This window comes from Lycium ferocissimum, unplaced genomic scaffold (assembly GCF_029784015.1).
Source record: "Lycium ferocissimum isolate CSIRO_LF1 unplaced genomic scaffold, AGI_CSIRO_Lferr_CH_V1 ctg1076, whole genome shotgun sequence".
NCBI lineage: Eukaryota > Viridiplantae > Streptophyta > Magnoliopsida > Solanales > Solanaceae > Lycium > Lycium ferocissimum.
In genome coordinates, this window is record NW_026713477.1 from 8,760 (window position 1) to 152,938 (window position 144,179).

The 144,179-nt window shown below is 35.8% G+C and overlaps 6 protein-coding genes, 1 long non-coding RNA gene and 4 pseudogenes across 13 annotated transcripts in view; 8 read left to right on the forward strand and 3 right to left on the reverse strand.

The window, feature by feature from the left end:
• The first annotated feature begins 1,442 nt into the window (after nucleotides 1-1,442).
• Nucleotides 1,443-6,280, forward strand: LOC132041574 (eukaryotic translation initiation factor-like). Of its 2 annotated transcripts, none has more exons than XM_059432273.1 (6): nucleotides 1,443-1,642; nucleotides 2,725-2,827; nucleotides 3,909-3,997; nucleotides 4,097-4,447; nucleotides 4,538-4,780; nucleotides 5,757-6,280. In XM_059432273.1, the coding sequence occupies exons 1-6, from the start codon at nucleotides 1,625-1,627 to the stop codon at nucleotides 5,763-5,765; spliced, it is 813 nt and encodes a 270-aa protein (XP_059288256.1). In that variant the 5' UTR covers nucleotides 1,443-1,624; the 3' UTR covers nucleotides 5,766-6,280. The 2 variants fall into 2 exon arrangements, with proteins under 2 accessions (XP_059288256.1, XP_059288257.1); XM_059432274.1 differs by having other exon boundaries at nucleotides 2,725-2,820; nucleotides 3,902-3,997.
• Nucleotides 6,281-13,457: 7,177 nt separating this feature from the next.
• On the forward strand, nucleotides 13,458-18,054 carry LOC132041567 (eukaryotic translation initiation factor-like). The gene is made up of 5 exons (XM_059432268.1): nucleotides 13,458-13,481; nucleotides 14,977-15,080; nucleotides 16,487-17,027; nucleotides 17,118-17,360; nucleotides 18,016-18,054. The coding sequence occupies exons 1-5, from the start codon at nucleotides 13,458-13,460 to the stop codon at nucleotides 18,052-18,054; spliced, it is 951 nt and encodes a 316-aa protein (XP_059288251.1).
• A 64-nt stretch (nucleotides 18,055-18,118) lies between these two features.
• On the forward strand, nucleotides 18,119-26,531 carry LOC132041568 (protein MULTIPOLAR SPINDLE 1-like; annotated as a pseudogene).
• Nucleotides 26,532-47,102: 20,571 nt separating this feature from the next.
• On the forward strand, nucleotides 47,103-53,819 carry LOC132041569 (eukaryotic translation initiation factor-like; annotated as a pseudogene).
• Nucleotides 53,820-55,646: 1,827 nt separating this feature from the next.
• LOC132041570 (protein MULTIPOLAR SPINDLE 1-like) lies at nucleotides 55,647-71,682 on the forward strand (annotated as a pseudogene).
• Nucleotides 71,683-86,864: 15,182 nt separating this feature from the next.
• On the forward strand, nucleotides 86,865-88,304 carry LOC132041571 (uncharacterized). Its single transcript, XM_059432269.1, has one exon. It carries the CDS (start codon nucleotides 86,865-86,867, stop codon nucleotides 88,302-88,304), a length of 1,440 nt encoding a protein of 479 aa, XP_059288252.1.
• Nucleotides 88,305-92,142: 3,838 nt separating this feature from the next.
• On the reverse strand, nucleotides 92,143-93,719 carry LOC132041572 (protein RKD2-like). Its single transcript, XM_059432270.1, has 4 exons — nucleotides 93,443-93,719; nucleotides 93,026-93,351; nucleotides 92,562-92,845; nucleotides 92,143-92,242 (listed from the first exon to the last, which is right to left on the reverse strand). Exons 1-4 carry the CDS (start codon nucleotides 93,717-93,719, stop codon nucleotides 92,143-92,145), a joined length of 987 nt encoding a protein of 328 aa, XP_059288253.1.
• A 7,302-nt stretch (nucleotides 93,720-101,021) lies between these two features.
• Nucleotides 101,022-105,591, reverse strand: LOC132041575 (uncharacterized). 4 transcript variants are annotated; one of them, XR_009411109.1, is made up of 7 exons: nucleotides 105,358-105,591; nucleotides 104,490-104,641; nucleotides 103,950-103,997; nucleotides 103,295-103,392; nucleotides 102,773-102,889; nucleotides 102,166-102,244; nucleotides 101,022-101,437 (listed from the first exon to the last, which is right to left on the reverse strand). It is a non-coding gene; the product is annotated as an uncharacterized LOC132041575 (long non-coding RNA). The 4 variants fall into 4 exon arrangements; XR_009411110.1 differs by lacking the exon at nucleotides 103,295-103,392; XR_009411107.1 differs by having other exon boundaries at nucleotides 103,295-103,997.
• Nucleotides 102,047-102,156, forward strand: LOC132041579 (U6 spliceosomal RNA; annotated as a pseudogene).
• Nucleotides 105,592-118,505: 12,914 nt separating the features above from the next.
• LOC132041578 (F-box/LRR-repeat protein At3g48880) lies at nucleotides 118,506-123,444 on the reverse strand. 3 transcript variants are annotated; one of them, XM_059432281.1, is made up of 3 exons: nucleotides 123,208-123,444; nucleotides 119,521-119,921; nucleotides 118,506-119,373 (listed from the first exon to the last, which is right to left on the reverse strand). In XM_059432281.1, exons 2-3 carry the CDS (start codon nucleotides 119,877-119,879, stop codon nucleotides 118,818-118,820), a joined length of 915 nt encoding a protein of 304 aa, XP_059288264.1. In that variant the 5' UTR covers nucleotides 119,880-119,921; nucleotides 123,208-123,444; the 3' UTR covers nucleotides 118,506-118,817. The 3 variants fall into 3 exon arrangements, with proteins under 3 accessions (XP_059288264.1, XP_059288263.1, XP_059288262.1); XM_059432280.1 differs by having other exon boundaries at nucleotides 119,521-120,057; XM_059432279.1 differs by lacking the exon at nucleotides 123,208-123,444 and having other exon boundaries at nucleotides 119,521-121,089.
• Nucleotides 123,445-141,021: 17,577 nt separating this feature from the next.
• Nucleotides 141,022-144,179, forward strand: part of LOC132041573 (uncharacterized) — a 3,795-nt gene continuing 637 nt past the window's right edge. The window contains exon 1 of the mRNA XM_059432272.1: nucleotides 141,022-141,267. Within this exon, the coding sequence (XP_059288255.1) occupies nucleotides 141,097-141,267 (171 nt within the window). The 5' untranslated portion in view covers nucleotides 141,022-141,096. The remainder of the gene's footprint in view (nucleotides 141,268-144,179) is intronic.

Here is a 144,179-nt window from a genome sequence, read left to right on the forward strand (position 1 = left end):
AATTCCCTTCTCAAGTCCAATTCACGCACCACATATAGAGTTCAACTATTGGCCAGATAATCAAACAATTAAGATCAAGAATAAATAAGCAACCCAAAATACGAAAATTTAATCGATAGAAATTATCGTCAAACCAACTATCATGTCTTTTGCCACAACTCCAGAATTAAGAAGTTTAGCTTTTCATGATTCTAGATGAAAAACAAGAATTCATGAAGAAACTAGAGTTGAAAAAGATGAAAATAAAATAAAACTTAGAGAGAAAGTAAAAATGACGGCTTACAAGTCTTAGAATAATCCCAGTACATCATTAATACAAATAAAACATCTATTTATAGTTTAGGGTTATTAAACAAATAAAAGGGTCGTAATCCTAGTTAAAATCGGATGAAACTGGGCTTCCCGCGTTGGCCGGGCGTCGCGGGTCCAACGCGGGGTCTTAACTTGTTTTGGCTTCCATTTTTGCTGAGCCCGCTAACACGAAATCCCCCATATTCTGAAATTGTGTTTTTCCGTCATGGCCCCACGACGCGGGTCTAACACGTGAATGGCATGCCGCGACGCGGGGATGACACATTTGCTACCTCCACGTGTCTTCATCAATTCCAAATTTCAAGCCTCTTATCTCGTCACCTAGAGTAAGCTTCATTTGTCCCAAAATCAACCAAAATTGCCCGGTTTTCCATTGTTTGTCCTCGTTATACCTGAATACACAAAATATACCAACATAAGCACAAGTACAACAATTTTAACATATAATTAGCGATTAAAGTCTTAAGAACAAGAGGTAAATTGACACTAAACATAGATAGTAGTGCAAATTTCAGTAGTATTAGTTGCCTTTTCATTTTTGCAAGGTGAATTTGCAGTAAATGGGACTTATTGCTGTTTACGAGCTCAAGGCAGTAGCAAACTTTTCCTATTCTTTTCTTTATGAAAGATTATGAGAAAACAAAATTGAGATTGAGCTGAATTTTTCTTGTGTATTTCTCTTCTGCACAGTGTGCTTATAAATAGGAATCCAAAGGAATAATAATCCTAAGAAGCTGTTTCTGGTGTCCTATCCTAAATGGCTATTCTATAACAAACTAATAGTTACATTTGATTTTCCTAATAATTACAATTTGCTGTATCAAAAAATTCACTATTTACTCCCTCCGTTAAGTTTTACTTATCCGGTATTCTAAAAATATATTTTCATTTTTACTTATCACTTTTAGCATTTTTATTTTACGTATAGTATTAATTACTCACCTCAAATCATTTTTTAAATACAATAAAAATATGCACCAATCAAATATGGGTATATTGATAAATTATATATTTTATTTATTATTTTTTAAATTGCGTGAAAAGTTTAAAGTGAACAAGTAAAAGTTGAAGAAGGGAGTATGGCTGCCACGTGTCCCATTGTGATTTAAACTGATGAAGAAGTAGGAAAACCACTTTACTCTTTGACCCAAAATCATTTTCATCTTCACAAAAAACTCATCTTAACCGATGTGGTTGATTCCATAATCAATAGTTCCAACAATATTTATATTTATAACTTAGAAATACTCAAAAGGGTGATGCTGTTTCTTGTTTTTGAGATTTGTCAAGTGTTTTTCACAGATTAACTTAAATGCCTCACAACCAAGGGGTAATTCTTAATCTATCTTTTTTGCATTTAATCTTCAAGTATCTCTTTGATGACTAACTCTCTTTACTTGGACGCTCTCTTGAATGTGTATGTGTTGTTGAATGTTGATACTTGTAAAGTGTATTACTCCTTCCGTCCCATAATAATTGTCATCTTAGTCAAATTTTTCTGTCTCATAATAAGTGTCACTTTAGGAAATCAAAATATAAATTGACTAATTTTTTTCAATTCTACCTTTAGGTAATAAAGTAACATCTAAATGATAATTGGAAAAATCACATAGTAACTTAGTATTATTAGATTTTCAATGTCAAAAAGGTTTACTTTACAAAAGGTAAAAGTAATTTATATTTGTTATATTGATGTAATCTGGTAAACTTCACATTGCATTATTAGTTTTTTAATATGCGTATTTTTGGTTAAGGTGACACTTATTATGGGACGGAGGGAGTACTAGATAAAGCTTTTTTTTTTTTTCCAGTCAATTTTAAAAACTTCCTCTATGAGATGTGATTTGACTATATTCAGTTTCCTTTAAGTTTTAGCTGATGTTGTTATCAGGCTTTAAATGTTACTTAGTAGAGCTTGAAAGGCTGGACAGAGCGTTTTCCTTTCCTGTCCAGTATATATTCAATACAAGCCAAAATAGAAAAAGCTGCAAGCACCACTAAACATCAGTAGGAAAGATTGTTAATACAATTATAGATTGCTTGATATAATCGATAAAAATACAGACCATGTTAGTGTATTTGAGTTAAATCCACACTGAATGTGTAGAACAAGAATATCATTTGTTCTAGTAATCCATTCTTATGTAGTGCATGTTAACGGGTGTTTAGATCTGCCATCTTCCATTAGGTCCTCCTCTGACCCTAATATCGCCTGCTTGTTTAATTATTGACAAAAATTGGAAGATTTTTATAATGATCAGTGACATATGTCTTTTTCTTCGCATCTTCCAATTTTTTACTTTTAGTAACGGCAAGGGCTTTTTTGCTGTCTTGAGTTTAAGTACAACAATTGTGTCTGATATAGAACTATCTATCAGTCCCTGATATCAGAAACCTTTGTTTGTGAATCAGGGAGGACCTGCTCCTACACTAATCAAAGCTGAGATGCCATGCACAGCTGCTCGAAGAAGCAATCTTTCTCACAAAGATCGTGTCTTGTTGAAGACCGTGGAGGGTTAATTTTTTTCTGTTATTGTTACGCATTTAATTCAAAAACATGTGCTAACATTGTGGTTCAATTCCTCTGTGTCTTACTGTCCATCTTTCGGTATCCCCCATTTACTGCTTTATTGCCTTTCTGTTAGATGTCTGGATGTCTCCGTCGTTTAGACCACAATATAAAACTTCATTTGCTGTGTCGTTACTGGACCATGAGACTGGTTTATGTGTGTACTATGATTGCAGAGGTCAGAGAGAAGATGTTGTGATAACAATCAGGTTACTTGAATAAAAAACAAGAAAATAGCGTTGAAGCGAGAAATTCGAAGATTAAAGACTAGAAAGATGAAATTTGAGAAATAAATTTCCAAATCTCAAAAGTTGTTACTAATAACCCTAATTGGCTGTAGTAGACCTAATTAGTGGATTATGGCTAATATTGTTTACTAGCAGATTCAATTCAAGAATTTAGATGAAAGTGATCTAGCTCCTTAATTGAATAATTAAAGACTATAATTAGTACTCCCTCCGGATCAAAAAAAGAGTCCACTTATTAATAAAGCATTCATAAGGAATAGATTGTGGGCGTGGTTTGTCAGCCCTTTTGGGCATGATTCTCAGTCCATTTTGGGCAGATTTTTCAGCTCTTTTGGGCCTCCATATGGGCCCAATTTACTCTTCTCGGGCTTTGACTTGCACCATGAAATATGTGTAGCTCTTAGCCATTCTTTGCCACAATATTTTGACTAATTTTTGGGCTCTTCTTCCATGATAAGCATCTTCTTTATCCTTGCTGATGGAGCTATCATGTTGATACGTTCTTAGTCTGGGTATTAGTATGAATGAAGTCCTGTCTCTTTTTGTGTGTGTGTGTGATTAAGTAAGGATCATGTAGTTCTTGTTTTTGGAATTTCTATTATTAGAGTAATGGTAATTCTATTACGGCATTAATTGAAGATACTACTGGAAAGAACCACTCTACCTCCCAAGGTAGGGATAAGATCTGCGTACACTCTTCCTTCCCTTGACCCCACTTTGTGAGATTTCACTGGGTATGTTGTTGTTGAATTGAAGCTACTAACTGATATAGATTTGCAGTATACTCAACCAGCCAACTATGAAGAAATTTGATCTCCTCAAAGGTCAACTGCTAGATTCAGGGATAAATAGTGCAGACTCCCTAGAGGTCTGTCCTCCCATATCAGGGATACATCTCTCTTTGGTATTTTCTTTTTCAAATTTTCCTTGTCCTTGGAGATTTGACGTGCTTTTCTCTTCACTCCAGGGTGTTGTCTCCTTGATATTTGACAAGGCTATACTGGAACCAACATTTTGCCCGATGTATGCCCAGCTGTGTTCTGATCTCAATGAAAAGCTGCCTCCATTTCCTTGTGATAAACCTGGTGGCAATGAGATCACGTTCAAGCGTGTTCTATTGAATAACTGTCAGCAGGTGTTTGAAGGTGCTGACAAATTTCGAGAAGAGGCGAGGCAAATGACAGCCCCTGAGCCGGAGTCGGAACGTAAGGACAAAGAAAGGCTGATCAAAATTCGCACGCTTGGCAATATTAAGCTTATTGGAGAGCTTTGGAAGCAAAAGATGGTCACTGAAGCGATTGTTCATCGCATCGTTCAGGTTGTTAATTGCTTCCTTTTCCTCAGGTCTTTTTGTTTCTTTAATGCGTTAAACTGTACTAATGATTGTCTTTGCTGGTTTTGTTCACAGGAACAATTAGGACAAGATCCTAAAAGTTGTCCGGAAGAAAAGAATGTTGAAGCCATTTGTCAGTTTTTCAACACCATCGGCAAGCAGCTTGATGAGAACCAAAATTCAAGGCGCATCAACGATGTGTACTTTAACCGGTTGAAAGAACTATCAAAAAACCCTCAGTTGTATCCACGGCTAAGGTTTATGGTTCGTGACGTGCTTGATTTACGTTCCAATCACTGGGTCCCTAAGGGGGAAGAGGTAACACATCATTCTAACTTGTATTTGTTGCCTTCTCCTTACCAGTATTATTAATAGGGAAAAGGATCAAAAATATACCTCTATTTTGGGAAAAGGGTTAAAAATATTCTCCGCACTTATTTTGGGTTAAAAATACCCTTCCCGTTATGAAACTTTTCAAACATACCCCTCTGTTAACAGAAATATCCCTTCCCCCCAAAAAAAACCATTTTTTTACCCCACCCAGACTTATCCGGACCCAAATAAAATAATAACACCTTAGTCCACCAAACAAGACTTAAGCGTTCAAATCCATTTCACCAACATTACAGAGAGAGAGAACATTAGAGAGAGAAAAAAAGTGACGGTTCACATCTTTCTATTAGGGTTCCTCCGATTTGCCCTATTAGAACGCTATAAAGGTATGATTCTTAACTACCCAACTTCTATTATGTGTATTTCTCTTCATTTGTTGTAAGTTTTTGAAGTTTTGATGAGTTAGGGTTTTTCATAAATGGTTCCTGAGTTATTATTCGATTTATTTGCAATTTATCGTCTATTAAATTCAATTGTGTCAAACTACTATTTCTACACCTTCATCTATTTCTATTTTGTGTTTCTTTACTTGTTCTTCTATTAATTCCGCTATCACTCCACTATTCCATAATCATCTAAGAGAACCTTTAGCAGGGGCACTAGATTTACGAATAGACAATATAATTTCGGCATTAAAGCTACCCCGTAACTCTGCAAAATGTCGCAAAATAGTTGTTCGTCGCAAAGAACGTGCAATTGTGGTTTGGTTGCAAAAAAAATATGATATCCACCACTCCCGCTAATCCGGGAAGAAGATTTTTCAGATGTCCTCGTCCAGATGTGTGTCCATTTAAAAGTTCCTTTTTTTTTTTTACTGTTTCGGTGAACTGATTTTATATCAACTAATCTCTTTTTATTTTTTTTGTATTGTTGCTAATCTAATTTTGATTGTTGTCAACAGCATTCCTGATGCGGATATTGGGAATGGGATGACCAAGCTTTACCGGAGAAAGCTTACATACGAAATTTAGAGGAGTTGTTGAAATACGTCAAGATTGAACGGGACAATTTGAAGATTGAAAAGGAAAATTTGAAGATTGAAATGATCAATTTGAAGAGTGAACGTGACAATTTGAAGAATGAAAGGGATTATTTGTCGGAAGTGGTTGCTACCTTGGAGGCAACGAACAAAGCTAGGACATTTGAGGAGAAGTATTCTATGGTGAAATTCAATCTTATGATTTCATGGGTTCTTTTTGTTGGGATTTTGGTCGGATTGATGATAAAGTGAATTCGAGATGTAGTGTTAGTTGTTAGTTTTTGATGATGCTAATATGTATGTGTAGTAGTTTAAGAACCGATGGTTTTTTTCTCTTGGAGGTGTGGTGAATGTAGTAATTTGGAAGTAATGTTTGTAAGGTCCTTGTTTGTAATGTATGGATGTGGAACTCTTTCAATTTTAGTGCATATGGTTTCGTTGAACTTTTCTCTTATCCCCCTTTTTTGAACTTTTCAATTTTAATGCATACGGACTCTCTCAATGTCAAGTGCAACTTATGTCTTTTGCCTGAACATTTCCGGTAGCATGCTTGCTTTAACTACCTCGTATGTTTGTAGAACATGGTCGTAGCAAGTGGTTTAAAACATTTTTAAGCAAATCAGCAGACATATTCACGGAGAGATGAAAGTAAAGCAAGTTTTGGCCAATTCTCATGACAATCATTCTCACATACCTTAGCCTGAGAACATGAAGACTATCAAAATTGTTCATAAATATGAGATTTTGAAAAGAGAAGCTTGGCATCTAGACTAGAACAAATTATTCCATGAACACTATCCTTACGAAATACAAAAATAAGATGAAGCCTCTGGTGCTTAGCCAATTTATTAGCAGCATGAACTTCAATATCACATTTTGCATACAAAGCTGCCTCATCAATATCACATTAGCTTGGGCTTTCTCACACACATCACACTGAATCTTTCTTTGTGATGACAAAAATAGTTTGTGCTAAGTGATGACAAGAATAGTTGATAGGACCAAAAGAAAGATACAAGTGAGGTATAGTTCCCACATCTACAAAGTGCAACAAGATACGAAAATAAGCAAATGGCTATAAATAATAAGTTAATAAAATCACTCTGATAACATTGCAGATTTTATGCATATGGACTCTTGTGCATTTTGTGCAATCAAGGTGGAAATGGAATAGTAGTATACTTGAACCAGATCAGCAACAAAACTGAACCAAACCAGATCACCATTTGAACCCACATAGGACACTGAACCAAAACAAATCAGTAGTATACTTGAACCAGATCAACAACCAACTGAATCAAAACTGAACCAAAATGGAAGGAAAAAGCATTATACTAACAACTTCATATATTAATTGGGCAGCAAATCTAAAAGTTTGTTCATTACATGAGGGATGTCATGTTATAACCCCAAAAAGATGCAACAAAAAGTGATAAAAAGACATCCCATTGCCACAATCAACTACTGAACCATGCAACATAAGTTTGTGCCATCAACGATGCTAATTACATCAGTGAAAGTTTTAAAGTTTTCACAAAAATACACCAAGTTCCAGTTGATACATCACTCCTTCACTGTTGTGCCTTGCCATTACCCTTCCTTGCCTTAATTTTCTCCACTCTTATCTGCTCCAACTATCTTCCAGTAACAGATACATTACCATTCGATGAGAGACCTTTTGGTGCATACAACTCACTTGGTTTGCTTAAAACCTCTAGCATCACCAATGAAGCTGATTTGTCTTGATCCAGTTAGTATAGGTTGCTTCTGTCTTTGTTAGAGTCTAGATTTCAACTCTGACACACTTCAACTCTAACACACCTCTTGGCCTCAATGGTAGATCTTCCTCAAGTTCAAGTCCAGGATATTTAATATCATGATCACTGGGGGATGGATCAAATATGGACCGACTTATTTGAACCCTTGGAGTTGGCATAAACACACCTTGTGTAGCTTGACTCGATGAACTGTTTTGACTAAATTGTGGAGCTAACAAGTGCAAGTCATCCACTGTTGAGGTCCTTCATCTACAACTTCTTCATCGACTAGTCTCATTTGCCTGTTCATTGGTTGCTTGTCCTTGCTTGACCTCTTCATTGGTTGTTTGTTCTTGCTTGGTCTCTTCATTGGCTGCTTGTCCTTCTTACCCTTCAACTGGCCACTCTTAGAAGTGCCTTCACCACTCATTTTGTCCAACTGATAAAAGAAGATGAAAATCAAAGTGTTAAAAAAATAAAATCACATTATAAAACAATTGACTACTAACTTAAACAGAAAGACTACTAAGTGTGACATCATTGACAATAATATGGCTGAGAGCTTTAATGCTTGGATCTTGCCTGCAAGACACAAGACCATCATAACCATGCTAGAAGAGATTAGGATGAAGGTAATGAATAGGATAAGCGTGATGAGGTCTTTTGCAAACACTTGGGTCACAAGAATATCTCCAATGGCATTAAGGACATTAGAACAAAACATGGGGAAGTCAATGAACTGTAATATTGTGTTTAATGGTGAGTATGGGTTTGAGATTCTTGATGGTCCATAGCAGCACACTGTTGATATTGTCAATGAGAAATATAGTTGTAGGTCATGGCAGCTCAAAGGAATAACATGTCCACATGCCATTTGTGCCATGTTGTACAAGAAGTATGAACCTATTGAATATGTCCATGATTACTATAGCAAGAAGAACTAGTTCAAAACCTATTGTCACTACATTCAACCAATGACAAATATGGCAATGTGGCCTACGTCTGCTAATCCTGCTATTGCACCACCAATTATTAGAAAAATGCCAGCCAGGCCCTCAAAAAGCAAGAAGGAAAGAGGATAGTGAAGCAAAGAAATCTGGAAAAATGCCAAGAACAGGCATGCTGATGACTTGCAGCCAATGTGGAGGTAAAAACCACAATAAAAGAGGCTGTCAGAGGGTATGTCCTTCCTACCATTTTCTTGACTTTGCACTGCACTATTGAATTTTTATGACTTTGCATTTTACTTGTAGAGGGGAACATGGGCTGCTTTTGCTGCTTCTCAAGCCAGTACTGCTTCTCAAACATTTGATGCTTCTCAAGCCAGTACTGCCTCTCAAACTAATGATGCCTCTCAAACCTTTGCTGCTTCTCAGACCAATGCTGCTTCTCAAACAACTGTCGCTTCAAACAATGTCCCAAGGCCGAGGGGAGGCCAAGAAAAGCACACCGTGGTACCCGAAACTCCTCCAAGACCAAGGGGTAGGCCAAGAAAAGATCCTAATGTGCCTAGTGATCCTCCAAGACCAAGGGGAAGGCCAAGGAAAGAACCTGCAGTTGCTACTCCAAAGCCTAGAGGAAGGCCAAGAAAAGAAACAGAGACTGTTGCTAGTCCTGCCCCTACTTTTCTCAAAAGAGTTGATTCTGAGGGTCCCCCTTCTTACCCAAATAAAAGATCTAAAACAGTTGGTATGGGAGTCTTTGTTGCTGAAAGTGGTTATACATCCCTGAATGTAAGTTTAATATTTTCTTTACAATGGCATTGGTATGTGAAGTTGTGAAGTGACTAATTTTCAAATTTGTTTATTGCGAAGATGGCATGCCTACTAGTAGAGTGCTGAATTTTGGTGGTAAACATCAAGCAAGTCGTACCTATAAGACCTGCTGAAGTCACAGGAGACCTTGGTCACAAGGCACGGCAAGGGATGAGGTACAAAGGCAAACCATGCAACTCAAGAAGCATGCTTGATGAGATTACAAGGGACAAAGTCAACAAGGCCACTAGCAGCAAAGGAAAGAGGCCATGGAAGTGATGACCATTATTTAGATTACTAGAATTAAGTTGTTTTTGGATATTAAACACTTTGTATGAATTCGGCAGTTTGGAAGACTTGAATTAGCAGTTATAATGACTTAATGTTTTCTGCTTAATTAAGTGTTAGAATGACTTATTAATCATACTTGTTTGTGTCCATTGTTTGTGCTCTGTTAGCTGTGGTACTGTGATTTGGGCAGTGTGTACATTGAGCACTAAAGTTAAATGTGCAGTGTGTGTGTATGCCGTGTGTGTACATATAAATTTGGGCGGTTACGTAGGCGGCTTGAATTGTGTACATTGACCGAAATGAATTCGGTCGATGCACATTGGACGATTCAATTCAATGTAATTGAATTCATGTACATTGACTGGTAGTTGGGAAAGCTAATGAGAATTGTAACCATTCAATATCATCAGCCTATAAATAGCCTATTAAGCTGTCCATTTCAACTCATCCCTACACCATTCCTTCTCATTCAAACAACGAATTTCATAGCAAAATGCCTCTAGGTGAAGATGAACTGATTTACTTCGAGAAGAAACTAACCAAATCATACGTTGACAACGATGACTTTGTAAGTGTTATTTTGCAAACTTATTTCAATTGATGTGTTTACTTATTCATAATGCCTCATGTATTTTGTGCAGATCCTACCTTCTAACATACAAGATTTTCTTCCAAACACAACTACACAAGCTGTTGTTTTCTACGAGCAGCGTGAATACAATATGATGTATAAGGTTGGCGCGCATACCCGCTACGCACAAGGGTGGAAGGATTTCATTGATGCAAACCTTCTAAGGGAGGGACACGTCTTATGCTTTAATGGTTGTGAACATAATGAGAAATAACCTTCTTTGTTAATATCAAGAGGGAAGTTATCGAAATAGATTAGATTTCTCCCTATTATGTAAAGTTTATGAATTATCATCAATGAAATCTATATCTATGAACTTTATCTTTATCTATGGTTTTTCTTTTCAAGTTGAATGAAGACAACTTTTTAATTGAACATCCATGACGAGAAATTTCTTCAACTTACATACATAAAGTGAATAACAATCACTTAAACATCCTTCAACATACAAACATGTAATCCTACTATGGCAATCGACATTGGTAATGCTTGTTCAAAAACACCCAATAAACCAAATAACAACACCAAAGAACAACACCAAAGAAACACAAAAACAAAAACTTGATAATAGTAATGCATCTACCCCTCTTCTCTTGTTCAAGCTTCATCACTTTCATCTCTTCTTCAAGCTTTGACACTTTCATCTCTTCTTCAACCTTTAACACTTTCATCTCTTCATTTGTAGTGATATTCTCATTACCGATGGCCATTTCACTATTGTCATTACCAATATCTCCATCAATGCAAGAAGACTCTCCTTCTTCCATTTCATTTGTCAAACCAACTTCTTCCGCCATTTTCTTCTTCAATTCCACTGTTTGCTCTTCCATTTTCTTCTTCAATTCCACTGCTTGCTCTTCCATTTTCTTAATCAATTTGTGAATAACAAACTTAGACCTTTCATCAATAGGATCATCCCTCCATTCGAAGAACTTACATTTCTTAGCCCATAAAATAAATTCAACTCATGTTAGGCACACTGTAATGTGTGGCAGAAATAAGGCACGCAACATAAAAAAATATATTTATAATCGTACCCCATAGAATGGGCATGTCCAAAATCTTCTTCCGGGATTATTGGGAGACCAAGAAATCTGCATTTTTAATAATACTCCGTGCTGGCATCGCACTTGACGCTTCATCTTTGGATCGTCATTTTGAGTACAAAGATTGCTCAACTCCAATTTGAACTCTTTCATTAAGAACCCTAGAAAAAAAAAATTAAGTGAAAGATATAACATATAAATAAAAGATGAGAATAATAATGAGTTTGGAGAAAATATTACTTACCACTAGAATACATGGCACAAATTTCAATTTTTTTTTTTCTTCAAGCGTTGGCAAAAATGGAGTCAAGATTAGAAAATGAAGAAGAAGGAAGAGAAAATAAAGGGAGAGGGGGGTGGGGCGGGTTTTGTCCCGTTATATTTTATACACATGGCAAAAAATAACAGGTCAAATGCCCCCTCACGCGCTGCTTGGTCGTGTAGTCACGCACAGTGCCAGATCAACGCTAAAAGGTCACTAAAATACTGAAAAATTAAGACTTGGGGGGGGGGGGGGTTATGTATTTTCCCTAAAATAAAACAGTGAACTGAAACAGTGCGCTGTTCAGCCAAAACAGTGAACTGAAGCAGTTCACTTCTCAGCAAAACAGTTATTGTTTCAGTCATTAATATGTAAAAGAAAAAAAAAGTAAAATAAATATTTACCTTTTGCATGTCTAAGGTTAATGTTATCCCTTCTCCATTGTTGAGGTTCAAAGACTTCCCAAGCAATTCCAAGAACCAAAGCCAACTAGCTTTGGTTTCTTTGTCCACAACAGCCCAAGCAACGGGATAAAAGTGGTTCATTGAGTCTTGTGCAACAACAGTTAATATCCGACCTTTGGCTTTACCTTTCAAAAAGGTCCCATCCAAGTCAATAAAAGGTCTCAGTCTTGCCCTAAACCCTTCTTCAGAGCATCAAAACAAATGTACATCTTTCAAAATCTTCTTTTGCCTTCAGCAAGTGCAGCTTTTGAAACCTTGAGGATGATATCACTTCCAGAATTACTCACCTTCAAGGCATTTACATATCCAACAAGCTTTTTATAATCATCAACGAAAATAAAACATCTATTTATAATTTTGGGTTATTAATCAAATAAAAGGGTCTAATCCTGGTTAAAATCGGATGAAACTGGGCTTCCCGCGTTGGCCGCATGTCCAATGAGGGGTCTTTAGTGGTTTTGGCTTCCATTTGTGCTGAGTCCGCGACGCGGGCATGACACGAAATCCCCCATATTCTGAAACTGTGTTTTTCCGTCATGGCGAGGCTAACACGTGAATGGCACGCCGCGACGCGGGGATGGCACATTTGCTACCTCCCTGTGTCTTCATCAGTTCCAAACTTTAGGCCTCTTATTTGGACACCTTGTGTAAGCTTCATTTGTCCCAAAGTCAACCAAAATTGCCCGATTTTCTATTGTTTGTCCTCGTTATACCTGAATACACAAAATATACCAACATAAGCTCAAATACAATAATTTTAACATATAATTAGCGATTAAAGTCTTAAGAACGAAAGGTAAAGTGACCCTAAACATAGATATTTGTGCCAAATATCAGCAGTATTAGTTGCCTTTTCATTTTTCCAAGATGAATTTGCAGTAAATGCTACTTATTGCCGTTTAAGAGCTCAAGGCAGTAGCAAACTTATCCTGTTCTTTTCTTTATGAAAGATTATGAGAAAACAAAATTGAAATTGAGCTGAATTTTTCTTGTGTATTTCTCTTCCGCACAGCGTGCATATACATAGAAATACAAGGAATAATAATCCTAGCAAACTGCACAGGAGTCCTACCCTAAATGGCTACTCTATAACAAACTAATAATTACATTTGATTTTCCTAATAATTACAATTTGCTATATCAAAAAATTCACTATTTACTCCCTCCGTTTACTTTTATTTATTCAGTATTTTAAAAATAGATTTTTATTTTTTATTACTTTTTAAGATATCAAGATAAGATAATTTATTTTTTTCTATTTTACCCATAAACATTAATTATTACCACTAAATTATTTTTTAGATCTAATAAAAATAAGCATCAATTAATACAGATACAAGGATAAATTACATATTTTATTTATTATTTTCTTAAACAGCATGAAAAGTTTGAAGTGCATAGGTAGAAGTGAACCGAGGATGGCTGCCACGTGTCCCATTGTGGTTTGAACTGATGAAGAAGTAGGAAAATCACTTGACTCTTTGACCCAAAATCATTTTCATCTTCACCAAAAACTCATCTCAACCGATGTGGTTGATTACATGATCAATAATTCCAACAATATTTATATGTATAACTCAGAAATGCTCAAAAGGGTGATGCTGTTTCTTGTTTTGGAGATTTATCAAGTGTTTTCCAGAGATTAACTTAAATGTCTCACAACCAACGGGTAATTCTTTAATCTTCAAATATCTCTTTGATGACCAACTCTCTCTACTTGGACGCTCTCTTGAATGTGTATGTGTTGTTGAATGCTGGTACTTGTAAAGTTTAGTGGGAATTTCAGCAGAAAGATTCGCTTCAACTTTACGGCATATTAAAGTAGGCTTCAACTTATATAGTCTAACAAGAACACTAACGCTTACGTGACAATTTTAGATGCCATATCACAATAATGCCAATATTTGTATTTACTTGCTTAACTTTATATGCTCGTGCGCTACTACTAAGACACTCAAAGTTTGGAGATACCGCTTACTGGCGCTAAATTGGCGATTTATTTATGTATTATGTCTAAAGTTTATTACTCCCTCCGGATAAAAAAAGAGTCCACTTAGCCATTTCAGACACCCCTTAAGAAAATATTAATTTCTAGATAAAAATAAGTAATTTTACTAAACTAATCCCTAATTAAATAGGCATTAAAATTTGATCATATAACACTTAATAGGGGCAAATATGGAAAAATAAGATTAATTCTTTCTGATTTCCATGTTTTAATTTTCTTTATCCAAGAACTGTTTCGATTTTTGATCCGGAGGGAGTACTAGATAAAGTTTTTTATTCTTTTTTTTTTTCATTCAATTTTAAAAACTTCCTCTATGAAATGTGTTTTGACTATATCCTTGTTCAGTTTCCTTTAAGTTTTAACTGATGTTGTTATCAGGCTTTAGATTTTGCTAGATAGTTGTTGAGTTTAATTTCTATACTGACAGTGTGACTAACTTCCTCTATGAGCGTTTTCCTTTCCTGTTCAGTATATATTCAATCCAAGCCGAAATAGAAAAAGCCGCAAGCACCACTAAACATCAGTAGGAAAGATTGTTTATACAATTAGAGATTACTTAATATAATCGATTAAAATACAGACCATGTTAGTGTATTTGAGTTAAATGCATACTGGAGTGTAGAATAAGAATATCCTTTGTTCTAGCAATCCATTCTTATGTAGTGCATGTTAAAGGGTGTTTAGATCACTGTATCCGCTCTAATTTAGTGCACCACTAAACTTTAATTAGTCAATTAATGATAAAAAGTTGGAAGATTTCTACAATGATGAGGACATCTGTCTTTTTCTTCACATCTCCCAATTTTTTACTTTTAGTAATGGGCTAATGGCAAGGGCTTTTTTGTTGTCTTGAGTTTAAGACAACAGTTGTGTCTGATATACAACTATCTATCAGTTCTTGATATCAGAAACCTTTGTTTGTGAATCAGGGAGGACCTGCTCCTACACTAATCAAAGGTGAGATGCCATGCTCAGCTGCTCGAAGAAGCAATCTTTCTGACAAAGATCGTGTCTTGTTGAAGACTGTGAAGGGGTAATTTTTTTCTCTGTTATTGTTATGCATTTAATTCAAAAACATGTGCTAACATTGTGGTTCAATTACTCTGTGTCTTACTGTCCATCTTTCGGTACCCCCCATTTACTGCTTTATCACCTTTCTGTTAGATGTCTGGATGCCTCCGTCATTTAGACCACAATATAAAACTTCATTTGCTGTGTCGTTACTGGACCATGAGACTTGTTTATGTGTGTACTATGATTGCAGAGGTCAGAGAGAAGATGTTGTGATAACAATCAGGTTACTTGAATGAAAAACAAGAAAATAGCGCTGAAGCGAGAAATACGAAGTTTAAAGACTAGAAAGACGAAATTTGAGAAATAATTTCCAAATCTCAAAAGTTGTTACTAATAATCCTATTTGGTTGTAGTAGACCTAATTAGTGGATTATGGCTAATCATGTTTACTAGCAGATTCAATTCAAGAATTTAGATGTAAGTGATCTAGCCCCTTAATTGACTAATTAAAGACCATAATTAGTATAGACTAATTACCTTCTTCAATTAATCGAATAGGACCATAGATATCAAGCAAAAAATTAATCTTATCTCTTAAAAGAAATCTTACACAAAGGTGGAAAGAAAAGAACTCCCAATAATATTGATAACAATGTTGTTTTAAAAAGAACAAAGTCCACCCCCATATATGGGGGTAAATATTGTTCAACCCTCTCCCAAATAACATGGGGTTCGAATCCTACTTTTATGGAAATAATAGGTAGTGAAATCTAGCTAGTAAACTTTACACTAGGAAATTTTTGAACTAGGAGAGCATGTTAATATCGCACTTCTGGTCAAAACTACCTAACAAAAGTAAGGAAAAAAGTGCCAAATTTGCACTAAAAACTAAAACAGCCAATTTTTTGGCGTGGTTTGCCAGCCCTTTTGGGCATGATTCTCAGCCCATTTTGGGCAGATTTTTCAGCTCTTTTAGGGCTCCATGTGGGTCCCAATTTACTCTTCTTGGGCTTGGGTTTGGACTTGCACCATGAAATATGTGTAGCTCTTAGCCATTCTTTGCCACAATATGTTGACTAATTTTTGGGCTCTTCTTCCATGATAAGCATCTTCTTTATCCTTGCTGCTGGAGCTATCATGTACGTTCTTAGTCTGGATGTTAGTATGAATGAAGTCCTGTCTCTCTTTGTGTGTGTGTGATTAAGTAAGGATCATTTAGTTCTTGTTTTCGGAATTTCTATTATTAGAGTAATGGTAATTCTATTACGGCATTATTCAAAAAAAAAAAAAAAAAAAGAACCTCTCTAGCTCCCAAGGTAGGGATTAGATCTACGTACACTCTACCCTCCCCTGACCCCACTTTTGTGGGATTTCACTGGGTATGTTGTTGTTGTATTGAAGCTACTAACTGATATAGATTTGCAGTATACTCAACCAGCCAACTATAAAGAAATTTGATCTCCTCAAAGGTCAACTGCTAGATTCAGGGATAACTAGGGCAGACACCCTAAAGGGCTGTCCTCCCATATCAGGGATACGTCTCTCTTTGTTATTTTCTTTTTCAAATTTTCCTTGTCTGCCATGGAGATTTGACGTGCTTTTCTCTTCACTCCAGGGTGTTGTCTCCTTGATATTTGACAAGGCTATACTGGAATCAACCTCCTGCTCGATGTATGCCCAACTGTGTTCTGATCTCAATGAAAAGCTGCCTTCATTTCCTTCTGATAAACCTGGTGGCAATGAGATCACGTTCAAGCGTGTTCTATTGAATAACTGTCAGCAGGTGTTTGAAGGTGCTGACAAATTTCGAGAAGAGGCGAGGCAAATGACAGCCCCTGAGCCGGAGTCGGAACGTAAGGACAAAGAAAGGCTGATCAAAATTCGCACGCTTGGCAATAGTAAGCTTATTGGAGAGCTTTGGAAGCAAAAGATGGTCCCTGGAAGAATTGTTCATGAGATTGTTCTGGTTGTTAGTTGCTTCCTTTTCCTCAGGTCTTTTTGTTTCTTTAATGCATTAAAATGTACTAATGATTGTCTTTGCTGGTTTTGTTCACAGGAACTATTCGGACAGGATCCTAAAAGTTGTCCGGAAGAAGAGAATGTTGAAGCTATTTGTCAGTTTTTCAACACCCTCGGCAAGCAGCTTGATGAGAACCAAAATTCAAGGCTCTTCAATGATGTGTACTTTGACCGGTTGAAAGAACTATCAACAAACCCTCAGTTGTATCCACGGCTAAGGTTTATGGTTCGTGATGTGCTTGATTTAAGTTCCAATCACTGGGTCCCTAAGCAGGAAGAGGTAACACATCATTACAACAACAACAACAACATACCCAGTGAAATCCTATAATGTGGGGTCTGGGGAGCGTAAAGTGTACGCTGTACCTTACCCTATCTCGGAAGATAGGAGGTCAAGCTTTCCGAAAGACCCTCGGCTCAAGAGAAAACATGACGAGAAAAGGTCAGATAAGCACAAGCAGTTCAAAGCAATAAGAAAATGAAACTAACGAAAGCGAAAAAGTTATGATAAAGCAATCTGAGAAAAAGAAGCAGTAGCTACGAAGTACAAGAAACAATATATAGTAGCAAGAATCAAAGGATAATAGACTATATTTGTATTGTCAATACGCGTTTTATTTCGCGTCTACAAAGGTTTCTTTATAACTTAATAGTAGTATTCATTTAATACATCTACAAAGATTTCATGGTATTGCTATACAGAGGTTATCTTTCTTATATGGTCAACCAAATGCAACATTGCTTATACCAATACGAGGATTTTTACTTTAAGATCACTCCTATCAAACACCAAGAGGATAATTGGTTAAGCTTATAAATCTGTCGAATTAGCTTATACTCCTTCCGTCCCAATGCATGTGAAATTCTTTTCTTTTCAGTCAATCTAAAAAAAAATGAAATCTTTCTATGTTACTTAATAATTTAACTTTAAACAGGTTATTATTAATAAGATGATTTACAACCACACAATTTAACGGGTTTCTCCCCGTTTCTTCTCTATTTATAAACAAGCTACTCCCGCCAATTCCCAATAGAGAAATGGAGATAGTGAAATCATAGCAAGCAAAGAGCAACTCAAATGAATCCCTTAAACTCGTTGTCGCAATGGCTCTCGTCCGATCAAAACTCCTCCACAAACCTTCCGTACCGCCACCTCTGCCTTCTTACTCCGATGATGCTCTTAAATGGAAACGAAAAGTTCGATATCACTTTCCTTTAATGACTTCGTTTTTCTTATTTCTATTGTCTCATAGAAGTTGAGCGGACTAATTTGAATCAATTCTAAATTTTAATTTAAAAAACTCATACGATAACACGACCAATTTCATATAATTTGTACAGGAATTGTTTAGACCGTGACTAACAACGATTGAATTGTTATACGGTTAATAATAATGTACGAATTTCAATTAATTCTGACTTTTTTTCTTCGCTGCTCCGTTTCCTTGCGATGATGCTCTTAAGTCGAAACGCAAAGTTCTGATCAATTTCTCTCAATAATTTTTCGTTTTTCTTATTTCTATTATTCCTAGTAGAAATTACAGTGTATATATAGGGTAGATTTTCTGTATTTATGAAGATATATTAACTTTTGAACACCCTAAACAAATGCAAAAGGTTAGCTCAAGTGGTCCAGGGTGTTCAAAAGTGTCTCTAGTGTCTTAGGATCGACTCCCATCAACAACATTATTTTTAATATTTAGCTTTTGTTGTTTTTTTCGAACCCCCGGGTGAAAATCCTGGATCCGCCATAGAGCTCTCAAGTGGAAACGAAAAGTTCGAATCAATTTCCTTTAATTCTTCTTCTTTGTAGAAGTTGCATGTGTGATGAATTTCAATTTATTCTAATTTTGTAAATTTTCTTAGGCGAAAGAGCGTAAACGAGATATTCTTAGACTCAAGGAAGATCTCAAAGTAGCCGAAGGTTAGATTCTTCATTTTCGTAGTACATTAAACTAAACAAAGTTTGTTTTACTTTCTCTTCTTAATTATATTGAAAAGTTGATGATCGCAGCAAGTTTTGTGAGTATCTGTTGTTACGTATTTGATATTGATTGTCAGATAGTGTAGTTCTGCATTCCGACCTCAGAATTTTGTGACTTAATTGTGTTTTTTGTTTTTAAATCGAAATTGCAATCCGGTGTCTATATAAATAGATTCGTTTAGAACGGCTGTTTTTTTGGTTGTTTTTCATTCCTTTTTTTTTTTTTTTTTTTTTTTTTTTAAGTTTACTTCTCTTTTAAATGTTTATATTGAAATTTTGATGATCGCCGCAATTTTACTGAGGATCTATTATTATGTGATCCATTTCGATTTGCAAATAACAATGTGTCGTTCTGACCATCTAGGTTTTCATTTCTGATTATCTAGCTATATTCTGACCTCGAAATTTTGTTACTTAATTTTGTCTTTCCTTTTAAAATCAAAATTCAATAATAAAGAAGTACCCGAGGATTTTCGTTATATTTTAAGCTAACTTTTTTTCAGTTTACTTCTCTTTTAAATGTTTAAATTGAAATTTTGATGATCGCCGCAATTTTCCTGAGGATCTATTAATAAGTATTCCATTTTGATTGGCAAATAACAATGTGTAGTTCTGACCATCTAGATTTTACATTTCTGATCATTTTGCTATATTCCAACTCAAAATTATGTGACTTAATTGTGTCTTTCCTTTTATAATCAAAATTGAATGATATAGAGGAGTTACCCGAGGATTTTCGTTATAATTTAAGCTAATCTTTTTTAGTTTACTTCCCTTTAAATGTTTATAGTGAAATTTTGATGATCGCTGCAGTTTTCCTGAGGATCTATTTTAAGTGATCCATTGCGATTTGCAAATAACAATGTGTAGTTCTAACCATCTAAGTTTCACATTGCTGATTATTTTGCTATATGCCGGCTCAAAATTTTGTGACTTAATTGTGTCTTTCCAATTAAAATCAACAATGAATGATAAGAAGAGTTACCTGAGGATATTTTGTTATATGTTTGAATTTGAGTTACTAATGTGTTGTTTGTATAGGTAGATTAACATTGAACAGCTATTTGTTCTGATTATTTTCCCTTTTTTCTGGAGTAAGATGGTTCGCAATGTGACATATTTCCAAAAAGTGCATCATGCAAGTGTTATTTCTTTGATAAGTTGGGATCTACGAGAATTGGAGATAGTTCTGATCAACGGTTCAGTGATGTGCTGCGGAGAAGATTTCTCAGACGAGGTTTATTCTTAAGGAATTCTGTTGTACTTATCGGTCTAAAGTTGTTTATTTGGCTTTCATTAATGTTGTATGCATTAGCTGGGTTAATTGACTTGTATATTTTCCAGTGAGGATTAAGGAGAGAAAGAGGGGAAGAACTGATGATTCCTTGCTTCACCGAATTTCAGGTGAAAATGTTAGAGATGTTCTTATGGATGTAAATTTATCTTTACTTTTGATGGTTAACTTGCAAAATCATGATTTTTAGAAGCTACAATGAGTTTAGATCTTATCATACCTCAGTCATGATAAATCTCATTTCTTACGTGTGCCATAATTTGATCTCTGGAAAGACTCTACGTCCTGTTTGGAAAATTTTCCTGAACATGAATTTTCCTCTATAGATGAGAAGGTTGAATATTTTGTCTTTTATTAAATGGCAGAACATGACAATGAGAATATTGTTGAGCAACTGAGCATGTCAGTTGATTTTCTTTTGGAGCTTTGTGACACTATTTCTCCGCGAAGTGCAAGTTGTTTCTATTAACCACAGCTAGTCATGGTTTGTCTTATGTTATGAATATGATTTCCATGTCTCATATCACTTGCTTTTGTACCAATGTGTTGCAGTTGGAGGAGGGTAATTTTAAGAACTGGTGCAACCAAGCTGTGGACTTTATCCTTGGTAATGACACAATCTTTGCGTTTCCTTTTGCCTTCCTTGTACATTTTTTCATGAGCAACACCTGAAAATTTCAAAGAGTTCCTGATGTGTTTTTTTTTTAAAATTTTATTTGATGACGCGCTGGCGATTAATTATTCTTTTTGTTATTTCACAGATGTACTGTTATTTCCCAATTTCTAGTGTTAAGAATTGTGGTAGAAGCTGAAATCAAAGGGTTAATAAGTGAATATATTATCTGTTCTGAAACATAAATCAAAAAAAAAAAAAAAAAAAAGAGACTGTCCAGTGAAGGTTCATCCTAAGATTTGAGTTTAAAGGAAAGATTGTTCTAAAAGACTGCATTTTGAGAACAATATTCATGGTTTGTACTGTATTTTAAACGAAGCTTTCTAATCTTTACTGAAAAGTGCAACAAGTTCATGACTTGTCAGCTCCTTATATGCAAGTAATTAGCCGTCTCACTGCATAGAGTGCCTAAAGTTCTGAGCTTTCAGTTTTAATAATAAGATAGCACCAGATGGGTTCATCGTTTACTAGCTGTCTTTGTTCTTTAGTGACTTTCAAATTTAGCAGTATTTGTATTTTACTTCTTTAAAGTTACACTTGCTACAATGTCACAAACTGAAAGGAATGCAGAACCTGTGGAAGGCATTATCAACAGCTTAATCATGCGTTTATTGAGAAGAATGTGCAGTGCCTTGCAAGAAGATGGTAATTATGTGGTCTCGTCTTATTCATACTGGGTTTCCTAAGACTGGCTTCACCTTAGAAGATTGCGGAAGTATATATTCACCTACATTCAATAATGCTAGAATCAGCGTGTTCAATCAATTACGCTGCTTATATGTTGTACGCTGAAAACTTGTCAATCGCTGTCTACTTGCAAGCTGTCGAAGTAGAATTATTTCCTTATTTAGATTGAGGAAGAGAAATAGCTTCTTGATGCATATACAGAAAAGTAATCATTCGCAGAAGAAAAGATTTCAGAATCCTAATGTGCTCTGGGGCTATGAAAGAGCTAGAGTAGTATAATTTCTATACCCATAATTTTCTGAGTGTACATATTTAAGAAATGGCATTATGAAGTTCTTAATTAAGCTCTGAGATCCCCCCAGCAGGCGTTAAAATAAAAAGATGTTAGTAGATATTCCCAGTTTATGCATATACAGAACAAGGAGATGGTTACCGTCATGATACTGGGAATTGGCAGAGTGCAGCGTTCTTTGGTTTGATGCATATTTAGGAAACAAATCAGCTTTCATATAATAAATGAAGATTGGTTTGTTATACTCCGATCTTCCCATTTTATGCAACACTATTGGATTGGGTTTGAGTTTCAGATGTTAATTTGACTTGAACGAATTTGAATTCTTAAAGCAGTGCGAAATTGTTAAATGAATTTGAGTTCTTGAAAGTTATGACAGTTGTATAAAAGATGCTATTGGTAGAACGGTGTCGAACGTTTTTGGACATTTCAAAATAAGTGGAGTATCATAAATTTGGACCGAGGGGAGTAATATTTGCCATTAAACTATCTGCTTAGTGGAGAAAGAAACCTTGATTTTCTTTTTTTCAGCAGAGCCTAAAAAATGGTTGTTCTCACACAGCATAGATTATGTAAAATGCTTCTAATTATTTTGGATGGATGCTGAACGATATTTGTAAATGAATTATTTATCTTTGATGGAATCAACTTTCGTTAAGATGATTTCAAAGAGCTTCATTGAATCTAATTCTTATTAGTTCAAAATAATATGTATGGCATTGAATAGTTAGAAGCAAAACCATTGAAGTCACAAGAGGGACAGACCCTTAAGGCCCTGTTATCATTGGACTGATAGTTTAGTTGGATCATGAGTTTGAAGTTCAGAGCAATTTAAAGTGATTTTTGCTCTCGGACAGCATCATTTTTTAATATTAAATTCCTCGATGTAACTTACTTATATTTCCTTCTACATAGCTTCTTAACTCTTGATTCCATAATGCATATGTTTCAGAAAATCATCACTTTGACACTGCTGTCCAGTTCTATATTCAACACCTGATGCGTAAGATTGGAAATGAGGCTTTTGTCGGCCTGCGTCTAATATTTGCGGTTTCTCAAAGAATTTCTGTAGTGGCAGAAAGTTTGCTTTTCATGGATCCATTTGATGAAGCCTATCCAAGTATGCATAACTGTATGTACATAATGTAAGTCCCACCAGCTTGTATATAGTCTATAAACTCGTGTTTATCTGGCTTAATTGTTCTTTTATGCTTTTGTTTTGTTTTTGTTTTTAACTTTTTCATCACATAATAGACAGCCGCAGAAGGGGACGGGAAGGGAGAAGGGGGCAGTGGGAGTCAAACCCACACATGTTGTGTGGGAGATTCCCATTGGTACCTCTAGACTATGAGCCTTGAGTGGTGCGTCATGTTTGTTAAATGCCGTTTTCCTTCACTCGTTGAAATTTATTTCTTTGCTGGTGATAATGGATGTACATTATTTTGGTCCTTACTCTTGACGAAATTTCTTTTACTCTATCTATGATATCATATTTTCCTTTCTGGTCATTGACATCTTTCCATATGCTATTTTTATTTTATTTTCTGTTTTTTAGTTTGGAGGTTTGAAGGAACACTATAATTTTTGTATTTGTTTTCATCCACTTGTCTCTCCAGACATTCCTGTTTTGAAGGTGCTTTTAGGCTGAGGAGTTGGAATTTGTTCCATTAGATTTGGAGTTTCTACGGGAGTTTGACATTGACTTTGAGTTGATTATTTCATTCTCTCTTTTGTCAGTTCAGCTAATAGAAAGTTTAAAATGGTTGAATATGTATGTGGTATAATCATATTTCCTTCTAGTATCCTCTAGTGGAGTGATTGCTACTGTATTTTGAGGTCGTCTTGGCAATCTTATTTATTGTAAATGGTGGTTTAGCTGCAGGATTACTTGGCGCGTGCCCCCTAGTATTTGCTTATTACTGCATCCAGATTTTGCTTTCTTTTTATTTTTCATTTGTTTTTATATATTAGTTTTCATGAATTTTCATGAAACTGCACCATTAAAACGAAATCAAAATACTTTTTACTTAATACTCCCTCTGTTTCAATTTATTTGGACCTATTTCCTTTTTAGTCCGTGCCAAAATGAATGACCTCTTTTCCTAATTTGGAAACAAATTCACTTTATGAATGATTTTCATGAATTTTCCTGCTTATTTTGAACCATAAAGTTTCAATGTTTCCCTTCTTAAAAAAATGGGTTCATATAAATTGAAACGGAGGGAGTATATGTTCTCAATTGCAGGATTCACCTTATCGAATTTCTGGTTTCAGATTATTTGCTAATCTGGTCAAATGCTGGAGAATTTGACATAAGTGAGCTTCTTTTAATCACTTGAATACTATAACACATTTGCTCTCCTTATAACCTATTTCCTCTCCTTCCATCGGGTCCGAGGCAGTTCTGCCTCTGGCTGAGGGAATTTCAAATCGATAGGCAATTGGTCCTAAACATATTGCATGTGAGATATATGCCCACAAGAATAATTAGCAGGCTTCCACAAATGACCTATCTGGTGAAGGATCTTTTTCATACTGTTAATGACGGAAATGGACCTAACTTTCTCTGTAGGGCTTTTTGAAGAATGGGTTGGATCAATTCTCCACGGAAGAGAAGCACTGGAACTACTGGAGAACAGGAATTCTCTTTATGTACTGTACATAGATCGTGTGATGGGAGTTGTGGCCAAACAAGTGGGACAGTTGTCATTTCTGCAGAAGCTAAAGATTCTTGAGAACTTGTTTAGCTAAGCACTGACGTGCAGCTTTTTCTTTGTGAACTGTAAGTAACTTGCTTTGAACACAATTCTTCTTTTCTTGTGCATACAAAATTCAGCTGTGTCATCCCAAAGGCTTTGTTACTTAAAATTCAAGAGTTATCTAATTGATTCCCATAGTATTAAAGATCAAAACTAATCCTTTTCGACTAAATGCTAAGTTCACCTTGGAAGTTGAGCTCAATGTTTTCCATATTTTTACTGAATTTCACGATGACTACACTTACCATTTTGTAGTTGTCATTTGTTCTGCATGTTTTTCCACTTTCTCTGTCTATCTCTCTCTCTTTGTGCACCGCTTCCCTCCCTTTCCCGGAGAAAAGTGAAAGATGCTCTTTAAATGTGAAAAGATGAAATGGCATGTAAAGAGTGAACTTGGACATTAACACATTATCATGTGCCGAAAGCCAGAATAAAATCCGTCATCTCTTTATCCTGAACCTGATTCCAGGTTGAAATTTGTCCCACCAAATAGTCGGCTTAAGCAAATCTTTGACTTTCCTTGGCATCACTATTTTTCATTACATGCAAATTGCTCAAGTAACTGATATTCCTTTACGTACCAAGTAGTTGAGATCTTCCAATAAAGAGGTTGGACGGTTTGATTTTTGGATCTTTGTAGTTTAATCTAGACATGTTCTTTTCTCATTTTTTGACTTTTCTTTGTGAAATCAGGGGGTTGGGAATCCGAATCGGATAAGTTTACTTATAAACCAAGAATTCATATTCTAGTATTACCTATTGTCTTTCCCAACTTTAGAGTTGTCCCCTGTCCCCACCTTGTTTATCTTTCAGAGTACATTTTGAAGGGTGATTACAGAGTCCTTCAAACTTTGTTCTCCATTTATGAAGGATTACTAATACCAAAAAGTACGTTATATTTAAAAGATGCAAAAAGGTGTATTGTATTGGATATACTTCTGCATTTTTGCTTGATATAAATAGTGTCCTTCAGAACGTGCTCCTAGCATGCTTCACTTCTTATCTCTCATATTCTTTATTACATTGTGTACATCATCTCTCTAAATAAAATCTTCCTTAGTAGACATGATTAAAGCCAAATCTGTAATGGTTCTCTCATTATTAGCCGCTCTCTTATTGTCCCAATACTACAAAACTTCAGCTTCTAATGACATTTCGCCGTCCACTTCCAAACCTCCACGCCAAAGTCCGCCACTGGGGAAAGAGGGGCAAGTATGTTGCCCTAAAACTGTAGCTACTAACGTCCAGATTAAAAGGAGAGCACGAATCGTTCCCGTTACTCCAAATACGGGTGCTCGCCCAACTCCAAGGAGATCATCGGCTATTGCAAAACATATATCTTCATTTCAACTGAGTTTACCTCTGTTTTATCTCCTTTCACTTAGTTTCTTCTTGCTCTAAGCAGCCGTGCTAGAGTAGAAATATGGTGAAGGCCAACTTGCCGGACAACCAAATAACTGGAATAAACAAAAAGAGAAGGCGAAAAAAAGGCAGTTGGTTCTACCTTATTAGGACGATACAAATGAGTTATTTTTGTCTGTTTAAATTTTCTACAGCGTCTTTGGTAGCTTGAATGGTTGTTCATTTATCCTCCTTTTGCTTTAGGATAAAGTGTGGCTTAATTTTCAAGGCATCGAAGGAGCTGTTGCTTTTTACTGTAAGTTGTAATACATGTTACAAGTCAATTTACAGCTGTGACAGTTATCTATTGCTATTCTAGTCAACTTTTTATTGGTAATGCAAAGCCAAAGTTTCTTTGTGGGTTCTTTTTCCTTACTTTTCTTTCTCCTATATGAAGTGCAAATGTCCCACATAGGTGGAGGAAAGTCTTTCCTTCCTCCTTATATTGAATTGTGTGTTGTTGGGTTAATAAATGGGCTAGAACAAGAAATGGGCCTCGCATCCATGAGAATTGGGGTCCATAGGCAAAAGTGATGAATTCCACACCCCTCCCTCCCTCCCCCCCGCGGGGTATACGTGAGGCCCAAATTCATTCCACGGACGTTATTTTACATATTTGTAACCTCTGAATTAAGTGACTCATTATTCAAGAATTAATGCCAATAATTATTTTCCTCCATTATTCAGATTTATTGGCATAATAAACGTTAACTAACGTTTCTGATTCTTGACTCTATTGTCATCTACCTATAAAACAAGGTTAAGAGATTTCTTGGAAATACAACGAAAAATACATCTTCTCTTCAACTTAAAAATTAATCTTTTCATCTGATTTCTGGGCAACAATTTATGCAAACTCCATACTTCCAGCCAATAGTGCAAGTGTTTGGAAGTCGTCGTGGAACCTTAGGGAGCATATCGGGCTAAACGATTTGCACCGCGGTCGGTCCGCTTCAAGGCAGTGGCTTGCTACGACACAACGGTGATTTGATAAGTTGTTTTCCTCTTTTACTTGTTACTGATCTATATTGTTCCCAGTTTTACTAACAATTTGAAAGCGATTTTCTACAATACTGATCAGATGACTATTTCATCGAACAAAACTCTTCCAGATTTGTCAAAGCTTGAACCTTTGAATGGAAACCTCTAAGTTAAGTGACCCATTATTCAAGAATTAATGCCAATAATTATTTTCCTCCATTATTCAAATTTATTGGCATAATTATTTTCTGAAAGTTAACTAACTTTTCTGATTCTTGACTCTATTGTCATCTACCTATAAAACAAGGTTCAGAGATTTGTTGGAAATACAATGAAAAATACATCATCTGTTCTACTTAAAAATTAATCTTTTCTTCTGATTTCTGGGCAACAATTTATGCAAACTCCATACTTTCAGCCAGTAGTGCAAGTGTTTGGAAGTCGTCGTGGAGCCTTAGTGTAACACCCCGCATCTTGGAACTGAGTTTAAGCTCATATCATTAGAGTTCTAGTGGAAACACTGAAGGTTTGAACGTTTTGCGAAAATGGTTGATAGGCCTATTTCGGGCAGCGATAACTCCTTGATCGGTTTGGAATTTGGTAAAGTAACCTTAATGAGACTGTAGTATGTAGAAATACCTTTCTAACGATATAAGGACCAAGCCAATCGAGAGATCGGAGCAAGGAGATATGATCGTCTCAATATGGCTAAGAGTAAGGCACTTGAAATCCTATAGAATCGGCTAAGTTTTCGATACGTCTGCCTTCCAGTAAATTTTCATGAAAATCCGTTGGGAATTTGAGAAAAACTTCCTTGATGAAAATTGTAGATCTTTGAAATAGCTTTCCAATGGTATCTTACGGGGGTCAAACGGACATCTGTGCAAAAAGTTATGCCCATTTTACTGAAGCATGTTGTTGGAAATTCTGCACTGGCGTAACGGTGACGTTACGGACCGTAACTCGTGTTACGGGCCGTAACAGTGGACCGTAACGTCCCAAAAATTTCCAGAAGCTCACTGGAAATTTTCACCAAGGTACGGTACAAAGTTACGGTCCGTACCTTGTGTTACGGGACCGTAACGATGGACCGTATCTTGGTCCGTATATACGTTTCGGGTCACCTGACTTCGGAGGCCATAACCCTATCATAAATTGGGAATTTGGGAAAACTCAAAGAACAAAAGTTGTAGATAATTGAAATATCTTTCCAACCATAGGTCGTGGGATCATAGGTGACATCGGGATAGGGAGATATGGACGTTTTAAGACGAAAGGTCCCAACCCGATTTCAAGTTGGGTCAAACCCATTTCCCCTTGGTATTTAAGGGAAATGTTAACCCTAGCAGCCCCATTTCCTCCATATTTTCAGATTTTAGAGAGAGAAAGGAGAGAGAGGAGAATTAGAGAGAGAAAGTAGAGAATCAACCAAGTTGAAGGCCCCGAATCCCGAGCTCGTGAAGGATAAAGTGTAGTATAAGTTCTTGCCGTCGTTCTAAGCTACAAATCAAACTTGGGGTGTTGATTTCGTGGTGGATGCTCATAAAGGTAATATTCCTACTCTCAAATCATTTATAGTTGAGAATTGATGAATTCTTGGAGAATAACAAATGGGTTTGATAAAGGAAATTATATGAATTATCTAGAGTTTTGGATTTGTTGATTTGGGATTGTTGTATTCATGTGGGTGATGAAGAATGATGTTGATTACACCTAATTGAGATTGTAGAATCACCTAGAAGTAATAGAATGGGAATTGGGTGAAGAAATCACCATTAATGGAGATTATGGAGCTTCATGCCCACTAAGTGTTTGATAAAATGCTTAGATGACCAAAGCATGAATATTATTGCTAATATAGAATCCCTTTGACTTGTATTGATATAGATCAAAGTTGAAAAGGTTGACGAACATTGTATTACGCTCAAAGGCTGGAATTAAGGTATGTGAGGCTAACTATCTACGTTAGGGAATGTTCATGATTCTCCCTACGCCTCATTCTTCATACTTGTAAGTGATGTGACTCAGAATACAATTTGCCGATTTTATGATATGTTGTAGAGCGTTATCTTCTAAGGTTGCGATTCTGAGAATTCGTTCATGGCTATCAATTTGAATATCATGAACTCAACACGTAATCTTTATAGACTTATGTATTGTTACCACATGAGTCTCAGTCTAGAAATTCAGTATGCTTTAAACGATCGGTGTTTTCGATTCGATCCGGTATGTCTATTTCGGTTCGGCATTGCTCATGGTTGTTATGGTCTCGGTCCTTATAAATTAATCATAATTATACATATGTGATTTTGCCGAGGGCATATTACGATCTTGTGTATACGTATACATGGCGGGGCCATTGGTGACGCCTTACTAGGCGAGGGCCATAGCGTGCATTTATTATTGGGCCGGGCCCCGCATATACAAACACGGATAATACGGATGATTCGAGATATAGAGCGGGGAGTATTCATATCTCTACTTCCTTGCTATTACGATTACGATTATCGGTTTCGGTTTCGGTTTCGGTATTTTATTGCTTCGGTTGCTTTACATACCAAGTACAATTCAAATGTCTTGATGTCCCTTTGTGCAGGGGCTTTGCGTCTCGCGATGCGAGTAACGATATACGAGGTTGACGACTCGGCTATTTAGGGTGCACGTATCGTCTATTGGTGAGCCCCAAATTCCTTCGGGGCGTTGTTAGTTATCCGGTCGATTCGGTTTATAGATGTTCTATTATTCGGCACTCTTGGGAGGCTTCATAGACACGATTCGACGATCGATATTTATTATGTTAGCCTTGTTGGCGGTCGTTCGATTGTTTGGTTTAGCCATGTTGGCTACTTTCGGATATGTTCGAGATTGTCTAAGTATTTCCGCATTATGATATTTCGGTGAGGCTTTTAGTTAATCGACATGTGTTAGTTTTATTTTATAAATTAGTTATGTTTTGATATCATGTTGATTCGGCCCGGCCCGATTGGTTCGCTCGGTCACATACGGTCGGGCACGGGTGCCGTGTTACGTCCGGAGCCCGGGTTCGGGCGTGACAAAGCTTGGTATCGAGCATTAGGTTCAAGTGTCTTAGGGAGTCTATGAAGCGTGTCCGGTGGGGTCTCTTTTATATGAGTGAGGGCCCCGCACATATAAACGATTGACCACCAAGACATTCGGATTGTCTCACTTCTTTCATACTTTAAATCGTGCGATTAGAGCATTACTCTTAGGATTTCCTTCTGGTCGTGCGAGTACGTATTTTCAGAAAATGCCTTATAAGAGAAAGTACAACAAGAGGAACACAGCCACCAGTCAAAGAGCATCGAAGCGACACGAAGAGCTGCTCCGACTAAACACGAGTCCCCACGACTCCTACAGCTACACCTCCTAACACTTCGGACATGGATATGAGAGGAGCCATCCAGCTTCTTACTCAGATCGTTGCCAACCAGGCACAGCGACAAGAATCAGCCCCCAGCTCAGGTGCTAGTAGTGGGCCAAATAGTTCTAGGACTCAGGAGTTTTTGCGGATGAAGCCGCCAGTGTTCACCGGGTCAAGGAAGGAGGAAGAACCCCAGAATTTCATTGATGGACTCCAGAAAATATTTCGTGTGATGCATGCTACTGATACAGAGGTAGCAGAACTCAGAGCTTTCAGTGCAAAGATGTGGCCCATATTTGGTATGAGACATGGGAACAGTTCCGAGGGGAGGATGCGCCTTCTGCTACTTGGGATGAGTTTGAAGACACTTTTATTGAGCACTTCATACCAATTGAGGTCAGGGAAGCCAAGGCCACTGAGTTTGAGAATCTAAGGCGAAGGACATTTGCCCCATTCGTGATTATTACCTCAAGTTCGTGTCATTGTCCGGACATGCTCCTCACATGGTTCCGATATGAGAGCGTGGTTAGAAGATTTGTACTTGGGCTTAAACCCGAGTTGCACGGGGATGCCAATACGGTACTCGAATGACAAGATAACTATTTCCAAGATGCGGCATTCGTCCAAGGTAACGAGACTAGGCCTGAAGGAAGAAGAAACCTGAAGCGGGAAGATAGGAATTTAGTAAGAAGGCTAAGTCTACGGGAAATTTCGGTCGAGGAGGAGAAACCACACACATCCTTCAAGAATGGGTTATCGAGAACTGCTCGGTCTACGATTAGTGTTCCATTTCGGATGTCTAAGTTTAGCCGGAAGAGTCAAAATTTTGAAGCGACTACATATCCTTCTTGCGGCAAGTGTGGAAGAAAACCCGGGGTATCCGTTCGGGCACGGATGGTTGTTTCGGGTGCGGTCAGCAGGGCCACTATCTGAAGGATTGCCCATCCGCAAGACAGAATACTGGGGGTAATGTAGCTCACTCCACGAATTCAGCGGTCCCTCGAAATAATCAGGCCCAGCAGGGGAACAATGCAGCTAGGTTCGGAAACACAAGCGGTGGGCAAAACCGTTTGTATGCATTGACAGGCCGTCAGGATACAGAAGCTCGTACAGATGTTGTCACAGGTACACTCACGGTTTTCTTTGTTGAAGTATATGCCCTTATTGACCCGGGATCCACCTTACCTTATGAAACCCTCATGTTGCTAAGAAGTTTGGTATTGAACTTGAAAAGTTGCACGAACCTTTCGAAGTACCCTTTAGGTTGGGGGGGGGGGGGGGGGGGAATCGGTTATAGTTAGGCGTATCTATAGGGGTTGTCCTAAGATTTACAATGTCAGCCGAGTCAAGCCATTAGGATAGAGTATGCCAGTTATGCATACAGTAGCAATCGGTTCATATAAATAAATTTAGTTTTTTTTTTTCCCATGATAAATTTCTCAGATGAGAGTCGTCAATTTTGTACAGTATGAGGGAATTACAGAAGATAAGGAACGTTAATTAGATCCCATCAAAAGAGAAGAATTTATAAGTATAAGATACTAGCCTTGGTCTAAGGGGGGGATGCATAAATCGCCGAAGTCAGTGAGGTAATTGAAGACCGGAGGGTTATTATGAGATATGAATAGTCGTAGTTCGATCTCCGTGTTTCATGTCGTGTTTCCTTCACGTTCATGTAGTCAAACTATGTCCGACCATATTGTTAACCATGACCCATCATTCGAGGACGAATGATCCCAAGGGAGATATTGTAACACCCGCATCTTGGGCGAGTTTAAGCTCATATCATTAGAGTTCTAGTGGAAACATTTGAAGGTTTGAACGTTTTGCGAAAATGGTTGATAGGCCTATTTCGGGACGGCGATAACTCCTTGATCGGTTTGGAATTTGGTAAAGTAACCTTAATGAGACTGTAGTATGTAGAAATACCTTTCTAACGATATAAGGACCAAGCCAATCGAGAGATCGGAGCAAGGAGATATGATCGTCTCAATATGGCTAAGAGTAAGGCACTTGAAATCCTATAGAATCGGCTAAGTTTTCGATACGTACGCTTCCGAGTAAATTTTCATGAAAATCCGTTGGGAATTTGAGAAAAACTTCCTTGATGAAAATTGTAGATCTTTGAAATAGATTTCCAATGGTATCTTACGGGGGTCAAACGGACATACGTGCAAAAAGTTATGCCCGTTTCTTGAAGCATGTTGTCGGAAATTCTGCACAGCGTAACGGTGACGTTACGGACCGTAACTCGTGTTACGGGCCGTAACAGTGGACCGTAACGTCCCAAAAATTTCCAGAAGCTCACTGGAAATTTTCACCAAGGTACGGTACAAAGTTACGGTCCGTACCTTGTGTTACGGACCGTAACGGTGACCGTATCTTGGTCGTATATACGTTTCGGGTCACGACTTCGGGAGGCCATAACCCTATCATAAATTGGGAATTTGGGAAAACTCAAAGAACAAAAGTTGTAGATAATTGAAATATCTTTCCAACCATAGGTCGTGGGATCATAGGTGACATCGGGATAGGGAGATATGGACGTTTTAAGACGAGAAAGGTCCCAACCCGATTTCAAGTTGGGTCAAACCCATTTCCCCTTGGTATTTAAGGGAAATGTTAACCCTAACAGCCCCATTTCCTCCATATTTTCAGATTTTAGAGAGAGAAAGGGAGAGAGAGAGGAGAATTAGAGAGAGAAAGTAGAGAATCGACCAAGTTGAAGGCCCACAATCCCGAGGCTCGTGAAGGATAAAGTGTAGTATAAGTTCTTAGTCGTTCTAAGCTACAAATCAAACTTGGGGTGTTGATTTCGTGGTGGATGCTCATAAAAGGTAATATTCCTACTCTCAAATCATTTATAGTTGAGAATTGATGAATTCTTGGGAGAATAACAAATGGGTTTGATAAAGGAAATTATATGAATTATGCTAGAGTTTTGGATTTGTTGATTTGGGATTGTTGTATTCATGTGGGTGATGAAGAATGATGTTGATTACACCTAATTGAGATTGTAGAATCACCTAGAAGTAATAGAATGGGAATTGGGTGAAGAAATCACCATTAATGGAGATTATGGAGCTTCGTGCCCACTAAGTGTTTGATAAAATGCTTAGATGACCAAAGCGAATATTATTGCTAATATAGAATCCCTTTGACTTGTATTGATATAGATCAAAGTTGAAAAGGTTGACGAACATTGTATTACGCTCAAAGGCTGGAATTAAGGTATGTGAGGCTAACTATCTACGTTAGGGAATGTTCATGATTCTCCTACGCCTCATTCTTCATACTTGTAAGTGATGTGACTCGAATACAATTTAGCCCGGTTTATGATATGTTGTAGGCTGTTATCTTCTAAGGTTGCGATTCTGAGAATTCGTTCATGGCTATCAATTTGAATATCATGAACTCAACACGTAATCTTTATAGACTTATGTATTGTTACCACGTGGAGTCTCGGTCTAGAAATTCGGTATGCTCGCCAAACAATCGGTGTTTTCGATTCGATCCGGTATGTCTATTTCGGTTCGGATTGCTCATGGTTGTTATGGTCTCGGTCTTATAAATTAATCATAATTATACATATGTGATTTTGCCCGAGGGCATATTACGATCTTGTGTATACGTATACATGGCCGAGGCCATTGGCCCGACGCCTTTACTAGGCGAGGCCATAGCGTGCGTTATTATTGGGCGGGAGGCCCCGCATATACAAGCACGGATAATACGGATGATTCGGATATAGAGCGAGGGGGTATTCATATCTCTCTTCCTTGCTATTACGATTTACGATTATCGAGTTTCGATTTCGGTTTCGGTATTTTATTGCTTCGGTTGCTTTACATACCGGTACAATTCAAATGTCGATGTCCTTTTTTGTGCTTGGGGGCGTCTCGCGATGCGGCAACGATATACGGGTTGACGACTCGGCTATTTAGGAGTGCACGTATCGGTATTGGTGAGCCAAATTCCTTCGGGGCGTTGTTAGTTATCCGGTCGATTCGGTTTATAGATAAATTTCTATTATTCGGCACTCTTAGAGGCTTCATAGACACGATTCGAACGATCAGATATTTATTATGTTAGCCTTGTTGGCGATCGTTCGGTTGTTTGGTTTGCCATGTTGGCTACTTTCGGATATGTTCGGATTGTCCTAAGTATTTCCGCATTATGATATTTCGGTGAGGCTTTTAGTTAATCGGCATGTGTTAGTTTTATTTTATAAATTAGTTATGTTTTGATATCACATGTTGATTCGCCCGATTGGTTCGCTCGGTCACGTACGTCGGAGCCGCCGGGTGCGTGTTACGTCCGGACGGAGTTCGGGCGTGACACTTAGGGACGTATCGGGCTAAACGATTTGCATGGTCGGTCCAACAATGCACGTGGCTTGCTACGACACAACGGTGATTTGATAAGTTGTTTTCCTCTTTTACTTATTCTTGATCTATATTGTTCCCAGTTTTACTAACAATTTGAAAGCGATTTTCTACAATACTGATCAGATGACTATTTCATCGAACAAAACTCTTCCAGATTTGTCAAAGCTTGAACCTTCGAATGGAAACAATTTTAAACGCTGGTCCCAAAACTTTTGATTTTCTTTGAACAATTACAAGTTAACTATGTCTTGTTTGACTAACTGTCTGTTCATGTTCCAAACGTTGTTCTTTGATGTTTCAAACACCACTGGTAGTTCTGCTACTGTTGTTACTGACGATGTTGTTAAAACGAAATTTGAAAAAGATAACAAAACTATTATGGACATATCTTTGAACCATATGACTAACCCTCTGTTTAATTTATTTGTTACTTACAAATCTGCTAAGGAATTATGGGACAGTTTGGAAAAGAAATATGGTGCTGATGATGCAGGGAAGAAAAAGTATGTTGGCCAGTGAATTAAGTTCCAGATGGTTGACAATAAGCAAATAATGGAACAGGTTCATGAGTATGAGAACTTAACTGCGACTGTTTTGACTGAGGGCATGAATATGTGTGAGATATTTCAGGCAAATGTTCTGCTTGAGAAATTCCCACCTTCCTAGAGTGATTACGTAAAACCAACTGAAGCATAAGAAAAAGGACTTGACTCTTGAGGAACTGATTAGTCACATGAGAACTTAGGAGGCAAACCTTCTCAAAGATAAGATGGAAGCTCTTTCCCTTAATTCTCCTAAAGCTAACCTTGTAGAAACTTCTGGTACTGTTGGGAAAGACAGGTTCAAAGGAAAATAGAAGAAAGTCCCAAAAAAGGGAAATAGGAAGAAGAAGAATCACTTTAACAAGCCGGAGAGCTAAATTCAAGGGACCTTGTTTCGTCTGTGGGAAACTTGGTCACAGGGATGCTTAGTGCAATCAAAGACAAGGGCAAAACTCTAAGCAGGGAGGACAAGGTGCTGCCCAAGCCAATCTTGCTAAGGGGAATGAGGTTATTGTTCTTTGTGTTCGTAAGGTGAATCTGGTGGCTAACAAGACTGATTGGGTGTTGGACGAGGTCTTCAAGGCATCTTTGCGCTAATAAGGAGCTGTTCCATAACTTTGAGGAGTCTACTAATGGCAAGTGTGTCTATATGAGTTACTCCACTACTGCTGGAGTTATGGGTAAAGGAAAATCTTGCTTAAGTTAACTTCTGGAAATACTTTAGCCTTGAACAATGTTCTATCTATACCCTCCCTTCGTAGAAACTTATTTTCTGGAGCACTTCTCAACAAAGCAGGCCTTAAATTTGTTTTTGAAGCTGATAAAATAATTATTTCTCGTGGAGGAGACTTTGTTGGGAAGGGGTATCGTAGTGGGGGTTTATTTGCTTGGACATTGTTCCAGAGATTATCAATAATGAAAATGTTTCCGGTTCTGCTTATATTGCTGAGTCTGTTGATTTATGGCATGGTAGACTAGGTCATGTTAATATTGCTTCTAGTAAAAAAAGAGAAACGGAATTAATCCTTGCGGTAAAAGTTGATGAATTTTCTAAGTGTCCTCTGTGTGTAGAAGCAAAACATGCTAATAAACCTTTTAAATCCGTTACTAGTAGAAAGATAGAATTGCTTGGACTAGTATATCCAGACTTAGCCGATTTCAAGAACACTGTTAGTAAAAGTGAATAGAAGTATTACATTACTTTTGTTGATGACTTTTCTAGATACACTAAAGTATATCTTCTTAAGTCTAAAGATGAAGCAGAAAGCATGTTTTGAGATTTAAAGCAGAAGTAGAAACCTAATTAGACAGAAAAATCAAGAGACTTGGATTTGATAGTGGCGATGAATATAGTACCAATACATTAGAAGCTTTTTGTGAGAAAAATGGTATTATACATGAAGTTAGTGCTCCCTATACTCTTCAACAAAATGGCGTAGCTGAACGCAAAAATCAAACCTTAAGGAAGTGACGAACTCTATGCTTTTAAGTCTGGGTCTAGCTAACAACATGTGGGGAGAGGCTGTTTTGTCTGCATGTTATATTTTCAATAGGGTCCCTCATAAGAAGTTAGATAAGACACCATATGAGTTGTGGAAAGGGGTTTCCCTTAACTTGAAATTCCTGAAAGTGTGGGGGTGTTTGACTAAGGTTGGTCTACCTGATTTCAAACGGGTCAATGTAGGATCTAAGACTTTTGACACTGTTTTTTTTTTTTTATTGATTATGCTCAAAATAGTGCTGCTTATAGATTTATGTCTTGGAATGATGATTCTATTTGTGAATCTAGAGATGCGGAATTTTATGAGCATGTTTTTCCTTCGAAAAATAATGTGCCTAGTGATGTGCAAAATATTGCTTCTACATCTATGTCTGTTAATTCTCATGTTGTGCCTTCTTCTAATGTTGTTGATAATGAGCATGAAATTGAACTTAGAAGAAGTAAAAGACGTATAATTGAGACTAGTTTTGGTCCTGATTTTATTACTACTTTCTTAACTAAGAATTGTGATATTGATGTTTTAAATGATGAATTAGTGTCTATCTACTTAATGGAAGAAGACCCTAAGACTTATGATGAAGCAATGAGGTCAATAGATGCTATGTTTTGGAAAGAGGCCATTAAAACTGAATTAAACTCTATAGTTTCTAATCACACTTGAGAATTGCATGATTTGCCTGAAGGTTCTAGACCTATAAGTAGCAAGTGGATATTTTAAAAAAAAATTGAGACCTGATGGTACTATTGATAAATATAAGGCTAGACTTGTAATTAGAGGCTTTAACCAAAAGCAAGGTGTGGATTACTTTGATACTTATTCTCCTGTGACTAAAATAGCGACCATTAGAACTCTTATTGCCTTAGCCGCTGTTCATAATTTAGTGGTACACCAAATGGATGTTAAAACGACATTTCTAAATGGTGATTTAGAGGAAGAGATCTATATGACTCAACCTGAAGGTTTTATGTCCCGAGGATTGAGAAAGATAAAGTATGCAAATTGAGAAAGTCCTTGTATGGCCTAAAGCAGGCACCTAAGCAGTGGTATGAAAAGTTTAATGGCACATTGGTGGTTGATGATTTTGTTGTTAATGCTTCTGATACCTGTGTTTATTCTAAAATGATAGGATCAGATTGTGTGATTATACGTTTATATGTGGATGACATGTTAATCTTTGGCCCTAATATGAATGTTGTTAATGAGACTAAGAATTTTTTGTTTTCTATGTTTGAAATGAAAGACCTTGGAGAAGCAGATGTGATTTTAGGAATTAAAATCAAAAGAACTGTTAATGGCTTTTCTTTGTGTCGGTCTTATTACATTAAAAAGATGTTGAAGAAGTTTGATTTTTTTGATGTAGCTCCAGTAAGAACTCTTTATGATCCTAACATACACTTGAATAAGAATAAGAATCCAGTGTTTTTCAAATTGAATATGCTAAAATAATTGGGAGTGTAATGTTTCTCATGAACTACACTCGGCCTGATATAGCTTATGCTGTTAGTAGATTAAGTAGATATACTCATAATTCCAGTAGTGAACATTGGAATGCTCTTCATCGTTTGTTAAGGTATTTGAGAAGTACTATGGATTGGTGTTTGCATTTTAATAAATTTCCTGCTGTTTTAGAAAGTTTTTGTGATGCAAACTAGGTAACTGATAATGATGAAATTAGCTCCACTAGTGGCTATGTGTTTACTTTGGGTGCGTCAGTGCTATTTCATAGAAGCTTCCAAACAGACTTGTATAGCACGTTCTACTACGGAATCTGAGTTTATTGCTCGTGAGTTGGCAGGGCAAGAGGCTTAGTGGTTGAGAAACCTTTTAGCAGATGTGCCATTGTGGGGAAGAAAAGCTTCACCGGTCTCTTTACATTGTGATTCACAAGCGACAATTGAATTGCAAAGAACAATGTATACAATGGAAAAAAGAGACATATTCGCATCAGACATGGTGCAGTTAAACAGTTGTTAAAACATGGTGTTATCTCCTTGGAATATGTAAGGTCCGAAAGAAATTTACCGGATCCTTTAACCAAGGGTTTAGCAAGGTAACTGATCCTTGAAATGTCGAGGGGGATGGGGCTAAAGCCTATGGATTGAGGTAGTATGGTGGATATCCGTTTGTGATCAAACGAAGCCATATAGGCCATCAATATACACTAAATTTCCTACCCCTATGGCGTATAGTAGTGTTTATATGGTTGACCTTTTTTTTTTTTTTTTGGCTCTTAATGATTCCATAGCCTTAAGGTGGTCTATGAGATAGACTTGATGGAATCACCTACGTGAGTGTAAAGGTGTGATCGCCTTTTATGAAAGACTTAGGCCATCTTTCTAGAGCACTCATTATACCCAAGGTGTGTGCATGACCATAAAAGCACTTTTGTGAGTATCGCGGAGTTTGCATCAAATTAAGAATATAGTATATGTTGTGGCGCTCTCAACTCATGTGTTAATTCAAATTGATATTGACACTTAAGTACATGTTCCTTCTTTTGTCCAGAAATTATTCCCATTCTTTATCTTTGCATTAGTGGGGGATTGTGAGAGTTATGTATTGCTATTCTAGTTAATTCTTTGTTGGTAATGCAAAGCCAAAAAAAATTTGTGGGTTCTTTTTCCTTACTTATCTTTTCTCCTGTATGAAGTGCAAATGTCCCACATAGGTGGAGAAAAGTCTTTCCTTCTTCCTTATATTGAATTGTGTGTTGTTGAGTTAGTAAATGGGTTAGAACAAGAGATGGGCCTCGCGCACATGAGAATTGGGCTCCGTAGGAAAAAGTGATGAATTTGCCCACCCACCCCCTTCGCGTGCGAGGTATACGTGAGGCCCAAATTAATTTTGGTTTTGCAAAATATAACCTCTAAATTAAGTGACCCATTATTCAAGAATTAATGCCAATAATTATTTTCCTCCATTATTCAGATTTATGGGCATAATTACTTTCTGAATGTTAACTAACGTTTCTGATTTTTGAATCTATTGTCATCTACCTATAAAACAAGGTTAAGAGATTTCTTGGAAATACAATGAAAAATACATCTTCTCTTCTACTTAAAAATTAATCTTTTCTTCTTATTTCTTGGCAACAGTTTGTTCAAACTCCATACTTCCAGCCACTAGTGCAAGTGTTTGGAAGTTGTTGTGGAACCTTGGAGAGCGTACCGGGCTAAACGATTTACACCGTGGTGGGGGCCGAAAATCACTTTTAAGGCAGTGGCTTGCCACCACACAACAGTGATTTGATAAGTTGTTTTCTTGTTTTACCTGTTACTAATCTATATTGTTCCTAATTTTACTAACAACAGCTTCTCTCTTGAGCAAATGACATTTAATTTATAAGATACTTGCCTTGCGCCTCTGCTTTTAGTCAAATATGCTAGTAAATAGTAGCTATATTGGAATAAAAGTTACTTATGATGTTGAAATGTATCTAAGTTCAGTTTTGGCACACAACTCTTTGACTGCAGTGGAGCCAAAGAATTACGAGTAAATGTGAAAAGAATAGGTATTACAGCTTCTCTCTTGAGCAAATGGCATTTAATTTGTATGATGCTTGCCTTGCACATCTGCTTTTTGTCAAATATGCTAGTAAATAGTAGCTATAAGTTTTGGTACACAACTCTTTGACCGAAGTGGAGCCAAAGAATTACAAGTGAAAAGAATAGGTATCAAAATTATATATATTCTATTAGATTTGCTTAATACAACTAATGAGCTTGAATATAGGTCATAGCCATTTCTAGGGTAAAGAAAGGGTCATAAAAATCAATTGTTGAACCAACGGTACTGGCACATTGCCTTTCTCCCCTTGTGCCTAGAAAAGCTGGCATGAGAAGAAAAGTCAACCGTGGGGTATTTTCAGCAGTCTTAAATTCGAACCCTAAGTATGAAAATAATTTTGTTGAGAACACTTTCTCTTTTAATAGGCTTATAGGGTACAAATTTGAATTAATCGAACTTCAATGCGGATATCAAATATGTATAAAGCGGGAACTCAAAAAAGAAAAAAGGAAAACGAATACGTACGACCTTTAACTTGCCTATCAAATAAATCAAGTTTACATGCAAACAAACATGGAGTGTACGTGACAAAGACGGATATATTCATGATTTAAATTTGATGAGTTTGATGTTTATGATTTTAATATCGAGTTTATTATACAATTAAAATTATGAGTTCATATTAAATTTATTTTTGGAATGTTACTTCTTCGGTCTCGTTTTAATTGTCATTTTAACTCAAAAAAATTGTTCCAAAATAATTGTCACTTTAGGAATCCAAGACTAAAGTTAGCAATTGTTTGCACTATACCATACCCTCAACATTAAAGAAATTTTCTTTTTAACGCTGCTCAATTCTCAAAAAGCATCTAACAAATACAGATAACTTAGTAAACTATATCTTGTATTTTTTTTTTTAATGGACATGAAAAGAGCTAAATCATACATTTAAAGTGGGATGGATCTCAGTATCACCCAGTAAGAGGCCGTTTATTGGAATAGAAAGTTTCAGAAGATCTAGGTTCGAATAAATTTCCTGGGATCCTCTTCCTTTAGGAATTGGTTTTCACACACATATTTTGAAAATATTGAGCTCGTATGAACTCGTTGTCGAAGAACTGAATTCCCCATTAATGGGCGATACTAACCTCCATCAACAAATATTGTGAATATAATTAAGTAAAGAAATATGCGGTCTTTCTAACAATTTAAGCTTTTAAACGAGTTGATCACTGTATCAAAGCAAGCAGAAATTCCTTGACCCATGAAAAACTATATCAAGAGCAAGTCAATTTTTTTTCTTATTTTACCCTTAACATTAATTACTCCATTCCAAATCATTTTCCAAGTCTATTGAGATTATACATCAATTAATATAGGTATTATGATATATTATATACTTCATTTATTAATTCTTAAGGAGCGTGCAAAATTAAAAGTGGACAAGTAAAAGTGAACGGAGGGAGTAGTATATAAAGACTGAGGTTCACATTCTCCTTTTATCCCGCTGTTGGCAGCACAAACGAACCTAAAAAGAAGCTCACACCCACAGAAATCTGTTGAACTATTTTAATCAAATTTTAAAAAAGGGTGTTTTTTTATGCAGCATCATGGGAATTTCTTTTGAGAATCGTTCTTGGTCGAAATGTGTTTTGTTCAGACCAATTTAGCTATTTTATGCTCTTCCATTCACATGCAGAGGGACATATGGATCCCATTGGTTATGCACGAAAGGTGGTTGATGAGGTACTCCCTTCAAATAAAAAAAAAAGTGTCCACTTAGCTATTCGCACGCGAAAGGGCCAAAATTACCCCTGAACTTTGGGAAATAGTTCATTCATACCCTTCGTTATACTATAGGGCCAAGTATACCCTTACCGTTATAGTATAGGGCTAATTATATCCTTATCTTAAACTGTCTGCCACGTGGCATCATCCTAGACGCCAACCCATTCCCCCCCCCCCCACCAAATAATTTTTTACCCATTAATTTAACTCAACCCGACCCGAATATAATTTTTTTCACCTAAAATTATACGGACCCAACCCATTTTCTTTTCTCTTTTCACCTTGCCATCATTACCTTGACCCATGACACATGAAACTGAAAAAATCACAAATAACAGAAGACATCCTAAAATTATTTCTTACACCAGCTTCACCATCTACCAGAAGATTAATCGTCTCCACAAGTCTATAAATAGAGAACAAAACACCAGCTCCTTGAAGTAGGAAAAGAGGAATGAACAGAACGGGAATCGGGATGAGCCTAGCACTTGGTGGCGTCCCCTGTAATCAAAATGTGTTAGTAGCAAATGTGATCACAAAATGACAAAAATGGTCTCTTATGTACAACATGAGGGACCATTATATATCTATTTTTTGATTTTGGATAGATAATCACTTAATCCTCCTACACCCACCACCATTGTTTCCGACGAGCTCCCATTTTTTTTTATCTTCTTCATTTTTCGGGCACTAAATCCGCATCTAATCTACCTATAAAATAGATTTTATCATTTTTTTATTATGTGTAATATTAAACTCATCAAGCTATTTTCAAAGAAACAAAAAAACAAAAAAGAGAATGACATGGAGGAGTTGGGGTGAGGGATCGGAGATGGTGGACATGGAGGAGTTGGGCATAGAGGAAGAAGAAGAGAGTAAGAAAGAGAAAAGAAAATGGGTTGGGTCCGCATAATTTTGGGTGAAAAAATTATATCCGGGTCGGGTTGGGTTAAGTTGGTGGGTAAAAAATTATTTTGGGGGGGGGGGGGGAATGGGTTGGGCGTCTAGGATGATGCCACGTGGTAGGCAGTTTAAGATAAGAGTATAATTAGCCCTATAGTATAACAGTAAGGGTATAATTGGCCCTATAGTATAACGAAGGGTATGGATGAACTATTTCTCAAAGTTCAGGGGTAATTTTGGCCCTTTTCCGTTAAAAAAATATCAATTTTTAGATAAAAATAAGTAATTTTGGAAGGTAGATGTAAGATCTGCATACACTTTAACTTCCCTAGGCCCCACTTGCGGGACCACACTGCGTATGTTGTTGTTGTTAGGCAAAAATAAATAATTTGACTAAACTACTCCTAATAATAGGTATTGAGGTTTGATTACTTAATACATAATAATGATAATTTTGAAAGAATAAGGTTAATTATTTTTTGATTTAATAAGTTGACACTCTTTTTGAAAAAAAAAAAAAGGTAACTATACGCTCTTTTTGATCCGGAGGAGTATAACTGACATCATATTGAAAAATCTATCTGCTTTCTCTATTTCTGACTTTTCATTTCTCCATTAATTGTTAGAACTTAGAAGTATACACATTAATTGATAGCCACTTCTTTTATAGACCTTAAAATAAATATGGAAATGGGAAAAGAACCAAAATAGTAGTATTAGTTGCCTTTTCATTTTTCCAAGTTGTATTTGCAGTAAATGCTACTTATTGCCGTTTAAGAGCTCAAGGCAGTAGCAAACTTTTCCTATTCTTTTCTTTATGAAAGATTATGAGAAAACAGAATTGAAATTGAGCTTAATTTTTCTTGTGTAATCTCTTCTGCACAGTGTGCTTATAAATTACTATATGTAATAAGAGGGAACCAAGAAAATTTGTCGTCCCCACATTCAAGGCGATCCTATCAGGCTAATCCACGTGGCTTTGTTTTTTTTTTCTTTTTCTCCTTATTCATTTTGCCCTCATTCATTTTTTAAGACCATTCACTGGGCCTTTTTTCCTTATTATTTTTGGGCATTTTACATAAATAGTAAACATTTAGGGTTTAATCAAGCTGCATAGCTAATGTTTCAATATTTACGTTCTGTAGCAAATCAGCCCAGCTCCCACATGTGTATTCAATTTTTTTTTTTAGCTATATTCATGAATACAACAATTTTTTTCCAATTGTATTCGTCAAATAACTATCTGTATTCATAAATTGACTTGTTGTATTCATGAATACAACGATTAAAAAACTGAATACATATACACCAATAATTACACAAAATACATCATATTTTCCGGTATGTATACAACAGATACGACGAAAAATATAATATAAAACATTCATACACCAAAAAATTAACAAATATGCCATATTTTCCGGTATGTATACAACAAATACAGGCGAAAAATATTGTATACAACATAGATACACCAAAAAATTAACAAGTACACCATATTTTCCGGTATGTATACAACAAATACAAGCGAAAAAATATTGTATACACGGTAAATATACAACAAATAAAGCGAAAATCTAGATTTTTTCTAGATCTGACCGGAAAAAATTCCGGCTAATACAACAACATACCGGAAAAAAATTCGGCTAATACAACGAGAACATTTTTTTTCCGACGTAGATCTGAGTTTTTTCTTCTTCTCCGGAGAAGCCACCGCCGGCTGCACTGCTCAGATCCGTCATAGATCTGAGCTTTTTTTGATTTTTGCTACCAACAATGCTCAGATCCGTCGCTATTGGAGCTTTTCCGGCGTAGATCTGAGTTTTTTTTCCTTGTTGGCGCCGGAGAAGAAAGGAAAAAAGGGTATGGCCGGAGAAGAAAGGGAAAAGGGGAAGGGGCTGGCAGTGACAGTGGTGAACGACACGACATTTCGCCGGAGCTCCGGCGGCGGTGGTGGCAGGCGGCGGAGCAGTGGGGGGGAGAGAGATGGGTTGAAAGTGAATAGTAGGATGAGTATTCTATTTTGTGTGTGTATATATATATAGAGAGAGAGAGAGTTACTAAATGATATTAATACACAAATATTTGCTATGAGAAGTAATTAAATTAAACTATAGCTACTAAATGTAAATACTCACTATATGTTTGTTATATCATGTAGTTATTCCATTTTTTACCATCATTCTTCAACTTGGGCCTTGGTATAATTGGTCCATATCATAGTAACATTTCATTAATTTCTTCCTTTATCTTAAAATATTTGTCATGCTTCACTTTTTGTGTGTCAAATTGTATAAACTTTAAGAAATACTTTTAGAATCCTTACATTATATTGATAGGAAAATTTCAACTTATAGTAATTTCTGTATATTTTTCGAATATCTAAATTTTAATTTCAAAATATTGAATTAATCTTACCCGATTTAGCTTCGAAATTAATTAAATTGCCTTTATATTTTGGGATGGAGAGAATATATTGTTTGTCCTTATACGTTCTGGTAAATTTTGGCAATTTTGGAGCCAATTTTTCTTTTGCAATTGAAACATTATTAGGTATTGCAATATCTTTTATCCTTAAACTTCTAATATCTTGCTTCGTTTTAGTGAGCTCCTATGTGCTTATAAAGATTTGTTCTAAAATTATATACAAATATAGTTTTAAAATCTTTTACTTTATTAATGTACTTTAATTATTATTTACTAATTGTAGGATCATTAGGTTAACTTGTGTAAATTTTTTAAACTAAGGTTATAATATTGTAGTATAAAGTTGAAGTTATTAGAATTTTCTTTGTTGTGTTAGATGATTCTAGAAGATGAAAACATGAGCTTTGTTAATACATGTAAAATAAAATACATTATTAAAATCTTAAATGATTTCACGATAAGCGCAAAATGAATTTGAAGTAGGGCGGAGCTAGAGAGTCAGCGATGATTTCAATCAAATCTGGTAGCTTTCGTCACAAACTTTGTATTTGTCTATAGATTATTAATTTAGTACCGAATAACTTACAAAATTAAATTCAGAACTCATAAACTTCAAATCATGACTCCGCATCTGTATTAAAGTATATAATTTCATTAACAATTAACAATGATTAAAAAAAATAAAAAAGTTAAAATGTTAAGTGTTTGGCCCGGGCCTCATAAAACTACTAGGAATACAACAACAAACAACAACAACAACAATGAGTATAGTCCCACCAAAACTACTAGGAATACAAGGAATAATAATCCTAACAAACTGTTCTGGTGTCCTATCCTAAATGGCTACTCTATAACAAACTAATAATTACATTTGATTTTCCTAATAATTACAATTTGCTATATCAGAAAATTCACTATTTACTCCCTCCGTTCATTTTTACTTGTCCAGTATTTTAAAAATAGATTTTTAATGTCACTTTTAGTATCAAAATAAGACAATTTATTTTTTTCGGTTTTACCTATAGTATTAACTACTCACTCTGTTCACTTTTACTTGTCACGTTTTGACTTTTCACGCTGTTTAAGAAACAATGATCAAGATAGATATTTTACCACAATACCCCTATTAAATGGTATATAATTGTATTGGAGTTGGAAAAATAATTTGGAATGAGTAATAAATGCTAAGGGTAAAATAATTTTTTTTTTTTGTCTTACCTTCGTATGTGAAGATTGACAAGTAAAATTAAAAATTTATAAAAAGAATAGTGGATAATAAAAGTGAATGGAGGGAGTACTCACTTCAAATTATTGTTGAAATCCAATAAAAATATGTACCAATTAATATGAGTATATTGGTATATTATGCACTTTATTTATTATTTTTAAACAGCGTGAAATATTCAAAGCGGATAAGTAAAAGTGAAGGGAGGGACTATGGCTGCCACGTGTCCCATTGTGGTTTGAACTGATGAAGAAGTAGGAAAACCACTTAACTCTTTGACCCAAAATCATTTTCATCTTCACCAAAAACTCATCTCAACCGATGTGGTTGATTCCATAATCTATAATTCCAACAATATTTATATTTATAACTCAGAAATGCTCAAAAGGGTGATGCTGTTTCTTGTTATTGATATTTATCAAGTGTTTTTCACAGATTAACTTAAATGTCTCACAACCAAGGGGTAATTCTTTAATCTATCTTTTTGCATTTAATCTTCAAGTATCTCTTTGATGACTAACTCTCTTTACTTGGACGCTCTCTTGAATGTGTATGTGTTGTTGAATGTTGATACTTGTAAAATTTATTACTCCCTCCGTCCCATAATAAATGTCATCTTAGTCAAAAAAATTTATCTCATAATAAGTGTCAATCTTAAAAAAATCAGGATATAAATTGACTAGTTTTTTTTCAATTCTAACCTTAGACAAAATCTTACAAGTTAAAGTAACATCTAAATGATGATTAGGAAAACCACATAGTAATTTGATATTATTGAATTTTCAATATCAAAAAGATTACTAATTGTGCATGCTCTAATCTAAGAGAAAAGAATAATTTATTTTTATTATATAGAGGTAGTTTAGTAAACTTTACATTGCATTATTGATTTCTTAATGTGTGTTTTTGGCTAAGGTGACACTTATTATGGGACGGAGGGAGTACTAGATAAAGTTTTTTTATGGGACGGAGGGAGTACTAGATAAAGCTTTTTTTTTTTTTTTAATTCAATTTTAAAAACTTCCTCTATGAAATGTGTTTTGACTATATCTTTGTTCAGTTTCCTTTAAGTTTTAGCTGATGTTGTTATCAGGCTTTAGATTTTGCTAGATAGTTGTTGAGTTTAATTTCTATACTGACAGTTGTAACTAACTTCCTCTATGAGCGTTTTCCTTTCCTGTTCAGTATTTTATTCAATCCAAGCTGAAATAGAAAAAGCCGCAAGCACCACTAAACATCAGTAGGAAAGATTGTTTATACAATTATAGATTACTTTGTATAATTGATTAAAATACAGACCATGTTAGTGTATTTGAGTTAAATCCATACTGGAAGTGTAGAACAAGAATATCCGTTGTTCTAGTAATCCACTCTAATGTAGTGCATGTTAACGGGTGTTCAGATCTGCCATTTTCCATTAGGTTCTCCTCTGCCCCTAATATCCCCTGCTTGTTTAATGATTCAATTATTGAAAACTGGAAGATTTCTACAATGATGAGGACATCTGTCTTGTTCTTCACATCTCCCAATTTTTTACTTTTAGTAATGGCAAGGGCTTTTGTGCTGTCTTGAGTTTAAGTACAACAATTGTGTCTGTTGCTTTCAAACGCACATGCAAGTATACGCGGTCGTACAAGTAATATAGGATTTAAAGTCCAGATATCGTACCCACAGAGACTTATGATTAACCGTCAACTAAATTAAACTAATGCTAATTATCTAAACAAGAAATAAAATCCAAATTTATATTTATAAACTAAATAAAAATAAAAGAAAACAAATAATGAACTTCAACCAAGAAAGAGTGGATTTTTATCGGAGAAGAGATAGATCTAGGGCTATGACCACTAACAATCCAGTTGAGTCTTCAAATTGTTCTACCTATGGGTTACTAGTTGACGGGTTGATGTTAACTTTATGAGTATCTTTCGAGTTGCTCGCAAGTCTGTAGATGCTACTATACTGCCTATATTCCTATGGTCGCCAGAGGTAACAAGAACGCATTTACTTCTCCGTATTCAACTAAGCAAGGCCAAAAGGTATATTTCTATCCTCATTGGCAAAATAATTATATCGAACATGCTCTATTTATTCTTATTACGCATGCAAATTCCCTATCCGTAGTTCAATTCACACGCCACAGATAGTGCTCAACTATTTCGTCAAATAATCACACAATTAAGACCAAGAATAAATAAATAACTCAAAGATGGAAAATCAATAGATATAAACGATAATCAAACGTAAACTTTTGTGTATTTTTTGCTTTCTAGAAAATTAATAAAACTAGGCCCAAAAAGCCTAGTGGACTTTGATAAAAAAAAAAAAAAAAAATAGATATAAACGATAATCAAACGTCAACTTTTGTGCATGTGCCAAAACCCTAGAACTATAAAGTTTATCTCCACATAGACATGGAGGAAAACCAACAAATCATCCGAACAAAAAAAACGTAAAAACAAGTACATAGAGAAGAAAAGGTAAAACCCTGTAACTCCAGCCTCCACGGCGGCTCCAAACTCTCTCTCTAGGTCCAGAATTCTGTTAAAATCGTGTAGGATATGTATTTATAGGGTGCCAAAAGGCCTGGGCTTTTAAAAACTAAATCCAATTTGGTCCCAAAAAAAATAGCGGGCTCGCGTCACACCCGCAACGCAGACAGCAGAGAATCAGAGACCTGTAGTTCCGCGTCAGGTGCGCGACGCGTGAGCACTGCCAGGTACATACTTTGCAATTCTTCATTTCACCGATTCAGTTATATTCATTTATAAAGTCTAATCATTGTGTCAATGATTGCCTAATGATTAGACCACTGTCTCCTTCTTGTCTCCTCTCTTTCTTCCTCTTTTCTTTTTCTCCCGCTTTTTATTCAATTTTGCTCCAAATCTCTTCATCTTTACACCACTTTATTCCTACACATTAAAAATATAACATTTAGCAGCACAAAGCAATATAATTAATACAAAAACGACAATTAAAAATACTCAAATGTGAGGCAACAATGAATAAATATATGCGATTTTAAGCCGAACATCACTATCTATCAGTTCTTGATTTCAGAAACCTTTGTTTGTGAATCAGGGAGGACCTGCTCCTACACTAATCAAAGCTGAGATGCCATGCTCAGCTGCTCGAAGAAGCAATCTTTCTCACAAAGATCGTGTCCTGTTGAAGACTGTGGAGGGGTAATTTTTTTCTCTGTTATTGTTATGCATTTAATTCAAAAACATGTGCTAACATTGTGGTTCAATTCCTCTGTGTCTTACTGTCCATCTTTCGGTATCCCCCATTTACTGCTTTATTGCCTTTCTGTTAGATGTCTGGATGTCTCTGTCATTTAGACCACAATATAAAACTTCATTTGCTGTGTCGTTATTGGACCATGAGACTGGTTTATGTGTGTACTATTATTGCAGAGGTAAGAGAGAAGATGTTGTGATAAGAATCAGGTTACTTGAATGATAAACAAGAAAAATAACGCGGAAGCGAGAAATACAAAGATTAAAGACTAGAAAGATGAAATTTGAGAAATAAATTTTCAAATCTCATAAGTTGTTACTAATAACCCTAATTGGTTGTAGTAGATTTAATTAGTGGATCATGGCTAATATTGTTTAGTAGCAGATTCAATTCAAGAATTTAGATGTAAGTGATCTAGCCCCTTAATTGAATAATTAAAGACTATAATTAGTACTCTGAGAAAAAAAGAATTCACTTTCTTGCATATTAACTAATCAGGACCATAGAAAAAAATATAAATTGCAAAAAATTAAATCTTGATCATAACACTTAAAAAGAAGATAAGGTTAATTGTTTCTTGACAAAGGGCACTTTTTTTGTAAAAAAAAGAACTTTTTTCTCAAGTATAAGACTAAACCTTAATATTAATAATAGGACCATGATTGCAAAAAATTAATCTTATCTTTAAAAAGAACAAAAAAGAACTCTCAATAATATTGATAACAATGTTGTTTTAGAAAGAACAAAGTCCACCCCTTTATATGGGGGTTCAACCCTCTCCCAAATAGCATGGGATTCGAATTCAACTTTTATGGAAATAATAGGCAGTAAAATCTAGCTAGTAAACTTTACACTAGGAAACTTTTAAACTAGGAGAGCATGTTAATATTGCACTTCTGGTCAAATCCACCTAACAAAAGTAAGGAAAAAAGTGCCAAATTTGCACTAAAAACTAAAACAGCCCATTTTTGGGCGTGGTTTGCCAGCCCTTTTGGGCATGATTCTCACCCCATTTTGGGCAGAATTTTCAGCTCTTTTGGGGCTCCATGCGGGCCCCAATTTACTCTTCTTGGGCTTGGACTTGCACCCTGAAATATGTGTAGCTCTTAGCCATTCTTTGCCACAATATGTTGACTAATTTTTGGGCTCTTCTTCCATGATAAGCATCTTCTTTATCCTTGATGATGGAGCTATCATGTTGATAAGTTCCTAGTCTGGATGTTAGTATGAATGAAGTCCTTATCCTCTTTGTGTGTGTGTGATTAAGTAAGGATCATGTAGTTCTTGTTTTCGGAATTTCTATTATTAGAGTAATGGTAATTCTATTTCTGCATTAATTGAAGATACTACCGGAAAGAACCTCTCTAGCTCCCAAGGTAGGGATAAGATCTGCGTACGCTCTCCCCTTCCCTGATCCCACTTTGTGGGATTTCACTGAGTATGTTGTTGTTGCTGTATTGAAGCTACTAATTGATATAGATTTGCAGTATACTCAACCAGCCAACTATAAAGAAATTTGATCTCCTCAAAGGTCAACTGCTAGATTCAGGGATAACTAGTGTAGTCACCCTAAAGGTCTGTCCTCCCATATCAGGGATACATCTCTATTTGGTATTTTCTTTTTCAAATTTTCCTTGTCTGCCTTGGAGATTTGACGTGCTTTTCTCTTCACTTCAGGGTGTTGTCTTCTTAATATTTGACAAGGCTATACTGGAACCAACATTTTGCCCGATGTATGCCCAACTGTGTTCTGATCTCAATGAAAAGTTGCCTCCATTTCCTTTAGATGAACCTGGTGGCAAAGAGATCACTTTCAAGCGTGTTCTATTGAATAACTGTCAGGAGGCATTTGAAGGTGCTGCCATACTTCGAGAAGTGGTGAGGCAAATGACAGCCCCTGAGCAGGAGTCAGAACGTAAGGACAAAGAAAGGCTAATCAAAATTCGCACGCTTGGCAATATTAAGCTTCTTGGCGAGCTTTTTAAGCAAAAGATGGTCCCTGAAAAGATTGTTCATCACATTGTTCAGGTTGTTATTGCTTCCTTTTCCTCAGGTCTTTTTGTTTCTTTAATGCGTTAAACTGTACTAATGATTGTCGTTGCTGGTTTTGTTCACAGGAACTATTAGGACCAGATCCTAAAAGTTGTCCGGAAGAAGAGAATGTTGAAGCCATTTGTCAGTTTTTCAACACCATCGGCAAGCAGCTTGATGAGAACTTAAAGTCAAGGCACATCAACGATGTGTACTTTACCCGGTTGAAAGAACTATCATCAAACCCTCAGTTGTATCCACGGCTAAGGTTTATGGTTCGTGATGTGCTTGATTTACGTTCCAATCACTGGGTCCCTAGGCGGGAAGAGGTAACACATCGTTCTAACTTATATCTGTTGCCCTCTCCTTACCAGTATTATAAATATTTTTTCAATTTTATTACTACTGTTGTTTCTTTTACTTTGTTATCTTTGCTATTTTTGCTGTACCTTTCTTTCTTCAATATTTTCATCATAGCTTTTTTACTCGTGTATTTTTCCAACCTGTTATGAAAAATGATTTTCTTGAGTCGAGGTCTATCGGAAACCTCCGCTCTACCCTAGAAAGGTAGGGGTAAGGTCTGTGTACACCCCACCCTCCCGACACCCCACTTGTGGGACCACACTGGGTGTGTTGTTGATGTAATATTCTTTCCTTTTTTTGTGCAGGTGAAAGCAAGGACCATCACCGAGATTCACTCAGATGCGGAAAAGAGCATGGGGTTGCGTCCTGGTGCCACTGCAAACATGAGAAATTCTCGTGGTCTGCAGGCTCAGAGGAGTCTGAGTCCTGGTGGGCTTCCTATCACTCGTCCAGGGACTGGTGGTATGATGCCTGGAATGCCAGGAACTAGAAAGATGCCTGGTGCACCTGGGATGGATAATGACAACTGGGAAGTTCCTAGATCCCGGTCGATGCCTAGAGGTAACGGGCCATTGGTGCAGCCAGGTGGACGAGGTCAGCCTCAGCCACCATTGGTTGGCAAGTCGCCCTCATTGAACCCTAGACTTCTTCCTCAGGGTAGTGGTGGCTTCGTGAGTGGAAAGCCTAGTGCCCTCTTGCAAGGTAGTGGGGCCCCTCCCGCTCGCCCATTGGGCTATGGTTTCAGTGTGGAGCCCGCATCACAGGCTTCTCGACTAGTTCAACCTCCTCCAGTCGTGGAAAAACCGCAAGTTCCTGCTGTGAGTGCGAATCCCGATGAACTAAAGAGAAACAAAATCTCTTCTGGAGGAATATTTCAGTGTTCGTCTTCTGGAAGAAGCTTTGCAATGTGTTGAGGAACTCAAATCCCCAGCCTACCGTCCCGAGGTTGTCAAAGAAGCAATATCAATTGGTCTAGACAAAAGCCCACCACGTGTTGAACCAGTTGCTCAGCTTCTCGAACACTTGTTTGTTAAGAAGGTTTTACAGCTGGTGACTTGTTTACTGGTTTCTTGAACTTTGCCTCTCTGCTGGATGACCTTGACATGGATCTACCAAAAGCACCGATAAATTTTGGTGACATAATTGCTAGACTAGTTTTGGCTGGAGCTTTGGACTTTAAGGTGGTCAACGAGATCCTGGAGAAGGTAACCGATGATCTATACCAGAAAGATGTGTTTACAGCTGTAATGGGAGCTATTAGCGCTAGTCCTACGGGCCAAGCAGTATTGGATTCACAAAGACCTGATGTTGAGGCATGCAAAGCTCTATTTCACATCTATAGATTGCTATGTTGTTTGTTTGTCTGTTAAGAGTGTTGTGTTCCAAAAGGGTCCTTTTAAGTTTGTTTTAGTGAATGAATTCTACATTGTATCTTTGCTACCATCTGTATTCTCATTGATAGTAAAATGCTTTTGGAGTGTAAGGCCTTTAAATAGTTGGTTTTTATCAGTTTTGAGTCTGGTAACTTTTGTTTGGAATTGCTGTATGAATCCTGAATGAGTTTCAAGTTATATACACCCGGTAATTTAAAGACTCATCTTTACACTACTAGTGTAATATAACTGGCTATAGCGGGCGGTTTATCGCTCTATTTTTCAGATTATCATTTTGGAAGAGCATGAGTGAAACTGCCTTATTTTTCAGATTGTCATTTTGGAAGAGCATGAGTGTTCTTGTTCTAAGGGCCTCAAAGTCTGCTTATAGAAAAAACGTTCCTTTCATTATGGTATTTCTGAACAAGTTCCTGGATAACAAGCCTAAAGTTCTTCTAACAATCTCAGGCATACTCCAAATCAATTATTTGGCCTGATCGAAACAACCTAGGAAAGGTTGTCAGCCTACATAACCAACTTATACTAACTAATAGGTTTTCAGAAGCTTTTCCACACAAACAAAGAGGGGAGGAAGTGCTTGCTGCCAACTTGCCAGACGAGCGGACATCTGAGCTCAGCAGCGCATTTACTATTAATTCAGCCACATAGACCCTAGTCCATCACTCTTCTTTTCCTTACTTTTCCTTCTCATTTCTTTATTGTTCATAGGAGATTTTCAGATTATCATTTTGGAAGAGCATGAGTGAAACCGCCCTATTTTTCAGATTATCATTTTGGAAGAGCATGAGTGTTAGCTCACACTCGAAACTCTTCTGACATGAGTCCTAGTAGCTGCACTGCGGTCCGTATGAGTCTTAATTGCTGAATTGCGGACCTTAACTCTTCTGGCACGAGTCTTAATTGTTGCGCTGTGGTCTGTAACTCTTCTGACACGAGTCCTAAACTCTTCTGGCACGAGTCTTAATTGTTGCGCTGTGGTCTATAACTCTTCTGACACGAGTCCTAATCAATGCGCTAAGGTTCGTTTCACGCTACAGTTGACAAATGAAGAACTTATTGACAAACATCATATTATTGTCAAAAAAAAAAAGTATTTACAATCATATCATCAATCTGATATTGTCGTACAAGGACAGTTTATGCGGTATTATCATACTAGGATTGTTTATGCGGTGTATAATTTCATGGAAAAGCTATACGGAGATTATTGTTTCTTATATGGTCAACCAAATGCAATATTACTTGTTACACGAATACGAGAATATTTATAAGTTAGTTTATAGGTAATACTTTTTGACTTATTTACGTATTTGATAAAATCAAAAATTATTTATAACTAGTAAGTTGATCACCTCCAACTTTAACGCCTAGATGTATTATATTTCTCATACTCATCCACCATTTTTAATCAACTAATTTAAACTTGTTATACATTATTTTATGCTAAAATATTTTTTTCTCAGCGACTTTAGTCCAAACGCTCACGCGAATAGCATGTAAGTTCTTCGTTTTTCCCGTTTATAAGACGAAGTGAGTATAAGGAGCTGTTTGGACATGGTTTGAAAACCATGGTTTCAAATGAACATGCAATTTGGATATCTTAAGTTGTATTTTCTCTTATAGGCATAAAAATTCCGCAAATTGTGAAAACTATCAAAACATTATCAATTCTTATACAATCTTACCAAATGAGCAATTCATATCATAACAAATTAATACGCTGGTAGAAGACCTTTCTAAAAAATACAACATCAATTGATCAAATTTTAGTTTAATAAAAATGAAAATTTAACCTGAATCGTAATGAGGTTGGTAGACATAAATAAAGATTGTGGGAAGTTAATGAGGTTGGTAAATAGTTGGTGAAAGTAATTATTAAAAATATCTACCAACTTATGAGTCTCTCTTTATAAAATATAAATTTATGAGTCAAATTTTATATTTAAATGTTTTGAAATCATGGTTTAAAACCCCAAATCATATCTTTTTGGATGATTTAAAACCATGAGATGAAATGCATGTCCGATTTCATAAACAAGCTACTCCCGCCAATTCCCAATAGAGAAATGGAGAGAGTGATATCAGAGCAAATCAGATGAATACCTTAAACTCGCTGTCGCAATGGAGACCGTCCGATCAAAACTCCTCCATAAACCTCCACCGCCACCTCAGCCTTCTTACTCCGATCACGCTCTTAAATATAAACGAAAAGTTCGATATCACTTTCCTTTAATAATTGTTCATCTTCGTAGAAGTTGCATGTGATGAATTTTGATTTTTTTTTTCTTTTTTGAATTTTCTTAGGCAAAAGAGTGTAAACGAGAGATTCTCAGATTTTCATTTAATAATTCTTTGTTTTTTCATATTTCTATCACTCCTTGTACAAGTCGTGTGGATGAAATTTCAATTAATTGTAAATTTTTAAAATTTCCTTTTATTCTTCTTTTCATTCCGATTATGCTGTTAAGTGAAAACGAAAAGTTCGATCATTTTCCTTTAATTCTTTTTTTTTTTTTTTTTATTTCTATTACTCCGATTTTGCTCTCAAGTGGAAAAAAAGTTCGATCAATTTCCTTCAATAATTCTTCGTTTTTTTTTTTTAAATTTATTTCTATTACTTCTCGTGGAAATTGCATGTGGCGAATTTAATTAATTCTGTTTTTTTTTTTTTTTTTTTAAATTTCTTTTACTTCTCGTAGAAGTCACATGGATGAAATTTGAATTAATTCTGATTTTTTTTTATTTCTACTGTCTCGTAGAAATTGCATGGACGAAATTTGAATTAACTCTGATTTTTTTTTTTTTTTAAATTTCTATTGTTTCGTAGAAGTTGTGTGGATGAAATTTGAATTAATTTTGAATTTTTTTAATCTTCACTTCTCTGTCCCATTCCGATGATGAATTTCTTAAGTGGAAACGAAAAGTTCGATCAATTTCAATTAATTCTACGTAGAAGTTGCATGTGATGAATTTCTATTTATTTTGATTTTTTTAAATTTTCTAGGCAAAAGAGCGTAAACGAGAGATTCTCAGACTCAAGGAAGACCTCAAAGTAGGCGAAGGTAAGATTTCTCATTTTCGTAATATTTTAAACTAAACAAAGTTCTTTTGGTTTGCTTTTTTAATTATGTTGAAAATTTTAATGATATCAGCAATTTTAGTGAGTATTTGTTATGAGTTCGATTTGGATTGTCCAATGTCGACTGTGTAAAATATTACAAAAATGATCTTCATTTTCGTGATATTTTAAACTTAACAAAATTATTTACTTTTTCAAAAATAAAATAAAAATTATATTGATAAGTTGACGATCGCGGCAGTTCTCCTGAGGATCTGTCGTTAATATGTTTGATTTTGATTGTTAAATGTCGACTGTGTATTTTTTAACCTATAGCTTCTAAGTATTTGATTATTTTGCTATATCCGGAACTCAGAAAATTGTGACTTAATTGCGTTTTTCGTTTTTTAAATCACAAATTGGACTGATAACCAGAGTTTACTGAGGATTGTTTTGCTATTTTGACTTAGCAATGTGTTGTTTATATAAACAGGTTCGTTTTGAATGACCAATTTTTGATTGTTTTTCGTTCTTTTTGGAGTAAGGTTAGTTTCTTCATTTTCCTTATAGTTTAAGCTTACTTTTTTCAGTTTACTTCTCTTTTAAATGTTTATATTGAATTTTTGATGATAGCTGCAAGGATCTATGGTTAAGTGATCCATTTCGATTGGCAAATAACAATGTGTAGTTCTAACCATCTAGATTTTACATTTCTGATTAATTTGCTTATATTCCGACCTCAAAATTTTGTGACTTAATTGTGTCTTTCCCATTAAAATCAACAGTGAATGATAAGAAGGGTTACCTGAGGATATTTTGTTATATGTTTGAATTTGAGTTACTTTTCTGTTGTTTGTATAGGTAGATTAACATTGAACAGCTATTTGTTCTGATTATTTTCCCTTTTTTCTGGAGTAAGATGGTTCGCAATGTGATATATTTCCAAAAAGTGCATCATGCAAGTGTTATTTCTTTGATAAGTTGGGATCTACGAGAATTGGAGGTAGTTCTGATCAACGGTTCAGTGATGTGCTGTGGAGAAGATTTCTCAGACAAGGTTTATTCTTAAGGAATTCTGTTGTACTTATCGGTCTAAAGCTGTCAATTTGGCTTTCATTAATGTTGTATGCATTAGCTTGATTAATTGACTTGTATATTTTCCAGTGAGGATTAAGGAGAGAAAGAGGGGAAGAACTGATGATTCCTTGCTTCACCGAATTTCAGGTGAAAATCCAGTTAGGGACGTTCTTATGGATGTGAATTTTATCTTTACTTTTGATGGTTAACTTGCAAAATCACGATTTTTAGAAGTTACAATAAGTTGAGATCTTATCATACCTCAGTCATGATATATCTCATTTCTTACGTGTGCCATAATTTGATCTCTGGAAAGACTCTAGGTCCGGTTTGGAAAATTTTGCTGAACATGAATTTTCTTCTATAGATGAGACGTATGAATATTGTGTCTTTTCTTAAATGGCAGAACATGACAATGAGAATAATGTTGAGCAACTGAGCACTTCAGTTGATTTTCTTTTGGAGCTTTGTGACACTATTTCTCCGCAAAGTGTAAGTTGTTTCTATTAACCACAGCTAGTCATGCTTTTTCTTATGTTATGAATATGATTTCCATGTCTCATATCACTAGCTTTTTACCAATGTGTTGCAGTTGGAGGAAGGTAATTTTAAGAACTGGTGCCACCAAGCTGTGGACTTTATCCTTGGTAATGACACAATGTTTGCGTTTCCTTTTGCCTTCCTGCGTACAATTTTTCATGAGCAACACCTGAAAATTTCAAAGAGTTCCTGATGTGTGGGTGTTTTTTTTTTTTTTTGATAACGCGCTGGCGATTATTTATTCTTTTCATTATTTCACAGATGTACTGTTATTTCCGAATTTCTAGTGTTAAGAATTGTGGTAGAAGCTGAAATCAAGGGGTTAATAAGTGAATATATTATCTGTTCTGAAACATAAATGAAAAAAAAGGAGACTGTCCAGTGAAGGTTCATCCTAAGATTTGAGTTTAAAGGAAAGATTGTTTTAAAAGACTGCATTTTGAGAACAATATTCATGGGTTGTACTGTATTTTAAATGAAGCTTTCTTATCTTTACCGAAAAGTGCAAAAAGTTTATGATTTACCCTTCTTTGTCAGCTCCTTATCTGCAAGTAAGTAGCCGTCTCACTGCATAGAGTGCCTAAAGTTCTGAGCTTTCAGTTTTAATAATAAGATAGCACCAGATGGTTTCATCGTTTACTATCTGTCTTTGTTCTTTAGTGGCTTTCAAATTTAGCAGTATTTGTATTTTACTTCTTTAAAGGTACACTTGCTACAATGTCACCAACTGAACGGAATGCAGAACCTGTGGAAGGCATTATCAACAGCTTAATCATGTGTTTATTGAGAAGAATGTGCAGTGCCTTGCAAGAAGATGGTAATTATGTGGTCTTGTCTTATTCATACTGGGTTTCCTAAGACTGTCTTCACCTTAGAAGATTGTGGAAGTATAAACCTACATTCAATAATGCTAGAATCAGCGTGTTCAATCAATTACGCTGCTTATATGTTATACGCTGCTTGTCAATCGTTGCCTACTTGTAAGCTGTAGAAGTAGATATATTTCCTTAATTTAGATTGAGGAAGAGAAATAGCTTCTTGATGCATATACAGAAATGTAATCATTCGCAGAATAAAAGATTTCAGAATGAAAGAACTAGAGTAGTATAAAAACGCCCATAAATTTTCTGAGTATACATACTTAAGAAATGACACTATGAAGTTCTTAACTAAGCTCTGAGATCCCCCCAAGCAGGCATTAAAATAAAAAGATGTTGGTAGATATTCACAGTTTATGCATATACAGAACAAGGAGATGGCTGCCGTCATGATACTGCGATTCGGCAGTGTGCAGCGTTCTTTGGTTTGATACATATTTAATGGAAACAAATCAGCTTTCATATAATAAATGATGATTGGTTTGTTATACTCCGATCTTCTCATTTTATGCAACACGATTGGATTGGGTTTGAGTTTCTGATGTTAATTTGACTTGAACGAATTTGAATTCTTATGTAACACCCCGCATCTTGGAACTATGTCTAAGCTCATATCATTAGAGTTCTAGTGGAAACATTTAAGGTTTGACGTTTTGCGAAAATGGTTCATGGGCCTATTTCGGGCAGCGATAACTCCTTGATCGGTTTGGAATTTGGGAAGGTACTATCAATGAAGTTGTAGTATGCAGAAATACCTTTCTAACGATATAAGGACCAAGCCAATCAGAGATCGGAGCAAGGAGATATGATCGTCTCAATATGGCTAATAGTAAGGCACTTGAAATCCTATAGAATCGGCTAAGTTTTCGATACGTCTGCCTTCCAGTCAACTTTAGTGAAAATCCGTTGGGAATTTGAGAAAACTTCCTCAATGAAAGTTGTAGCCCTTTGAAATAGCTTTCCAACGGTATCTTACGGGGGTCAAACGGACATCTGTGCAAAAAGTTATGCCCATTTTACTGAAGCCTATTCGCTGGAAATTTTGCCCGGCGTAACGGTGACGTTACGGGCCGTAACATGAGTTACGGGACCGTAACAGTGGGCCGTAACACGTCAAAAATTTCCAGAACCTCACTGGAAATTTTCACCAAGATACGGTACCAAGATACGGTCCGTATCTCGTGTTACGGGACCGTAACAGTGACCGTATCTTGGTCCGTATATACGTTTCGGGTCACCTGACTTCGGGAGGCCATAACCCTATCATAAATTGGGAATTTGGGAAAACTCAAAGAACGAAAGTTTTAGATAATTGAAAAACCTTTCCAACCATAGGTCGTGGGTTCATAGGCGACGTCGGGATAGGGAGATATAGACGTTTTAAGACAGATAGGTCTCAACCCGTTTTCAAGTTGGGTCAACCCATTTTCCCCTTAGTATTTAAGGGAAATGAAAACCCTAGCAGCCTCCATTTCCCTCAAATTTCAGATTTTTAGAGAGAGGAAGTGAGAGAGAGGAGAGCTAGAGAGAGAAAGTAGGAAATCAACCAAGTTTAAGGCCCCAAATCCCGAAGCTCGTGAAGGATAAAGTGTAGTACAAGTTGTTGCCGTCATTTTAAGCTAAAGATCGGACTTGGGGGTGTTGATTTCGTGGTGACTACCCAAAAAGGTAATGTTTCTACTCCCTAATCAATTGTAGTTGTGAATTGATGAACTCTTGGGAGAATAATAATTGGTTTGTTGAAAAGAATCATATGAACTATGCTAGAGTTGTTGGATTGTTGACTTGGAATTGTTATATTCATATGGGTGATGAAGAATGATGTTAATTACATCTAATTGAGATTTTAGAATTTGCTAGAAGTAATAGAATGGGGATTTGGTGAAGAAAACACCATTAATGAGGGTTGTGGAGTTTCATGTCCACCAAGTGTTTGATAAAATGCTTAGATGAACAAAGCATGGATATTGTTGCTAACATAGAATCCCTATGACATGTACTGCTATAGATTAAAGTTGAAGGGATTGGAGGACATTGTGATACGCTCAAAAGCAGGAAGTTAAGGTATGTAGAACTTCCACCCACATGTGGGAATCTCTACGTTCTTCCCCATGATCCGTTTCTTAAAATCCATGAAGTTCAAATCCTAGGGCATTAAACCCAACATATTGGTAGCCCGTAATTATGTATGTATGTACATGAATTTTGTATCTATGTTCGTTATTGTATTCCTAATCCTCCATTACGGATATTAGGAATCCTAGCTAAATCCATGAATCATGAATTCTTCCTCATGTGTTCTCATTATGTTTATATGAAACTTTATGATTTCATCCAGAAGTTACAAGCATGTTTTGAAGTCAAGTATATATACATGATTATGAACTATTGTTATTACTCATGCATCAAAAACATGTTTTGCAAGATTATGACAAGTTATCTTATGAAACTATATTTACAAGTTATGATTTATGAAAACCATGTACAAGCAAGTTATGATTCATGAAAACCATGTACAAGCAAGTTATGATCATGAATACCATGTACAAGCAAGTTACGATTCATGATATACCATGGGCGCAAGTGCCACTATTTTACATGTTCATGTTTTGGGAGTTGCATTAATTACCGAGGAGGGCTTCGATAGCCCGAAACTACGTAGCCACCGTAGGATGAGGATCGCTCCACCCATGTCCCTGGACGATCTCTCATAATGACCGGATCCTTTCATATTTTATTAAATCTCATGTTCCCGGCAAGGACCGAGTGTTCGTCATGCGGGACGCAAGCACCGCACCATGGATCGGTTATAAGTTATTGCTCTCCCTACTTATGATATTTTTACCATGTTTTATATATATATGTATACACTCATGTTCATGTCCGTGTTTTCGATTTCATTCTTATCATATTATTTCACGTCCCATGTTATTTCATTCGGTTGCTTTACATACCAAGTACATTCAATGTGCCGACGTCCCCTTTATCGCCGGGGGCCTGCATTTCACGATGCGCAGTGCGATATACGGACGATACATGCGCTCGATGAGGGACAAAGCATCCGTATCGACTATTGGTGAGCCCCATCTCATTCGGGGTTTAGTCAACTTTTGTTTTTATGGTTCGTTATGCATCTAAGGTATCGGGGGCCTTGTCCCGATAAGCATGTTTTCCGATCCGACTCATGATAGAGGTTTCATAGACTAGACAAGTCGCTTATGTTATGTCGACATCCGGAATCGTATAGCCATTTTTGGCTCATTCATGTTATTTCCGCACTCATGTTTAAACAAGTATTTTGTTAAGTATTATGACTCACCATGTTTTATAAAGGCTCATCATGCATTCACGTTATATTCCGCTTATGTTATGTATCATAATAATTCGGCAAGCCATGTGGTTCGCTCGGTCACGTACGTGGCACCGAGTGCCGTGTTACGTCCAGGCCATGGTTCGGGGCGTGACAAAACTTGGTATCAGAGCCTAGGTTCAAGAGTCTTTAGGGAGTCTATGAAACCGTGTCCAGTGGGGTCATTTTTATATGTGTGAGGGCCCCATACATATAAACAGTTGACCACCAAGACATTCGAGATTTGTCTCATTTCTTTCCACTCTAGATCGTGCCATGAAGCTTAGAGCAATAAGTAACTTCTCTTTATCTCGAATTACGTACGTTTCGAATGCGCGAGGAGATGAACGAGGTAATTCAAGGTCCAAGTAAGGATGTTTACCCATAGGGGTACAATTATGCAATACTTATCGGTAACGAATGAGACTTCAAGTGCTATTGAAAGTGGAATACAATGTAAGTTGCCCGAGAAGGGTGTAGTGGAATGAATGGTATGTTGAATGAAAATAATGTCCTTGAGCATGGAATACAACGAGGAGAGGATATTAGAGAAATTAGAAAAGGAGCCAAGTCAACAAGAAAAAGGTAAATTATGGAGCATCTCGGAAGAGGTGGCGGCGAGTTTTCTATCGGAGGTCATTAGGACCCACTCCATCCGCGATTCTGATTGAAAGGAAAATAAACGGGAAAGTGTAACGAGTACAGTTTGATTTGGACATATGAGGTAAGTTCATAATTTTTTATCGTGTTGAAATTGGGAGCCCTGTGTGGCTATGATATGATATGATATATATATGTATATATATATCGGCCTTGTGAGGCATTGTTGGTATTTCTGCGTGCGTGTTTTGGGATAGTGAGAAATACAAAGGAAACTCGCCAAAATTTTTCCTAGAAATAGAAGGAGAATGAGATATAAGTTCGTAATATGTCCGGAAAAGCCATGTCAACGGTAATGATAAGATTTGACTAAGTTATGATTACGGATGACTTTGAGAAATAAGATTTGATTCCCTATTCGGATGAAAACCTTGAGTGGGTGACGGTTCGGATATATCCGAATGTGTATTGGAAAACAAGGGCTTAATTTAAGTTCGAGAGTAGAGTGATTAGTAGAAGAAGAAATCGGCTAAAGCCGTAAGGGAGCAACCTATAGAAGAATAGCCTTTAAGAGTTTTCAAAAGAGGTTGTCCTAAGAATTACAAGTGTGAGCGAGTTAAGTCGTTAAGATAGAGTATGCCGTTTACGAATACGGTAGCAACCCGTTCATGTAAGTAAATTTAGTTCTTTTCTCCATGAGAAATTGGTCGATGTGAGTCAAAAAAAAAAAAAAAAGTCGGTGTTGTAGAGTACAAAGGAATTGCGTAAGGTACGGAATGTTAATTGGATCCCATCAAAAGAGAAGAATTTGTAAGTATAAGACGTTAGCCTTGGTCTAAGGGAGATACATAAATCTCCAAGTAAGTCCGGTGAGATAATTGAAGACCCGAAAGGTTAGTATGAGATATGAAGAACCTTAATTCGGTTAGGTTGGCATAATGAGATAGCCTCCATAGGGAATATGCCTAACCGAAGTGAGTAGAATGATCGTCAAACGGATCGTGTCAAGTTCAATTACTATCGATTAGGCGATCACGAGAAAAGCTATAAGATCATGCCCAATTATGTGTCATAAGCGGCGTGCCATTGCACAAGACTCTAATCTTTAAGGTGCTCGTGAAAGACTTAGCGCACCACCGTACTATGAGTATTTTAGAAAGTATCTCAAAAATAAAAAAAAATAAAAATCAAGTATGGGAAGTACAGCTCATGATTTAGGCAGACAAGAGAACTAAGGTGAAAGAAGTTCACTTCTTATCCAAGCTAGGAATTTGACTTTCAAACTCCGAAGTGGGTGGAGTTATTGCCCGAACATGGCATTCCGCTAGTTATTGAAGTTAGAGAGAAGCGAGTTTGGTGATTCCTACTTGCCGCAGATGAAAGAGAGGATTCACGAATAGAAAGCCTTAGCTTTTGAGCGGGAGAGGAGATAATGGTACCTTGAGATATCAAGGCGGATTATGCGTTTCGGATGTAGATGGACTCGTAGAACTATTTATGTCGAAGCTCACCATTCTAGGTCTACCTCGTTCAACTAGGAGGCATGATTTAATTTGGGTGGTTGTGGATAGACTTACGAAGTCGGCACACTTTTTGCCGTCAAAACTACGGATTCGGCGAGAAGATTATGCCAAAGGCGTACGTTAATGAGATCGTCGGATTGCATGGGACACCGGTGTCCATTATTTCGGACCGTGGTGCTCGGTTCACGGTGAACTTCGGAAATCCTTTCGAAAGGATTAGGTACCAAGGTGAACCTCGGCCACGCCTTTTCATCCACAAACGGATGGCCGTGCGAGCGTACTATTCGGACTGCGGAGGATATGTTGAGAGCATGTGCCTTGGATTTCAAAGGTAATTGGGATGATCACTTGCCTCTTATCGAGTTCTCCTATAATAACGCATTATCATGCTAGCATTGGGATGGCACCATTTGAAGCTCTGTATGGGCGAAGGTGCGGATCACCAATTGGTTGGTTCGAGGTAGGGAAGACGAGTTGTTAGGACCAGATTTGGTTTATCGGAGCTATGGAGAAAGTCAAGTTAATACGGGGAGCGTTTAAAAACGGCTCAAAGTCGCCATAAGTCTTATACGGATGTGAGACGAAGGATTTAGAATTTTCACCGATGATTGGGTGTTCCTTAAAGTCTCACCTATGAAAGGTGTTATGAGATTTGGCAAGAAAGGGAAGCTAAGTCCTAGATATATTGGACCTTACGGAATTCTACGAAAGGTCGGTCTAGTGGCTTATGAACTTGAGTTGCCACAAGACTTGGGTCTTTGTACATCCCGTATTTCATGCGTCCATGTTGAGGAAATGTGTAGGAGACCCATCGTTGGTTGTTCTGTTGATACTATAACGATTAAGGATGGTTTGACTTATGAAGAGATCCCCGTAGCCATTCTTGACCGTCAAGTTCGCAAGTTGAGAACTAAGGAAGTAGCCTCGAAAAGTCTTATGGAGGAGCCGAGAAGGTTGAAGAGGCTACATGGGAAGCCGAAGAAGACATGAAATCCGGATATCCCTACTTGTTTGAAGAAGCGGTGCAAATAAACTTCAAGGTAAATACTTTTAGTATTCATGTCATGTCCCTTATGTATTCATGCCCCTCGTTTCACGTTCAAGTTCATGTTCATGTCTTCGCTATTCATGTCTCATGTTCGGCACCGATGTTTTCATGAAACTATGTCATATCGGTTTCATGCCCCATGTCATATTATGTCTCATGTTCCACGCTCATGTCATCTATCCGGTGCCCATGTTCATGCCTCGGTATTCATGTTTTCATATAACCATGTTATGTTAGTTCGGTCTCCATGTTTCATGTTATGTTTCCTTCATGTTTATGTAGTCAAGCCATGTCCAACCATATTCTTAACCATGACCCATCATTCGAGGACGAATGATCCCAAGGGGGGGATATTGTAACACCCCGCATCTTGGAACTATGTCTAAGCTCATATCATTAGAGTTCTAGGAAACATTTAAGGTTTGACGTTTTGCGAAAATGGTTCATGGGCCTATTTCGGGCAAACGATAACTCCTTGATCGGTTTGGAATTTGGGAAGGTACTATCAATGAAGTTGTAGTATGCAGAAATACCTTTCTAACGATATAAGGACCAAGCCAATCAGAGATCGGAGCAAGGAGATATGATCGTCTCAATATGGCTAATAGTAAGGCACTTGAAATCCTATAGAATCGGCTAAGTTTTCGATACGTCTGCCTTCCAGTCAACTTTAGTGAAAATCCGTTGGGAATTTGAGAAAACTTCCTCAATGAAAGTTGTAGCCCTTTGAAATAGCTTTCCAACGGTATCTTACGGGGTCAAACGGACATCTGTGCAAAAAGTTATGCCCATTTTACTGAAGCCTATTCGCTGGAAATTTTGCCTGGCGTAACGGTGACGTTACGGGCCGTAACATGAGTTACGGGACCGTAACAGTGGGCGTAACACGTCAAAAATTTCCAGAACCTCACTGGAAATTTTCACCAAGATACGGTACCAAGATACGGTCCGTATCTCGTGTTACGGGACCGTGTGATGACCGTATCTTGGTCCGTATATACGTTTCGGGTCACCCGACTTCGGGAGGCCATAACCCTATCATAAATTGGGAATTTGGGAAAACTCAAAGAACGAAAGTTTTAGATAATTGAAAAACCTTTCCAACCATAGGTCGTGGGTTCATAGGCGACGTCGGGATAGGGAGATATAGACGTTTTAAGACAGATAGGTCTCAACCCGTTTTCAAGTTGGGTCAACCCATTTTCCCCTTAGTATTTAAGGGAAATGAAAACCCTAGCAGCCTCCATTTCCCTCAAATTTCAGATTTTTAGAGAGAGGAAGTGAGAGAGAGGAGAGCTAGAGAGAGAAAGTAGGAAATCAACCAAGTTTAAGGCCCCAAATCCCGAAGCTCGTGAAGGATAAAGTGTAGTACAAGTTGTTGCCGTCATTTTAAGCTAAAGATCGGACTTGGGGGTGTTGATTTCGTGGTGACTACCCAAAAAGGTAATGTTTCTACTCCCTAATCAATTGTAGTTGTGAATTGATGAACTCTTGGGAGAATAATAATTGGTTTGTTGAAAAGAATCATATGAACTATGCTAGAGTTGTTGGATTGTTGACTTGGAATTGTTATATTCATATGGGTGATGAAGAATGATGTTAATTACATCTAATTGAGATTTTAGAATTTGCTAGAAGTAATAGAATGGGGATTTGGTGAAGAAAACACCATTAATGAGGGTTGTGGAGTTTCATGTCCACCAAGTGTTTGATAAAATGCTTAGATGAACAAAGCATGGATATTGTTGCTAACATAGAATCCCTATGACATGTCTTGCTATAGATTAAAGTTGAAGGGATTGGAGGACATTGTGATACGCTCAAAAGGGGAAGTTAAGGTATGTAGAACTTCCACCACACGTGGGAATCTCACGTTCTTCCCCATGATCCGTTTCTTAAAATCCATGAAGTTCAAATCCAGGGCATTAAACCCAACATATTGGTAGCCCGTAATTATGTATGTATGTACATGAATTTTGTATCTATGTTCGTTATTGTATTCCTAATCCTCCATTACGGATATTAGGAATCCTAGCTAAATCCATGAATCATGAATTCTTCTCATGTGTTCTCATTATGTTTATATGAAACTTTATGATTTCATCCAGAAGTTACAAGCATGTTTTGAAGTCAAGTATATATACATGATTATGAACTATTGTTATTACTCATGCATCAAAAACATGTTTTGCAAGATTATGACAAGTTATCTTATGAAACTATATTTACAAGTTATGATTTATGAAAACCATGTACAAGCAAGTTATGATTCATGAAAACCATGTACAAGCAAGTTATGATCATGAATACCATGTACAAGCAAGTTACGATTCATGATATACCATGGGCAAAGCAAGTGCCACTATTTTACATGTTCATGTTTTGGGAGTTGCATTAATTACCGAGGAGGGCTTCGTATAGCCCGAAACTACGTAGCCACCGTAGGACGAGGATCGCTCCACCCATGTCCCGGACGATCTCTCATAATGACCGGATCCTTTCATATTTTATTAAATCTCATGTTCCCCGGCAAGGAGGACCGAGTGTTCCGTCGGCGGGACGCAAGCACCAGACCATGGATCGGTTATAAGTTATTGCTCTCCCTACTTATGATATTTTTACCATGTTTTATATATATATGTATACACTCATGTTCATGTCCAGGTTTTCGATTTCGATTCTTATCATATTATTTCACGTCCCATGTTATTTCATTCGCTTGCTTTACATACCAAGACATTCAATGTGCCGACGTCCCCTTTATCGCCGGGGGCTCGCATTTCACGATGCGTGTATCGATATACGTGACGATACATCCGCCGAGGACAAAGCATCCGTATCGGCTTATTGGCGAGCCCCATCTCATTCGGGGTTTAGTCAACTTTTGTTTTTATGGTTCGTTATGCATCTAAGGTAGGCGGGGGCCTTGTCCCGATAAGCATGTTTTTCCGGTCGGACTCATGATAGAGGTTTCATAGACTAGACAAGTCGGTTATGTTATGTCGACATCCGAATCGTATAGCCATTTTTGGCTCATTCATGTTATTTCCGCACTCATGTTTAAACAAGTATTTTGTTAAGTATTATGACTCACCATGTTTTATAAAGGCTCATCATGCATTCACGTTATATTCCGCTTATGTTATGTATCATAATAATTCAGCAAGCCATGTGGTTCGCTCGGTCACATGCAGTCAGGCACCGAGTGCCGTGTTACGTCCAGGCCATGGTTCGGGGCGTGACATCTTAAAGCAGAGCCAAATTGTTAAAAGACTTTGAGTTCTTGAAATTTATGAAAGTTGTATAAATGATGCTATTGGTAGAACGGTGTCGAATGTTTTTGGACATTTCAAAATAAGTGGAGTATCATAAATTTGGACCGAGGGGAGTAATATTTGCCATTAAACTATCTGCTTAGTGTAGAAAAGACACCTTGATTTTCTTTTTTCCAGCAGAGCCTAAAAAATGGTTGTTCTCACACGGCATAGATTATGTAAAATGCTTCTAATTATTTTGGATGGATGCTGAACGATATTTGTAAATAAATTATTTATCTTTGATGGAATCAACTTTTGTTAAGATGATTTCAAAGAGCTTCATTGAATCTAATTCTTATTAGTTCAGAATAATATGTATGGCATTGAATAGTTAGAAACAAAGACCATTGAAGTCACAAGAGGGACAGACCCTTATGGCCCTCTTACCATTGGACTGTTAGTTTAGTTGGATCATGAGTTTGAAGTTCAGAGCAATTTAAAGTGGTTTTTGCTCTTGGACAGCATCATTTTTAATATTAAATTCCTCGAGGTAACTTACTTATATTTCCTTCTACATAGCTTCTTAACTCTTGATTCCGTAATGCATATGTTTCAGAAAATCATCACTTTGACACTGCTGTCCAGTTCTATATTCAACAGCTGATGCGTAAGATCGGAAATGAGGCTTTTGTCGGCCTGCGTCTAATATTTGCGGTTTCTCAAAGAATTTCTGTAGTGGCAGAAAGTTTGCTCTTCATGGATCCATTTGATGAAGCCTATCCAAGTATGCATAACTGTATGTACATAATGTAAGTCCCACCAGCTTGTATATAGTCTATAAACTCGTGTTTATGTGGCTTAATTGTTCTTTTATGCTTTTGTTTTTGTTTTTGTTTTTAACTTTTTTAGCACATAATAGACGGCCGCCTAAGGGGACGGGAAGGGAGAAGGGGGCAGGAGAGTCAAACCCACACCTATTCTGTGGGAGATTCCCACTGGTACCTCTAGGCTATAAGCCTTGAGTGTGTGCGTCATGTTTGTTAAATGCCGTTTTCCTTCACTCCTTGAAATTTGTTTCTTTGTTGGTGATAATGGATGTACATTATTTTGGTCCTTACTCTTGACGGAATTTCTTTTCCTCTGTCCATGATATCATATTTTCCTTTCTGGTCATTGGCATCTTTCCATATGCTATTTTTATTTTATTTTCTGTTTTTAGTTTGGAAGTTTGAAGGAACACTGTAAATTTTGTATTTGTTTTCATCCACTTGTCCCTCCAGACTTTCCTGATTTGAAGGTGCTTTTAGGCTGAGGAGTTGGAATTTGTTCCTTTAGATTTGGAGTTTCTACGGGGAGTTTGACATTTACTTTTGAGTTATTTATTTCATTCTTTCTTTTGTCAGTTCAGCTAATATAAAGTTTAAAATGATTGAATCTGTATGTGGTATAATCATATTTCCTTCTAGTATCCTCTAGTGGAGTGATTGCAACTGTATTTTGTGGTCGTCTTGGCAATCTTATTTATTGTAAATGGTGGTTTAGCTGCAGGATTACTTGGTGCGTGCCCCCTAGTATTTGCTTGTTACGGCATCATTTGTTTTTATATATTAGTTTTCATGAATTTTCATGAAACTGCCACATTAAAAGGAAATAAAAATACTTTTTACTTAACATATGTTCTCAATTGCAGGATTCAGCTTATCGAATTTCTGGTTTCAGATTATTTGCTAACCTGGTCAATCGCTGTAGATTTTGACATAAGTGAGCTTCTTTTAATCACTTGAATACTATAACACATTTGCTCTCCTTATAACCTATTTCCTCTCCTTCCATCAGGTCCGAGGCAGTTCTGCCTCCGGCTGAGGGAATTTCAAATCGATAGGCAATTGGTCCTAAACATATTGCATGTGAGATATATGCCCACAAGAATAATTAGCAGGCTTCCACAAATGACCTATCTGGTGAAGGATCTTTTTCATACTGTTAATGACGGAAATGGACCTAACTTACCCATACGTTTGGTTTACTCTGTAGGGCTTTTTGAAGAATGGGTTGGATCAATTCTCCACGGAAGAAAAGCACTGGAACTACTGGAGAACAGGAATTCTCTATATGTACTGTACATAGATCGTGTGGTGGGAGTTGTGGCCAAACAATTGAGACAGTTGTCATTTCTGCAGAAGCTAAACCCACAGATTCTTGAGAAATTGTTTAGCTAAGCACTGACGTGCAGCTTTTCCTTTGTGAACTGTAAGTAACTTGCTTTGAACACAATTCTTCTTTTCATGTGCATACAAAATTCAGCTGTGTCATCGCAAAGGCTTTGTTACTTGAAATTCAAGAGTTATCTAATTGATTCCCATAGTATAAAAGATCAAAACTAATCCTTTTCAACTAATTCTAAGTTCACCTTCGAAGTTGAGCTCAATGTTTTCCATATTTTTACTTAATTTCACGATGACTACACTTACCATTTTGTAGTTGTCATTTGTTCTGCGTGTTTTTCCACTTTCTCTGTCTGTCTCTCTCTCTTTGTGCACCCCTTCCCTCCCTTTCCTGGAGAAAAGTGAAAGATAAACACATTAAGAAAATTATACACATTTTATTTAATGATTCTTTCTGTCGCTGGTGGGAGTAGCAAGTATCACGTGGAATTAGTTGAAGTGAACGCAAGCTGACCCAAACATCACGATTATTAAAAAAATATTATTAATAATTCCTTTGAGTCAATAAGTATTTGTGTATTTATATAACTTCTCAACTTCGTGAAAGACGGTACACAAAACCTGTTTAGTATTGTGAAAAGAGAAAGAAGAGAGAAAAACTCTTCTAAATTGATCATTAACAACATACAACATGATTTATCCTTCTATTATCAAGGTTGTACTTGTTCACCGTGTGGTGGAATGGACAGGATCTTGATGTCTACTCAGAGGCGGATTCAGGATTTGGAGGTTCCAGGTGCCACACCGTCCAAATAGGGTAAACGGGTCGGTTTGGTCAATTTTAGGCTACAGTTCGAGTTATTTATCTTTATCGATTTATATAGACAAATCGATTGAATATGTAGATTTGTTTAGTAATGTTCTCTTTTAGATACTCCTGAGATTAAAGATCTCTAAGCATTCCAATTTTTTTAATTTGGAATAGGAGGCCTTATTCTCTAAAACAGGTAGAAAGAAAAAGATTTTCCACGTTTAAAAGTACAACCTATATAAATCATCTAATACTGTTACCTCTATATATTCATACTCTATTACCTTTGTGTGTTGTTGCAGATATATAGTTGAGAAAGAATAAAGAATTGTAGCTTTTCAATCCAGTTATTTTCAATTAGCGGAAACGTTGGTAAAAATCCAAAATAACCTTTAAATTTAAAAACACTAACATAATCAATATTCATCATTTTTTAAAACTTCAAAACTTATTTTACTATTTATAATTTTCTATTTAAAAGTTTTATTACTACTTGTGCGATGTTTTAAAATTTTTACTCATTAATATTCGTGTGATGTTTTAAAATTTGGTACTCAAGAATATTTGATACGCATACAATGGGCGTATCAAGAAATTAGAACGTAAAGAAAGAGGAAGAAAAAAATGTCAAGAACTAATTATAGCAAAATAGAGTCAATTTGGATTAATATAAAATAGCAAGTAAAAAGATTTTAGAAGAAGACAAAAAATGAACTCTCGCAGCAAGCCAACAAAAGATCAAGACAGCAATCAAGCAAAAATAAGTGTTGCAGACCAGGTTCGAACTCCCGTCAATTTTGTGGCATGTTATGTCATTTGCCAGTGGCACTATTGCCTCATTTGTTACTCCAGGTGGCAAGATCTTTATATACTCTATTTCTTATACATATACACCTATATATACAAAGTTTCATCCGAGGGGTCCGGGTGCCATGGCATCCCCACCCTTCCACATAGATCCGCCCCTGCGTCTACTCTTACTCAGAGTACAACCTTAATGATAGCATTGATATGTATATGACCTACACTCAAGCTCATTATTTATTTGTATTAAGCTCAATTAATAGAATATGGAGTAAAATAATTTGATTCCCATTCTTTTTGCTTTTCCTCGTTGGCTCCACTTTGGTCGTAGAGTAAAAACGTGGGCCAAAGAATAAAATAGTTTCTGTGTGCCAAAACTGAACTTAGATACGTTTCAAATCATAATTTTTATTCCAATACAGCTACTATTTGCTAGCATATTTGCCTAAAAGCAGAGGCAATGCAACGGAAGCATCTTACTATACCATTTTTTGACAATACAAGAGAGAAGTTGTACCATGTATTACAACTTACACGTCAAAAACAACAGCTCTGTCGGTGCTTTGAATAAAGCCACCCTTTATCCTCAAGCAAAAAGAAGGATAGATGAACAATCCATTCAGGCTCAAGGTCAAAGATACACTAGTAGAAAACTTAAAATGGAAAAGGAAAAACTAAAAACAGCTCAACATTATATTGTCCTAATAAGCTGCCTCTTTTTTCTTTTTCTTTTTTCTCCTTTACTATTTTTCTTTTATTTAGTCGTCCAGCAAGTAGGACTTCACCATATTTCTGCTCTAGCATATGGCTCTAGAGCAAGAAGAAACTAAGTGAAAGGAGATAAAACAGAGGTGAACACACTCGAAATGAAGATATATGTTTTGCAATAGCCAATGAAGATATAACCTTCAGCATGTAAAGTGTGAACCTGGACAAAATCTACATGACATAAACACATTATCATGTGCCGAACAGAATTCTTCTTTTCTTGTGCATTTAAAATTGCATCATCGCAAATGCTTTGTTACTTAAAATTCAAGAGTTATATAATTGATTCCTAGAGTATAAAAGATCAAAACTAATCCTTTTCAACTAAATTCTAAGTTCACCTTGGAAGTTGAGCTCAATGTTTTCCATATTTGTACTGAACTTACACGATGAAAACACTTGCCATTTTGGAGTTGTCACTTTGTGCGCCCTTCCCTCCCTGTCCTGGAAAAAAGAAAAAGATGCTCTTTAAATGTGAAAAGATGAAACAGCATGTAAAGAGTGAACTTGGACAAAATCTACATGACATTAACACATTATCATGTACCGGAAGCCAGAATAAAATCCTACCATCTCTTTATCCTGAACCTGATTCCAAGTTGAAATTTGTTCCACCAAATAGTCGGCTTAAGCAAATCTTTGACTTTCCTTGGCATCACTATTTTTCATTACATGCAAATTGCTCAAGTAATTAATATGCCTTTACGTACTAAGTAGTTGAGATCTTCCATAAAGGAGGTTGGACGGTTTGATTTTTGGCTCTTCATAGTTTAATCTAGACATGTTCTTTTCTCATTTTTTGACTTTTCTTTGTGAAATCAGGGGAATCGGATAAGTTTACTTATAAAGCAAGAATTCATATTCTAGTATTACCTATTGTCTTTCCCAAATTTAGAGTTCTCCCCTGTCCCCACCTTGTTTGTCTTTCGAAGTAAATTTTGAAGGGTGATTACAGAGTCCTTAAAACTTTGTTCTCTTTTAATGAAGGATTACTAATACCAAAAAGTACGTTATATTTAAAAGTTGCAAAAAGGTGTATTGTGTTGGATACACTTCTGCTTTTTGCTTGATATATATATAGTGTCCTTCCGAACGTGCTTCTAGCATACTTCACTTCTCATCTCTCATATTCTTTGCTACATTGTACATCATCTCTCTATATAGAATCTTCCTTAGTAGACATGATTAAAGCCAAATCTGTACCGGTTCTCTCATTATTAGCCGCTCTATTGTTGTCCCAATACTACAAAACTTCAGCTTCTAATGACATTTCGCCGTCCACTTCCAAACCTTCACGCCAAAGCCTGCCACTGGGGAAAGAGGGGCAAATATGTTGCCCTAAATCGCTAGATTCTAACGTCCAGATTAAAAGGAGAGCACGAATCGTTCCCGTTACTCCAAATACAGGTGCTCGCCCAACTCCAAGGAGATCATCGGCTATTGCAAACAATATATCTTCATTTCAACTGTGTTTACCTCTGTTTTATCTCCTTTCACTTAGTTTCTTCTTGCTCTAAGCAGCCATGCTAGAGTAGAAATATGGTGAAGGCCAACTTGCCGCACAGCCAAATAAATGGAATAAACAAAAAGAGAAGGCGAAAAAATGGAAGTTGGTTCTATCTTATTAGGACGATACAAATGAGTTATTTTTGTCTGTTTAAATTTTCTACAGCGTCTTTGGTAGCTTGAATGGTTGTTCATTTGTCCTTCTTTTGCTTTAGGATAAAGTGTGGCTTAATTTTCAAGGCATCGAAGGAGCTGTTGCTTTTTTACTGTTAAGTTGTAATACAAGTTACAAGTCAATTTACAGCTGTGAGAGTTATCTATTGCTATTTTAGTCAATTCTTTATTGGTAATGCAAAGCCAAAGTTTCTTTGTAGGTTCTTTTTTCTTACTTTTCTTTCTCCTATATGAAGTGCAAATGTCCCACATAAGTGGAGGAAAGTCTTTCCTTCCTCCTTATATTGAATTGTATGTTGTTGGGTTAGTAAATGGGCTAGAACAAGAGATGGGCCTCGCATTCATGAGAATTGGGCTCCGTAGGCAAAAGTGATGAATTCCACACCCTCCACCCCTCGCGGTATACGTGAGGCCCAAATTAAATTAAATTCTGCCTTATCCAGATTCATTCCATAAACTTTATTTTGCAGATTTGTAACCTCTGAATTAAGTGACCCATTATTCAAGAATTAATTCCAATAATTATTTTCCTCCATTATTCTGATTTATTGGCATAATTATTTTCTGAACGTTAACTAACGTTTCTGATTCTTGACTCTATATTCATCTACCTATAAACCAAGGTTCAGAGATTTCTTGGAAATACAACGGAAAATACATCTTCTCTTCTACTTAAAAATTAATCTTTTCTTCTGATTTCTAGGAATCAGTTTATGCAAACTCCCTTCCAGCCAGTAGTGCAAGTTTTTGGAAGTTGTTGTGGAACCTTGGGGAGCGTATCGGGCTAAACGATTTGCACCGTGGTCGGTCTGCTTCAAGGCAGTGGCTTGCCACGACACAACAGTGATTTGATAAGTTGTTTTCCTCTTTTACTTGTTATTGATCTATATTGTTCCCAATTTTACTAACAATTTGAAAGCGATTTTCTACAATATTGATCAGATGACTATTTCTTCGAATAAAACTCTTCCAGATTTTTCAAAGCTTGAACCTTTGAATGGAAATAATTTAAAATGCTGGTCTCAAACCTTTTGATTTTCTTTGAACAATTAGAAGTTGACTATGTTTTGTTTGATGAACTGCCTGTTTATGTTCCAAACGTTGTTACTGATGTTTCAAACACCATTGGTAGTTCTGCTACTGTTGTTACTGATGATGCTGTTGAAACGAAATTTGAAATAGATAGCATAACTGTTAGAGGACATATGCTGAACCATATGACTAACCCTCTATTTGATTTATTTGTTACTAACAAATTTGCTAAGGAAATATGGGATAGTTTGGAAAAGAAATATGGTGCTGATGATGTAGGGAAGAAAAATTATGTTGTTGGCCAGTGAATTAAGTTCTAGATGGTCGATAATAAGCCAATAATGGAACAGGTTCATGGGTATCAGAACTTGACTGCGACTGTTTTGACTGAGGGCATGAAGATGTGTGAGATATTTCGGGCAAATGTTCTGCTTGAGAAATTCCCACCTTCCTGGAGTGATTACAGAAACCAACTGAAGCATAAGAAGAAGGACTTGACTCTTCAGGAACTAATTAGTCACATGAGAACTTAGGAGGCCAATCTTCTCAAAGATAAGATGGAAGCTTTTTCCCTTAATTCTCCTAAAGCTAACCTTGTGGAAACTTCTGGTACTATTATGAAAGACAGGTTCAAAGGCAAACAGAAGAAAGTCCCGAAAAAGGGAAAATGGGAAGAAGAAGAATCACTTCAACAAGCCGAGAGCCAAATTCAGAAGTTCAAGGGACCTTGTCTCGTCTGTGGGAAACTTGGTCACAGGGCTGCTCAGTGCAATCAAAGACAAGGGCAAAACTCTAAGCAGGGAGGACAAGGTGCAATCTTGCTAAGGGGAATGAAGTTATTGTTGCTGTGTTCGTGAGGCGAATCTGGTGGCTAACAAGACTGATTGGGTGCTGGACACGGGCGCTTCAAGGCATCTTTGGGCTAATAAGGAGCCGTTCCATAACTTTGAGGAGTCTACTGATGGCGAGTGTGTCTATATGGGTAACTCCACTACTGCTGGAGTTATGGGTAAAGGAAAAATCCTGCTTAAGTTAACTTCTGGAAAAACTGTAGCCTTGAACAATGTTCTATATGTACCCTTCCTTCGTAGAAACTTAATTTTTAGAGCACTTCTCAACAAAGCAGGACTTAAACTTGTTTTTGAAGCTGACAAAATAATTATTTCTCTTGGAGGAGACTTTGTTGGGAACGGGTATCTTAGTGGAGGTTTATATGTACTGAACATTGTTCAAGAGATTATCAATAATGAAAATGTTTCCAGTTCTGCTTGTATTGCTAAGTCAGTTGATTTATGGCATGGTAGACTAGGTCATGATTATTGCTTCTAGTAAAAAAAGAGAAATGCGGTAAAAGTTGATGAATTTTCTAACTGTCCTGTGTGTAGAAGCAAAAGATGCTAAGAAACCTTTTAAATCCGTTACTAGTAGAAGACATTGGTTGAACTAATATATTCAAACTTAGCTGATTTCAAGAACACTGTTAGTAAAGGTGGGAAGAAGTATTACATTACTTTTGTTGATGACTTTTCTAGATACACTAAGGTATATCTTCTTAAGTCTAAAGATGAAGCAGAAAGCATGTTTTTGAAATTTAAAGCAGAAACAGAAACCAATTAGACAGAAAAATCAAGAGACTTAGATCTCATAGGGGCGGTGAATATGGTACCAATACACTAGAAGCTTTTTGTGAGAAAAATGGTATTATACATGAAGTTAGTGCTCACTATATTCCTCAAAAAAATGGTGTCATTGAACGCAAAAATCAAACCTTAAGGAAATGATAAACTCTATGCTTTTAAGTTCGGGTCTAGCTGACAACATGTGGAGAGAGGCTTTTTTGTCGGCATGTTATATTTTTAATAGAGTCCCTCATAAGAAGTTAGATAAGACACTATATGAGTTGTGGAACGAGTCTTCCCTTAACTTGAAATTCCTAAAAATGTGGGGGTGTTTGACTAAGGTTGGTTTACCTGATTTCAAACACGTCAATGTAGGATCTAATACTTTTGACACTATTTTTTTTATTGATTATTCTCAAAATAGTGCTGCTTATAGATTTATGTCTTGGAATGATTATTCTGTTTGTGAATCTAGAGATGCGGAATTTTGTGAGCATGTTTTTCCTTTTGAAAAATAATATGGCTAGTGATGTGCAAAATATTGCTTCTACATCAATGTCTGTTAATTCTCATGTTGTTCTTTCTTCTAATGTTGTTGATAATGAGCATGAAATTGAACTTAGAAGAAGTAAAAGACGTATAATTGAGACTAGTTTTGGTCCTGATTTTATTACTGCTTTCTTGACTGAGAATTGTGATATTGATGTTTTAAATGATGAATTAGCGTCTATCTACTTAATGGAAGAAGACCCTAAGACTTATGATAAAGCAATGAGGTCAATAGATGCCATGTTTTGGAAAGAGGCCATTAAAAGTGAATTAAACCCTATAGTTTCTAATTACACTTGAGAATTGCATGATTTGCCTGAAGGTTCTAGACCTATAAGTAGCAAGTGGATATTTAAAAAAATAATTGAGCCCAGATGGTACTATTGATAAATATAAGGCTAGACTTGTAATTAGGGGCTTTAACCAAAAGCAAGGTGTTGATTACTTTGATACTTATTCTCCTGTGACTAAAATAGCGAACATTAGAACTTTTATTGCCTTAGCCGCTATTCATAATTTAGTGGTACACCAAGTGGATGTTAAAATGACTTTTCTAAATGGTGATTTAGAGGAAGAGATCTATATGACTCAACCTGAAGGTTTTGTGGTCCTAGGACAGAAAGATAAAGTATGCAAATTGAGAAAGCCCTTGTATGGCCTAAAGCAGGCACCTAAGCAGTGATTTTGTTGTTAATGCTTCTGATGCCTGTATTTATTCTAAAATGATAGGATCAGATTGTGTGATTATACATTTATATGTGGATGACATGTTAATCTTTGGTCATAATGAGACTAAATTTTTTTTATGTTCTAAGTTTGAAATGAAAGACCTTGGAGAAGCAGATGTGATTTTAGGAATTAAAATCAAAAGAACTGTCAATGGTTTTTCTTTGTGTCGGTCTCATTAAATTGAAAAGATGTTGAAGAAGTTTGATTTTTTTGATGTTGCTCCAATAAGAAATCCTTATAATCCTAACATACACTTGAAAAAGAATAAGAATCTAGTGTTTCTCAAACTGAATATGCTAAAATAATTGGGAGTATAATGTTTCTCATGAACTACACTCGACCTGATATAGCTTATGCTGTTAGTAGATTGAGTAAATATACTCATTGTAACATCCCGTATCTTAAAATAAAGGTTTGACTCGTATCGTTAGAGTTTTAGAGGAAATTTGAAGGTTTGAACGTTTTACGAAAATGGCTGAAGGGCCTACTTTGGGCAACCATAACACCTTGATTCGTTGGGAATTTGGAAAAGGTTACTAAATGAAAGTTGTAGTACATAGAAATACCTCTCTAGGCATATAAGGATCAGGCAAATCGGAGTTTGGATCAAGGAGTTATGATGATCTCAAAATGGCTAATAGAGGGGTGCTCAGATTCGATAGAATTGGCTAAATTCCAATTTTGTCCCACCTTTCCTCCGAAATACCTATTTTTCGCTTCCAATATTTTTGCAACTTTAAAAAATAATTATTTGCATTTTTTACTATAATTATTAACTATAATTAATACCGGCATTTCATTATCCTGCCATCCTCTTTTACTACTGTTACTATTATTATTATTATTATTATTATTATTATTATTATTATTATTATTATTATTATTATTATTTTGTTATTATTATTATTTACTACCAGTATTATTATTATTCGCATTTTTTATCATTCAGCACTTTTGCCATCTTATGCACACGCATCGCAATTATCTTCGCATAATTAAATAATAGCGTTTATTTACTATTGATTTTCAATATATTATCGCACGGCTGTTGCGACGCCACTTTATTTTATCCGAGTACTAATAAATACATACTTTATATGAGATAATATTTTAATACATGTCAGCATATAATTAGTCAAAATGGGTCTTTTACTTAAAATTTAGAAGCCTACATTTTAATTCATCATCCCAACCATTTTAATTCACCCCAACCCAATTTTCGCATCAGCCCACGTTTTGATACCTAGCCCATATTTTAAAGCAACAACTTAATACCCCCATATTTTCAACCAACTCAGCCCAAATAATTGCCCAAACGGACCAGCCCATACCCGTTTAAGCATGACCCGGCCCATCCATTTCAAAATAAGGGAAACCCTAAAAGAGTTTCCCTTTCATCTCCTTCACGCCGCACACCCCCATCCCTTCTCTCTCTCTTCCCCTCTCTCTTTCCCGCTTCTCTCTCCTCCTTCGTCTCCCTCCTCACGCTCCTCTCCACTCACCGCTGTCCCCCACGCCTCTGCCACCTCCACTTCTCTTTGTCCCCCGCTCCTCTCTCTCTCCCGCTCCTCCTTCTCTCTTTCTTCAACACAAAGCAAAACCCTATAAAGAGGGGCTGGAATTCCTTGAAAAAAAAAAAAAAGGACGGAGATCAGGAAAACCCCCCTGGAAAATATAAGTTTAACCGCCCTTGAATCCCTAAAATACAAGTCTTTCAGCCACGAAATCCCAAATAAAATGAGTTCTTCAGTCGCAAATCTCCTCACAAAATATGCATTTTAGCTGCCTAGAATACCCTGTCTGTTAATCTTGTAGCAGTCGCGAGCATTTTTTTTTTAGCATCGAGTCAAAAATACTAAATCAATTTTTAATTTTTGTTTGCTTTGGTACTGCTTCGAATTCGAGCTACGCAAACTCGGAGGTTTGAAGTGTTCGAGTTAGATCGGAAACCCCCGCACCCCATTTCGCTGCACCCGAAGAAGGTAACTCTCTTTTTTTTTTATTTCTGTTTCGTGATCGATGTGTTGGCTTTAAAGCAGACGGATTAATTAGAATAGTTTAGCTAAATGGATAAACCTGTTTATACGTTGATATTAATCCAGATTTAATCAGTTTGTGTGATGGTTTAGTTGTTGAGTTAATTCGGTTTGTGCAATTACGTATGTTGGAGTAATGTGTAGTATAAAATAGCATGTTGTTCCTACCCTGGTCTGAGCATACTATCTGTTAGAAATTTGCCTATTCACAGTATGATTATATTATGCTAGTTAGGATAGTTGTTTTGGTCAAAATTGCTAAAATACTTATATAGTACGTTTAATAACTTACTAAATCTCTGTAGGATGTTATAAAGGGCTGTTTGATATTTGGTAGCATAAACTCATTTCAAGTAGATGTAAGCTAGTATGTTATCCAATAGAGATAGTATTTCAAAGTGGTGTTTGGCAGCCTTAATGATACACATATAGTTAGTTCTAATCTGTTAAGTATATTCCAACAACTAATCCTAGCACAATGCTTAATATTCTTAAATTGTGGATGTATAACCTGGCTGTCACAATAGGTTTCTTTGGTTTATTGATATAATGTGAAGTTTAGACATCCTGACACAACTGAAAGAGTAAGGTGCTTCAGAGTCTTAAGGTGATTGTGTATATTCTTCGCTTTACTTAAATGAATTTTAGTCCATCCTGGGAACTTAAGGGTTGACATGCCTATTGTATTACCTGCCTGCTGTTGTGTGCTCATAAGTAGGATTATATAATTCATTAGTTTGTTCACAATCTGTAAACCTTTATTGTTGCTGCTGTTGTGCAAATTCTTTGCCTTAGCACATTTTGTGTTTTGGTTAATATATATGTCCTCCTTTTACTCCACTGCATATATGTTTTAGATGTCTTCCTATCTGTTTTGTGTCCTCCATGCAATGTCTTAACTTCACTAGCCTATTGAGCCATCATGGTACCTGAAATGCTATGCCTACTTCATTACTATTGTCTGTTGCATTGCGTGCACTTTCATGCAGCCTAAAGCCAATCTACCCTACCTTACCCATCAGTACCTGAGAATCTATGATTGACTCATTTAACCCTTAGAAAAAACTGGAAGTAGTTCACAATAGATCTGCATCCTACTTACTGTCAATATCTTTGGTTCCTCTTGTGTTGTTTGTATTCTTTTGAAACCATAATCAAGCTGATATAGATTGTCCAGACAAATCTTCTTGTAGGATTAGATGTTGTCATGCCTAAATATCGCCGAGATGATTCCTCCGAATGCATTCGAGTGTTTGCGATCTTAACAATACATGTTGCCTGATTAGAAATTGGGAGCTGATATTTGGCCCTTTTAGGATAATTCCCCTCCTCTCTTGTTGTTCAGCCTTATTTGAAAGTTTGCAATTCCTGTCTGTTCCCAGTTTTGTTGCTATCTGGGCAGTTTCAATCAATTTTTCTAGCTATGCACGTAACTGAGCTTTGTGCTTTCTTTGGTATGTTTGTTTTTGGTTTTGGATATATGAGATACCCATGAGTTTCCCTTCCTCTTTCTGAGTAACAGAGGGAAATAGATCTCAGGCTTGTTTTCTGTAAGAAATGGGAATCTTCAGTTTTACTTGTTGTTCTGTTTATAGAAAGATTGATGGTTCAGCATGCTTTCTTTAAAAGTTTTCCCTGAGAATTATGATTGACCAACTTTGAGAAAACTAGCTTCTTCTTTATAACATGGTCTGAGTGTATTAAGTTCCATGTCAATATCTGGGCGAAGCTGAAATCTGTCTCATCCCATACTAGACACAGATGTCGTTTGTTGCTATTGTTTCTTCTTGATAAACTAGTTTAGTTTCAATATGGTTTGCTGCTTAGGCTTGAGTGTTGCCCTGTTTTCTACACCCTAAGTATATAATGGTGAATTATGAAATGTACTTCAATATACATTATATACGCAACTTGTTTGGTTTTCTTTCGAATTTGTATTCACGTGTCTAATTTACTCATTGATTAGATACTAATCTTTTTCTTTTCATTTTTTATGCATGAGCGTCGCATACGAGTCCCTCGGACTCGCCTTCTTCCGCATTCGATGTTGGGCTACAAGCCCAACGCAATCTTCTCGAGTCCGCCCCCATCAGCTACACAAAAAATGATTCTGGGCCGAAGCCCATACAGCAGCCCAATCCGCAGCAGTGCATAAAGGTTATGTTGGGCCGAGGCCCAACAGCAGCAAAACAGACCGCAGCAGCTTTAAAATGGGCTTGAGCCCAGGCCTAATTGCAGCAGCTCTTTTAAAATGGGCTAAGCCCATTGAAATTATCCCTTCCTCTATTTTATTCTTTTATGCATTTAATTTGCCTTGTATGACTAACATTTTACTTTGTTCTCATTTTCTTAGCTTAGATAAATTCTAGTAAAATTTAGCGGGTTAGCTTTAGTAAAGGGTAGTTAGTTTAAGAAAGACTAAAATTAATTCCATAAGTTTTACTCTCTTCCTTTCATGTTAAAAATGTCTAATATTTAATTTTAGAATAATTAATTTGCAAAATGGCATGACTTTATATTTTAAGTAAAGGGAATCATATCTTGTCCTTACTATCATATACATTTCAAAATGTCACTAACACACAAATATAAACTCAAGCATATTTTATGGATAACTTTTAAAGTTTTGAGTCAATCACGCATATTTTTAAAGTATAGTTAATAAAAGGGATAAACAAAACTCATTAGCTATTTTGATATTTTGTTTATACTCCTAAATTGCAAAATCAATTAATATCTCATCATTGGAGTTCTTTCAAATATTTATTAAAATACTGCATAAACTCGCATTTTTCTTCCGCTTATATACAAATTATTATATTTTGCAAATCTTGTTTTAGCATTATTATACTTCCCTTTGAAGCAATAGCAACATTTATAAGCTTTATTTTTAAACAGCATTTAAAATCTTTTTTATGCAAGTTACTATATTTTTACGAGCATTATCTTAAATAGCATCATTAATCTCTCATTTAAAATCTAAGCAGCTTTTATAAGTCTTATTTTAGAATAGCATTTAAACTCATCTTTTATGCAAATTATTATTTTTCTGTAAATTTTATTTTGCACGATATCATCACATTTTTCTTTAAAATCTTAGCAATATTTTTAGCCGTGTTCTTAAAATTCAAACACTGCATTCGCATCTTTAGCCTTAATTAATTAACCTAAGTTTGGTCGGATAACCGTAAGTTAACGGATTCTAAAGGATGCCTAACCCCTTCCCTTTAGGATAATATAGAACCCTTACCTAGAATCACACTGATTAAGCAGACTATTAACGGAGGTTTAGTTAGCTTTACCTTAGTTAATAATTAGGTGCCCTAATTCACCTTAAAATCAATTAGGTGGCGACTCCTTAAAATAAGCAATATAGGAATCTCCAATATGTTGTACTCTAATTTAACCCGGTTAAAATGGGGTATAACAGCTTGGCGACTCCGCTGGGGAACTAGGTTCTTAACCATAACAAAACTTAGGTTAATTAATTTATTGGCTGTTTTGGTTGTTTCTTTACGTTTGCCTTTATTGCTGCTTTATTTGTTCCTCTTATATGCTTTTGAGTGATTGTTTTATTATGCAAAACTTTCTATGTAATAATATGTTGCTGCTTTCCCTAAACTGGCATTCCGTTCATATTTCCTCCATTTCTGGAAAACTCACACTATCACACGTACACGCGAGGTGTGCTTAGTGCACCCGCAAATTTCTTCGTAGAATCCAAATTTTAGGAGAGTTGGCGCATGCGCGGGGTGTCCGAATAACGGTGACCGCGTAGCCTCCTCACTCGAGTAGTCCACTCGGGAACCTTGCGTCTAGAAAGCCAAATCTTAGAAAACTTAAGGTAGAGCTAAACCAAAACCCTCTTTAAGAGCATGCACGAACCTAGGAGGCTTAATACCCAAGGTGTATTAAGTCCATTAGTCAACCTCGTCCAAATGTCCGAGTGGGTCTATGACCCCAAGCGACGATTATCACGTTATGTGCATTGGTTTGAAGGATAAACATGTGTGTTATGTGGACCATGTGCTATTTAGGTAGAACTAATCACTTGTAAACGCGAGTAGCCACGAGTCGTATTCCCCACAATACGAGCACCTAATTTGCATTTAATTACGAGCAAAGCATGCAAGAATTAGATACATTTCTAGCTAGATATGGGATTTCTATCAAGGAGATATTTGCATCAAAGAAGGCATCAAGACGGGAGAGGTTCTAGCTATGTCGTACCAAAGCTAATCGCCGAAAGATTGATCAAGCAATTCAAGCAACCAAGAGGCTCAAGAATGAGTGGTTCCGAAGGGCCCTCTTCATTTTAATTAGTTATTAAAGTCAAGTAATATTAATCGTAATAATTTCTTTTGTATTTCAATTAAAAATTGAACAATGTATATTTTGGGGCTTTCAATTAATAGCACATTGGGATGATATATAATTACATGTTTTATCCTTCAAACCTTCGCTAGGCCTACCTCTGGCACAAAGAGGTCCCGTGCATAATAGGTCGCGTTATGTTTGCTATATCTCCCTTTTACTATTTGATTTGTTGCCGTGCAATATGTGTTTGTGTGCTATACGTGTTTTGTTTGCAATGCAATATGCGTTTCTTTAAACATTGTTTGCTCAATGTTCGCATTATTTTCAGCAGCAGTCATTCGCACTATACTAACGCAGCTTTCTTCATTTTTAAGGTTTTTCTTTTATTTTTATTTCCCCAAAGGTTGATTCGTGTTGACGGCAAGCTGGCAGACCATCAGTATTTTACAAGATCAAAGAAACGAGCATTCGGCGATATGAATGATTCAGGGGCATCCGAACAGAATGGCTTGGGACTTGTCGCCCTTCCGAGAGACGAACCTGAAGCTTCGGGAGGAGGGAACGACGAACTCATTGCCCAACTAATGCAGCAAATAGCCGATATGCAAACTGAGATCGAGCGACTGCGAAACCTTACCAATCTGTCCATCACCCTCAATACCCCTCACCATGAACAAAGAACAAATGCAACGCTCCCCCCATCCTTTTCACCTGTTGACTCGCCCGTTCCTCAGCCCGCTCCTACAAACCCTCCGCTTTGCACATGCCATCCAAATACTACCGATTCACAACAAACCAGCCAGCAACAAACCATCTCACAACAATCAAACCCACAACCAACCATTCCACCACCAATCCGCCCACAACAAACCATCCCGCCACAAACCACCCCGCAACAAACCAACATACAACAAACCATCCCGCAACCAAGTGACCCGCAACAAGCCAACCACCAACCAATTAACTTCCAACAAACCAATCCGCCACCCTTCACCACTCCCTACATTCCTCAACCCACAGTTACTCAAAACTACCCAGCAACTCAACACATACCATTGGCACACACCGCTAGCCATAATACGCAAAGATGTGCCACCAAGATATGTAGCAAGAGGCTCAACCATTCACTACCAAATTGCATAAGTCGGGGCAAAAGATCGGAGCTTGACCCTTATGAGGAGATGGAAAGGGAAGCTAGGGCAAGAGCGGATGAGAATGTGGCGAAAGAAATCCGTAGTCTGAAGGAAGCATTCCGAAGCATCCAAACCCACAAGGGATGCGAAGGACTTGAGTACGAGGATTTATGTATCCATCCTGACATCGAGTTACCCGCTGGATATAAGGTGCCGAAATTTGATATGTTCGACGGAAAAGGAAATCCTCGGGCCCACTTGAGATCGTATTGTGATAAGCTTGTTGGAGTGGGGAAAGATCAAGCTATCAGGATGAAGTTCGTTCATAAGGAGTCCGACAGAGAAGCGCTTGATTGGTACACATGCCAAGATCCGCAGAAATGGCGTAGTTGGGGAGAAATGGCGCAAGAATTCATGGATAGGTTCAGGTTTAACACTGAAACTGTCCCAGACAGATTCTATTTGATGAAGTTGGAAAGGAGGTCCACAGAAACTTTCAGAGAATATGCTATGCGATGGAGAGCAGAAGCCGCAAAGGTCCAGCCCCCGATGGCTGAAAGTGAGATGACGACGCTTTTCATACAGTCTTTAAAAGATGCAACATATTATGAAAGGCTGATAAGCGTCATCGGGCAAAAGTTTTCTGAAGTTATCAGGATGGGAGATTTTATAGAAGAAGGTATCAAGACAGGGAGAATCACGAATTTGGCGACTTTGCAAGCAACAAGTAAGGCAATTCAATCAGATGCAATTAAGAAGAAGAAAGACGGAGTGTCCGCGGTCATGACCATCCAGGAACGTAGACCAAACCAGATGTTAACCTACCAATACCCTTCCTCCCAGCCCGCATATTACAGCCAATACACTCAAACCCCTCAGCCCTACTACCAGCCTTCACCCGCTCCTTACCCTGTTTACCACACCCAGCCAACATATTGTCCATCTCGAGCACCCGCCTATCAAAACCCATCACGATACCAACCAACCTACTCATCTCAACCCCAATACCAACCGCAAAACCGTCCACAAAATGCACCCAGACCTCGCCCAAACTTCGAAAGAAAACCCGCCAAAACTTATACACCATTAGCCGAACCTTTAGCCCAATTGTACGAAAGATTGAGAACCGCCGGGATACTCCAACCAATTCAAGGGAGAGTTCCTAATCCCCTTCCTGGATGGTATGACGGGACTAAGCACTGTGCGTATCACTCAGGAGTTGCCGGACACGATACTGAAAATTGCCTTACTCTTAAGGATAAAGTCGAGGCGCTGATCAAAGAAGGAGTCATCCAGCTCAAAGGGGCTCCCCCAAATATAAATGACAATCCTCTGCCCAATCATGGTGATGCAAATGTGAACATGATCGCCATTGATGAAGAATGTAACTTGGAAGGGACTATTGTATCGGTTAAAAGAGAGGAAAAGGTTGAATCATCGGCCCTTTATCGCTCCCGTAATTACCGTTCAAGTGAGGGCACCAATTGAAGTGGAAATACTCACTTCCCGCCTAAGATCACCGCCTTAGTTGCTCAAGCACCCACTTTCAATACCAAAGCAAGCTCCTTGAATTACTCGGCGGATGAAAAGAACAAAGCAAAAAGCAAAAATTGGTGGTAGAAACCGTTGCTGCGGGGATGACAAGATCTGGGCGATGTTATGCCCCCGAAGAAGTAGCACGAGGAGCACCAAGCAAAGAAAATGGCCAAAAGAAGGTTGTGGATCGAGGCCGAGGTTGAAGAGTTTTGGAGGAAAATGCCAACTAAAGAATATTCTCGTTGTGGAACAATTGAAGAAAACGCCCGCCCAAATTTCTTTATTGTCATTGTTGATGAGTTCCGAAACTCATAGGAACGCTTTAGCAAAAGTACCGACCGAAGCTTATGTCCTTTGAGACCTCCAGCGAGAAATTTTCAGCCATGATTGGAGAAATTCTCGAAGCCCACAAGGTCTCTTTTCATGAGGATGAGTTGCCACCTGAAGGTTTGGGACACAACAAGGCTTTGAACATCACAATCAAATGCAGAGACAAGTTCATTTCTAAAGTGTTGATTGATGGGGGTTCAGCTGTTAACATATGTCCCATCGTTACTCTCCGAGCTTTAGGGATTGATGTCGAGAAGCTTCGTGACAGCCAAGAAGAGTCAAAGGTTTCGATGGAGCCCAAAGAGGTGTCGTGGGAGAGATTGACTTGGCATTGGAGATTGGACCGTGGAGTTCATGGTGGAATTCCAAGTAATGGATATATCCGCTAGCTACAATTTGTTGATAGGAAGGCCATGGATTCACATGGTGGTGTTCCTCTACCTTGCATCAAAGTTTGAAGTTTGTTTGGAACCGGCAAGAAGTTGTGATCCATGGAGAGGGCAACAATTCGATCTATCCCGAGAATGCAATTCGTTATCGAAAGTGTAGAAAGATTGGACGGATCCGTTTTCCATATTAAGGAAACCGTGTGTACCACTCAAGGTGAAAAGATAAAGTTGCCACGTGTGCTTATGATGGTAGCTTGGGAAATGTTGAAGAATGGTTCAAGCCTGGTCGGGGGTCTTGGAGTGAACTTGCATGGAATAGTAACCAATTCAATTACCGGTCGAAGGATACTTTTGGTCTTGGATACGAGCCCGCTACCGAAGAAATGTCACCGGCTAGTCTCAAAAGAAAGTGATATTCCCTTGCCAAAGCCTCGTTCCCCCCGAATCAATCATTTCTCAAGGCATCCGCCACCCGGCATCGAAGAAGAACTTCGAAGACAACCTCGTGGAAAGTTTTAAAAATTTATTCATCGCCGAGGAGGAAGTTGAATGCAACGTGGTCTCGGATGAATACCCCGAAACTCCGACTACCGGAATCCGGATACACTTTGAACAATTGGACTTGTACCCCCCGCCCCGTTCTCGGAGTCTTGGTAGGAAAATTTATTTTGATGAAACAACGCGATTCAAAATTGGACTTGAATCGTGTTTATGCTTTTGTTACTTTTGCCTCCAAAACTTTGAAAGCTCTTGCAAAATCAAACTATTGTTTTATCTATTATTCTATCTTTACCTAATTAATCTTTATCTTCAAAGAATCAAACTAGTAAATCATACTGTGAATGTGACACGTAATGAAACAAGCAAGCCCTTAGCAAATGCCGAACGAGACTCCGAAGAATCCGAAGAGGACATGCAGCCTGAAGAATTAACTAAAGAAGTTGAACATTCCGAGAACGAGTCGAAACCAAATTTGGTTGCAACAGAAACTGTGAATTTGGGAGATTCAGAAATTGCGAGAGAAACAAGGATTAGCGTCCATTTAACTCCGGCACAAAGGGAGGAATTGATCAACCTCTTGAAACAATACATAGACGTATTCGCATGGCACTATGATGATACGCCAGATCTGAGCACAGAGCAGAATGGCTAGAGCTTTTAACAAGAGGAAGCGGATGGCAAATTGTAGCTGAAAACTACCGATGCAGATGCCATCCAGAAATATCGCATTTAGGAGCTATCTTTGTTTTATATTCTGCAATGTCTTTTTATATAATGAAATTACGTTCCCTCGGCGGGATACGTAAGAAACCTATATCAGGTTTAGTCTTTGAGATGAAATTGCTAAAACATTCCGTTTTGCTTGTATTATGAACTACGCCTGACCTGATTCCCGTGGGGGATACGTAGGCGGCCTACATAGGCCTCGGTCACACTATTAGAAAATTTTAATTTTTTGTTTTGCTTGTATTATGAACTACGCCTGACCTGATTCCCGTGGGGGATACGTAGGCGGCCTACATAGGCCTCGGTCACATTATTAAGCTTCCTAAATTTTGTTTTGCTTGTATTATGAACTACGCCTGACCTGATTCCCGTGGTGGGATACGTAGGCGGCCTACATGGGCCTCGGTCACATTATTAAGTTTCCTCAATTTTGTTTTGCTTGTAATATGAACTACGCTTGACCTGATTCTCGTGGTGAGATACGTAGGCAGCCTACATAAGGCTCGGTCTCGTCCTTGGTAAAAGCTCAACATTTTATTTTCCGTGTATGCTGAACTAAAGGCGGGACAAATTTTAAGGGCATCATCGTAATAGCTCAACATCTCCGTGTGCCAGAAGCGGGACAAATTTTAAAGGCATCATCGCAAGTGACATCGAGAGACATGAAAGAGTATATGGTCAATAGAATCATCGGCAAAGGAAAAGGAAGACTTTGTAGAAAGGGCATTCGACAAATTTTGTTTCACTATATATATGCGTCACATGATTTTCAAGGGCATCATTTTTATTAAAGTTGGTCAAGCCAAGACTTAGAAATGGCGGAGGTTACAAGTCCAGACGAAGTTGGAAGCAGAAAGCGTCAAGAGCCAGTCTTCAAAGTCAACGCGAATCAACCCCCCCCCCCAAAACTTACAAATTTTCTTTGGATGCAGATTTTCAAGTTGCGGAAGTTGAAATATATAATGGTTGCAGCTTTGCAAAGATTGCGCGTCGAACGGTTTGAACATTCTTTTAACAATTATGCCTCTCAAATATTAATAATTCTCGAAATCCGCGATAAATTAATGTTTAGTCTTCCAAATGAATTTTCCAATATATCAGCGTACAAATATTTCTTTCAAATGCTTTGCAAAAATGCTCACTGCGCATGCATCTACTGCCTCAAAAACCCCGCACTGCATACGCACTATTGTTTTAAATTCCCCGCACTACATACGCACTATTGTTTTAAATCCCCCGCACTGCATATGCACTATTGCTTTAAATGCCCCGCACTGCATGTGCACTACTGCTTTAAATGCCCCGCACTGCATGTGCACTACTGCTTTAAATGCCCCGCACTGCATGTGCACTACTGCTTTAAATGCCCCGCACTGCATATGCACTACTGCTTTAAATGCCCCATATTGCATCCGCACTATTGCTTTAAACGCCCCAGGATAACCGCATGTGCACATTTTGCTTTAAATGCCCCGCATATGCACTTTGCTTTCAAAAAATCTTCGCACTACAAAAGCACCGCACTATTACTTTCAAGTACCCCGCAAAAACATAACATCTTTGTTCGCAAAAGCACCGCATTTAGGCCTTTAATCCGCCTTTAATTGGACATTTTAGGTTTGTTTGTCTTTAATTGAACATTTAGGTTTGTCTACCTTATAATAAGACTTCATTATTTATTTGGGTTTTATCCACCTTATAATAGGATTTAATTATAGGCTTACATAGGCTTCGGTCACATTATTAGAAATTTTAATTTTATTTTCCTTGCACGGTCTTAATATAATGAAAATTCCATCTTCCCCATAAAGCAACATTGGGGCAGCTTTGCAAATGGCCTATCATTATTCGACAAAAGCATGAATCGAAATCCCGAGCAATATATTAGCGTCACCAGATTGTTGCAATGCCATCACCACGAGAAATGCAGATCCAATGCCAAAGCTTCAGTGTTCAATGCAAGGCAACCATTTTATTTTACATTAACAAATTTTCTTTGAGTAACGCAGGGACATATTCTTGAAGGATATCGCATAATATCAAGTCAGCAATTGCAAGATTCAGACAAAGCAAAGGATAAAGCCAACTTAATTTCTTTAAAGACGTGAATTTTGGAAGGGTACCATTGTCCCAACTACTTTCTTCGAGTAGCTAATAGGAAAATAAAAAAAAAAAAAAAAAAAAAAAAACATAAAAGCAAAGTTCAATCATGCAAGGTTGGGCTACTGGAAGTGAAACAGTCAGCAAGAAATAACTTAATGACTTCATCTTCATCATCTTCCTCTCTATGGCCATAACCAATAGCAGCATCATTGTCAGAATCGGACCACTATTGCAGTAAGTACCAAAAGAAGCCTGCAATTCTGCCATACCCATAAGCCTTCTCTTCTTGTGGTTAGCCTTGAAACAAGATTGCCTTAATCTCTTTGTTTTCTCCTCAAGTTCCATGTCTGGAATTTCTTCCATCCTTTTCTTCTCTTCCTCTAATGAATCTATCACATCCTTCCACTTTTGTTCCATACCATTTCCTTCCCCCCCCTTCAATTCCTGTAAATATTCATAACCGAAACAAAGGTTACATGTTTATATAGAGAATAAATCTTAACGTTCTTTTTTTAAACGAAATATTAAGAGAATATAATATTATTACATAAACTAAAAGGTGAATTTCACCATAATATTAATTGAAACAAGAGTGTATAGAAGATGTGTGTATAGAGAGTGAACCTTAACATTCTTGATTAATGTTTGAAGACTCATTAACTTCCTATGTGGCCACCTTCGAATTCCCAAATCCCTACATCTTATCTTCAAAAATGTCACCCCAATATTAAGTTCCTTGGTCGCTTGAATTATTGGCATATAAAAGTACTTTGAAATTGTTTCTCGAGACAACATTTTTTGCTTCCCTTTTTCCGTTATAATTCCCTCAACACGATCATTAGTCATTATATTTTCTTGATTTCTGTCACATAACAGCAATTCACGGTTCTCAGTTCTTCCAAGTAATTGGGTACTTAATCCAAATCCACCGCTCATTTCACCCCACATCCCTGCACCCATAACATTATAACACATTAGCTAACTTATTTAGAACAAATACTATTAGTGTATACAAATAGATATTCAGAATATGACCATCACCTGGGGTAGGGTTATAAAAAGATGAATAAAATGGATCTTCAAGAGTACAATCCATCGTCAAAGGATTGTTAGCGGCATCAAAAGCGAAATCATACTGATGATCGATAGCGTAGTGTCCTGAATTACCTTGCATTCTTTCTTGGATTGGATTCACAAAGAAGGATCCTAGAGGCATATATGCAGCATTGGTTCTATACGAACGAATAATCCAAGTGGACGGCTGATCTTGAAGATGCCATCTGCTTTGGCTTTCGTGAAAGTGGACAGCTCTTTTCATAAAAATTGTCGGCCACATGGATTTTACCTGAGGGGGTAAATACTTTTTGAAAAGTGGATGGCTGCTTTTTATAAAGCTTGTCGGCCACAAAAATCAATTGAGCAGAAAAAAAAAAAAAAAAAAAAAATAAATAAAAAAAAAAAAATATAAAAAAAAAAAAATTCGGAATTGTGTATAGATACGTATTGTTTATTTTTAAAATACGTAATTAAGAATAGACGTATATAACCGATAACAAATAGCTGTAATACGTCAAAGCCATGATATACAAATCAAGAATCAATTAATTACGTTATATAAGTACGGTTAAGAAATCTATATTGACAAGAAATAATTTGTATTAGTACTTATACACATAAGAAATATATAAAGACAAGACAAGTACTTTAAAGTAAATTATCTACCCTAAGTCTACAATACAGTGACTTATACCTTATATTTGACTAATCATTTTAATTTGGGCATGTCCGCCTTTATAATAGGACTTGGTTAATTTATTTGAGCATGTCCGCCTTAAAATTGGACGTATTAAGTTCTTTTTCAAAAAGAGCACTGATATTGCACTTGCATTCACACTACTTTTACCTTGAATGATTTTCGTACTAATTGCACACTAATGCTACTTTTATTTCAAATATTTTATACTACTCTCACGCTAGCACTAGTTTTATCTCAAATATTTTGTACTAATCTCGCATTTGTACTAAGCTTTTACCTCACATAATTTGTACGAATCGCGCACTTGCACTATTTTTTTTTATCACGAAATAATATCGCGCTAATTTTACACTTGCGTTAATTTTATCTAGGAATAATTCCACGCTTCTTGTGAAAAGAAAATACGTAATGTTTACAGCCTTGCAAGGACTATGCACCGAACGGTTTGAGTTTTCTTAGGACTAATTATGCCCCTCAACTGCTAACAACTCTCAAATTTTACGAATAAATTAATGCTTAAGTTTTACAAAGATTTTTAAATGTATCGATGCACAAATATTTTTATTGCTTTCAAATGCTTCGCACAAAATGCTTTCAAATGCACAGCATATGCACTACTGCTCTCGAAGGCTCTGCATAAATAATTTCAAACGCACTGCGCATGAATCGCACTACTATTTTTAAACGCATTATCGCTTTCAAATGCCCTACGCAAATGCTTTAAATACACTGCACACGCACTGCACAAATGCTTCCATTTGCTCCGCATAAATGCTTTAAATACACTGCACATGCACACGCACTGCACAAATGCTTTCATTTGCTCTGCACAAATGCTTTTAACATGCACACGCACCGCACCAATGCTGTCAATTTGCTCCGCATAAATGCTTTAAATGCACTGCACATGCACACGCACTGCACCAATGCTTTCATTTGCTCCGCATAAATGCTTTTAACATGCACACGCACCGCACCAATGCTGTCAATTTGCTCCGCATAAATGCTTTAAATGCACTGCACATGCACACGCACTGCACCAATGCTTTCATTTGCTCCGCATAAATGCTTTAAATGCACTGCACATGCACATTGCACCCGCACCGCACAAATGCTTTCATTTGCTCCGCACAAATGCTTTTAAATGCCCCCGCACATGCACATTGCACCCGCACCGCACAAATGCTTTCATCCGCTCCGCATAAACGCTTTCAAATGCACTGCACATGCACAACATAAATGCTTTAAATCGCTCGCGTAAATGCTTTCAAACGCACATGCACCGCACAAATGCTTTAAAAATTCACCGCGCATAAATGCTTTACACCATGAGTCATGCCGATTTTTAAAACCTCATTTTCATCAGTCATTGGGTTTTAAAGAAAAACCTCATGCGGGCTTGGCAAGCCTCATTTTCATAAGTCATCTGGTTTAGGGCCCCATTTCCATTAATCATCGCCAAAAGGCATCATTTTCATAAATCATTCGGCCCATAACCTCGTTGGCATCAGCCTCAGCAAGGCTATCATTTTAATCATTGCAGCTCTGTTTGCGGATTTATTTTACATCGCTTTATTTTACTGATAATTTTTATCTAGTCTAAAGTTTCGCAGGAGCTTAGCGCAACGTGGAACTATTTCTTCGGCAGCGAACTGGGGCAATATGTTGGGAAGGAAATCAGACTTCCCGACAAGGGTCGAAGATCTACCTCGAACATTCGTCTCCAATTAGTCCACCTGCATTCCAGTTTATCCAATTCTCAGAATTTTCAAGTCTCTACCATAATGCCCAGTGTCTCCATAATTCGGCACTGAGACAGTATTTTGCAAAGATTCGTACCAATCGGGATTCGTCTTTCATAGGTGTCGTAGTCATCCCAGAACTACACGCGGCCTGATTCTCATGCAACCCGAGATATGTAGGCAACTCGGAGACCGGAGTTCGGCCGTAATCCTCGCAAAATTTTCTTCTTTCTTAAAATCTTTACCCTTAGTCCTCCAAAGTCCTTGTGGTCGGGACAAAATAGGCTACTAAGTCAACGTCTTTGCCCGAAAATTCTTTCATCATTACCCGGGCAAAGAGGGACAAGTCGTTGACACCCGATTTTGTCCCACCTTTCCTCCAAAATACCCATTTTACGCTTCTAATATTTTTGCAATTTTAAAAAATAATTATTTATATTTTTACTATAATTATTAACTTTTATTAATACCGGCATTTCATTATCCTGCCATCCTCTTTTACTACTGTTACTATTATTATTATTATTATTATTATTATTATTATTATTATTATTATTATTATTATTTTGTTATTATTATTTACTACCAGTATTATTATTATTCGCATTTTTTATCATTCAGCACTTTTGCCATCTTATGCACACGCATCGCAATTATCTTCGCATAATTAAATAATAGCGTTCATTTACTATTGATTTTCAATATATTATCGCACGGCTGTTGCAACGCCACTTTATTTTATCCGAGTACTAATAAATACATACTTTATATGAGATAATATTTTAATACATGTCAGCATATAATTAGTCAAAATGGGTCTTTTACTTAAAATTTAGAAGCCTACATTTTAATTCATCATCCCAACCATTTTAATTCACCCCAACCCAATTTTCAGATCAGCCCACGTTTTGATACCTAGCCCATATTTTAAAGCAACAACTTAGCAGCCCATATTTTCAACCAACTCAGCCCAAATAATTGCCCAAACGGACCAGCCCATACCCGTTTAAGCATGACCCGGCCCATCCATTTCAAAATAAGGGAAACCCTAAAAGAGTTTCCCTTTCATCTCCTTCACGCCGCACACCCCCATCCCTTCTCTCTCTCTTCCCCTCTCTCTTTCCCGCTTCTCTCTCCTCCTTCGTCTCCCTCCTCACGCTCCTCTCCACTCACCGCTGTCCCCCACGCCTCTGCCACCTCCACTTCTCTTTGTCCCCTCTCTCTCTCTCTCTCTCTCCCGCTCCTCTCTCTTTCTTCAACACAAAGCAAAACCCTATAAAGAGGGGCTGGAATTCCTTGAAAAAAAAAAAAAGGACGGAGATCAGGAAAACCCCCCTGGAAAATATAAGTTTAACCGCCCTTGAATCCCTAAAATACAAGTCTTTCAGCCACGAAATCCCAAATAAAATGAGTTCTTCAGTCGCAAATCTCCTCACAAAATATGCATTTTAGCCGCCTAGAATACCCCGTCTCGTTAATCTTGTAGATTCGCGATTTAATCGTCTTTTTTTAGCATCGAGTCAAAAATACTAAATCAATTTTTAATTTTTGTTTGCTTTGGCATCGTTTTCGAATTCGAGCTACGCAAACTCGGAGGTTTGAAGTGTTCGAGTTAGATCGGAAACCCCCGCACCCCATTTCGCTGCACCCGAAGAAGGTAATTCTCTTTTTTTTTTTTTATTTCTGTTTCGTGATCGATGTGTTGGCTTTAAAGCAGACGGATTAATTAGAATAGTTTAGCTAAATGGATAAACCTGTTTATACGTTGATATTAATCGGATTTAATCAGTTTGTGTGATGGTTTAGTTGTTGAGTTAATTCGGTTTGTGCAATTACGTATGTTGGAGTAATGTGTAGTATAAAATAGCATGTTGTTCCTACCCTGGTCTGAGCATACTATCTGTTAGAAATTTGCCTATTCACAGTATGATTATATTATGCTAGTTAGGATAGTTGTTTTGGTCAAAATTGCTAAAATACTTATATAGTACGTTTAATAACTTACTAAATCTCTGTAGGATGTTATAAAGGGTATCGTTTGATATTTGGTAGCATAAACTCATTTCAAGTAGATGTAAGCTAGTATGTTATCCAATAGAGATAGTATTTCAAAGTGGTGTTTGGCAGCCTTAATGATACACATATAGTTAGTTCTAATCTGTTAAGTATATTCCAACAACTAATCCTAGCACAATGCTTAATATTCTTAAAATTGTGGATGTGTAACTTGGCTGTCACAATAGGTTTACTGGTTTATTGATATAATGTGAAGTTTAGACATCCGGACACAACTAAAAGAGTAATGTGCTTGCAGTCTTAAGGTGATTGTGTATATTCTTCGCTTTACTTAAATGAATTTTAGTCCATCCTGGGAACTTAAGGGTTGACATGCCTATTGTATTACCTGCCTGCTGTTGTGTGCTCATAAGTAGGATTATATAATTCATTAGTTTGTTCACAATCTGTAAACCTTTATTGTTGCTGCTGTTGTGCAAATTCTTTGCCTTAGCACATTTTGTAACTGGTTAATATATATGTCCTCCTTTTACTCCACTGCATATATGTTTTAGATGTCTTCCTATCTGTTTTGTGTCCTCCATGCAATGTCTTAACTTCACTAGCCTATTGAGCCATCATGGTACCTGAAATGCTATGCCTACTTCATTACTATTGTCTGTTGCATTGCGTGCACTTTCATGCAGCCTAAAGCCAATCTACCCTACCTTAATGTCATTGTCCTGAGAATCTATGATTGACTCATTTAACCCTTAGAAAAAACTGGAAGTAGTTCACAATAGATCTGCATCCTACTTACTGTCAATATCTTTGGTTCCTCTTGTGTTGTTTGTATTCTTTTGAAACCATAATCAACTGATATAGATTGTCCAGGACAAATCTTCTTGTAGGATTAGATGTTGTCATGCCTAAATAACTGCCGAGATGATTCCTCCGAATGCATTCGAGTGTTTGGCAGTCTTAACAATACATGTTGCCTGATTAGAAATTGGGAGCTGATATTTGGCCCTTTTAGGATAATTCCCCTCCTCTCTTGTTGTTCAGCCTTATTTGAAAGTTTGCAATTCCTGTCTGTTGTTTAAAGCTTTGTTGCTATACGGGTATTTTCAATCAATTTTTCTAGCTATGCACGTAATCGAGCTTTGTGCTTTCTTTGGTATGTTTGTTTTTGGTTTTGGATATATGAGATACCCATGAGTTTCCCCTTCCTCTTTCTGAGTAACAGAGGGAAATAGATCTCAGGCTTGTTTTCTGTAAGAAATGGGAATCTTCAGTTTTACTTGTTGTTCTGTTTATAGAAAGATTGATGGTTCAGCATGCTTTCTTTAAAAGTTTTCCCTGAGAATTATGATTGACCAACTTTGAGAAAACTAGCTTCTTCTTTATAACATGGTCTGAGTGTATTAAGTTCCATGTCAATATCTTGGCGAATATCGAAATCGTCTCATCCCATACTAGACACAGATGTCGTTTGTTGCTATTGTTTCTTCTTGATAAACTAGTTTAGTTTCAATATGGTTTGCTGCTTAGGCTTGAGTGTTGCCCTGTTTTCTACACCCTAAGTATATAATGGCTGAATTATGAAATGTACTTCAATATACATTATATACGCAACTTGCTGGTTTCTTTCGAATTTGTATTCACGTGTCTAATTTACTCATTGATTAGATACTAATCTTTTTCTTTTCATTTTTTATGCATGAGCGTCGCATACGAGTCCCTCGGACTCGCCTTCTTCCGCATTCGATGTTGGGCTACAAGCCCAACGCAATCTTCTCGAGTCCGCCCCCATCAGCTACACAAAAAATGATTCTGGGCCGAAGCCCCAGCCCATCCGCAGCTGTGCATAAAAGTTCTGCTGGGCCAAGGCCCAACAGCAGCAAAACAGACCGCAGCAGCTTTAAAATGGGCCTGAGCCCAATCGCAGCAGCTCTTTTAAAAATGGGCTGAGCCCATTTAAATTATCCATCCCTCTATGTTATTCTTTTATGCATTTAATTTGCCTTGTATGACTAACATTTTACTTTGTTCTCATTTTCTTAGCTTAGATAAATTCTAGTAAAATTTAGCGGGTTAGCTTTAGTAAAGGGTAGTTAGTTTAAGAAAGACTAAAATTAATTCCATAAGTTTTACTCTCTTCCTTTCATGTTAAAAATGTCTAATATTTAATTTTAGAATAATTAATTTGCAAAATGGCATGACTTTATATTTTAAGTAAAGGGAATCATATCTTGTCCTTACTATCATATACATTTCAAAATGTCACTAACACACAAATATAAACTCAAGCATATTTTATGGATAACTTTTAAAGTTTTGAGTCAATCACGCATATTTTTAAAGTATAGTTAATAAAAGGGATAAACAAAACTCATTAGCTATTTTGATATTTTGTTTATACTCCTAAATTGCAAAATCAATTAATATCTCATCATTGGAGTTCTTTCAAATATTTATTAAAATACTGCATAAACTCGCATTTTTCTTCCGCTTATATACAAATTATTATATTTTGCAAATCTTGTTTTAGCATTATTATACTTCCCTTTGAAGCAATAGCAACATTTATAAGCTTTATTTTAAACAGCATTTAAAATCTTTTTTATGCAAGTTACTATATTTTTACGAGCATTATCTTAAATAGCATCATTAATCTCTCATTTAAAATCTAAGCAGCTTTTATAAGTCTTATTTTAGAAATAGCATTTAAACTCATCTTTTATGCAAATTATTATTTTTCTGTAAATTTTATTTTGCACGATATCATCACATTTTTCTTTAAAATCTTAGCAATATTTTTAGCCGTGTTCTTAAAATTCAAACACTGCATTCGCATCTTTAGCCTTAATTAATTAACCTAAGTTTGGTCGGATAACCGTAAGTTAACGGATTCTAAAGGATGCCTAACCCCTTCCCTTTAGGATAATATAGAACCACTTGTAGAATCACAGCGACTCATTAACGGAGGTTTAGTTAGCTTTACTTAGTTAATAATTAGGTGCCCTAATTCACCTTTAAAATCAATTAGGTGGCGACTCCTTAACATAAGCAAAATATATAAAGGAAATTTAGCTAATACATGATAAGCTTCCTAATAAAAACTTCCTTGTAAAAAGCGAAAACATAAGTTGACTTAATTAATATATATTTTGATAATGCCGTGCATTCCGTGGGTACCAAAATTAGCATCATGGGAGTAGATGTTGCAATCCACTACTATTTGTTGTTTTAGAAGCCGTGAACTTTTTTCTAATCTAATGGTGGTACTTCTCGTAATTTCTAACATTAAGCTATTAGCTGGATATAATGGGTGAATTTATCGTTTCAGAGGGGGAAAAAATCCACCTTACTGCAATCCTTGGTCAAAGTACGCATCTTTTTCATGATGTATGACCTTTGATTATGCTCATTTCTTCTTTTCATCTTTGACTTCTTTAACATATTTAATTGTAAGCATTCTTGAAGCTATAGCCATAGCCATTAGCTCCCAGAAAAGCGACTTGCATCATATGCAATGTAAACCTGCATTAACACAATCAATCTTAAGTTTTAGATCGAGGAAAAGTACTATTTTACACATAAAATCTATATTGTAAAGAAACATCCAAACAATATGGTCAGCTGAAAGTATGTGCCACTATACAGGGTTCACTCAAACCACACGGTTTCAATTTCTTTGGAAAAAGATCTACAAATTATGTTGGAGATACTATCAGGATAATAAAATTGAAATATTTTATCTTTAGATATATCTACGAAGAAAATATTTATATTTAAAAGAATATCTATTTCCGACACAAATTCAAATTCTTTTATTAGTAGCAAAATGCATACACTATTGAAAAAAGATTCCTAGTAAATGTACCTTATGTCCACAAAATCATCATGCATATAGCACTTATACTACATTTTTAAAAACTTTTTTTTCCCAAAATTTGAAAAGTCAAGTATATTCATCTCCTATTATCGATGCAAATACTTTTTTGTAGTCCAATTCACTAACTAAAAATAGTAACAATTATTTTGATATTATCCTGACAATTATGAATTGAGTTATGACAATTTCAAACTATGTCCTGAACATAACCAAATAAGTTGAGTTGTATATGCGTAATTGTAATAACAAAAAACGTCCCTTCGGGGACATCCGATAAATTAATTGAAACGATATAGAGAAGATTAGCATGGCTCCTGCGCAAAGGATGACACGCACAAATTGTAATAAGAAAAATTAACCATTTGGAACTGACCTCTAATATATTAACAAAGGTGGAATTCTTTCTTCTTTTTCGATGGTTTTCACTCAGCAATTTATCAGATCAACATTCTCTGCAGAAGATATGACATTGTAAAGTACAAATAAGGATAAATATAACAAAAATAAGGATAATTCTAGAGAAAAAAATAAGGATAATTCTAGAGAATTGAGAAATATAAATTAGAATTGTATGCATATTCGCTTATGCCATCGTAAGCATATTATGTTTATTTTTAGCTTGAAGAATTCCTAAAGGGCCAAGACATATTCGAGGTCCGATACGTTGTTGTACTCCTATGAGATATTTCTCTTTCTAACCAAACAATTACAAGTTACTATCAAATTTGTAATCTCACAAGCTAACAACTACTTTTATGCTAATGAATACAAAATAGAAAAATTAGCAATACGTGTCTTTTCTTTTCTTTTCCTTTACAAGGTGTGTATTGTTTCTCATTAGTATAAGATGGAATCACCTCTCAGTCATGCACTACTACTCGTTGCAAGTTTCTTCTTGTGATATTCCATGTCCAAGTGTTCTTGAAGTTGGATTTCATATGAGAAGTTGTAAAGTCTTCTTGAGGAGTAGAGAAGAGTACCAATGAGATATTTGAATTTTGAATGCTTGAAATCATTCTCAGTTTATGCTGTTGTTCCTTTTTCTCCTTACTTCAACCACTGGTGTTCCTTTTTCTCCATGATTTACCTTCTTCTGCCTTCACAAAAACACCAATCAAAGCATGCAAGAAATAGATACATTTTTAAAACAATTTTAGAAGTACCAAGTGTCAACCATATAAAATTGAATGTTGCCACTCTCATTTCAATTCATATATCTTTCTTTTCCTTCTTTATTTTTGTCACTTTCAGTAACCATGAGGAAGGAAAGTTTAGATTCAGAGTAAGAACCATTGGCACAGATAAAAGAGTACACTCTAGAGAGAATTCATTTACTCTATTTGTGCATTAGTATTTATCACTTTTAGTTCCTGCTATATAAACTAAATGAAATTTGAATAACATGTTAGAAGTACTCTTTTTACATGTTGATAAAAGAAACAAAAATATGGTGTGCCAAAATTTTAAGCAAAAGTGCACAAACAAATTAAGAGGAAGAGTACCTTGTGCTTCATCAAGATACCAATTATATTGATATTTCAAAAGAACTTTGAAACCATTTTGAGCATCAAATTCAACACCTGAAAAGTGGAGAATACACCTGGAAGAGAAGAAGTAATGCTCCTGAAGATACTGTAGCAACTTTTATGGCTCAAATTTTTAAAAATATCTAGAATCAAATAAATATTACCGTTTATATAGGTTTGAATCATATAAATAAATAAAAGACCGAATAAATAAGCATACCTTGATTTGGTGAATTTGACGGAAATAAGGTAAAAGGAAAAATCTATACTCCTTCCACCAAAAGTATCAATCAAGATATCAATGTGTGTGCTTCAAGTAAAAAAATAAATAAAGTGATTCGTAAATTGCCCGTAGAAGTGTAAACAGATTCTGAAAAATATATTTGAATAATGAAACACCAAAAATAAAACAGAAAGAAAATCAAGTACGTAGCTATGAGAAACGACTATATGTGCAAATCTCCAAAACAACTCGCGTAGATGTAAATAATGCAATTCCGTTTTGCAAGCTTGTTCAAAAAACAATAATGAATTACATAAATCAATTACATCCTTTCACTTCTTTCTAGCTTACAGTATCGACTTTGTATTTTACTTCATTTACGTGCATGAGCTTGAAGTAGTTCCTTACTTTGCTATGCGTTTTTCTCGAATGTTAAGACATTGAGAGATTTGATGTCTGCAATAAAATATAAAATGTATCATTAATATGCAAAGATTTCACATGAAACAAATATTTAGGAGAAGCATGAACTTATTTTTCATATCAACTTTTAGCATTTCATATGAAAAATTAGTGGGTTTCATATTAGAAGCATAGATATATACTAATGATAAAGAGGAGGCATGATGAGAAAGTAAAAAAGTTGTGTAGAATGTGGATTGTTTTAAAGAAACACAAAAGATGATGACAATAATTCTGAAGATTGCTTATCTTCAAGGCAAAAGAAGAGAATGAAAAGTTGTCGACACTGTTCGAAGTGCTAGCTCTAAGGGGTCGTCTGGTAGAAGGTATAAGCTGGGATATCCCAGCACTAATTTTTATATCACGTTTGATAGAAGGTATAAATTTATCCTGGGATTAAATACTGCAGATATCACTTTATCGGGAGTTTTGATTTTAACGATTTGTCTCAACCAACCAAGCAAAACAAATGAAAACCTCACTAACCAATAATATTTGAGGGGAACATTATTGGTTAAAGACCATCCTGTGTAGTCTATCAACCATGGCATTTGCTCTTGGCCATGTGAAAGATTAAGAATGACATTCTCTATTAGATACACCAAATGCCACATTTGGCTGTCTAGTGATCTCATTTTCTACAAAATATACGCAAGAATTACGAAAATGATTAAAAAAAAAATCAGCAATTACCATAACACAGATTTTGAAGACAATCACTTGCATTCCCGGTTTCACTGATTAGGACGGTTCGTCATCATGGTCACAAAAAAGGCTTCTCGGTCTAGCCGCAATTTCATGCTAACAAATTGCAAACTATATGTTCAGCAAATACATAAGTACTATTGGTGAGATTCGTTTTTCAGAAAATAGGATAGACGTATGCAACAATTTGAGTTTGAAACTGACCTATAAAGAAGGAATGACGATGTGAGTTTGAAAACTCAGCTTTGCCTATCCCACATATCTTCCGTGTCAAACTATCAGTCCTCGCAAGTTGATAATTTTTTAGTAGTTATTAGCTAATTTGAGAAAAACACTATTTTATAATTAAATTGCGTAGTTGCGGTGAAATAGAAGAAGGAAAAACAGAGAAACAAATGGAGAACTAATAAAGAACAACTAATATCGTTCTATGATAAGAAGTTGATAAAGAAGCTTTACAACATATTTCCTTAGAATCGATGGACAATTCTTTACTTGAATAGGACTTTTATCATATATGTTATATACAAAGAAAAACAAACCTCTATGCTTGAAAGGAAATAGCAGATCATACGATTACTATAGGAAACGTTTGTACTACTTTTTTTTTTTTCTTTTTTCGAATAGACAGTGGGATTAAGATGTTTACCTCTTTTTAGTTTGAGATTGAAGGCTATTTCTATCGAATAAGTCTCCTGTAAATCGCTGCAACAATATAAAAGTTCAAACATGAAAGGAAATTTGAGAATCCGGATACAGATGGTAAATGGGGCAGTTTCTGTCGATTAAGTCTCTTGTGAACCGCTGGAAGTTCATACATGAACAAAAATTGGAGAATCGGGATATACAGATGATAAATGATAAATGGGGCAGTTAGATGAAACGTGGAAATATCGATAACTTTTTTTTTTTTTTTGAAGAAATTGACAGCATTTAGTGGAATGCTGGCCAGTGGCAAAAAACAACCTTAAAAGAATGGAAAAAGAGAAAAAAAAAATAACAGAAAGAAAAAGAGAAAGATAGATTTAGGACATGTCTTTTCAAAACATAGGTGCAAATGGCTTAGGGAAGTTTAGATCGTTGGTTAACTTCAGTGTGTGTAAAAGAGATTAGGTGAAAATTGTGGGATGATGGTGTAGCTGTGCTGAGGGTGAGATTCGGATACATAGGAAATGACGATAATTTTTTTTTTCTTTTTTTTGAAGAAATTGGTACTGTTGTATTCCTCCGCATTTAGGGGAATGCTGGCGAGTGGCGACCACCAAAAGGAGACAAAGAAAGGAAGAAAACTGTAGATTACAAGGATCTTAAGAACTAAAAAATCTCCTCTACATCTTCTATACAATGTTCTTTACACCAAAAGTAGAAAGATACGAGGAAATGACGATAATAACCCCCACGCTTTGGCAGGTGCTGGCTGTCAAACTGTAATAATTGAGTACCTGCAACTTCCCACTGCCAAATGGAAGTATCATCCTATCTTTCACACCTATAACTTGATTCTGGTCAACATTCTTTAACATTTTTTCCTTTTTAGCTTAGGAGAATAGTCAAAATCCATACTTTTTACCTTTTTTTTTTTTTTGGTAACTAACAAAAAAAGAACATCTAAATGAGATTTTTTTTTTTTTTGACATGGTAACAACAATCTAAAGGAGGTTTTCTTTTGAGTTCATTACTATAAACTCCCTAAACTATTAACTTTTTACCATTTTAACACTTAAATTATGGGGTGTTGTTGTTACCTCCTGAACTACAAGTCAAGTGACATGGAGAGTGGCGGTAAAAAAAAAGCATTTATGTGGACCTAATACACTTTGTGAAGCTTATGCAAATTGAATGAATTATTAGTACAACGTACCTTAATTTTCTTTCGAAAAGTCAAAGTCAAAATTGGCTGGTAAATTCTATCCAATATAGAATTATATTTAATATTTCTCTAAATTTTATTGACTTTCATTTTCCTTCAACTAATCACTCTCATAATCCTCAGATTATACAATTTGTAATCCTTTTAAGTGTCTTATCGGTAAAGTGGCCAACTAAACATATGATGATGTTTTAGTCGTTATGCTCGCAAGTTTATGAATTCAAAGAACACGAGACTCTTACTGTTATTTATTACACGCACTAAAGTAACATCTAAAGATTATGTAGTAAAGAAAAAGAATCTATTTCTCATCGTGAGAATCTATATCTATATATTATTAAAAAGAGGATAGTTTGCAATAGAATTGTGACAAGTGGCAGCGTAGGAAAATGCCATGTGTTAGTTTTAGGACAAAAGTTAGTTAATTAGTTAATTTTTTAATTTAAATATAAATCTACAGGTTTACAATTAAAAAATACAAAATAATATCATCATAGTAGTGCACGATGGAGTTCTAAATTAGTGCAGCCACAATTCAAGGCATGTTTAGGACTCTTTTTTTTTTTTTTTGAAAGTTATCAAATTTTTTATATTTTAATCTACTAAAAATTTTGAAAAAAGAAACACAAGAGAATAGCCAAGTAACTTCCACATTTTCCTCCTAACTTTTAGCATTAATATTTATAAATTTGTTATCTATATCTATAGCTATATATTATTAAAAAGAGGATAGTTTTAGAACAAAAATTAGTTAGTTAGATAATAGATAGTTAATAGTTAGTTACAAAATGAAAAAATTTGAATGGGCTGAAAATTTAAAAAAATTGTGAATTTGATTTACGGACAGTTTTTATTTGAATGTGTATCAAACCACAAAGATACATAGAAGAAGACTTAGAAACCACCTACTCCCACTTCTCCCATTCCCGAGTGAATTTGTTCCTTGAAGATAGAGCTAACATTTCTGCAAGAACTAGAAAGTCGGAAGAAGTGGATAAGTGGTCATAAGATTTTCAAGTGGGGGGCCTTTTTTTTTTTTTTTTTTTTTTTTTTTTTTTGAACTAATACATTTTCTTTCTAAAAGCAAACACAGAGAACCTAAAAAAGTGCACCTTCCTCCAACATGAATCTCACGTCCCAATTTAGCAGCCTAACTGCTTCGATTTCACCTCTTTTTCCCTCTGCGACTTTTCTGGGCAAAATTATTAACAAAAACTCTACTAGCATAATTCTAACAGTTTCATATGGGGGAAAAGAGACCATCATCTTCATTGATCGCTCATGTTTTCCCTGTTTCTTGGCTTTCAAAATTCAATTAAAAGAAGGATGTCAACAGTGAACACCTAGAATCAGCAAACATAAAGCGGTAGGCTTGGTGTTAGATGAAATTTTATGTGATTTAAACTATCAAGTATGTATTTTCTATTTCATTATAAAATTGTCTTGGTTAAGGAGTTCAATATTATCCTCTTAAGTAATGTTGCTGCAGACGGTAAGGCTCTGAAACATGTTCTTTAATTTTTCAATTACTTATTTGTGAATTAAATTGGCTAATATTATATTGATCTTCTATCACAGTGCAAGTCACAATATCAGAATTTTTGTATGATCCGCTTGATACATATCACGTCATAATTTTTGAAGAGAACTCCTCGGTATATATAATTATTATAGTTTTTTTTTTTATTTCGCTTCACACTTCTCTCGGCGGCCAGGTTTAAGCATGGTTCTCTCATTAGTTTATTTATTAATTTTATCATTGATTCATTTGTAATAATTCATGAAATTTGAAATACAAGTTTATGCACATAGTTCCAAATTTCGTCTTCGTATTTGTTGCATTTTCTTCACACTCCAATATGGATGGGAAGATTTACTTGATATATTGTTTGCATTATTGTGATTATGCATAGATACTAAGAAAAGGAGCTTGACTCCTTTCTCTCTGCTTTGCTGATTACCTTTTTTGTTTTTCAAATTTTTCGCTTGGATGATTCCGTGCATCGACAATTCATGCTCCAAGTGTCTCAACAGGTATTAGGTTTGCAATTTTAATTTAGCAATATTAAAAATTTATAACATAATAGTGACAAGTAAATGGCTTATAGATATTATATATCCATTATTAAAAGGAGAAGAAAAGGCATTTACATTAAGCAAAGTGACAATTTAACAAAAACTCACATGTCATCATTAAGACAAAAAGTTAACTATCATTATAAATTTAATTTTTAAATTTTGAATTGAGAGTGGTTAAATTAATTTATTTATCCATTTGAATTAAGATTTTTTTTTATGTGATTGCATTATTATTTGAATTTGTGTGATTGCAATTATCTTTTTAATTAATTTGAATTAAAACTTCCAGGGGTAACCACGTTACCACTTTAATTTAGTAGAACAGTGCGTGACAGATGTTGACGAAATGCCCCAAAGAAATGACGACTTAATTCTGGCCTTGTAGAAAACAATAAAGGTTGCTGATAGCCAATTATATGCTTAAAAGTGACGAGACGAGCATTATAGAGCCTTCGTGCAAGAGAGAGTTGTCGTATTATTTCTCAGTTACAGGGAGAACTGTGCATGTTGCTTTGCTGTTTTAACGGTTGTGGAAATAATGGATGATTAAGGAATAATATAAGGTTGGACCATTTCTTTGATGGTGTCATTTTATTTTATTTAATGTAATTTTTTTGGTGAATGTTGTAGAAGGCGTTTGAGAGGGAATTGCACATTATCCATAATTAATTCGGCACCATCTATTATACTGCTTTAATTCATAACCTTTATGTTCTCATCTCCTTTCTCTGTGATATATGAGCAGATAATTGTTGGCAATGTGATATACAGTGAAACAAATAGTGCAGTACTTAAAAGAGAGTGGGGTTATTTTTTTTTTTTTTAATTCACAAGTTGTGCGACTAATAACATTACTGCTCAAAGAGAGTGGGTAGAAGTGATATTTTTTGCTACAGAATTTGATCTCGAGGCAGAAGAGTATGTTCCACTTCCTAAAGGAGAGGTTCACAAAAAGAAAGAGATAGTCCAGGTTACTCTCATAGGTATGAAATGCACTTCAAGATAGATGCTTTAAAGATTGTTTTCTCTGTGAACTTCAAATTTTGAAGAGTGAAATTCTAGATACCTATTGGAGGAGTCATGTTATGGAACCTTAGATAAGATATAACAATGGCCAAGAATTACTCCTCCCGGATGATAATGAGTAACTGGAAAAATGGTTAGTGTATTTTATAACAAATGACATAGTCAACGGAAAAGGAGGGAATCTCCAAGGATCTCCATTTTTTGCTTTTACAAATAGATCAATACCTAAATGGCCTTTTAGGAAATTCGTTACAAGGGACATGAAGGAATTCGTAAATAATTGCACTTTTGGATTAATTATTAATGATAAAAATCTGTGATAGTTTGCTGGAATCATTACTGTAACCCAAAAAAAAAAAAAAAGAGAGGGGGAGGGGGGGCCCTATTTCTCCTAAATTTTTCTTTTTTCTTGCATGTATCTATCAAGAAAAATTAATGTTTTGTCGGGATAAGCTAAACTAAATTCATAAATGTCAGGATAATATTATTTTTTGTTACTATTTTGAGTAAATTACTTCTTTTGTATTAAATAGATTCCTAATAGGTGCTAAAGTGAAGATCATACACTGTTTAATTTAAATGGTCATCCGGAGATGAACGTAAAGTTTGAAATCTCCTTACATATTAACCATCAAAATTTGATCACGTATTAGAAAAAGTGTGGGTTAATATTATATAATTTTGTACTTAAGTTTATGTAATTTTATCTTAGAATGATACTTTGACCTTGATTTATGTTAAATCAATTGATGAAAGGTGCCTAATGTCATTTCCTAAATATGTAACATATGATCTTTAGCCTCATATTTTTTTCTCTTATATCGTAAGGTCAGTATTCAAATTTCTTCTACTTTCAATTTAAATAATAGGTAATGTCAAATTTGCTGCCGTCTTTCCTGGAATTGAGGTGAGGAGACACAAATTTTTTTGTTCTTCAGCTAGCTTTGCGGCAGCTTCGTCACTTTCGTCACCCTTGATAATTGAGGTACTTGAAAGCTCTAATAATGATAATTCAAGTAAGTTGGTCGATTTACTTGATCAACTATTATGATATTGACCCTTGGAGTATAAAAGATTGTGTTTTGTTTGAAGAAACGATTAGTAATCAAGCGCTAGAAGTTACATGTACCATAGAAAAGGTTAGTCTACAATAAGATTGATCCTAAAAAAATGAGAATATAAAATCTGCAATATCTCACACATGGTTCATATATATTTGTTTCTATTATCTCTCTCCGCTTTCTTTTTCTTTGAAACGATCCGCGCATCGCGCGGGTACGTATACTAGTTTTGATTTTAAAGTTAATCTTTTACCTTGCATGTTCGTGCCATTAACCATGTCCTTTAGTTCCTAGTGAAAATGATATAAATGGAAACCAATGAACTACGTCTTTAAAATGAGATTAGTGATGATTGAAGCAGTGTGCAGAAGCTACTTGTGGTCTGGGAAGGCTACAATTACCAAGAAGGCTATGGTGGCTTGGGACAAAGTTTGTTTGCCCAAGAAAGCAGGTAGTCTGAACATCCATAACCTGAGGATATGGAACCAAGTGGCAATATGCAAACTACCGAGTCAAAAGAAGGATTAGCCGTGGATCTTTTGAATACATACTTACTACGTAAAAAAGCAGGATATTCACAGGATGCAGAGTCCCAAACAGGCAGCTTGGACGATAAAGAAGATTTATAGATGTTAGAAAGTACTGGCAAGCTTTAAAGCCAGTGGCGGATCAAGTATTTCCACTGAGGGGGTTCGAAAAATAAAAATGTAGTGCCTGTGTTTTGAGCTTGGAACCTCAAAGTGAATTTTGAATTCCCCAAACCACTCCTACTCTCCAGTTCAGGGCATTCAAAATCTATACATGTACACAAAAAATACAAAATACCTTATATATAACTTTTTGCCATGGGTGTTCAGGTGAACACTTTCCCTGGGCCCTAGATCCACCTCCGTCAACAGCTTGATCATGGGAGATATCAACAGCTTGATCATTGGGGATAAGTTCCATCTAGCTACAGCTTACAAGAGACAGAGGAGAGGTCCTCAATGTCACCTGGAACAAACTGCTCCACCAGAACATTGCTGAGCCAAAGCAGAATTTTATACTTTGGCTGAATTTGCATGGAAGATTACGAAAGAAAGGTACACTGTTGAAGTGGGGGATGAGTGTGGATGCAGACTGAGTTTAATGTGACAATGTGCCAGAACTAGAAAGCATTTGTTCTTTGAGTGCAGGTTTACTCAGGAACTGTGGAATCACTCAGATTACAAAATGGGGTAGGAGAATTCAGGATTGGGAAAGAGAATGACCATGGGTCCAGCAGCAGTCTAAAGGAAAGCACCCAAAGAAAGTATTACTAAAAGCTAGCTTGGCCACTGTGGTGTATGGTGTATGGATTGAAAGGAACGTGTGGATTTTCCAGAATAAGTCATTCTCCAGAGAAACTATGCTGCACCAGATGAAGCTCAATTTGTGTGCAAGAGCCAGACACAACCAGAAACTGCTTAGCTATATCAGCTCCTTGTGAGCTTAGGAAACTTTCGTATTAGTTAGTTTTGTTTTCTGTTTATAGAGGCTGACTACTGAGAAGGGATTGGATTGGTCAATGCACCCTTGTTTTGTAAATTCTTACTTGGTGATTAACTAAATGTTCCTTTAATTGCCAAAAAAAAAGTATGTCTATTTCATTATTTTGCGACACTTCAAATCGACTAGTTTGAGATAACATCAAGATTTAAGTAATCCAAATGAAATATACACAAATCTAATGATGTGTGTACAAGTAGTTGTACTATTTGCATCAAAATGAAAGGAAAAGAGAGAAAGAACAAGAAATCTCTCAAATGGTATCCTAAGAGTTCTTCGGTTTGAATTTCTTCTGAGTTCTTATGAGCATTTAAATTTGAGAATGAACATATCTAATTCTTACATGAGGACTGGGATTTCTTCTTCTTCTTTTTAAAAAAATGATAAATGAGCAATATGAGTGTTTTTAAAAGTCATACTCTGTATGAAAAAGGGTAAAAAAATGTTAGGCTCAAAATAGTCCATTATATTTGGACCTAGGCTGAAAGTGATCCTATTTTTCACATGGAACACTATTAGTCCCTATTCTTTGATAAAGTGGTGCACTTTCAGTCATAACCCTAACTATCATGAAATTTTTTAACAAAGACTAAGCCTCATATGCCTCTGACATGTTTCTCCTAATCTCTAACCTTCATTCTTCTCTTCCCTGTTAACTCAGGCTACATGTAGGCAAAAAAAATTATGACATGGGAACCCGCAGCCGCTACTCTTTGGATGCGCACAGGGTAAACCCAGCTCCTGTGCAATAGCTCGCAAACCACACAGGAGAGATAACCGGCAAGCCCCATGCGACAAGCTCGACCCAGAAGGGGGTTTCTAACCTGAGACCTTCATTATGAAAGCCCCATGCTCAACCAATTGAGCCACCCTTGCAGGTACATGTAGGCAAACATATACATATAGAAGTAAAGATATACGGTAGTCTTGTTTGTATCTTCTTCTTTCTTGTTTGTATCTTCTTCATTCTTTAATTGTTTGCTTACACATGATCTGATCGTGAAAGATCATGGATTTTCAACCAGATAAATCATAGTGAGCTTCTCGAAGGGCTAGACCTTTGTAAGGAAGGTAGACAAAATCTTTTTGTTTAGATTGCCTAGAGATTATTTGACAGTATTATGTTTCGACGGTCTTCCTAGTCTTTTATAACAAGTTGAGGACCTATTACAATTACTTAATATGTTTCTTGCTGAATGATTGAAAGTTCATTATACCAGCAAGGCTTGCTAGCTGTTGTTAAAAGGTTAAAGATTCAATAAAGGCTTGTTTGAATCAGACCCATATTGTACCATCAGTAAGAAATACAGAATAGCTTAGAACAGTGAGTAAAACAAGGAAATTACCTGCTCTGAGAAAGATGATAGATCTGAGCCATCAATAAAGGCTTGTTTGAATCAGACCCATCATACTGCTCTATTTTGGGGACCATGATGAGGTGAACCAAACAACTCCCACACAGCATAGTACAAAGCAACCACTGTAAAAAAAAGTTTGTAGGAGAGAGAGCTGTATAAACTGCGATAGAATCTTTCAATGTTTCCCATAGCTCTACGGCCATCTTTTTTGGAGGAGACGACAATACCTTCCTTCCGTAATTGATTGAAATAGAAAATTAATCCTACCCATGTGAGTGTATATTATTATATCTTGAATTTTCTGAAGTCTTTTTCTTAAGTCACATTTTTTCATTTTCATATTCTAGAAGAGGCAGTGGCAGCCTCCCAATAATTTAAATTATGTTGGTTACAATTCTGCAGACACTTTCTTCAGCAATATATTGATCAACAACACCTATATCCTATTTATTTACTAAGGGGTCAATTGGTTGGGTTTAGAGTAAAGGAGTATTAATAATGCAGAGTTAGTTATGAGGAAATTTATTTATTACTTTATATGGGTTTAGCTATGCATGTATTAGTTATATCTGTTTTTAACCAAACACTATATTGATGTGTTAAATTTTATAGATAGCAAAGGAATGCTACCAAATATTATATCAAAAAGATTTTTTTTAACCAAACACTGCATGTAAATCATCTCATAAAGTTAAATTGATGTTTAAATTTTATAGATAGCAAAAAATGCAATCTTTTTAGATAGATGAGTATCTTATGCGAATTTAATATATGAATAACTTAACTCCTAATCATCAACCAAACGGCCCCTAATGTGTTTAAGGCCTCATTATTAAAAAACTTCAGACGTTTGAATTTGCATACATATTTAATTATTAGAATTTTAACTCTAAATTTGCATATGAATGATTGACTTTGTTTGCTTTTTACAATATTGGAGAAAGTGTCAATTAATAAGGTGTTAAAACAAATTATTTTGATGAATCACAATCTAAAAGTAAGTGGCAATGACAACCCAAGAAAGTGATGGTCGATGGTGATAATTATGAAGTGGTGGTTGTTAGAGGCGGCAGGCGAGAGTGGTTGTGCAATGCAGACGGTGGTGGTTATATGACATTAGATAGAGTTAGAGGTTATGGCGGAGCGGTGATGGTTGACAGTAGAGGTGGTTAGTGGTGATTAACAATGATGGTTGAGCCGTGAAGGTTGGTGGTGGTGGTGAAGGCGATTGCTAGTAGCGTCTAGCTGTAGATGTGGTTGGTGGTGGAGGAGCTTGTCTTAGTAGGTTGGTTGCGGAGGAGCTTGTGCAATGGTGGCTGCCTGGCCGGTAATAGAGGTTCTGCAGTGAAAGTAGTCGGTGATTGGTTCTTGTGAAATTGAGTTGGCAATGGAGGTGAAATGAATCAAATCCATTCAAAGCAAATAAATAAGGGAAAATTTCATAAATATACAATTTGCTCATTTACATCGCAAAATAAATAGCACAAAATTTACATTGTAAAGCTTTAGCCCAAAAACACTTTTATACAGTGTTATACACTTATATATAAAAGACAGGTACATTATGCATATAAGTGTTTGAAGGTGTATAATGTGTAGGTATATACACTAAAAAAATATAATTATACAATATTATACACGAAAATACCCGTGTATACACATTTATTCAAAAATCTGGTATACATTATTATACACATGGTATACAACATTATACAAAACTCCGATTTGTTTTGCAACAATGTTTAAAAACTCGATATACAATATTATACATTCAATCTACAAACATTATCCAAATTATAAGAGGTGTTTATATACTCATATACTCTATTATACAATATTCTACAACATTATACAAAATTATAAGAGGTGTTTATACACCCATATACGCTATTATACAATATTATACACTATTATACAAAAACTAATTTCGTCTTCTTCCTTGAATCCAAGCACCAAATTCATCCAAAACACCTCAAAAGCTACACCACGTCATCCTAAATTTCAGATTTAGGTTCCTCAATACGTACCCGATCTTTTGCAACAATACCTACTTAAAATGGAGCTTATTTATGGAAACCCGATTTCAAACTTTGAAGCTTCGAGCTTCAACAATGGCCGCTTATGGAGTTTCTGCTTCTTGTTCATGTTAAATCAATAGATAATCACGTTTTTTAGCTTCAAACAATAGATTCTATTCAACAAATTCGAACTCCTCGAATCAAATTAAGGACAACTTTGAAATCTATAAATGTCAAAATTGAGCTTTGTCATGTAGTTGGCTTGTATTTAAAAAAATGATTTACTCCAAGTATTGTTGCTAATATTTGTGTATTTCATTATTTTCTCTGAATTGTTGAAATTTTACTAAAGGCACTGTCACGCATAGGCTTATCTGGTGGAAGAAGAGATAGGGAGTTCATGTGCGTATGTAGAAAGAGAGAGAGGAGGAGGAGGGAGTGGGTCATTCTTTGTAAAATAAAATAAAAAATAGATCAATTTTGGTAGCATTGTTCCCCTAATTAACATAGGCTGTAATTATTATAAAAGAAGAAAGAATATAATTTACTTAATCAGATAAGAATTAAATAAATTTGATTCAAACATTCAGTAAACAAAAATAAGTCAGAATATATAGCGAGCCTTAAATTTGTCAATAATTTTCATTTAGATACTCTTACTTGGTAGATTATTTAGGTTCATGGAGGGATGAATCATTAAAAAGCTATATGGAGATGTTAGGTAGAATGTCAATCAATTCGTACCAAACTTCGCTGACAACGAAAAGATATGCTATTGTGACATGAAAATAAAAAAAATGGCCGCGCTAGCAAAAATAATTGCCTAACCATTAGTTTTCGTGTAATGTGAAGGTTTTTTTTTAAAATAAAACCCAGGATGGGATCCTAGGGTGTTGTATATATCAATTTGATATTTTGATGCACAAAACCGAGAAGGGTATACATCCTAGCCTCTGGAATACAACACACTAAGATTGCTAGAATAATCTATACAAAAAAGGGGACAAAGCCTATACAAGAGAGAATCCCCTCACTAGAAGAGATTTATTAACTTATAAAGAAGTTAGCACCGTCATATCTGAGTCTAATACTAGGGAGCTGCCACCTATCTAGCTGGAAAGGTCCTTTGGCATCTCTAGAGAGGTGATGAAAATTGGTGAAGAGGACTTCACGATCAATTGTTGTAGCATACTTTGCAAGGCAATTCCCGACTTGATTTGCTTCTCTATAGCAATGAGTGAAAGTAACTTCAGTGTTGAAAGCCATCTGATTAGTCTCCACAATGAGGGAATCCATCTCAATAATGCAAGGGGATTATCCATTTTGAATACACCAATAAGCAGTGGCGGAGCTAGGATTTTCACCTAAGGGTTTAAAAATATGAAAAAGTAAATACACAAAGAAGCCAAGGGGATTCAATATCTACTATATATATATAAACATCTACTATATATATACATAAAAAATAATTTTAATCTTGTATATACACTGTAATTTTTCGCCGAAACGAACCCCCTGGAGAGTACCTAGCTCCGCCCCTGCCAATAAGTACCATATTTAGCAGCCAAAGCTTCAGCAGTGTTATGACTGCTACAGAGAAGGCAAACACAAAATCACCCAAGTCATTTCTGGCAACGCCCCCTGTACCAGCTTTACCATTATGGGCCAAGAAGCTACCATCTGTATTCATTTTGATACTACCAGCTGGTGGTCTGTTCCAGTTAACAATAATGCTTTTTGGAACAGTGTTTCAATTTTTCTACTATATCACGCATTCTGTACCAGTTGTAAGGAAGATCACACTTGGGATAAGCCTTGTTGAGGGTAGCATGAATGTGCCATATTATGTGCTGTTCCATTTTGTAGTAGTAGAATCTGCTTTGATCACCATATTTGCAGGCACACCTACTCTTCCATATTTCACAACAAATCATAATAGGAGTGACTTGAAGGAGCATTTTGTGGACATTATTTTTGTGAGTAGTATTCCACCACCTGTTAAGCAGATCCTTGATGTTAGTACCCTTATAATTAATCCCCAGAGAATGTCCAAACTTTTTCAGAAGATGTATGGCCGGTGCACTATGAACAAAAAGATGTTGGACAGATTCATCTTGAGCAGTTCTGCAGCATAAGCATGTGGCCAGTAATCTGTTACAAAACCTCCCTAAGTCGTAATCAAGAGGGAGATTATTCTTGAGCATCCTCCAAGACAAAATAGAGATCCCAATGGAATATTTTTGTTCCTTACATGTTTGATAGTGTTGTCCACCTGATAATGGGTTCTAACAATTTCCCAAGCAGACTTAATTAGAGAATCTGCCATCTTGGTCATTTAACTTTAGAACAATACAGAGCGAGCGAACAACCCTCAAAGTATGTAAAGTTTGACATCAGAAGTTTCTGAATTTATACTTCATGATACCCTAAAAATGGTAACATAAAATAAGGGGAATATGCTGTTTGCATTTCTTAGCATGCACCTTTAGTGAGCTGCACCCCGTAGTAAATACTTACATGCATTGTTCACATTAAAGCACACAATCTAAACTTAGCAATTACAATAAAAATTGAAGTGAAAACATAAATCTGGTATAGATGCCATGTAGGTGTAAATTGAAGTGATTACATAAAAACGCGTCCTGCACTCATTGCAAGGAACAGGGAATTCTCATGAGAATGATAAGTTGGTACATTGCCGGGAAGGGTTTCAAAAGAAGCAGCTTACTATGCTTGGCAACACCAATGTAAATAGATAAAGAATGTAGCCCAAAAAAGAGAAGTAAATAGAAAGAATGTACCCAAAAAGAAAGTAAATAGATAGCGAATCTACAGTATGCCGCGAAAACACAGAAACAAAAGCATAGAAACACGCAGAAATGTATAGAACAGGAAAACAACCCTGTCGAAGAGATAAGACTTAAAACTTACAAAGTTACAACACAAAAGCAGCATTACACTTCCATGTACATGATAGTACTGTTTATATTTCTCTCCTATACTACAAAGCTACTCAACTTAGCCACCAGAGGTTACCAACTCAAAACGATAATACTTGCTAGCAAACTGGATGCTGATTCGCGTCCATTAACAATGACAAGGTTTTATTGTGTTTCATATACACAAGTTTACACATTTTACTGGACCTTTAACTCATATTCTTAAAGTTGTCAAATTGCAAGAGATCTCACCTCATCCACTTTCCAGAGGCCTTCTTCATACTTATACCACCTCATCAGCCCTTCATCATTTCGAGTACGCTGACACATGATGCACGAGTCACTCATGCAGGTTATGAATTTGCGTAACCTAGACGCTTTTTCAAGAATCGATTCATCAAGCTTGGTCAGAATTTTCTTCCGTGCAGGTGGAGGGACTTCAATAATTAGGCAATGAGATATGTTGAGCACTTCCAACTTTTTTAACCCATCCAAGATAATAACCAAGGCAGGTTTATATAACATTGTGCACCTCACACTCAACACTTTCAAGTTTGGAAGAAATTCTACCAGTGTATTTGCAAAGAGCATATCACAGGGGCCAATAATCTTGAGCTCAGCAAAATTTTTGCAACTCCTTGCAATTTCTTCCATGACATATGGAGGATTTGCTATACTAGGCATCGTCAGTGATTCGAGATCTTCCCACATACGAATAGCACTGCATATTCCTGTCTTTTTTATTCTGTTCCAAGCAGGCATAACAAGACGTTTAAGCCGTGGACACCTGAAAAAGAGGAGATTTAGTTAGCTGTTTTTCTTCCTTTTCACAGTAATCTTTACTTCTCCTGAATTAGAATAATCGAAAATCATAGGGCATCTGAGATATCAGATGCCTAAACTCGGAAACGATGCTTGCTTTATGGGGGAATACCTCTCAGCAGCATAAGTCAACTGAGTGTCGCTGACATACAGATTGTAATGGAAGATTAACGTTAGTGTGTTTCTTTGACTGAGGTTCAAGCAAATCTCCAGGAGGCGGGTCAATGTTTTATCAGACTGAGAGTCGACATATACGTACGGCTCTAATGGAATTTTGATGAAATTTGATTTTAGTACCGACAGATCCAGCGTCTTCCAGAGAAGTTGATCGGAACAAGCCAATCGCCACGCACGACAAACTTGAGCAAGTCCAGAAGTCAACTCGAAAAGGTCAAAGGACTGGAGTATCTTCACCAAGACATCAATATCAAGGTCCTCCCATCTCCTTACAGGAGAATCTCCTTCTTCCATCACAAAAGATTCAATCTCCTAAGATTTAGGGCACAAAAACTCCTGTAGAAACAAGCAAGGTCATTAATTCACTAGATCCATGAAGACTAATCAAATTCCTGAAGTCAAATTGATGTGGCTGATTGTCATTTTGTGTTCTTGTGAATATACTCAGACCATGATGCAGAAAAGTTGATCCCTGCAATACGAAGAAGCATAGAAGAATGTACAAATACGAAGAAGCATAGAAGAATGTACAAATATGTCTGAGGAGTACTGGGATTCCCAAAAGTGAAGAAACTAGGAAAATCTGACCTGGAACTTAAGTTGGTTATAGATAAGGACAGAGTACTAACTACTAAGTTCTTGCTGGCATATCACATTTGGATAAAAATAATCATTAACGAAAGCAAAATGATACAAAAAGAAGGAAGTAACATTGATTTGCACATAAAATCCGCTAAAGAGGAATATTCGATGTCCTTAGCATTAGGATGGAAAAGCTGAAGACTTGTTATATGTTTCGAAGAACAAGACAAGTACAAAGAGAACTGGGGAATGGGACAAGTATCTACTGAAGAAAATGGAAGGGGGCGCAAAAACATAATACTCCTTCAATTCTATTTTACGTGAATGGGAACGGAAATAAATAAGTTAACATGATTTTTGTATTTAGCAAAGAGTAGTTAAAAGATATTAAAGTAGTAGTAGTTAAAAAGTTAGGTGAAAGGAAAAACACGAAGTCAAAGTTTGACTATCATTCGTTAAGTGAATTCCTAAAACTTGTCAAAGACATATAAACAATACTAGTAAGGTACAAAAATAACTATGCCTTAATGTCAAAAATTTGCAATTGGTTGTATGGTTCCTTTGTAACCATTCCGCTCTACCCGGGTTCAATTTTTTGATACTACTTAACAACAGCTTAAATGGAGTAATATGGACATTGACGTTTCATATAGCCGGCCCCAACTTGTTTGGGATTGAGGTGGAGTCGTACTTTACAACAGCTATGCTTCAAACCTAAACTAGTTGAGGTCGGCTATATGAACACTCAATATCCATTCCGCTCCATTTGGACTTTGGAGCGGTTTCATTATTAAGGACTCTCTATTACTATAAAGGTTTTCTACATTTCCTACCGAAATAGTACAAATCAGTAATGAACTAAAAAAACTCCTGGCAAACAACATACTTAATATAACTGTAGCAACATAAAACAAACCTTAATCTATCCGGTGAATATGGTTAATGGTTTGGAAGATCTGGCCGAGATAATGTGTTGCAGTACAGGGACCTTCCCAACTACCTATCTGGGACTTCCTTTGGGTGCCAGCTACAAATCTGTTGAAGCTTGGAACCGGGTGGTTGAAAATTTTGAAAAAAGATTGGCCTCTTGGCAACAACAATATCTCTCTCTCGGAGGCAGAATTACACTGATCAACAGTGTATTGGACAGCATCCCAACTTATTTCATGTCCTTATTTCCTGTACCAGGTGAAGTCTAATGGCATTGGAGGTACAACCAAGAGAATATGGGATTGTGGAAGGAAGTGGTCCAGGCTAAATATGGACATGATAGCCATTGGGTTTCCAATCTCAGCAGATTACCTCATGGCTGCGGATTGTGGAAAGAAATTAGGAAGCTGTGGACTGATTTTTCTTCTAACTCATCTTTACATGTAGGCAATGGGAACCGCATCCGCTTCTCGGAAGACAACTGGTTAGGGCAGAATCCCTTGAAGGAGCTCTATCCTATGATTTTTTCCATTGCCTCTAATCCTAACTCTACTGTCTCACAAAACTGGGAGGGGCATACTTCGTGCCCTAACTTGAGAAGGAACCTGAATGATTGGGAATTTGATGAACTTGCACCGCTTTCAGCCCAGTGTTGTTAACGCACTGAGAAATGACATGCTCAAATGGGGCACTAGCATGGATGGATTTTACTTAGTTAAGGCTAATTATCAGCTCTTGAATTCCAACAAAATTCTGATTGATCAGTGGCCATGGAAGCTGATATGGAAGGTCAAATTGCCCCCCAAGATCAGTGCTTTCTGCTGGATAGCTTTGAACAACTCTTGTTCCACTATAGATAATCTTAACAGAAAAGGCTTCAATACTGTTAACAGATGCTATATGTGTTTAAACAAGCTTGAAACTGTCAACCACCTTTTTTTGCACTGCCCGATTGCTAGAGACATTTGGTCAATGTTTTTTTCCCTTTTTGGTCTCCAGTGGGTTTTGCCAAATAGTCTCAGGGAAGTTTTTGTAAGTTGGGGCAATTGGAAAGTTGAGAAGTCCATCAGAAGAATCTGGTCTATGGTTCCCGCTGTTGTTGTGTGGGGCTTATGGACAGAAAGGAACCAAAGATGTTTTGATGGCATCGCAACTAACAGCTCCAATTTTAAAGGCAGATGCCTAGTCTTACTTTTTAGTTGGGTTAACCATACTCCTTTGTATAACCCTGAACAATTCTTGGATTTTGTCAGCTCTCTAGTTTTATGATAGGTCCTTTTTTTTGCCTTTTCTTGAGCTGACTTTCCTACTTTTGTAAATCTCGCATCCCCTGGATGCCTTGTTATTAATATACCACTTATTTCATCCAAAAAAAAAAAAAAAAACAAATCTTAATCCTAACCATTGGAATTAGCTATGTATATTGTGCTTCATCTATATATTGTTTTTTGCTAATTTCACAATAAACCTGACACACGACACATAAAAGTTTCCTCTTTTTGTTTCACTTGCGTTCTACAACACCATTTTAAGCAGAGTTCTAGGCTTCTAGCCAGTGAACCAGAAATCCATTCTGCTTTAATTAAAACATCAAAAACAAACAAGGGCCTAAAAGTACATTTATCTTTTCCATAAGAATCGCATTTAAACTTACAAGTACCTGAATCTGAGTAGAAAATTGCATTTCCAGTGGAAAATCACAGACTAAAAGGAAGAATCATATAAGATACTTTAGCAGCTGATATGAAGTCTGCACAATCTTTTCTCTCAAACTACTAATCATCTAGATAAACCCAAACCCAATTTTCTCTTTGAGAAAAGGAAAGACGGAATAACCAAAGCACCATTTTCATATAACCTATGCAGATAAAGAAATTCTGTAATAATTCTTTAGATATCTATTTTCCAAAAGAAGCTATGTTCTAGATTGGAGAACTCCAAGAATTGAATCGTTAAATCAACAAAATCAAAAAAAAAAAAAAAAAAAAAAAACAAGTAAATTAAAACCAACCTCGATAAAGATTCAAACTTTAAGAACAAAAGAAATCCACATTTGATCATACCGCACTAGTAATTGAAATGCAGAAAACAAGGAAACGCAAATTCAGACCTGTATGGGCAAAAATCAATTTTTTTCTGCAATTAAAATTCCACAAGGTGTACGCCGAATCCCCTTTAACACCCACAACAACATTTGGAATCAAGATCCAACTCGAATAAAAAAAAAAGTTTAATCCGACAACAACCTTAAAGAACAGAAGAATAAAAAAAAAAGGACAGAAACAGAGAGATTTAGAACATGCCTTTACAAAATAAGGGAACTGTTGTGAATGATTTAGATCGTTTGTTCACTTTGAGAGTGTGTGAACATAAATTGGGTGAAATTTGGGAAATGATAACATACGGATACAAGTAAAATGACGATAATAACCCCTCACGCATTCACAGGTGGCTTGTCAAACTGTAATATTTTCTGCGTTTCAATTTATATAAATCTATTTCTTTATTAATTCGTGATAAAAAGAATGACCATTTCTATATTTAGAAATAATTTATAGCCATACAAAATATATATAATTCATTTATTAATACCACAAATATAAAAAAATTATCTTTTTTTCTTAACCTTCATACCCAATCAAATGAATACACATAAAGTAAAACGGAGGGAATAATTGACAGTACTTGTAACTCCTCACTGACAAAATATCTTTTCACACCTGTAACTTGATACATTCAACAGTTTTGTAGGGTCTGTTTGGAAAGCCACCTGGTAATTGGAATTGGTATAATTATTAGGATAGTAATTACATAGCCTATTAATTACATAATGTTCTACTAATTATGATGACATGTTTGCTTGTCATAGCGTAATTAGAGTGTAATTATAAATGTATTATTTGGGTGCATTAGTGTACAGTTAGATTAAAATTTAAAAATACAAATTAAATATTAAAATCTAAAAATTAATATTTGATAAATATATGTCTTTTATAAATGATAGTATTAAATTAGGTATTTAAGATACATATTAATTAATAATCATATATTTGATCTAATGTTAAAAATAGCTGATCTATAGATATTTCAAACTAATAATATTTTAATTTAATTAATTATTAAAACTAAAAGTACACATTCTGTAAGAACATCATGGACTACACGTTTGACAAAAAGATTAATATTTATAAATATAATGTCAAAAGATTTTCAGATGTTTGACAAAAAAATAATCTATTGATTCTTACTGAAAAATGAATGGCATGTAATGTGAAATAATAAGTCTATACTACTAGCAAATAAATTAGGGAAAAAATATTAACATAAATTCAAAATCCTTAAAAAAAAAAAATTAACTTAATACTCTTTTGTCAAATTTCTACAAAACATAAAATAAGTTCCAACATAATTTAAGTATAATTCAAAAGAAAAGTAAATATAAGTCTATAACCACATTCAACAACAAAATTCTACTGTAATGACATAACTCATTATGTGTCAAGTTGTTAATGACTCATTCTTTCTAATATGTAGCTTCAAAAACTAGAACAATAACGCAGTTACGCTAAATGAAGGAAAAAAATGAGAAATGAATATGAGCAATTACATGGAATCACAAGAAGTAAACGTTGGAAAACGAGAAGAAAGAAAACGAAAGATAAATAATGTAAAAAAATATCTTTAAAGTAAAACATAATTAAAATAGTGAAAATTTAAAAAAGAAATAAAAATAATAAAAATATAAAAATAAATTTAAAAGAAAAGAAATTAAACTAAAAATAAAAGGCAAAAAAGAAAATAATTTAAAAAGTAACTACCCTAATTCAAGTAATTCTCTCATATCCGAGAATTGAAGAAAGATAATTACTCGTAATCCCCTGAGAATTGAAAAGTATAATTACTCCTTTAATTACACCCAATTACATGCTTACCTAGTAGTTACTTGGTCAGACATACATGTCTAAATTGTGTAATTACATCTAATTACATACAAATTCAATTACGTGGTGGCTTTCAAATATGCTCTTAATTAACTTATTTTTTGGCTTAGGGGAATTAAAGTTCATAATGTTACCCTTTTTTTTTTTTTTTTTTTGATATATGACAAAACAACAAAGAACATGAGATTTTCTTTTGAGTTAATATCTTTAACTATATGCCCCTACAATATACGATATTGCACAAAAATGGCCGTCGCTTAAAGTTGCGCACAAACGTGCCACTGCCGTGCAAAAACTGAGTCATTCATGCCCCTAATTTGACAGAACCCACAAAAAACTCAATTTCACCAATTAATACCCAAATAACTAATGCGACTCGTTCACCCGATTATTTAAACCCGAAAAATATATTGGAGGGCGTATTTGTTCAGTCTCGCATTGTGCGACGGCCCAGCTTAGGAGGGAAATCCCACATCGGCAAAACACAGGAGGGATGTTGGGTACGTAAGTAAGCGGTCCTTACACCCTAGTGACGCGTTTTAAAGCCATGGGGGCCTAGGCCCAAAGCGGATAATATCACTAGCGGCGTGAGCTGTTACACATAGTAGAAAGGGATATTTGATACATTTAATTTACATATTGCACCAGTAGTTCTCAATCTTTTTAGTGCACTTTATGCTAGCCGCTGTTTTTCTAGTACTGCATTTTGAAACTGGATCAAACTATCCAACCATTACAAGATCAACAACATACGTAGTGTAATCCCACAACTATACAACTAAATTATTGCACAAAAATAAAAATACGACATAAAATGTCATTGCATTCCAAAACATAAAAAACATTTGCAATTACAATCCATCCACCAATTACATTACATTGCATCTAAATTATACAATTAAAAAAATCAAAAGCAATTACATTCATTTTTCAAAGTCTTCCCTCATAACATGTACCTAACCACAAATCAAACAAGGCAACCCAAGAACATACGATAGATTTTCCCCTCATATTCTCAAGTCTTCTATCAATAGAAGAAGTAACCTCAACCTCAGCCACAACTTTCTTAAAATCCTCGTTATCAATAGTAGAAGATTTTGCCTCAAACTCATCACTATTTCCTTTAAAGTTTCAAGCTGAAGTGAGTTTACTTTTTAATTCAAAAGATTGTTTTCACTATTAAGAGCATTGTTTTCCTTTTCAAAAGATTATTTTCACAAATGAGAGCATCCTTTTTATTTCTCAATTTGTTGATGATTGGATAGTTCTTGCTGGAAATTTTTCGCCTTCCCAATATCCACACAATAATGCCTGGAACAAAACATAAGCATAAACATTAAAAATATTTAATTACAGACCTGCGGAAAAAAATCAAAAGGAAAAAAGAGTTAGCTTATTTTAGGCTTATGACATCCGAAAAAACGTCTCCCAGGATTATTTGGAGTTCAAGATGTGAGATAGAGTGCAGCAACTCCTTTCATAGCTATTTGAAGAACTCGAGCTTCCAACATTTCATAAGCAAGTGAAAGAAATAAGAGAGCAAAGTGGCTGGAAATCACAGAAGAGAGCTAATCTACTTCAAAATTCACTTAACATAATTAAAGGGAAGAATCTAACCCTAATTGTGGATTTAGAAAGCAAGCATTTGTTGAAGAGAGAAGGTGAAGAAGAAGAAGGAATATAAATAAGGGTGGATGGTTTGATTCAGTTTCAAAATGCAGTACCAAAAAACAATGGCTAGCACAAGGTGCGCTACATAAAAAATTGAGGAATGGTGATGCAATATGCAGTTCAAGAATTTTAGTGGATCAAATATGCCCCTATACTATGCAAGACTGAACAAATATGCCCTCCAATATATTTTTTCGGGTTTAAACGATAGGGTGAATGGGTTGGATAGTTATTTGGGTATTAATTGGAAAAATTGGATTTTTTGTGGGTTCCGTCAAATCATGGACATGAATTGCTCAACTTTTGCACGGCAGAGGCACGTTTGTGCCCAGCTTTAAACGACGGGCATTTTGTGCAATATCATATAGCCGAGGGGCATATCTGACAAAGCCCCTAAATTATCCACGTTTTGTCAGTTTAACACTTAAATTATGAGGTGTTGTTTTTACCTCCAACTTCAAGATTTTCTATCTAAAATCCAATACCAAGTGGAATGGAGAGTGGTCTCACTCTCGCTATAGTGTGCAGGAGCTAAAAAATAGGTTTTAAAAAGCATTTACGTGGCATTTTATATTATACTTTTATTTCTTCTTGTTGTTTTTTTATTTCTTTTTTTTTTCTTCTTCAATTATCTACATTTTTTGCTAATAACGACTAATTAAAACTAATAACCTTAAAATAATATTCTTTCTATCCCAATTTATGTGACACTTTCCTTTTTAGTCAGTTCCAAAAAAAGAATAACAGTTTTTGTATTTCGTAATAATTTTGACTTCAGTTTCTAATTTTACCCCTAATTAGATTCTAGCCCACCAAAATTTCTATGGCCTATATTAGACCACAAATTTCAAAAGTCTTCATTTTTCTCTTAAATTATGTGCCCAATCTAACACCTTTCACATAAATTGAGACAGACAAAGTAGTAACATAAAAGATAGATTTAGGACATGCCTTTTCCAGAACATAGGTAAACTGCTGCAAATGGCTTACTAGAGTTTGGATCATTGGTTCAGTTCAGATTGTGTGGAAAAATATAGGGTGAAAATTGCGGGATGATAGTGTAGCTGTGATGAAGAGTGAAATTTGGATACGAGGAATGACAATAATAACCCCCACGCATTGACAAGTGTCGCTTGTCAAACTGTAATATAGTTGTATAACAGTCATTTGCTATAGCAATAAAAAAAAAAATTAGACCCAATGATGCTGATATAAAGAGGTTTGACTATACATGTTGCTCCCGACTGCCAAATGGAAGAGTCGTCATATCTTTCACACCTGTAACTTAACTCCAGTCAACAGTCTTTAAATTTTTAATTTTTTTTTTCGCCTAGGGGAATAGTTAAAGTCCATACTCTTTTTTTTTTTTTTTTTTTTTTTGCTAAATGACAAAAGAAGAAACATCAAACTCATACTTTCTTTTGAGTTGATATCTATAAAAACCCCTAAACTATTCACATTTTATTAGTTTAACACTTAAATTATGAGGTGGTGTTGTTATTCCCTGAATAATATATTTATTTGGGAAATGGTCAAAAATAGCCCTAACGTATGAAAAATGACCCGCAAATACCCTTCATTCACTTGTTGGTCAAAAATATCCCAACTTACTGTTTTGGCTAAAAAACAACCCTCAAACTAATGGCTTTTCCAATTTAAAAAGAACCACATGGCTTATTATGATTGACCACATATTATTAAATCCACCCACTTTTAAGCTCAAACCCGCTGACCCATTTAAAAAAAAAAAAGACACCCTAGAATCAAGAATATTTCCGGGAAATTTCTTGTTTGCTCTTCACGAATTAAAGCAGATCAATAGTACTTGTTGTAGAATATTCAAAATAATCCAATGGAGTGATATTGTGCAAGTGAAATCAATAAATAAAAGAGAGAAATCTGTAAATAGAATTCGATGAAAATCATGAATGAATAGGCAGGACGCTTCTAGGAAACTCTCCCACATTGTGTAAATAGTTAACATGAAAGTCCATCCCTGAGATACAATTAGTCTGAAAATCAAAATTGCACTCTTTGATTTCTTCTACCACAAGAACACAACCTAATCTGAATATAGGAATTTGCCGGAAGATGGAGTAGAGTATTGATGGAGGAATAGCACTGGGTATGTTGTCGTTGTTGTAAGTTAGCAAAATGTATTTATTTCTGGAGAGATGTCCGAACGTATTTTAGGCTTCTACCAAAATGTTTTTTTTTATAGGTAAAAACGTAGGTCACCCAACGGGTGCTTATTGTTCTCAGCCAATTGTTACATCCAATCAAATTTAAATTCAAACATAAGGAGTTACTAGCCTTTTGGAATAAACACATCTCTTTAGAGAGGTCATAACTAATCATCTATATAAATTTCAGAGACTTCCCCTCAGGTTTTGTTCCGTTGCACTGGCCTTTCTTGTGGTTTACGATATTACAGTTACCTCCCTTATTTTGAGTTTTTTATAACGATTCTCTTTATTTATTTATTTTTAATATAAGAAATTACAAACTGACTGACTTGCCCTTTTTTAACATTAAACTCTTTTGATTAATTAGTTTTAATGAATCTCCTTTAACAATTTTTTTAAGAGTAAAAACCTAATTTCCTTCATTTGAAAATCCTCCTCAATTATTCTGCAAAGATAGCTTTCATCATCCATGTTCTTCTTCCTTTTTAGTCTTCTACAAATACCACTTTTAGGATAAATCAATCAATGAAGAAGTCAAAATACTATTCCATTATGTTTAATTTTAACAGCATGACTACTGATTAAAATCATATTAATTCCAGCAGAAATTATAACTCTAACAAAGCCAAAATTAACCCCACTCACGACCAGAAACAAACTATAAAAAAAAAAAAAAAATATTTTAAAAATAAAATAAATTTACACCATTAATTAGATAAAAGTATATTAGAAGGGCAAATCAGTCAGTTTGTAATTTTTTATATTAATAATGAATAAATAAAGAGAATCATTACAAAAAATTCAAAACAAGGGAGTAACCGTGATATCATAAACCACAAGGAGGTCAGTGAAACGGAGCAAAACATGAGGGGATATATATATTGTATATATATATATATATATATATATATATATATATATATATATATAGACACACCCACAACAATACCAATATCAAGAATCCTTGTTTTCTTCTCTAATTTTCTGAATGGATTGAGAAAACAACCATATCTTGTTCGTTTGAAACTGTGATTATTGGTTCAAATGCAAATGCGACATTTTATATTTATGGGTTGGGGTCATGTGGACTGATCAATCAGTGCCACCTATTTAATTACACACACACACATACAACAACAATACCAATATCACGAATCCTTGTTTTCTTCTCTAATTTTATGAATGGATTGAGAAAACAACCATATCTTGTTCGTTTGAAACTGTGATTATTGGTTCAAATGCAAACGCGGCATTTTGTATTTATGGGTTGGGGTCATGTGGACTGATCAATTAGTGCCACCTATTTAATTAAATCTCCACATGTGCAATGACACAATTCCATTAAAAGTAGAAGTATGTTTAATCAAAAATTAACGTTAAGGGAAATTGGGATCAATAGGTCGAAGAAGGTGTATTTTTAACTCCAAAATTAATGTTAAGAGCAATTAGGGTCCAATAGGTGGAGGGAGACAAATTTAAGCCATTTTTTACCCTTCTCCGTACTCTTTAACCGGGACTGGCAAAATGGCTAAAAAAAAAAAAAGTAACCATCCAATCCCACCCATTAAATATAGGTGGTTATTTGAACCATTGAAGTTCCTGAACTGCATATTGCACTAGTAGTTTTCGATATTTTTTTTAGTGCACTTTATGCTAGCCACTGTTTTCTTGGTAATGCATTTTGAAGCTAGACAATGCGATATTGCACGGAAATACCCGTCTTCTAAAGCTGGGCATAAACGTGCTCCTGCCGTGCAAAAGCTGATTCATTCATGCCCCTAATTTGACGGAGCCCACAAAAAATCCAATTTCTCCAATTAATACTCAAATAACTAATGTGACCCATTCACCCTATCTTTTAAACTCGAAAAATATATTGGAGGGCGTTTTTGTTTCAGTCTCGCATAGTATAGGGGGATATTTGATCCATTGAAGTTCCCGAACTGCATATTGTACAAATAGTTCTCAATTTTTTTAGTGCGCTTTATGCTAACCGTTATTTTCGGTACTGCATTTGAAATTGGACAATATGATATCGCACAGAAATACCTGTCGTTTAAAGTCGGGCACAAACTTGTCCCTGCCATGCAAAAGCTGAGTCATTCATGCCCCTAATTTGACAGAACCCACAAAAAATCTAATTTCTCCAATTAATACTCAAATAACTAACACGATTCATTCGCCCGGTTTTTTAAAATTAGAAAATATATTGGAGGACATATTTGTTTCTGTCTCGCTTAGTATAGGGGGATATTTGATCCATTGAAGTTCCTGAACTACTTATTGCCCCAGTAGATCTCAAATTTTTTAGTGCACTTTATGTGAGCCGCGGTTTTTTTTGGTATTGCATTTTGAAACTGGATCAAACCATTCACCCTGATTTCTATTCCCTTTTTTTTGGTACTGCATTTAGGTGCGATATCATATAGTCTAGGGGCATATCTCGCCCTTTTCCGTATCTATATTTAGTAATAACTTAACTTCAGAATTCCAATTAGACTCTTAATAAGATGATGTCTAGCCCAGATAAAGGTGAGAATGATGTAATAATTTTCAGAAAGAGGCTATATTCTCGATCGGAGAACTCCGAGAATTGGATCGTTACGTCAAAAAAATGAAAAAGTCACAAGTAAATTAAAATCAACCTCTAAAAAGATTCAAACTTTAAGAAGAAGAAAATCCACATTTGATCAAACCACACTAATAATTGAAATGCAGAAAACCAAGATACACAAATCCAGTGGGCAAAAATCAATTGTTATTCCTGCATTTAAAATTCCACAAGTTGTACATTGAATCCCTTTAATACACTGAATAGTTTTTGGAATCAAGATCCAACTCGAATCGGGAAAAAAAAACTGACAACCTTAAAGAACAGAAGAAGAATTAAAAAAAATGAGAGAGAAAAAAAGAGAGATTTAAGACATGCCTTTACAACATACGGAAATTGTTGCGAATGACACACGAGGTTGGATCATTGGTTCACTTCAGAGTGTGTAAACAAAAATTGGGTGAAAATTGCGGAATGATAGTATAGCTACAATGAGAAGTGAGATTCGGATACATAGCAAATGACGATAATAATCTCCATGCATTGATAGGCGCCCATTGTCAAATTGTAATAATTTTGAGTAACTGTAACTCTCCCCTGACAAATGGAAGTGCCATCATATCTTCTAGACATGTAACTTGATACATTCAACGGTCTTTTTATTTTAATTTTTGGCTTAGGGAAATAGTTAAAGTCCATACTGTTACTTTTTTTTGGATAAATGACAAGTAAAATAACATCTAAATGAAATTTTCTTTTGAGTTAATATCTTCAACGATATGCCCCCGTAATATACGATATTGCACGAAAATGTCTGTCATTTAAAGTTTGGCACAAATTAACGTTCCACTGCCGTGCAAAAATTGAGTCATCCATGCCCCTTGTTTGACAGAACCAATAAAATATTTAATTTCACAAATTAATACCCAAATAACTAAAGCGACCCATTCACCCGATTTTTTAAACTTGAAAAATATTTTGGAGGACATTTTGTTCAAATCGCATATTATAGGGGGATTTTGATACACATAAGTTCCTGAACCGCATATTGCACCAGAAGTTCTCATTTTTTTTAGTGCATTTTATGCTAGCCGTTTTTTTTTCGTTACCGCATTTTGAAACTAGATCAAACCATCCAACCATTACAATAGCAACAACATACCTAGTGTCATTCCACAATTATACAACTAAAATTATTGCACAAAAATAACAAAATGGCATAAAATATCATTGCATTCTAAAATACAAAAAACATTTAGAATTATAATCCATCCACCATTACATTACATTGCATCTAAATTATACAATTTAAAAAAATCAAAGGCAATTACATTCATTTTCAAAGTCTTCCCTCATAACATGTAACTAACCACAGACCAAACAAGGCAACCTAATAACATAAGATAGATTCCTCATATTCCCCAAGTCTTCTATCAATAGAAAAAGAAACCTCAACCTCAGCCACAACTTTCTAAAAATCCCGATTATCAATAGTAATAGAAGTTTCAAACTCAATCACTAATTCCTTAAAATCCTCATTTTCATTAGTAGAAGATTTGTCTCAAATTCTATCAATATTGCACCAGTAGTTCTCAATTTTTTTAGTGCACTTTATGTTAGCCGCTTTTTTTTTGGTACTGCATTTTGAAACTGGATCAAACCATCCACCCTTATTTATATTCCCTTTTTTGGGTACAGCTTTTCTGTGCAATTATCATATAGTTCAGGGGCATATCTATCCCTTTTCCTTATCTATATTTAGTAATAATTTAACGTCAGATTTCCCATTTTACCCTTAATAAGATGATGTCTAGCCCAGATAACGGTGAGAATGTTGTAATAATTTTCAAAAAGAAGCTATGTTCTCGATTGGAGAACTCCAAGAATTTGATCGTTACATCAACAAAATGAAAAAGTCACAAGTCAATTAAAACCAACCTCGACAAAGATTCAAACTTTAAGAACAAGAAAATCCACATTTGATCATACCGCACTAATAATTGAAATGCAGAAAACCAAGATACTAATTCAGGCGAGCATAAACACAGACCTGTATGGGCAAAAATTAATTTTTTTCTGCAGTTAAAATTCCACAAGTCATACACCGAATGTCGTTAACACCCGGAATAATTTTTGGAATCAAGATCCAACTCGAATCAAGAAAAAAAAATAACCATAAAGAACAGAAGAAGAATTAAAAACGAAAGACAGAAAGAGAGAGAGAAAAAGAGAGATTTAAGACATGCCTTCAGAACATACGGAAACTGTTGCGAATGACACACGAGGTTGGATCATTGATTCACTTCAAAGTGTGTAAACGAAAATTGGGTGAAAATTGCGAAATTTTAGTATAGCTACAATGAGGAGAGCGATTCCGGTGCCGAGAAAATGACGATAATAACCCCCAAGCATTGACAGGTGCACATTGTCAAACTGTAATAATTGAGAGTAACTGTAACTCTCCACTGACAAATGGAAGTGCCTTCATATCTTCCAGAAATGTAACTTGATACAGTCAACAGTCTTTTTTATTTTTATTTTTGGCTTAGGAAAATAGTTAAAGTCCATATTGTTACCTTTTTTTTTTTTTTTTGATAAATGACAAATAAAAGAACATCTAAATGAGATTTTCTTTTGAGTTAATATCTTTAACGATATGCCCCTGTAATATACGATATTGCACGAAAATGTCTGTCGTTTAAAGGTGGGAACAAACGTGCCACTGCCGTGCAAAAATTGAGTCATCCATGTCCCTAAATTGATGAAACCAATAAAATATTTAATTTCACCAATTAATACCCAAATAACTAAAGCGATCCATTCACCCGATTTTTTATACCCGAAAAATATGTTGGAGGACATATTTGTTCAATCTCACATAGTATGGGAAGATTTTGATACATATAAGTTCCCGAACTGCATATTGCAGCAGAAGTTCTCAATTTTTTTTAGTGCATTTTATGTTAGCCGGTGTTGTTTTTTGGTACTGCATTTTGAAACTAGATCAAACCATCCAACCATTACAATAGCAACAATATACCTCGTGTAATTCCACAATTATATAACTAAAAATATTGCAAAAAAAAAAAATGCCGTAAAATATCATTGCATTCTAAAATAAAAAAATATTTACAATTATAATCCATCCACCATTACATTGCATTACATCTAAATTATACAATTAAAAAAATCAAAGGCAATTACATCCATTTTCAAAGTCTTCCCTCATAACATGTAACTAACCACAAACCAAACAAGGCAACCTAATAACATAAGATAGATTCCTCATATTCCCAAGTCTTCTATCAATAGAAGAAGAAACCTCAACTTCAGCCACAACTTTCTTAAATTCCTCATTATCAATAGTAAAAGAAGTTTCAAACTCAATCACTTCCTTAAAATCCTCATTTTCATCAGTAGAAGATTTGTCTCAAATTCAATCAATATTGCACCAGTAGTTTTCAATTTTTTTTAGTGCACTTTATGTTAGCTGTTTTTTTTTTTTTTGGTACTGCATTTTGAAACTGGATCAAACAATCCACCCTTATTTATATTCCCTTTTTTTGGTAACGCATTTCTGTGCAATTATCATATAGTTCAGGGGCATATCTAGCCCTTTTTTGTATCTACATTTAGTAATAATTCAACTTCAGATATCCCATTTTACCCTTAATAAGATGATGTCTAGCCCAGATAACGGTGATAATGTTGTTATAATTTTCAAAAAGAAGCTATGTTCTCGATTGGAGAACTCCAAGAATTGAATCGTTACATCAACAAAATGAAAAAATCACAAGTAAATTAAAACCAACCTCAACCAAGATTCAAACTTTAAGAACAAGCAAATCCACATTTGATCATACCGCACTAATAATTGAAATGCAGAAAACCAAGATACAAATTCAGACAAGCATAAATATAGACTTGTATGGGCAAAAATCAATTTTTCTGCAATTAAAATTCCATGAGTCGTACACCAAATCTCTTTAACTCCCAGACAATATTTGGAATCAAGATCCAACTCGAATCAGAAAAAGAAAAAAAAAAAAACAGCCTTAAAGAACAGAAGCAGAATTAAAAAAGAAGACCGAAAGAGAGAGAAACAGAGAGATTTAAGACATGTCTTTAGAACATACGGAAACTGCACGAGGTTGGATCATTGGTTCACTTCAGAGTGTGTAAACGGAAATTGGATGAAAATTGTGGAATGATAGTATAGCTATGGGTGAAAATTTCGGAATGATAGTATAGTTGTGATGAGGAGTGAGATTCAGATACGAGGAAAATGACAATAATAACCCCTGCGCATTGGTAGGTGCCCGTTGTGAAATTGTAATAATTGAGAGTACCTATAACTTTCGACTGACAAATGGAAGTGTCATCGTATCTTTCACATAGGTAACTTGATACAGTCAACTTGTCTTTTTTATTTATTTTTTGTCTTAGGGAAATAGTTAAAGTCCACACTGTTACCCTTTTTTTTTTGAATGACAAAAAAAAAAAAAAATTAAATGAGATTTTTTTTTTTTGAGTTAATATATCTTTAACGATATGCCCCTGCAATATATGATATTGCACGAAAATGTCCGTCGTTTTAAGTTGAGCAGAAACGTGCCACTACCGTGCAAAAATTAAGGCATTTATGTCCCTAATTTGACAGAACCCGCAAAAAATTTACTTTCTCCAATTAATCCCCAAATAACTAAAGCGACCCGTTTACTCGATTTTTTAAACTTGAAAAATATATTGGAGGGCATATTTGTTCAATCTCGCATTATATAGGGGGATATTTGATACATTTAAGTTCTTGGACTGCATATTGCACCAGTGATTCTCAATTTTATAGTGCACTTTATGCTAGCCGCTGTTTTTTTGGTACTGCATTTTGAAACTGGATCAAACCATACCCAGTGTAATTCCACAATTATACAACTAAAATTATTGCACATAAAATAACAATATGACATAAAATGTTATTGCATTCCAAAACATAAAAAATGTTTGCAATTATAATCCATCCACCATTACATTACATCGCATCTAAATTATACAATTTAAAAAGTTAAAAGCAATTACATCCATTTTTCAAAGTCTTCCCTCATAACATGTACCTAACCATAACTCAAACAAGGCAACCCTATTATATAAGATAGATTCCCCCCCTCATATTCCCAAGTCTTCTATCAATAGAAGAAGAAACCTCAACCTTAGTCACAACTTTATTAAAATCCTCATTATCAATAGTTAAAAAAGTTTCAAACTCAATCTCTAATTCCTTAAAATCCTCATTATCAAATAAAAGATTTGTCTCAAATTCAATCACTACTTCCTTTAAAGTTTCATGTTGAAGAGAGTTTACTTTTTCATTCAAAAGATTGTTTTAAGGGCATCGTTTTCCCTTTTCAAAAAATTATTTTCACAAATGAGAGCATCCTTCTCATTTCTCAATTTGTTGATGATCTGGATAGTTCTTCGTCTTCCCAATATCCACACAATAATGCCTGCAACAAAACATAAGTATAAACATTAAAAAAAATTGATTACAAATTTGCAGCAAAAAAATCACAAAGAAAAAGAGCTTACTTACATTAGGCTTATGACACCTGAAAAAACGTCTCCCGAGATTATGTGGAGTTCACGATGTGAGATGGAGTGCAGCAACTCCACTTCCATAAATCCTATCACGGCTCTTTGAAGAACTCGAGGCTTCCGACATTTCATAAGCAAGTGAAAGAAATAAGAGGGAAAAGTGACTCGAAATCACACAACAAAGCTAACCTACTTGAAAATTCACTCGATATAATTAAAAGGAAGAATCTAACCCTATTGTGGATTTAGACATGAATCTTTTGCTAAAGAGAGAATGCGAAGAAGAAGAAATATAAATAAGGATGGATGGTTTGATTCACATAATTCTATTAAGTGGGCGTTTGGCCATAAAAATTATTCACTTTTTTCCGGAATTTTTTTTCACTTTTTGACTTTTAGCGTTTGGCCATAAAAGTTATTCACTTTTTTTCGGAGTTGTATTCCGGAATACTAAAAACAAGAAAAACTTGCTTTTCAAAAAATTTCCACTTTTTTCACTTTTTTACACTACATTTCACCAAAAACTACAATTTCAAAAACTATGGCCAAACACAACTCCAACTCCAACTTCAAAAATTCCAAAATAAGTGAAAAAATATTTTTTATCGAAAAGTAACATTAAGGGAAATTGGGATCCACTAGTCGAATAAGGTGTATTTTTAACTCAAAAATTAATGTCAAGAGCAATTAGCGTCCGATAGGCAGAGGGAGAATTTTTTAATCCATTTTCAATATGTTATTAGTATTATTTTTTTTTTACCCTTTTCCGTACTATCACCAGGACTGGCAAGATGTTTGAAAGAACATGTAACCATCCAATGTGACCCATTAAATATAGGTTGAATAATTGACCATTTAAAAAGAGATCAAATATGAATATTATCCAATAAAATATCCATCTTGTGAATACTCATTTGTCTGCTTGTTATTTTCATGAGTTCTTGCTTTCTGGGAATTTGAGCTTATTTTGGCTTTTAGCTTGTGTTTTCACCTTACTATTCCCGAAATCGTGGATAATATGAATATTCATATTATCTGTCATATTTTATCCATGTTAAATATGAACATGACATATATTTTACCCGTTTTTGTTTAACCTTTAACTAGTTCATACCGATCCAACCCGTTCATTTGCCACTTCTATATGTAACTATGATTATGTGAATTTCAAGTCATGTGTGAAGTATTGCTTGAGGGATTCTGAAAAGCACAGGTTGATCTATCTTGAATGTTTGTGTTTTGACAGATCAAGATGCAAGTTCTTTTTTTTTTTTTTTTTTGGGCAGGTTTGTTTCAAAATTAAATTTAGGTAAAATTAACAAAATGACTACCTTTTGGTAGTTTCCTATCATTTATAGCTACCTTTAAAAAATTACCATTTGTAGCTATGTTTTCCCAAATTAAGGTATTTTTTGGATGTATTTGATGCTTATAAATACATAGTAAACAGAGATTAGAAAATAAAACATATCCCTTGATTTAAGACCATAATATGGGATCAATTAATTAGCTATTAATTGGTATTTTTTACCATACCCTTCCACAAAATCGCATTTTAGATTACCTTTCCATAACCATTTTCTATTCCTTCATCCAATCTTCAACATTCAAACATAAAAAATCAAAAATTCAAAATTTGAAAACATTAATACACCAATATATTTGAAGTTTTCAACATTGACAAGAACTTGATTTACCCATGTATTTGATAGCATAACTAATATATTTGAAGTTTTCAATCAAACCCCATGTATTTTATATTAAATCTCATGTATTTGTGTGATTAACAAGTTGCATCACCCATGTATTTTAGCGATAATGTATTTGAAGTTTTCAATATTGATTTCGTTTTTGATTTACACATGTATTTGATAGCATAACCAATGTATTCGTTACCAATCAAACCCCATGTATTTTTATATTAAATCTCATGTATTTGTGTGAGTCTTTAATTTGCATCACACATGTATTTGATGGATTAATTTGAACAAAAAACACAAATATATAGAAAACTTACAATGTATTTTCGTTACTCATGTATTTGAAACTAGATGTAACATCGATGAAATTAATTTGAACAAAATACACAAAAATATAGAAAAACTTACATAAATACACCACCAACCACAAACAATTGGTAGCTATATCGTAGAATATACACAAATACATATATTTTTCATCTTCTCAAAACCTAAAAAACCCTAGACCACCAAAAAAACCTCAACAGAACAAATGCAACTCGGTCCAAATTTATGAAAGTCCACACCAAAAGTTTTGGCATTTACAACTACAACTTGCCCACAATGGGAGATAAGCAATCAACCATAATGACTGATCATTCTAGTTGGAACATCATTCACATAAAAAAAATGGAAAGGTTAATTGCCTTCTTATGTTTAATTTGTCCACAAATCAAGTCATGGAAACCAAAAAAAATTTGAGAGATGATGGCCGCCAAAATTAAAGTCGTGTGGTGGTTGATAGAAGGAGAGAGAGAATTTTTTTAGGGATTTGAGAAATGAAAAATGGAATTGGGTAGTGGTGAGTCAAAAATGTCAAAAATTTATTTTGGAGAGAGAATGATAATGTATATTAAGTGATTAATATTTTACCATTAAAAGGGATATGAGATCGGGAGTGCTAAATTTTAGGTGTATTTGTGCACCAGTAACTGAAAATTACTATGTAGCTATATTAGTTAAATTCAAAAAGTATTTAGTTATTATTAGTAATTAAAATAAAAGGTAGTTAATATCACTAATTATGTACTAAAAGTAACTATAACACGTAATTTTTCCTTAAATTTAATAAGTCTTTTCCCAGAAGAATCGTTACTTTTAGGATTTGGAAAAAAAAAAAAAATCACTTTTACCTATTAATGGGTCTCTTGGTACGAAGACAAGTTATACAGAAATTATAATAAAGAGATTAGAATGTAGAAATTAGTAATAAATGAATTAATAATATATTAGTTATTTTTATCCGGTGTTTGATTCATTGCACTAAAATCGAATATACAAGATATCTTGATTTTTTGTCCTTTTGGTGCTTTATCCGTATAAATTATTCATAGGTAATATATTTCATGTTTTTGATGGTATAAAATAATACACCAATATACTTTAAATAATGCAAGAACTAGTTATACTCGATTCAAAAGATAAATCAAATATTGAATAAAGTTATGAATAAAGTTATACCAGATTTATGCTATGATTATTTCAGCTATGTCCTTCAAGAGAAACAACCCCTAAGGATTATTCCTTCAAGGACCAAAATAATCCCACCCCCATAAATTAAGGATCAATTTGATCATTCGCACAAATGTCCCTATTTCGCGGTGCTCTTTAATTTTGGCTGCTCAAATTTGTGGTCTTTAATTTTTGATTCTCAACATTTTTGGCGTAGCATAATTTAGATTTCGCTTGACATAATTCACGTTTAGCTTCGACATAATGTATCGTAACATCCGCATAAATTATGCTAGACAAGGTAAAACTTTCAACACTCAACATAATCTGAAAAACGACATAATTTTAGATTTCGCTTGGCATAATTTACGTTCAACTTCGGCATATGTATCATAACATCCGCACAAATTATGCCCGACAAGTCAAAACTCTCAACACTCAACACAATATGAAAAGTACAAAAGTATGCACGCATAACAATTAACTTTGCTAATTAAACCGTAGCCATGCAAAAATTTAGTTTCCCGAAAGATAAAAAAATGTTACATAAATTTAAACTCACCCTTGTATCCGAATATTTTTTTAAATTAAGACTGTGTGGGGGACAAAAAATTAAATACCATAGATATGATGGGCCAAAATTAAAGACCAATGCGTTTAAAGGTCAATCCGTGCAAAAACTTGTCCAAACAACGTCTAAGAGAAACCCGAACCTAATTAGAGTCGGGTCAATAATAAAAGATCCGAGTGTCTCTTTCCGGGTCATCCAATATAGCACGGGTCTTTAGGGCTAATTTACCATCCGATAATACAAATTCTTCGAAGCCAGTTTTGCAACGCCCAATCGATCTTCATTTTCTCTTCAAAAAAATGGGAGGTGGAGGAGAGCATTCTCATGGTGGAGATTTTAGGACTAAGGTATGGAGTATGAGTGGCGGGCCTTACTGTAGACCCCTTCATTGGAAGCGAAATACCGCTCTTGCCCTTGCCGGTATCGTACTTGTATGCATTCCTGTTGCCTTGAAATCTGCCGAGCTTGAGGTCAGTATCGTCTCAAAATGTGATCTGATATGTATTGAATGATAGGTGGTTGTAATTTGGAAATTGAATAGCTTAAGTGTTATTCTGGTAATATATGTGTGAACTTGTTGAATTCAGACTAAGGGTTTAGATTTGTCGTGTGGATTGATTTATGTTTAACTTCCATTACTTTGATTTGATGTAATTGACTCTCCTATTTTTTCTTTAGATTTGATGGGGTCTGGGGAAGGTAGCGTGTATGCAGACCTTATTCCTATCTTGTGACGGGTAGAGAGTCTGTTTCCAAAAGAGAGATTGAACAAACAGCAGTAATAGCAGCAAGATAATAAGATAACGGAGTGAATGAAACAATCAGGTAGTGCTATGAATCTATGCATAAGAAAACGTAACAAAGATACTAATACTCCTAGTCCGGAAAAGAAATCCGTGGGATAATTTAGACATATCGGAGGATTCGCCATGCTTTTATAGGGAACGGTATTGGGTAGTCAGGTGCTGGCAGGAAATAGGAATGCATGGACTAGATCACTGGTGGAATGCTTAATATGCTGTCTGACGGGTTGGTCAATCTGCATATGAGAAGCACCTTTATTTTGTCTTTTTTCGTGATTCTACCAGCTTTGTATAATTTAGTGCAACTCCAGTAACAAAATAGGGTACCTATTTAAACTCTGAAACCCCCTTCCCTAGTCCTTTGCCTTATCTGCGAAAGAAAGAGAAATTTCTTTAGAAGCCTCTAAGAAGTGTGTATGACTGTGGCATCCCAGGGAGTGACCCAATGATTAGTGAAGTGTGCAGACCTTGGAGACTCAAATCCCAGTAAAGATGAAAAATATTGGGTGATTTATTCCCAGCTGCCTAAGCCTTGATGAACTAAGTTACCCAACACCTGTGCAAATGGGAGGTAGCAGGTACCTGGTGGAATAGTCGAGCTGTGCACGAGCTGACCTGGACACCACCGTTACCCAAACAAAAAAAGGTAGTGTGTGTAGTTTTATCTGGCTCCATAGATCTATAGATATAATCCAGATAAATGTAGCAAGTAATACTTGGTCCTGGATAATGATTATGATTTCCCAGAAAACAGCAGCAATCACAAAATTTGGCATCAATAGAAACTGACGTGGAGTCTTCTTCATAGAGAATCTCATGTTGGTTAAGATACTTACTGTACTTATATTTTGGTTGAGGCACTATTTCGCTTCAATTTCGGGATTGCTCAGTAATTTTATTCTGTGAAATTGGAAAAAGAAAGGTCTAACAACAAAGTAAAATTAAGCAGAACTTGACATGCTCATGGTGAAATGTTGATAGTAAGTCTTAGCTTGGTGCCGGCACACTCTTTCAGTCTTTCCCCTTGTTTGATCCTTCCATAGGATACCTAATTAGTCTACCAAGGTCATGAAGCTTCGGACAATAAGGACACAGGCAGAATTCAATTTTAGTTCTATTGGTAGTCTGTGAATTCAATAGGACAGTGGATCCTGGTTACTGAATTCTCGCACCCAAACTTCTGGTTTGAAAAGCATTCTGTTTCAGCAAAAAAACTCATATGAGGAGGATTTAGGTCTACACGCGGACCCAAGTCTCCTTGGAATTTGTTAGAAGCTGCTCAGAGTTGGTCTACTTTAGTAAAGGCAATAAGAAGCTGCAGATCTTCCACTCTGTTGATGTGGAACTCACATCAAACATAATTAGTAAATGATTGCTGGGTGTTCAATTTTTGTTTCCTTCTTAAAATTTTACAATAGCGTCCATTTGTTTTATTGCTGTCTTACTAAGGAGCTATCACTCTTCAAAATGATTGTCCATGTTACTAATAACTTTTGGAAAAATTCATTACTTATAAAAGAGTTTTTTTTTTGCCTACTCTAATAATGCTCTTCTTAAACTCCGTGCCTAGGCAAATCGTGTCACATAAATTGGGATGGAGGGAGTAGATTTTAGAAATGGTCTCTCGCTCTGTCAGCTCCCACTTTGCAGATCGGATATCTTAAATTGGGAACCATTGATCATGCTATGAGAAGACTTTGATTTTGTTTCCTCAGATTCTTTATACCTAGGCTTTTGATTTTGTCTCCTCAGATTCTTTATACCTAGGCTTCCCTGCCTTTTGCTTGAAGTGTCTGTTTTCTGTTTGCCAAGATGAAAACCTCTCATTTCCTTGTTGCCTTGCCACAGAAAATTTCTTAGTGAGGAGTTGTCATGGTGATGGTTTTCAAAATGGAGCTTCTGGAGAATCTTCTATGGTGTTGTGGTTTATTGTTTAAATGTGGAGGAGTATTAAGAAAATGGAGAAGGAGCTTTGTTACCTTTCCCAAAAAAATGGAAAAGGAGCTGCGTTGGTAAAAATATGATGGCTGATGTTTCCTTTTTGAGTTGATGGAAACTTGCCAACAAAATTTGTTCTAACCGTAAGTGGCCAAAAACTCAAACAAACCCAACCTCTCCAAACATTGATTTCCATTGATTCGATTCAGAATCCGCCACCAAGAAATTTTGTTGGAGCCAAGGTCATGGTGCTTGAAAATTGAAATGCCAGTTTCCATAAACCAAAGTTATGGTCTCTGTTGGTGGCTGTGCAGTGTCTTGTAGTGTGACTAATGGTGGAAATGTCTTTACGGGGATAGGAAGTGTTGTGAATGTGTAATGGGAATTGAAGGATGGAATTTTAAGGAGGAGGAGCTGAAAGTATTTGGGGTTGTGGGAGCTTTCTGTCGTTTAGATTTCTTATCATGTCGTGGAAGATCCCATTTTTTCGGGCCTGGAGATCGCGGAAGTTTGCATTCAATCTTTTTAGGGCACCTAATATGTGGAGGGGTTGGTGGGGTGAGATGCTTTTTTCTTTTTTAATTAGTCTATCTCAAAAAAAATAATAGATGACAATTTTTTCCAAAAAAATTACTCGTGTC

Excerpts from the sequence above, each read along its gene's own strand:
- LOC132041572 (XM_059432270.1), bottom strand. The coding sequence starts at position 93,719 with ATGAAAAGAGCTGTCCACTTTCACGAAAGCCAAAGCAGATGGCATCTT. Across the intron at positions 93,352-93,442 it reads TTTTTATAACCCTACCCCAG|GGATGTGGGGTGAAATGAGC; the intron begins GTGATGGTCATA and ends TTATGGGTGCAG. Across the intron at positions 92,243-92,561 it reads AGGAAGATGATGAAGATGAA|CTTTGGCATTGGATCTGCAT; the intron begins GTCATTAAGTTA and ends TGAACACTGAAG.
- LOC132041567 (XM_059432268.1), top strand. The coding sequence starts at position 13,458 with ATGGCTGCCACGTGTCCCATTGTG. Across the intron at positions 17,028-17,117 it reads TTGTTCATGAGATTGTTCTG|GAACTATTCGGACAGGATCC; the intron begins GTTGTTAGTTGC and ends TTTTGTTCACAG. Across the intron at positions 17,361-18,015 it reads GGGTCCCTAAGCAGGAAGAG|GTTATTATTAATAAGATGAT; the intron begins GTAACACATCAT and ends AACTTTAAACAG.
- LOC132041571 (XM_059432269.1), top strand. The coding sequence starts at position 86,865 with ATGGAAAGGGAAGCTAGGGCAAGAGCGGATGAGAATGTGGCGAAAGAA.
- LOC132041574 (XM_059432273.1), top strand. Across the intron at positions 2,828-3,908 it reads CTTGTTGAAGACCGTGGAGG|GTATACTCAACCAGCCAACT; the intron begins GTTAATTTTTTT and ends TATAGATTTGCA. Across the intron at positions 4,448-4,537 it reads TTGTTCATCGCATCGTTCAG|GAACAATTAGGACAAGATCC; the intron begins GTTGTTAATTGC and ends TTTTGTTCACAG.
- LOC132041578 (XM_059432281.1), bottom strand. The coding sequence starts at position 119,879 with ATGGAAGAAGGAGATTCTCCTGTAAGGAGATGGGAGGACCTTGATATT. Across the intron at positions 119,374-119,520 it reads TTGACTTATGCTGCTGAGAG|GTGTCCACGGCTTAAACGTC; the intron begins GTATTCCCCCAT and ends CCTCTTTTTCAG.